This window comes from Thermobia domestica, chromosome 5, assembly GCF_964235325.1.
Source record: "Thermobia domestica chromosome 5, izTheDome1.hap1.1, whole genome shotgun sequence".
Lineage (NCBI taxonomy): Eukaryota > Metazoa > Arthropoda > Insecta > Zygentoma > Lepismatidae > Thermobia > Thermobia domestica.
The window spans coordinates 241,276,058-241,397,953 of record NC_137458.1 but is presented as its reverse complement, the minus strand read 5'-3'; the positions used below and the strand labels follow the sequence as shown (position 1 = coordinate 241,397,953).

The window sequence follows — 121,896 nt, the reverse complement described above, 5'->3', positions numbered from 1 at the left end:
TCGCTCTGTTCATCCATCAACAGGTATTGAGCAACAACGGTAAGAGATATCTACAAACGGTTCTCGGGAATCAATTCAGCATCCGTAGAATAGGCTTCATTACCTCCAACAACTTTCTATCTAAACCGGAAGTGTTAGAAATCAATCTATTCTGGTATCAACATTCATAGCCATAAATCAAAAACGATAATAACTAGTAACAAGTTTTTTTTTTTTTCTGGAGATCGATTCAGAGTTCAAAGTAATAAAACGTCCTCATCCCTATCTCTCTACTAAAACTTGATAAGGCAGAAATTTACTAGTACTTCTGCTTTCAATATTGATTTACATGGTGCAAAACCAGTAAGAGTTATCGGGAAATGACTTTTTGATATCGATTTATCATAGTTATAAGGCTACACCAAGTATAATTAGTTCAAGTAATACAACTTTTTTCGTAAGTATGTAATAAAATTTCTCATTTAACTTTAGCTTTTGATTAGTGCATGTTTTCCCTTTTCAGTGCATATTTGAATATTTTGAGTGCATATTTTCGTGATTTTTAGCGCATACCGGTATTTGCATGCATATTTTGTTGGTTTTTAGTGCATATTGATCCGAAGTCTACATATCACCCACAGCAGCACTGGCGAAGAATGCTGCTATCAGCAGAAGGTGAGAAAAGTCAAAATGTACACTTGACAAAAAGTCCGTAAGTACTCATTGCACTTGCTGCTTGCTATATCAATAATATTCAATGCTACAGTATGCGGCAAAATAAACAGTACCGGTACTGGAATTCGCTTGCAAATGGTGTGCGGGCGCAATGTGGTATGAGCTGTGAGCGCCACATTTTATGCTTAGTTGTGTGTGGACTAGCGGAGTATGCACTTGGAGAGAAGATAATGTTACTTACAACAGAGGAGAAGATGTTTATTTTAGAGCACTATTTCCGCTCATACGGTATGGGCCAGCATCTCACTGCAGGAGATGAGTGGAAATGCCTCCATGTGGGGTATACTAAAGAAAGCAATTTTCCGAATAGATAATACCCTACCACTGTACTGGAGTTAAGAGAGAAGATTCGATTATCTGTTTTGTTATTCCAGCAAGTCGTGTTCACTAACATGTTCATCGATCTACAGAACGGCTACGAAGAATGTTAGACATAATGGTAAGCATTTTGAACACGTGATGTACAGGCTCGATTCCTCTTAAATTTACAATTTGTATTGAGTAACAATTAGTTGACATCCTTTTGACATTTCCTATGTTTCATTACGTTATACAAAAAACAAATAAATAAATGTCAACGATATGATTTCAGTACTGTTTGTTTTGCCGCATACTGTATATCAATGATATCAACTTTCAACTCATGCAGGAGACTGTTGTGCTTTCGTTTGATCTACATTTCCCAGTCAGTGTTTACAGTGAGTGGGTGCTGTTCATGGTAGGTTTTGGAAATATATGAACTCAATGCTGAAACTGTAGTAGATCTATAACTTTCCATTTGTAATATAGGAATAAGTTCAGAGATAGAAATTGTTCTTGAGACACTAACGCGATATTAAAAAATCATTTACTGCTATCTCTGACCACTTTTGCTATATAAAGAGTAATATTCCAACTAGAAGTTCTAACAGATTTCTACAACTTCCGGTTTGATTGGAACAGTGGTTTCCAACTTGAGTGACGTAAAGAGCGAGCTAAGGGACTCAAGCTACTAACAATAGACAAACTGTGATTTTATGAATAAAGACCACTTGTAATGACACTTTACAATTTAGTTTTAGCAAACTTCACAGACACTACAGTATTGACAGCTTGTCCATTCCTATTCCTACTCAAGAGTTCTACGTTATTAAAAACTAAAATAATTATGTTAATTAAAATTCTTGACCAAAATATCAAATACAATGCTATTTCAATCTGCAACACGGATTTCAATAACTTATAAAAATAGGTATATTATATTTATTATTATTATTATTATTATTATTATTATTATTATTATTATTATTATTATTATTATTATTATTATTATTATTATTATTATTATTGAAGATTTGGTATATTCAATGCTGCATCTGAAAGCGTAGAAGAGATCAGACAAAAAGCACGTATGACGTAAAGCAACGAGCAAGGAAAAAGGGAGAAGCATAAAGTATGCACAGCTTTCGAAGGAGGGCACCAGGTTAAAGAAAGTTGGGAACCACTGCATAGTGGAATAAAGTTGGAGATATAACATATTCTTCAGACGGTTAAATGATTGCAGAAAACTATTTATCACTGTCTTTTATCATTTTTGCTCTATGAATCTCCATAGTGAAATCCATAGTGGAATTAAGCTTCCAGCACTTCCGGTTTTTTAGAGAAATGCAGATGAAGATGGTGTATTTCCTTTGAGACACTGAATCGATTCCAGAAAAATTTTTGTCGCTATCTATTATAGTTTGTTTTAAGACACTGAAAACATGATATGGTTAACTTCTACCCTTTATCGATATGAAGAAATAAAATAAATAAATAATGTGCAGTCGCCCCTTGTCAGTCTGAAAGCTCAGATAACGCGCTAATGAATCGCACAATTGGGGATGTCAGAACTGACAAATGGCCTTCCAGGATTTTGTAAATACTGAATTTGGTAGAGCACAAAATACGGGATCTGACCTTGGTTGCATTTAAATAAAATCGAACATATACACAGGGCCGGATTTCTCAATAGGCCCGGTAGGCCCGGGCCTATGGGCGCAAGCTCCCAGGGGGCGCACGGCCGAGAGAAAAAAAATAAAAAATATCTAGAAATAAAAATAAATAGCCATAACTCAACATATTTTTTGAATTGATTTTTAAAAAATCAGGCTAATAAAGCATTCTGATTTTGAAATTCATTGGAACAAATAATTGTTGGTAAAGTTAAACTATTTTTCAACATTATGCATCAATTTCGTTACAACATTGATCTCAAAAATGTCATTTTTTATACTAATACAATTTACTATTTGTACATACAAAAGGAAACAGACAACTAATAAGTCTCCTTCTCTATAGTCCTACGGGTTTGAAATACTGATGAAATTAGTTAACAGATAGAAAGAAGTGCGCAACTCACTTGCACAACAATCCAGTTCAATGATGCCAATCCATGGGAAAAATCCCATTTAGTGAGACTTTTTGACGTTAATTTCTCGGAAAGGGATAAAAGGAGTTTTCGCAGAAATTGGCAGCATATATGGGATTTTCTATAAATTTACTTCATCAGTGCCAAGAAAATTCTATACGGAAAAGAGGTAGACTAATAAGTCCTCAATAAACGTGAAATGAGTGCTGATTGTTATTTTTTACTGTAAAATGCGTGCTTGTATGCAAGTGATTTACACAATGACTTTGAAAACAAAAGCAAGTAGCAAGGAACTTATTAACAACTCTTTTTAAAAGAAATTCAAAACTAGAATCAATCCAAAACTTTTCACACAAAATTATTGAATAATGATGCTTGTTTTGTCTAGTTTCTTTACGTTCTATAGAAGAAGTAGAAATAATACTTTTGATAAAGTGGATAGTTTCAAATATCTAGGATCAACATTAACAGACGAAAATCATATTCACGAAGAAATTAAATGTCGACTAAAAGCAGGGAATTCGTGTTACTATTCGGTTCAAAATCTGCCGTCGCGAATTCTGTCGAGGAATTTGAAGCTTAAAATATATAAAACGATAATCATGCCTGTTGTTCTGTGTGGTTGCGAAACATGTCTCTTACTCTGAGGGAAGAACATAGACTGAAAGTATTTGAGAACAAGATCCTGAGAATAATATTCGGACCCAAGAGGAACGGGAATGGGGAATGGCGGAAACTTCATAACGAGGAACTATATAATTTATACGGCTTACCCAACATTGTTAGGGTCATCAAGTCTAGGAGGCTTAGGTGCGCAGGTCATGTAGCTAGAATGGAAGAAAGTAGAAACGCTTTCAAAGTCTTGACTGGAAGACCAATCGGAAAACGACCATTAGGAAGACCTAGACGCAGATGGGAGGACAATATTAAGATGGATCTCGCAGAGTTAGGAATACAAAGTAGAAACTGGATCCAATTAGCTAAGGATAAAAGTCAGTGGAGAGCTTTTGCGAACACGGCATTGAACCTCCGGGTTCCATGGCCATAGAGTTAGTTAGTTAGTTAGTTAGTTAGAAGATTACGACACAAAAGTGTGATGGAAATACTAAATTCTAAGAACGAAATGTGCTTGTTTTCAACAACATTTTCAATTATCTCCTTTAATTACTCATTCATAAAATGTTTGATTAACGCAAAAGGTTCGTATTCATCCGTTCGAGCCCAAGTACTTTCCTTGTAAAGGCTTAAGCGCGTCAGCTCCCTCTTCATGTCACTGGTCTACAGTGTGGATTAATGGATACAGTTTGAATCGTATGGTTGAATAAAATATGTCAATTTCAATAACAGGTCTCAGTTCTGTCTACTGCACAGATAGCTGTTTCTGATGTTTTGTGAAATGAATACGACTCCACTTTTCTACAGTTTCAACACTTTATATGTAGTCCTTCTAATAGCAGAATGCAGGTAGAGTCTCAAATGAAACCAGGGCCGGCTCTACTATATGTGCAACACGTGCATTTGCACGGGACGACAAGTTTCGAGTGGTTGTGAAACGTGTCATAATTATATAATTTAAAATAAATATTTTTATTGGATGATTGTGGTAGTTAAATTCACTAAGCTGACCCTCTATTTGAATACTACATGCATAAATCATGTTTAGGTAGCTTGGACAGTGCTAAAGCAAATGGTCAAACAAATCCCAGCATAAATTGCTTGATTGTTGTCAAATACAAGAACTCAATTTCCGAACAGTAACCAACACCTGTTCTGTTTAGTTAGTTATGACAGTTTTGATATGAAAAATAGTCTTGTCTTTTCATAAATAAGTTCTTTATCATTGAAGATGGAAACAAAAAAAAAAATCTTAACAGATGTAGAATGAAAATCAAGAAATCAAGAAATCAAGATAAAAAAAGTAGTTGCATTGGAATTGAAACTGATATATTGAAATTGAAGCTCGATATTGAATTCCAAAAAAAGGATTACTAACTTTCTTATGCAAGTGCGTTTGCTTTATCTTCCACTAACATAATATATTATTAATTAAAGAAAAAACAAACGCAACGAGATGGTATTTGTAGTGTTTAGGCCTTTCTGAGTGCGAATACGTTTTCCCTCCCCTTCGTTGTTAATGATGGGTAGCATATTTAAAACCGTGAGTTTTACAATTTGTTCTTTCTGGAGAGAGAGGCGACAAATGATACCATTGCACGGGATGGCAAATTGCCTACGGCCGGCAATATTCTTGATATAGCAAAAGTAGTCAGATATAGCAGTAAATGATTTTTTAATATTGCTTTAGCATCTCAAGAATAATTTCTATCTCTGAACTTATTCCTATATTACAAATGGAAAGTTATAGATCTACTACAACAAGTACTACTACTACGTTGTAGTTTCAGTATTGAGTTTACATATTTCGAAACTCTACCATAGATTCATAGTCTGAAACGAAAATCACTTGTTTCAGTACAAAATATAGAAAAGCCTGAAAAAATCGTTATTTACAGATAGTTACACATCACATGTTGCTGTTTGACCACAGAATTGTTATAATGTATTCAAATATATCTTCGTATAATCCAGATATCGCACTTAACTAATCTAGTCAAAACTGGTTAGTGATGACCTTGTAGTTTATGATTCGCTAAACCGTTTACATGGTGGTCGATTGTCTTAATTTATTTAAAATATTCAATCGACCCTTTGCGCGGAAGTTGTTTCTTAGAAGATCACATGCATGCCATCGTCAGCAACGGATGTGAAGAAATATCAAGCAAATTACAGAGAACAAAAGAAAATATAATCAATATAGAACAACCTTTTGTAAAGGTAGGGATACTTGTAATGTTTTTGTCTTTAAAACAGTATAATATGAAGTACTTATATTCATTCTATCAAATATATACTATATATAAACTGATATATCATATATATTTAATATATATATACATATATATACAGGGCCGCCCACAGGGGGGATGTATGGCGCAAGCTGCGCCATTGAGAAAAATTTTGGGGGGGATTTTACTCTACTTTCGAACTAGCAATTTTACTGTCGGAATAGCATTAAAACACGATTTTGAGAAGCTAATTCTCAAAAATTTTCCGGGGTGAACCCCCGTACCCCCTGCTTCAATACTTGATGAATGAAGTACCGCGCAAGTAGCCGTATGAAAGGAAAGGTTGGTTCGTTTTAAGAGAGAAGGGCCGCCCACAGAAGGGATGAATGGCGCAAGTTGTTCCATAAAAAGAAAAAAAAAAAAAAAAAAAAAAAAATGGGGAAGAATTTTACTCTAATGTCGAATAAGTAATTTTGCTGTCGTCAGAATAACATTGGAACACGATGCGATTTTTTTTTTTTTTTTAATCTCGAGAATGAATCCCCCTTCCCCTGCTTAGAAACTCTACGAATGAAGTACCGCGCAAGTTGCTATATGAAGGGATGGCGCAAAGTTCTGGTGAACAACAGTTACAAACACTCAAGGAATCACTTTCAAATTTAGATTTGAAACTTGCCTATGTTGTCTGTTGAAAATTATAAAGTAGTTTGACATAATTGTGAGCTAGTGGTAACCATACAGACAACAGCCAAGTTTCAAATCTAAATTTGAAATGAGCCAGTGAGTGTTTGTAACTGTTGTCCACCAGAACTTGGCGCCTATTTTTGTGATTTCAATTCTTTTTAAGGCCACTCGTACTTGGCTCTTTTACAGGAATGTTTTTTTGTTGGATATCACTTCTTTTTGTAGGCTAATTTCGAGGATAACATTTTCTTTTGGTATCAAACTGAATAACTTGTAACTTGCGTCTTACTTTTCATGTACGAGGGAATTATATCAATATTTTGTAAAGAAAAAAATAATACTACTAATTGTAAAAAAAAAAAAAAATATCTGTGCCATACACAGTGTGTAGAAGTTTTTATACCCTTCAATATCCTTATAGAACATTTTTAGTATTGTACACTACCAATACTACTAATAAAAGTAATGCCATTTTTTTATAATTACTACTGCTCCTACTACTACTACAAGCATTCTATAATACTACTACAGGAAATAAAAACAACAAAAATAACAATTACTAGTAGGTCTACTATAAAAACTACTGCTACACTGGGCAATTGTTTTTAGAGGACTTGAGTTTTGAGGAGGAAAGAGATTATTAGTTTTTGGGGGAAGTGCGCCATCAGCTTTGGGGGGGATGGGCACCCCTCTGTATATATATATATATATATATATATATATATATATATATATATATATATATATATATATATATATATATATATATATATATAACTCATTATTTAAAACTACAATATTATTGGTATATAACCAAAAAGAAATCCGAAGACAAGATTTAAGCCAACCGGTAGCTGAACAAAATGAAATAGATGAGTGTAAATACTTATACGTCGTTTTCTAGGAAAACTATTTTTTGTAAATCTAAAAATTGATACTATACGATATAGCCATGTTAGCTATTAATATGAGACTATTACTGAAGTTTACGCTAATCAAGCGTTTGATTATGGCACTAGTAAGTTGATAGTTCCCAATATGGTTGATGAGATATAGTCCAAAATTTTGAAAACTTCTTTAATTTTTGTTAACTGAAAGACAGTCCAAAGATAAGAATATATGATATATGTAGTGGCGGCTCGAGAGTACTGTAATAGAGAAGTCACATCAACAATGCCAGCGAAACCGACTTTCCCTCTCCTTCCCGTAAGTTGCGGCCCCTGCTTTGGTGCTTCAGATAATTTTCCACTTTGAAGGCATTTTTAAAATTCTGATGGGAGGTACAAACAAGGGCGCCGGTTTCTCCGCAACTTTGGGGAAACCCATTCAGATGTGTTTGATTGCAGACAAGGGCCTAAGAAGGCATATATGAGGATTTGAAGACAAATTGAATTCAAATTATGCCAAATATTGTATATTCATAAAAATACATATAACAATAAAAAAATACATATTCATAAAAATACATAGGAGGCCCCCATGAGCTTTGGGGAGCCCGGGTCCTCCGGAATCGGCGCCCTTGGATACAAATACTACAATAAAAATAACAACGAATTGCTTAATCATATATCCAGCAGTGGCGTGTGATGCTGCTTCTAACCGTCGAACAGCTCATGAAGAGTAAGACGCGACGCCCTTCGGCATTGTCGAACGCAAAGTAATATTAGCATGCATTTAGCATGGGAAACATTATGGAATTTCTGAATGTTGTTTCCTTCCACATTGTCATTCCACAAATTATATCATAACCATTCATCTCGTTTAGCCTAAATGACATAATCGTGGGACATTAGAAATTTAATTTCATTTTTACACATGCTCGGCCAATATTACGGCTGATCAATTTCTAATAACATCTAAGAATCGTGGAAATCATTTTTCCATCTGTAACAATGTTCAAAGTTGCTCCGCCTCTTATTGTTATTATTTAAAAAATAATAATAATATTACAAGAAAGGGAGAACTGAAAATTTCACGCCTTACTTCGTTAAACATTTCCTCTGTTACAGAGCTATTTAGATAATTTTGAATTCTATTTGAAAGTTCTAGCAAAGGTAGTTACATTTAACAAATTGTTTATCATAGATTGTTTTGATTATCATAGAAATATTGATAGTCTACTTGACTGTCAATCTTTGCGCATGTCTTTACGCAGTACTTGAATGGAATTGGCTTTGGAACTATTCATGACACTCACTATTTACACTTAAAAAATGATCACTGAATTTAAAGATATTCCAAACACCATTTCAGTAACAAAATAAACATGACTAATACAACAATCTATTACTTGATGGACACTGAACTAACAATCTCCTAGAATTATGGTGACTACTTAGAAAATGCCTAATGTAACATTTTATTTTCGTTTTAAAGCATGTAGTGTAAACCTGCCATTTAAAGTAACTGTATGTTCATAAAGATCAGTGAACAAAAAGAATACAATTTTACTCGATCTATCGTACACTAGTTGGTTCATTTTTGTGCAAGATGAAATTTCCGAATTCATAAACCTAGAACAACTACTACTCACCTATTCCGTTGCCGTCTTATTTGCACAAGTTTGCACAGTCTTAGTTGCTGAGTACTTCAAATTATATGCCCGTAGCCAAAGTCCCTCTATAAAAATTGTTGCGTGAGTACCGCAGGATTCTAAAACATATATTTTTGGATAGCACACATATTAGTTCCTAAGTGAAGTCTTGACCCGACTACGGTAGGTCCCATAGTTTTGGAGCTATGGACCTTTAAAGTTCATTTTTTTCATGTTTTTGACAGCCTATAACTTCGAAAACAAGCATTTGTGCACCCAGGTTGGTCTATACTTTTTGTCTTATCTTGGTGTCGGGAATCACCTCCCAAACGTTGTCAGTGTTGTTTTGAAACACCCTGTATATATATTGTGTGGACAATCACTGGAAATCAGGGATGGAAAAAGAACTGCTCTGTTTGTTCAAGAACCCATGATAAAGTTAGGAGCCGTTCCAAAACTAGTCTCATTGTTTTGTTGAATTTAAGAACCGGTTTTATTGTTTTGTTAACTTTAGAAACCGCCCCCAGAATCGGTTCCATTACTTTCTAAACTTTAAGAACCTCTCCCAGAACTGGTTCAACATATTTCTTACATTTAAGAACCGCTCTCAAAACCGTTTCTGCGTTTAGATCATGGTTCAGGAACTTGTTCAAGGACCTGTTTGGTTTATTAAGAAGTGGTTGTGGAACCGGTTCTGGAAAATGAAGAAAAGACTAGAACCGGTTCTGAAATGTCAAAAAACTACAGAGACCGGTTCTTGTGTTAGTCTTTTATGTAAGATAAAAGTGGACCCGGTTTTTAGATGCACGAAAAATCTAGAAGTGGTTGGATATCGTACGAGAACAAGTAAGACATATCTGGAACGTCCCACGGACATCCTATTTACGTCGTGACGTCCAGAGAATTTCCACGAGACGTCACCAGGATATTCTCTGCTATTAGAACGACATATTTGAGAAATGTTATTGAAAGCGCAATGCAAAACATTTGAATAAATATATTCGTTTCATGCAACTGTAGTAGTTTTGATTTCATTGTGTGTGTATGTGTGTGTTTGTAGTCGAGAAGCCCATCAAAAGGCGAAAGTAGTGAGAGTAAGAGAAGAATACAACGTGTCGAACAAGTAAGATTCAATCATGTAGGGTTACCAAGTCTTACAAAGTATTTCTGTTATTTTTATTGGCGGTGAATGTTTTTGTTTCATGTGGAACCGAACAGATTGATGAATTGATCACATATTTTTTAAACATGCTTGTCACCAGAGGTAACCAAAGTCAATGCAACCTTGTGTTGCTTTTTCAACCAGACGTTGTTTCCTCTGTAGGCAAGGGGCCGCGGTGGCTCAGTGGAGCCGGTGGGTGTAGCCGAGCGGTCTGAGGCGTTAGGCTGATGATCGTTTAGGTGAAGCCCATTGGGGGTTCGAGTCCCTCTGAAGAGCAAGGGTGGAATTTTAACTGTCCTCGATGTTTCTGTGTTCGTGTCCCTGTCGTGTCTAGTAGTACTGAGAAGTGGTTAAAATAGAAAAAAATAGTCAGGAAGTTAAAAAAAAGTGGTAGAGCGTTCACCTCTGGTGCTTGGGGTCCCGGGTTCGATCCCAGCCCCCGCCAAGTGAACTTTGTGCGTGGGTTTTCTCGGGGTTCTCCCGTTTCCTCCCACTTTCTTCATTCCACCATTTCATTCATTACTCATCATCACCGTCTCCTTTAGCCTAACCGGCATAACCGTGGGACGTAAAACTTAAAGATTTCATTTCATTTTTCCTCTGTAGGCAACGATGGACTGATTTATTTATCTATTCCGTTATTTTGTTTCTTAATTATTCCCACAGTCGATTATATAACTCCAGCTATAGAAGGCGTACAGTTTACGTTTACATACAAATAAATATAGGAAGTATTTGTGTTCAACAGGATAATATAATTGTTGTATATAATTTAAATACATGCATTAGTTAATTATTATTATATGTAATAATATATAATTAAAGTTATAGAATAGAACAAACTAAGATTAGTGGAAAATAGATGAAATAATAAACAAATATTAGATTCACAATACTATCGAAAAATAGGGATACAGTAATTTGAGATATGTAAATTTGTGATAAAGCTCTAAGATCATATCGAGATAATACATGAATGTATAATACAAAAAAGGAAAAAAGGCAAGAACGAAGGAAAATGTAATAAAGCAAAGAATTGATTTTCAGATGCATAATATCAATATAAGACCAATTACATTCAGTGGAATGTTAAAAAGGAGCGCTGTCATTCAATTAATGTATACATACTGAAATCTAGTATCAGTATCACTGGGTTCATATTCCATTTCAATATATATTGCACAACTTTGTAAGAACCGCTGTCAGAAGCGGTTTGACGTTTTCCTATCATCAGAACTGGTTCAAGAAACGCTTCTATCTTAACTCTCAGAGTTGGACCGAGAACCACTTCGTATGAAAACGGTTCGTGAATCGTACACAGTAATACTTCGCTGGTTTCCAGCTTTCCCATTGGAGGCATTGTTCTCAGTGTCGAGTCCAGGCTGTGATTATTACGTATTTGAGGATTCAAGTACGCAAGTCTCAGCAATGGGTGAGAGAGTGGGAGAGATTCAGGGTTTCACCCGAGTGGAGACTGCATTACCGTACACATTAGCGTACATATTTTTTGGAAGCTTAGCTTCATCATTCATTCATTTCATCTTTTCATTTCGACACACTGTCTCACTACTGTCTCACTTCAACGTGACTTATGGCGTCCCAACCTGTCATTGGGCAACATTCTGGCTTGCCACTTATTGCACCGGAACCTTCTTGCTCCTCCGGGAAACCGATTAGACGGAGATGACATTCTCTGGAACGAATTTCTATCAGCCAGGGCTCTTCAGCTCGTCAACGTTCTCTTGTCGCATCCACAAAGCTGCCGCCTGCTAAACGAAAGCGTAAGTTAAGCGATGCAAGCTCTGAAGCATCAATGATCATTGACATTCAGGATGATCGCCAGTTTCCCAACCTACCTCCACCGAATCGACCACCAATTTATTCTTTCTTACTCCAGAATTTTGATCCTAAATTTCAAATCCAAAGCTGCTCTTGGTGCAGATCCAAAGTATATGCCTCGGGCTAATATCACTCAGATAGTCAGAATACGGAACGGCATGATTATTAAGATGCCGGATCCGGAATTTCTCCGCACGACCAGGAACAAATTCAGTTTTGAGATCTTTGGATCAACTATGACCAAGAACAGTGATCAACGCACGAAACAGCCCCCACCACCGAGAAAATCGAGCACACTGTCTGTTGTGATACGAGGGGTAGATCCGAGTTACACTGACGAGGAAGTTTTTGAAGAACTAAAACTAGAAGGTGATAATATCATTAAATGTCTCAGGATCAAAAACAATCATGGTTTGACCTACATGGTGCGGGTACTCACCAACTCTCAACATACTATCGATGAGTTACTAACTCGTGGCGCATACATATACAAACAGCATCATCGCATTGAATCACCACGCATCTCTGCTCCTTTACCTCTTCGTTGCGAGGGTGTCAGGTTTATGGCCAGCATTCTACTTCACAGTGCAAAAACCCGTTCAGATGCGATTACTGCTCTGGACCCCATCCTACATGCAGCTGTACAAATCTCAAACCACCTCCGACCTGCTCCACATGTCAAGATCATTCTCACACGACATACAGTTACAAATGTCGTTCCAAGCCAGCTCTAGAGCCATCGAAACCGGAGACTGTGGCACCATTACGCATACCAGAACAAATCCAACTCCCCACCAATCCTGCTTTACAACAACCTGTCACTGTTCATCAGCTACTGACGTTTCTAACCCTCTCGGTACAAAACACCCACCCATTTCTACGAGATTACGTCGCTCAACAAATTCAATCCACGGCCAAGGCAATTTTCTATGTCAACATCTGTCCAACATATTCAGGCAATAATATATATTATCACTCACCAGTCACATTCCATATTATTCTGCATTGCACTATGGTACTCTCTTTCTTATTTTAAACATCGTTCTTTACCACAGCATAAGCCGCTTTTTGAAGCGCTTTTACTAGAAGAACACATAAATACCTTCATCCTTAATGAGACTCATCTCATCCATATACTGCCCTGCCGCATATCTTGCTTTCAATTGTTACACCAAGATAGCACTATACCTGCTAGACGAGCCAATAGGGGAGTAGCGATTGGGTTTTCGCCTTCTATTCCGTTTCGAAATCATTCTCCAGTTCTCCCAAATATTCCTGAATACCTTATTACATCACTATACTATCAAGCACTATATGTGACTGTGGCAACCATTTACGTTCGTCCGGATCATGCTATTCTATTCATCTTCTTTCAATATATCTCCAACAACTTCCACACTTACATAATCATGGCAGATGTAAATTTACATAGTCGGACAGTTACGCAACGGGATCGTTTCCTCAATTACATCATCAGTCATACCAGCGAAGTGATTTTGCCACTACCTAACCCGACTCGCCCCACGAGTCAGACTACTCTCGATATTGTAAAGATTTCTCGGGTAGAGCAATAAATGTACTCGGGATTTGGACTTTTCCCTTCACCTTTTTATTACAAAAGTTTTATGTACACAAATAATAAGAAATTCCACTAATATCAGGTAAGATTAGATGGGAGCCCGGTGACCAAGCGTCGTGGGCTTTTGAGGTGAGGTACTCTCGGTGACCAAGCGTCGTGAGAGGGGTGTAGATTAGGTATCTCTCTCTCGGTGACCGTGCGTCGTGAGAAAGAGGAAAGGAACCCGGTGACCAAGCGTCGTGGGTATAAGGATAGGTACCTCTCGGTGACCAAGCGTCGTGAGAGGGGTTTTTAGGTGTTGTGACCAATCCGTGAAGATTGATGTTGGTCGAGGTGTGCAGGTCCTTTTTATTCTGTCTTGTCGGCTTCCATCGTGGGTACTCGTCCTTCCGACTGATGGCGATGGTGATCGACTCCTCTTCGGGAACGTCGTCTGTTTGTTTGTGTTTATTATCAACACATGTAGTTCACACGTGGTTATTGCCTGGTACGGCAACGTGGGGATCCTTACACCCCCGGGGCGTAGAAAAAAAATAAGCCACTGGATTATTTTTTCGTGTTTGTGCCAGCACGTGGAGTCCGCATATTGGGCACAGTAGACACTGGAAAACACTATAACACTGAAACACAAAATCAATGTTAAAAGCACTGGTCACTGATATCACTGTTTGAGATATTATCACATAAGTTTTAAAGTTGAAGTTGGAGCACTGACAGTTTGTCCTCTTAAGCTAAGCAGGATCCGTATATTACGTCATCTCCCTCAAAGGAGAGGCTGTCGAAGCTCTGATGATTACAGTTAATAGTTATAACTACGTCACTGATGGGAATGTCCCCAGTATATGTTATGAAGTTCGCACGTCAAAGAGTGCTATTATATAAAAGTTTCTAATATTGGTCCAGTTCTGGCTAGTACTAGTTAATAGATGACAAAACATACTTAGAGAATGGCTAAAGTCATTACATTGATAATTGTAGGCACGGCGGAAAAAAGGTTGCCAATCAAAAGTCCTGATTTTCTGAACGCTCTGTATATGTAGGTTAATGTGTTAGTGATAGTTATATGATACGCAGCGGAGAAGCGAAGAGAAAAAAATGTTGTAGCTGGCCTTGTGAAGTTCGTTCGCTCGAAGTCGAAAGAAAATGCTGGCTTGCAATTTTGTTCACTGAAGGAAATTGTATGTATGCTTATTTATATGACAGAATGCAGGTTGGTTAGGAATTATAAGAGTGAGAAAAAAAGACAAGGGATCGCTTGAGATTTGAATACTAAGGTGGGTACTAGATTTGGTCACTTCAAATAGTTAGCTGCATCATATGCTGTATCTTGTTTTCTTCTATTCCATGTTTTATTTCTTGTCTCGCTTTTTTTTCTTTGCCGCTAAATCATGAAGAGTGCGTTTCGCATGTCGCTCGTTTATATCTGCTGAGAGGATGATGATCTTGGTTTTCTCACTTCTTATCTTCTCTTTCCTTCTTTAGCTGGTGCGTTCGTCATCATTATCGTTATATATGTATTCTTCTGCTGCATGAAATGGCTTAATCCTGTCAATGGAAATATTCTGTTCTCTCTCCCTGAAATTATGGGGCATGCGAACTCGATAGAGATTATTGTTTAGTTTTGTGATTATTGTAGCCGGTCCGCAGTATCTATCAGTCCATTGTGATGACTCTCCAATTCTTCGAAAGGGAAAGTAAATGAGTACTTTATCTCCAGTGTGAAAAGTTTGTTGTTTATGTCTTCTATCAAAGTACTTCTTTTGTTGTTCGTGAGCCTTCAGTAAGTTATGCCGTGTCTTTTCTCGAAGTTTTACGAGTTGGTCCCGTTCAAGCTGTAGCTGAGGGATAATCCTTAGTTTGCAATCGCTGATGGTCCTGGGTTCGTATCCAAACATGAGGAAGAAGCTGGATTTCTTCGTTCCTAATTGAGCGAAACTATTTAAACCAAAAGTAATATGAGGCAATAATTTTGGCCATGTTTCGTGATTTTGTTGGACGAAAAATTTTAAGGAATTCTGCAGTGTTTTGTTCATAACTTCGACTAATCCTATGTCTTGATGGTTGAAAGCAGGGCAAAACTTAAATTCAAAGTTGTATATCTCTGCTAGTTTTTGAAGTTTCTTCGCTCTGTGCACAGGATGTCTGTCTAGATGAAGGAAACGAAAGGCGCCGAATTTCAGAATGATTTCTTCCAATAAGAATTGTTCAATTGTATCTGCTGTAATCCCATTAACAGCCTTTGTCACTATATAGCGTGTACTTGTTTCGATGGCGACTAAAACATATTTTGGTTTTCCTTCTTCGTGCGGATAGGGACCTAAGCCGTCAAACATCCATCGTTCTCCTATATGGCCTATCGGGTGATGCAGAAGTTCACCTTGTTGTTTTCTGGGTAGTTTTTTCAGGAGTTGGCACTCTCTACAGTTCTTGATTCTGAATGCCAAGTATGATTTCATGTTTGGCATGTAATATTTGTTAAGGACAGTCTTATATGTCTTAGAAAACCCAAAATGGGGAGCTGACGGGTCTTTATGAATAGACTCGAACCAATGTCCTGCCAAGCTTTTCGGGATGCATAAAAGATGAAGTAGCCCAAGTTCTGGATGTTTTTGTGTTCGATACAATATGTTGTCTTTTAATTGGAAATATTTGGCTGCTCTCGTGGTGGAACTTTTTGCCGGTTCTCCCCCTTCTAAAACTGTTATAATATCAGCGTATGCGTCATCCATACGCTGTTCTTCTCGTAAGTTCTTCAAAGATCCTGAGTATTCTATTTGGAGAATGGGTTCCTCTAATGAATTAGATCTGTATGCATGTAGATCTTCGATTGCCTGATGTGGGTCCATGGGTTCTGAAATATTACTGCTATTCTGCTCTAAGCGGCTAATGATATCAGCCGGATGTTTCTTTCCTTCGATGTGACAGATATCGAAATTATAGTCAGCTAAGAAAAGTCTATAGCGAGTGTATTTCCCTACCCTGTCCGGGTGACTACGTAAAGAGGTTAGACATTTTGCGTCTGTAAACAATTTAAATTTACGATTGAGTAAGAAATATCTAAATTTGCGTAAAGCATATATAATAGCATACAGTTCTTTTTGCCATACTGAGCTCTTTATCTCAGTTTTTGTGAGACGTCTACTACAATAGGAAACGATTCTTTCTTCGTTAGTTTTGGGATCAAAACAGGCTAATAGCCCTCCAATCTGGTGAGAGGATGCATCTGTGTATAGCCTTATCTCTAGCTTTTCGTCGAAATGATAGAGAGAAGGGGCATTCAAAATGTCTTCTTTCAATTTTTCAAATAATTCGTCATGTTTTTCTGTCCATTTAAATTCGGCATTTTTAGTAAGAAGTTGCTGGAAAGGTTCTATCTTGGTCGTGAAGTCCTTGATATGACTTCATAAATAAGAGCATAGGCCAATAAAGCTCTTAAGTATGCGTTTGGTCGTTGGCTTTTTAAAATTCTTGATCTTTTTTGCGATTTTTCGTGAGATGCTTATCTTCTCTCCGGATACAAGGAATCCTAGTACTGGGAGTTCTCTATATAACAGGTGCGTCTTCTTGGGGTTGGCTCGGAACTCGTGTTTCCTTAATTTTTGAAATAAAAGCTCCAAATCTGAAAGTTGTTGTTCCCATGTATAAGAACCGATGACGATGTCATCTGCGAAATTGGTTATGCGTTTAGGTAAGCCGTCTAGTAGCATTTTTATTACTATAGTCAAAGATTGGGAAGAGGAACAATGACCCATTACGCATCTAAGGAATTTGTAACTTTTGCGTGTATGATTTACCTCGAAAGTCATATATTTAGTGCTTTTTGGATGCAATTTTATTTGAAAATACGACTGGGAAATGTCCAAACTTGAAATCAGGTTTTTCCCTTTTAAAACCTGTAAAACGTCCTCTGTATTTTGAAATGGTATGCTTAGGTATTTTGTATAAACATTACATGCCTGGAGGTTCAACACAAGCCTGAAATCTGAACTGTTTGGCTTTTTGATTGCAATTAAAGGTGAGGAGAAATTACTAGTCTGCGTCTCCGTTATGATTTTTGCATCTAACAGCTGTTGTATCTGCTTATCAATTTGATCTCTTATCCCTAATGGAATTGGTGGGGAACGGTGATGGAATGACGCACTTTTATCTATACGAATTTTGTGTTCATATCCTCTAAAATAGCCTATATCCTCTGGGCTGTATGAAAACACATCCCTGTATTTATACAATAAATTGGTTACAGCTATTCGCTGGTATTCTGGTAAATCTGGATTTATGTCAAAAAGGTTAATGTTAAAAGATTTAGCAGTTTGCCTTAATCTTTCCTTTATCTCTTCTTGAGTACGAAATTGATGCGCTTTCTTTTCGTCTTCTTCTATTGTAAATGAAAATTCTTCCACGCCCTCCTCTGTATACGCCACTGGTGTACCTTTATTTAATGTTATTATTCGTGACGTGGGATTGGAAATGAGTAATGTGAGGTCGTTACTCGGTACTCTCATGGTCATTGCCTGTAAGCCGTATCGGTCTAATAATGATTGCAATGGAGTAATGTAAAATGCAGCGTCATGAATTGTTTCTCTTTGAATCGATACAGGAAAGAAGAAATGTGATTTCGCTGGTATCGTAACTTTACTTGCTGTGATGACGTTTGCATTCCTTTGCAAGTGCAATGAGTGCATAGTGTCTCGTGACATTTCTTCCGATTCTTGCTTTTCTATTGGAAACGTAGGTTTCCTAGGTTTTCTGTATAATGATATAGATTTATTCTCCAAGTCTATTTGAGAGAAAAGTCTTGTGAGAATGTCATTCCCAAAAATTGGATTGAAGTCAGCATCTATGATGCGGAAGTAATGTGAAAAAGTGGTGTTGCCAATTTTAAATTTAATTAAAGCTATTTCTTTTAAAGTTAGAACTTTGTTGGCAATGCCCTTGATACGAGTTTGAAATGGTATTAGCGTACATTTTGGGGGTACGTCCCGTCTTGACCATAGACTAAGACTAGAACCAGTGTCTATTATAGCTGGTAGACTGTTTGTATTCACATGAATATTGAGTAACAGTTTATTATTTTCTATTCCCAATCTAACATGTTCACGATGTTCATTATTGGTCGTCTGGGTGAAAAAATTGGCGTCCGTGTCCTTAAGAGTTTCCGCTGTTGCCTGCTCTTCTTGATTGCCATCACACTTAAATTGTGGTGGTATCTGTGTGGCCCGCGCCGACTTTTCGGAAATGGCCCGCGAGGCTTGACTTTGGCCTGCGAGCCCATCTATGCGTTTCCCTGGTTGGAATTTTTTGGATTATTCGCTCCGTGCTCCGTGGTTCTTCTTGTAACAAATTGAGCAGACTGATATTTTGTCGCCCTTTACAAAATTGTTCCGTTTTCTACCAACGTTATTTCCTTTATTGCTATTCTTCGCATCCGCTTTTCGTCCATTGTTACGCCTATAATTAGATTTCATGGCGTTCTGTGCTACCATTAACGATAACTCGGCCATTTGATTTGCTAATTTGGTAAGGTCCGTGTGAGGAGGTTGTGAGGGCGGGTTTTGACTATGGTGGGGGTGCGGATTCGAAACTTCAGGTGCAGAGGAAGTTGACTGAGGAGGGAAGATATTCTGCGATGGAGGTGCAGAAGGTAACGATTGCGAATAACTAGGAGCAGGTTGTGTGTGATGCACAGTAGAAGTTGGCTGTTGTGCATAGGTTGGCATGTATGAATTAGAATTCGTTTGGTTATAATGGTCATACAAAGGGAGTGGTGAGGGGCGGTTAGGTTGGCCGATTAAAGAATGAATTGCCTGTGACAATTCTACATAATTCCTCTTTTGCATGAGATCTTGAGCTTTTTCCAGTTCGTGGAGTCGTTCCTGCAGCCGCTGGATTGTTGGAAAGGATTCTAACGCTATCTTTTGCAGCAAATTTCGTTGTAGTCCTAACGAAAGAAAATGAATTTTCTGTTCCTCTGAAGCCTCTGGCATCAGCTGTCTAATAGCCCTCAATTTCCTTAAGAAATATGAATCGACTGATTCATTTTCGTTTTGTTGAATTTGAAAAATTTCTAATTCCGCCTTATACGCTGGTATATTTGGGCGGGACAGAGAAACTAATTTGGTTTTCAGCTGTTCGTAATTTAGTGTGTCGTATTGATTCAGATTTTGCAATTGTAAGACAAAGTCAAGAGCTACGTCCTGTAGATACATAGGAAGAATTTCTTTCTTCTTTTCGGGGGTCCAAGCCTGAAGTAAAGCCAAATGATCAAACAGCATGAAAAATCGATCGGGATCGTCAGTACTGTGACCAGAATATCTAGTTAAGTGAGGAATATTAAGAGGTATGCGGGAGCCTGATTCTGCCATATTGTTATCGCCTTCTTTATATGTATTTTTCCCAGATCTAGTTGTCGGCATAAATACCTGCCAGCCTGTAACAAATCAATCTACCGTTAAGAGTAATGAGAGTATTTATGAGAATACGGATACTATCTTTTATATGATCCTGCTTTTAGTAACACTTACACTGTTTGTTAAAAGTTTTTAAGTCCGTGATAAAAAGAGCGCCCCGTAGGAAAGTCCTTTTAGTGTCTGCAAATAGACGCCGACGCATCTACCATGTAAAGATTTCTCGGGTAGAGCAATAAATGTACTCGGGATTTGGACTTTTCCCTTCACCTTTTTATTACAAAAGTTTTATGTACACAAATAATAAGAAATTCCACTAATATCAGGTAAGATTAGATGGGAGCCCGGTGACCAAGCGTCGTGGGCTTTTGAGGTGAGGTACTCTCGGTGACCAAGCGTCGTGAGAGGGGTGTAGATTAGGTATCTCTCTCTCGGTGACCGTGCGTCGTGAGAAAGAGGAAAGGAACCCGGTGACCAAGCGTCGTGGGTATAAGGATAGGTACCTCTCGGTGACCAAGCGTCGTGAGAGGGGTTTTAGGTGTTGTGACCAATCCGTGAAGATTGATGTTGGTCGAGGTGTGCAGGTCCTTTTTATTCTGTCTTGTCGGCTTCCATCGTGGGTACTCGTCCTTCCGACTGATGGCGATGGTGATCGACTCCTCTTCGGGAACGTCGTCTGTTTGTTTGTGTTTATTATCAACACATGTAGTTCACACGTGGTTATTGCCTGGTACGGCAACGTGGGGATCCTTACAATATAGTCATTGTTTCGAGCAACATATCACAACGTAGTTCTGTTAATGTTCTTGACCTCATTGGTAGTGATCATGCTCCAATCAAATTATTCAGACTCATAGCAATACCACTTCTCAGACGCCTCCTCCACGTATTACCTACCACTATGATAAAGTAGATTGGAATGCCCGCAGATCATATCTTGAGGATCATGTTAATAATCTTCCTTCACCGACCACTGAAGCCGAACTATCTCATACTCTGGATTCTATCATCACTGTTATGCATTACACCACAGAAAAATACATCCCTAAATCAACAGTTTCAAATTTTCGACCCTCTTTACCCCCTCAATACTAAAATTTTCGACCCTCTTTACCCCCTCAATGGCAACCTTGACTCTCTTCAGCATCACAGACAATTGCAACGAATAGTTCACAACTATCTTAAAGCTTACAGGTTGCGATGCTGGGCCAAAACATGCAATAATCTCGGCTCTCTTTCACATCCTACTCAGTATTGGAAACTTTTTCGGCAACTTCCAGGTCAAAATACTTACACAACATATCCTCTCATCGACAACAATACTCCGCTTCATACTGAGACAGATAAAGCCAATGCGTTTGCCAGGTATCTCCAGGACATTTTTACACCTCTCGCACCTGAATATCCACATCGTTCTCATCCAGTCGACAAACTCAATCTGGATTCTCCTCATCTATAGGCTAATGTTCATCACAATTTACCCGAAAACAATCCTCTTAATGCACCGATTTCGATTTCTGACATCACCTCAGTGGTAGCTCATAAACGTAACACAGCCCCTGGCATGGACTTTCTTTTTTTTACATTCGCTCAGTCGCGTTACTCTTAATCGGTTACCTAGAGTATTCGAAAACCGACGAGTTATCATCATTGCGAATGATTTCTATGGTAGTTTTGTTTTTTTCTTTATTTCCATAAGTGAAAAAAGAAAAAAAATTGGAAAATTTGGGAGGGAAAGGATGGGTAAGGAAAAGAGACCAAAAAAAAGGGAAAATTTACAAAAACGAAACAAAACAAAAAAAATTACAAAAATTTAACAAAAGAGTTTGAATCTAGATTGCTTGTTTATTGTGTATTTCTGTGTGTATGTTTGGTATCTGTGTTCTCTGCGTATTTATGTTTTTATTTTTTACCTTTTGGCTTCTTCTTCTTTTCACCTTAGGCTTCTTCTTGTTTCTTGCACGTTTTCCCTGTGTGTTTAGGTTTTTTCACCCATATGTTTTATATATATATTTCTTTGGTATTCACCTATTTCTTTCATTGCACTAATGGTTTTCACTTTTGTTTCCACATTAACACTTGTGCACCAAAACTAATATTCTTAACACTATTCTTCACTGTATGCTTTTGCTGTCACTAACACTAATAATCACTGACACTTGTTTTTCACCTATATGACTTTATATATATATATATATATATATATATATATATATATATATATATATATATATATATATATATATATATATATATATATATATATATATATATATATATATATATATATATATATAACTTCACCTAGCACCACACGAATTTATGGCTTAACTTAAGCATTTAGCTTTTCAGCCTGTATGTTTTTCCATTTATTCTTTACTTTCACTCTTCCACATACTAAGAATTTATCTTTTCGTTTATTACTGTATTCATTATTTATTTATTTGTTTTAACCGCTCATTTTGCGTTCCTTGGTATCTTGGCTGGTTCTTATAGACTGGGTCCGGGGTCCACTCGGAGCACTTAGTGTGGACCCCAGTCCGTTGTATCCCAGTGCTATCCTCACCAACCTCCCCTGGCGCCCGAACGGTAAATGCGGTGTTTCCATTATGTCCTTTCTTATCATTTCCCTATTCCCTCCCGTGAACCCACCACCACTCTCCACTTCACGCACTCTTGTACCGGGATTCCTCTTCCAGTCCCTAGGCTGGATATGCATCCATTCATTCAATTTGTTCCCGGTGGGAGACACAGTTTTCCTGTGTTTCCTCTCCTGGAGTCTTTTCTCCGGTCCAGGAACAAGTCTCACATTCGTTCATTTTCTTTCATTCATCACTTTAATTCTCTCCATTGTTTAAATTTCTTCGGTATATATTTCTTCTTATATCTGAGTATTCATTAGTTATTTTTTTCAATTTCTCACAATCTTCCTTACTAGTTAATATTTCTTGTAAAGTCTTCTTTCGAATATCCCTTCTTAATATCACGTCACCTTCCATTGTTGGGCACCACATAATATGGTGTTCTGGTGTGCCAATTTCTCCACATTCATAGTTTGGTGTTCGTTTGGATTTTCTTTTATACAAGTAATCTTCATACGGTCCATGTCCTGTTAGGAAATGAATTATTCCATAAGTGGGATTTAAATGTTTTATTTGTAGTCTATCTTTTATGTTTGGAAATATCTTATGTACTCTGTGAGCTCCTTCATACCGTTGCCAATCTTCATTCCAAATTGCTATCATATAATCTTCAATTTCTTTTTCGGTATTTAGTTCTTTATCAAATGTATTCCTGATTTTGTCTAGATTTCCTTTTCTTAACCAATAGTTCGCTGCCCTCTGCAGAGCTACAATATTCATAGATTTTACTCCTAATATTATACTTAGTGAGCTATGTGATGTTGATGAAAAAGCTCCTCTAATCTTATTAGTATGTTTCTTTGTGGTCTATTTAATCTATTCTTAAATGCTTTATTTTCTAATGTTCTCCCAATCCAAACACTTCATGCATATGTTATTGCAGCTGCTAAAATGGTTTCTTGGTACAAATTTATTATTTTCAATGGTAGTTTGTATTTGTTTCTAGCTGTCGTAATTAATTTATTTGCTATGCTGTTCCCTCTAGTTGTTATATATTTAATATGTGCATCAAAATTTAGTTTTTCATCTAATATTATTCCCAGATATCTTATCTTTTGTTCTCTTTTTATGTTTATATCATTAGCTTTATTATTGGGTTTCGTTGTAACTTTGTTCCAAAAATTAGGTATTTAGTTTTGCTCGTTGATAATTTTAATTTACTGTCTTTGCTCCATTTGTCTAATTGTTCTATTATTTTTGCAGTTTTAATTTCTAATTCTCTTCTGCTATTTCCACTTGCTGTTATTGCAATATCGTCGGCAAATGCAACAACTATGTCCACTTCCTACATCTTGTTAAATACTTCCAAGCATGGTTGTAGCTCAATGTCCCATAAAGTTGGTCCCAGGATAGAACCTTGTGGGCAACCTTTCTCGGTCTCAGTTTCTATGTCTCCTTCTTCGTTCGGTATTATGATTTTCCTGTTTACTAAGTAATTTCTTATTAAGTTTATTATGTATTTAGGCAAATTTAATTTTCTGATATTTTCTAGAAGACAGGGAAACGAAAGATTGTCAAAAGCTCCTTCAATATCTATAAAGAGAGCTAAGACATATTTTCGTTCGTACCTTTTTTCCTTTATATTATCTACTAATCTATTTATAGCGTCTTTTGTTGATTTTCCAATTCTAAAACCATATTGTAATTGATCGTCCTTAACGTCTCTATATTTTTGTAACCTGTTTAGTATTATTCTTTCAAAAGTTTTGGAAATGTTTTTAAGCAAGCAAATAGGTCTAAAAGATCTAACTTCTGAGGCGTCCTTTTCTTTTCCTTTAGATAGGATACTTAACTTTCAAACTTTCCAGGAATCTGGGAAAAGTTGCTTCTTAAGTAACCAGTTAAATAGTCTAGCTAGATATGGTGTCCAAATATATTTTGCCTTTTTGTATCTTTCATTCTTTAGTCCATCTATTCCTGGTGCTTTTTTGTTTTTAAGTTTTTTCATTATCTTTTCTATCTCTTCATTTGTTACCAGATCATCTTCAGGTACAGTATCAATGGTTTCCTCCATCATTTTGTTTCTTAACTCGATGTTAGTTTCCGTATCTGTCTCCTTTATATCCTTTGGCCATGGACTCTATTACACATCGACATATTAAAGAAAGTCCGTACGTAGTCTTATATCTACTTTTTCTTATCTATACCTTTATTCTTCGCACTGGCTTTATTCCTGCTGACTGGAAAACTTCAAAAACCTTAAAATTCCTAAAACCATACAAACCTGTTGCCTCTGTCAGCTCGTACCGCCCTGTTCAACTAACGTCAACCTTTAGTAAAATATTGGAACGCATCATTGTTAAACGCCTTCATTCGTACCTGGTACTACACAACGTCATTCCACTCGAACAAGCTAGTTTCAGACCTTCTTTCAGCATAAATGATCAATTGCTTCACGTTTCAAATTCCATCTATAATCACTTTAACACAGGCAATCCATTGTTTGGCCTGTTTGACCTCAAAAAGTCATTCGACAAGGTTTGGAATCCCACTCTCATTTATAAACTCCAACAGCTCCGCTTGACTATTGCTTACATCAGATTCATTTTTAATTTTCTCTCTTGTCAACTGACATACGTCTGTATCAACTCCAGTTTTTCATTTCCCATTTCCCTACACTCCGGAGTTCCCCAAGGGTCGGCTTTGTCGCCGTTATTATATATTCTCTTTATTTCCGACTTTCCTGCTGTTCCAGCTACAGTAAAACTCTTCCAGCATGCCGATGACACCGCTTTCTTTGCGACAGGGAAAAATATTCATCAACTTAATTTGACCCTAGCCCTGCAGGATTCTATCAATGCCTTTGTTGACTGGTACTCCCACTGGAGACTAAAAATAAACCCCGTAAAAACTCAAGCAATTGTCTTTCTTGCTCCGAAGCATCGTTCCCCTATCCACAGAAATCCAAGACTTCTACACCTCACAGTGCATGAAGTACTGCTCAACTCTACTCGTAGTGTCAAATACTTTCGATCAGCATCTAACCTGGATAGCGCATCTAAAAGATATCTCTAAGAAGGCTTACTCTCGCCTCAATCTCCTAAACGTCTTGCTGGAACTACTTGGGGACTCAATGCTCATACAATTCTCAACACATACAAGGTCTTTCTTCGTCCTATTCTCACGTACGGATTTACAGCTTGGATATCTGCTCCGATCTCCTACTATGAGAAATTACGCATCCTGGAACGTCATGCTTTGCGAATCGCTTTTCGTATCAAATTACAAAGTTCCACTCAAGATCTTTATAACAGACAGACAGACAGCGCCTGCACAACAATCATCCACTTCTCCAGAAAACTTGACGACCACGCCTAAAGTATCTCCCCTACTGCTGCTCTTTTCCCTCCGTTCTCACTACTCTTTACTCTATACCGTTACACTTTACCTCCAGTCCACCCTGACACCGCCTATTACGAACCATACTCTACAGACGCTCATCTACCTCACATATAGCAATCATATGCACAGTAACACCTTCTGTACTAACATGGCTCCTCTGTCTTCATTGATGCCTAGCGCGGCCATAGGCGAGAAGATAACCTGCATTTATTCAACTAACATAACCTATGTGTTGTAGTGAGTTTCAAACTTCATTTCATCTTCTCACCTCATATCATTTTACAGTTATGCTCTTCCTTCACTGAAGCTTGTGTATTTCCCTTACCTCATGATTATGGTTAAAGGCCATAATGACCATCACAATTCGAACAATAAAGTTTATGTATCAACCCATATTCCAACCACTGCTTCCTGAACAGCACAATATATTAAACATATCTTCCCATACAGAGGGCGTAACCCTCTTCGGATAGTAGCTAGCGTCGGCTAGCTGAAAAAAAACGTACACAGTAGAACGACAGTAGAAACTCAGAACCGGTTCGACCTTTTTCCTAACATCTTAGTACCGGTCTCAGAACTGGTTCTTCATTTTCTTGATGTCTCAGAACCGGTTCAAGAACTACTCCTCTGCCCTTAACATCTCAGAACTGGTTCGAAAACCACTTCCTGAAAAATAAAACAATGGTTCCTGAACAGCCACAACCCAGAACCGGCTCAGAAACCGGTCCGGAGCGTTTTCACAAGAACCGGTTCATTTTTAATCCCTGCTGGAAATACCTCACTCTTGGAAACTAATGGGTACTGTATAACAAAAGTAGTTGACCGGAAGTGACTGCTTTCGGTTTCGATTGCTTTTTTTCGTCAAGTTGAGTTGATTCTATATATCTTGCATGTGTATAACCACGGGAATCATCTCACCCCCGGAAACTGTATCAGGTAACGTATGGTATCAGAAGTTACTAATTCTGGTAGCAATTAGTTTCTTTCATCAAGTCGAGTTGATTGATATATATATATTGTATGTGTGCAATCACCAGAAACACTCCATCCTCAGAAATTCTATTACTGTATACCGAAGTAGTTGACCGGAAATGACCGTTTTCAGTACTAATCAGTTTCTTTCAGTAAGTCGAACTGCTATACTAATGCCACATTGACTTCATCCCTAGTCTTCCGTTGCAAGCGCTGCTATCGAGTGAAGGAATTCCACTCGCTTTCTATCGCTTAGAAACAGCTGAACTCTTATTGGCTCAACGCGTGGGTGTGTGAGGGTGTGAGCTTCAGTTCCCATTTTTGCCACGGCTCAAGACATTTTGGCAGCACAATAGAAATATGTTGCATGTGTGCAATCGTTGGAAACACCCCACTCCCAGTAACTGCTGGAAATATCCCACCCTCAGAAATATATTTGGTACCGTACACTGGAAATAGTTGACCGGAAGTGACCGCAAATTATACTAAATAACCCGTGACGGCGCTTCAGAGGGGCTGAAGAACCCCTAAAAAAATCCCTCGTGGTGGAAAATCGGTAATAGTATACAACGGGTCCTCGTCATCTTCTATGCGCGTGGATACTTTCTACTGTTGCACTACGTATAAAAATGATTTTATTACATTTACAAGTGGTAATAGAACACGCAAGAAACCCAGATCATGTTATATTCACACTCCAACATGAAGTGTGAATACACCGTAATCTGCGTTTCTTATGTGTTCCATTACCACTTTTACATCAAATAAAATCATTTTTATACGTAGTGCAACAGTAAGAAGCATCCACGTGCACGTGACATGCGATATGTGTTTCAAATGCCCCACATATACTCATACACAACGTCCAAGGGCACATTATTATTCTTCGTATACCATATTTTAAAAAATTCCTAGAAAAACGTCTTTAAGTACAAGGGCCATTTCAAGAATGCAATAAAAATACGGGAGGGAGTACCAAGCGAAAACGCGCACAGAATAAGTACAAGGATCATATTATTGTTAATCAAGAAATATAAATCACTGTAAAAGTTAATGCCTACAATGACCTACCGAGCAACATACAAGTGCTTACCACCCACGTGATGAAATTTTAATAAAATATTAAAATGTCAATCCACAGAAAAGAATGACTCATTAAGTAGAATAAAACATACTATTAGCAACATTTCAAAGCACCAATATAAAAACAGATAAAAATCGTACACCTTACATACATGTGTTCCTACAGCCATTTTCTTCGATCCTTCCTCCCAGCGTGCTTCCACCTACATTCAGAAAACAAAGCACTAGCTACGTCAATGTGCGCAGAACCATAAAAAAAAAATGGCAACTCCACGTAGGCGGAACCTCTAGCTAGAACTGCAGGACGTTATACGGCCCGCAAGAAAATTCCCGAAAATGCAAATTACCAGTAAGTGAAAATAAACAACAACAACAACAAAAAAAACTTCGCGTTGCGTTCAGCTCACAAAAACCTCTACGGAATGATCCCAAACCTTGACGTAAAGCTCTACGGAATAACCCCTCAAACCCGTTTTCTCCACGAAAACCGGTAAGCAATCACGCTACACCTGCTACTACTACATACAACTCTCAAACAGTTGAAGAGAGTTCGCCGTCGTTCAAAACAAATAAGGAGTACGATCACAAAGGTGAAATACGTATCTTGTTTTTTATATTCGTATCACAAGGAAAGTGAACGGCACTCGCTTCGTTACCCCATTTTTAAGTTCCTAGATGTTCAATGAATAATCTGTAAAAGAATGCACTTCGTGCGTCCTCGGGAAGTGACGATTACGTTACGTATATTATTAGCGGAAAATCTCTTTGTAAAGGCTGAATGAATCACTCCGACGACTTTTGTAGATAACTCTATAACACTTGAGCATTTGGAGGACACACCGGATATTATACACACAACAGCATGTCAAACAAATATACGATTTTTTATACTGTACGATAATAAAGAATACTCAGTTCATAGTGCACTATTTACAATAAACATAATTTAAAACAGACAATTGCAGCATAGCTTTGTCGACGCAGTACATCACTCAGAATTTGAAATACATAATTTGGATTATACAATTTGCAACTTCATTTCATAATACTGTTAACATTAAACATATTTGAACACCTATTTCAGCATAGCTTTGTCGAAGTAGGGCATAGTACGGACTTTTAAAGACAAAATTCCCATGCCCAAATTGCAATACAATACATGATTTGCATTACACAATTTGAAACTTCAATTCATAACACGCTGCTTTACATTAAACACAATTTAAAATACATTATAGCAGCATAACTTTGTCGAAGTAGTGCGCAATACGGAATCTGAAATACACAAATTGGAATACAATACATAATTTGAATCACACAATTTACAACCTAAATTGAATCAGAAATGAAAACTTGCTAGTATGTCCAATAGCTCCCAAAAAACTCTGGTCACCCCTTTTACCATATCTGATTTCCCTACACAGAAACAATAACTTTTGGCTCAGTATTCTATGTTCTCTTTTCTGCCGTTTCGCAGGAAAAGTTCCTAATTGATACTGTTGAATGAAGGTTATGGGTACAGTTTCATCTTTTATAATGTTACTCAGAGCCTTCAAGAAGAATCGTTAACTTACATTGACAAGATCGAAGAATCCAAGATTACACCCTCACTTAAATTAATTGTCCTTTCTGTTCCCTTAAGTGTAACTTCGTATACGTTCCATATTTCCTTACTGAATACTTACCTGTTCTAGTGTCAGTATTTTCTGAAATTAACTAGTTCCGAACCATTATTGGCTTTTTGTTAGCCAACAAACAACCAATTACGAAAGAGAAACGAAAACATCTAATTTAATGACAACAAAAAATAGTTCTAACGTAAGACTGACGGTGAGCTCAAGTCAGGTGAGCTTATGCCCCACACTTTAAGCGTATTATACATCGTCATACTTTTCTATCAAATATTGTATCAAACTTTTCTTTGATGGTAATTTGGTCAAAGAAGTTGGCTAAAACTTTCGCACCGATTATAAACGATCAAATATAAAGATGAATATACTTGCTCATTTGTTTATATTTCTTGATTCAATTGATAGGTTACTTAGACGTATCTGTGTAGTTTTATGGTAGTACCTGCTGGTATAACCATAATGAATAAGGTTGTAAAAATGAATGGAATGACTATTCACAGTTACTTCTGTCTCATTCCTCTCCCCCTTTATTGCTATTCCCAAATAAATCTTATTTTCATGCTTCCTTTCTTGTTCAGTAAAAACGTATGAAGCTATATTCTATTTATTAGTGCGATGCTTAACTTTCGTTTAATTCAGTTAATTTCCGAGTCACTTTGGGGCACTGATTAAGAATAAATAGTCCGTCATAAAATGTTAAACTATTGTTTAGCTTTTGGGAGCAGTGACGACGCCAGCTGTAAGTTCCTAGGGGGGCTAAGGAGGGGCAGATACATTTTCGGGGGGGCGGCTATTTTCCACACCAAAAATGACATTTATTATGTTTGACTTACTTTACATTGTGTATTTCGTTATTTTTATATTAGGCCTATATGATAAACTTATTTCAAGTAACGTCTGCACATGAAATATTTTTCAATACAACTTTTGAAACCTAAATTGAATTAGTTTCGCGTTTGCTACAAGTAACAAATTCGTCTAGTACTATATGTTACGTATATATATATATATATATATATATATATATATATATATATATATATCATTTACGAGGGGCTGCTGAAAATCTCGTAATCCAACCCAGAAGGAGTGTAGGTACTAGGTAGAATGATGAAACTGTAGTTCCGAAAAACATGTTTTCAACAAATTTTCATATTAATAATGAAATTATTATTGCTTTCTCAGGCCTCTGAAGTGATTATGTGTGCTGTGGATAGAGGAGTGAGCCTCAGGCTTGGGTGCCAAATGTAAAATGACCTCTTAAGTACTGGTGTGCTGAAATTTGCATATGACATGAAGTGTCAAACATGTAAATTAGGCTGAGGCTCTGTAGAGAGAAGAGAAAGGCGTACCAGTGATGGTGAGGTATGTCTCTCTCTCTTCATTTGACAGCAGTCTTACGTCACACCAGGGAAGACTGTCTGTCATCGTGGGCCCCATGAACTATGATGTTTTTAGTTGCGGTAGAGACTGAATTAAAAAAAATTGTGAGACTCTTTAAAAACAAAAATTTAATTTAGATAGAATAATCAAAAATGCCCCTATGTAGATCTATGCTACTTTTAAAATTAAAAAGAAAATCCCGATTTAGAGATCTACACAGGTCTCATAGTTCATGTTACCTACCCTGATTTTACGTTCTCGAAGTGACTCATGGGCTACACAAATAGCAGCGACTCATGTAACATGAGACTGAGTCTATTTATTACCAACAGAATACACACAAACAAGGAATACTATTTGCAGTAAGTTAAATGAAGTCGACAAACGAAGTCCACCTGAAAAAAACAGAAGTTACAAAACATTTTATATACATTTTTGTACTCACCAAGCAGCAAGTAACCCTTCAGGAATCGTACGGGAATTGCAGTATGAAACGAACGAAGAAATAAAGTTTCATAACGGTTTAATATATCCTTGGCGGAATTGAATTGAACTATTTACACTAGGTTTCACAAAAACACTGTACACGAGAAAAAAAATATGATACTTGATTTTAAGTAGCTACTTTGTTTTACTTGTACCAATAGTTCTAGTCCACGCGTGTTTTAGTTTGTTGTCTTCACAGAAATGTCCTGCATGATTCCAGTCATCACTGCAGTCTGGTTCCTCCAATCTACACGCATTCTTCCGTATATGCGTGACGCACTTTTATTCCACATGGTACGGTTTTTGATGATCAGCCTTGAAGATTACGCTGTCTCCGTTGATCTCTGCATTGGGGTCTCTCTCTTAAATGTAGAGAGTAACTGTCATCCCTATCACAGTAAAGGTGACATAGGCTCGTCACGCCTTACTGTATTTTGTGCGCTGTGGTGCAAAAAGTCCCACTAATTAAACTTTCACAAGTTAAAAAAAATAGTGTTCGTGGTACACTAATTTGCGATGCACAGGTTAAAAAAAATAAATGTTTCTGCAGATTACAGATTTTTAACATATCTGTGTATTATCACAAAATAAACTGGTTGGAAGTGTGCTCATTGTAAAAGTGAGCCTTATGGTGAGTCCACCAACACTCGTTACTCATATCCTTTGAACACGTACATGTTTTCACTTAATAGTTGGTCATGGTGTATAAATAACACCCCTAACTATATGTACGAAATAGTAACTACAGAAAGTTACAAAAAAAATTACACTCCCGATGGGGTCATATATAGAAGATATTTCCCCTTTTGCTATCTAAGCACTATAATGTACTTTTCATCGTTGCTGCTATTACACTAGCAAAGACTTGATAATAGAATGTCAATGTACTAAGTGTCCTTTTGACTAAGAACGAATTCTCACTGAGCGACGTGAAGTGTCCTATGAACAGACCCGAAGTGTCTTGCACGAATTCTCACTGAGCGACGTGAAGTGTCCTATGAACAGACTCGAAGTGCCTCGTGACCTCTCTCGCGACCGTAGTTATCAGGCTCGCTGGAACTAGAAAAACCTAGACTCACCTTTAGTCTACCGGTTTTCTTATGGTCAACGTTCTCTCTCTCTTGTGGTGACTACCCAATTCCTAAATAGGTCACCACTTTTTTGCCCTAATATCTAGTTTATATACACGCTGTGGTGAGTTTCAGATAGTTTACATGATTCTTTGATCTTTTATGAAGATTTTCATATATAACAATACATATGTTATGCACCGGAAGACTATTTAAACAATTAAGAAAATAAAACATATTAAAAAAATACATGTTCCCCTTTCCATCAAGCACTCACGTGACAGGTAGTGACATCTATAAACAAACAATGTATGCAGCGGGGTGTAATCTCAATACAAACTTTTACTGAATTTCACTCATCCCTGCTTATTGAACATATATGCTGCAAAATTAAACCTTACATTAATAACATTATACAATTTACTTGCTAAATACATTATAATACATGACTGTCATTACCTTAGGGGTAGTTAATTAATATATTGGTCTTCCGGATGCATTGGTTTGCAGAAAGCTTCTTCCATCTTTGCAGACGAACACCGTCCAACGGGTTCAGACAACTGCCTGTAAATAGTACTGTCAAAACGTACTGAAAGAGTACGTGATACTGTCGGACATGTGACATACCGTGTTAAATAAACAATTTATAATCGGTTGCATCCAAGAACCTTTTAAATTTGAATAAAATCAAATTTCTCAAAACCAAATCACAATTTCAAAAACATATTACCCCGCGCCGTAGTTGGCGATAGCTTCGTTTTTCTCGGTAGCGGGGGACGAGGGTAAGGTGACAAAAAACGTCATCAAGTTGGTTTCTAGCACCTTATTGTTCCCAAAAACCAGCACCCATGTGCGACTAGAATACAATAGCCATGTTCACGACTGAACGGCGCTATATTGGAGAGTAGCCAACCCATCTCTCATCCACTAGCCTTAGACATGCAATTGTAGTTCTGCGTACTACTATCTCTGAATAGTCCAATCTCTAGTCTGGAAACTCATAGTAAGCTGGAAACAGTGTTACTATCGTAGTTGCTGTTCGTGGGTGTTCCGCTGGAGGCTATGAGTTTGCTGAACTTCAGGTTGAAAATTTAGAAATGTTCTCCAGAAAAAAAAAACTCAGTACTTGAAGTTCTTCCATCTCTTCTCATGAAAATGATATGAATTCAATATAAAATATATATATCTTGTCGGCTTCTAACATTTAATTATGCATGATTAAATATTTAAATGAATTGATATAAAATATATGTGGTTACACATTTACATATAATTTCCATTTTGATATGCAAAGATTTTGATATGACATATTGCATATCAAAATTTAAATGACGTACGCACTAGGTCTTTTACAAATTCCCCCCTTTCGATATGTTTTGAGAGTAAAGATACTTTAGCTATCAAAGCTTATCGAAATACATCATTACACACAAGTATATACAATAAGTGCGGACGTAATAGAAAATACTTTAACATAACAATACTGATTAATACATAATAAAAATATTAAAGAAAAACTTGTTCTCATAATAATCTAATGGCATAATACATACACAAAAGGTTAAACTATTAATGTTACACGTAAAATAAAATATTTAAATGAATATGACACGAAGAGCTCAGTTCTTCTTCGGTGTTTCAGCATTCTCTTCTTCAGCTGCTGGAATTTTTCTCTGACTTTCAGGAGTAATTGAGTTTAGTGGTCCACGCATGTAGGTGTGTGGGGCAGTAGCCTTCTGACAAATGACACATGACCCGCAGTATTTCCTTATCTGCTCTCTCATCTTTGGCCAAGTGTATGTTTCGACGAGCTGTGGTATCAGCTTCGAAGCGGATAGGTGCCCACGTTCATCGTGGTGGTACTGCAGAAGTGGTCGAACCAAAACTTCTGGTATACAAATCTTTACACCATCCTTATCTCTTTTACATAATCTTCCACTAAACAAAATATATTCGTGATGCTGACTTTTGATTTTCTGCGACGTTTCGGCACTCTGTGTCGCCTTCTTCAGAGGACCGTAAAAGGCATCTGACGATTGCAGTTCTGGCAACACTGCAATTAACTTCCGAAGTTCACACGGGACTTCCTCTAACAATGACATTAATGTCTCGCGTAACACAGGCTTGCTATCAAAATTTGTCACGTTACTAGTCTGTGCTGGGTAGCGTGAATGATAATCCGCTTTATTGTCTCTTGAGCGAACAAATTCGAATGAAAAATCTAAATTCGCGAGCCCTAAGGCCCAACGTGTGATACGTTGATTCGTCAATCGACAATGTAAAATGAACTTCAATGATAAGTGATCGCTGCGAACTCTAAATTTCCTTCCTATCAAATAATATTTGAATTTAGCGACACCCTCTACTAAGCTCAAAAGTTCCTTCTCAGTAATCGAGTACGCCCTTTGGGCACTATTGAAGACTTTTGAAGACATCCCAATGATTCTGTCTTCACCATTGTCGTCTATCTGATATAGGATACTATTACAACTCCTATCACTTGCATCCACTTCTAAAATGAATTCTTTATCTGGAAGTGGTTTCTTTAACACGATTTCTTCTTGAAAAATCTCTTTTATTTTTACTAAGGCATCATCATGCACTTTTTCCCATTTAAATTTAGTATTCTTCTTCAGAAGATCAAATAGTGGAATTAGTACCTCAGAATAACGATTACTGAATGGACGATAATGTTGGAGGAAACCTATCAACTGTCTAACTTCCTTCACCGTCTTTGGAGGTCTAAAATTTACTACTTTCTCCATCCTTTCCCTGTCTTTTCTGATTCCTTCAGAAGACAGCTCAAAACCTAAAAGTTTGACATGTGTGCGTGCAAAAACACATTTCTTTAATCTGAGCGTTATTCCGCCAGTTTCCAGCCTAGTGAAAACTTGGTCTAGATGGTCTAAATGCTGTGTAAAATTGTATGAGCCTAAAGCTAGGTAATCGACGTATGTTTGACAAAAGCTCTTTACATCATCTCCTAGTACTAAATCAAGTGCCCTTATACAGGAAGACAGAGACGTCTTCGTACCAAATGGTAGTCTGACGAAGCAATATGAAATGCCTTCGTGCACAAATCCTAGATACTTCTGAAATTCCTCTTTTACACGTACTTGAAAGAAAAAATCGACTGCATCGAAAACAGAAAAAATATTTTTGTCGCTCAACTCTTGTAAAACATCAATGGCGGGGATTGGTTGGTCTGTTTCTGCCAAAGTGACCCGTGAAAGAGGGCGCCCGTCGATACATAGACGTAACTTCCCATTCTTCTTCGGTACTACTACTAGTGAATTGCTATAAGGCGTGGCAGCCTTTTTCACTATTCCCCATGCTAGAAAACGATTAATCTCATTCCTGACCTGATTCTGATAACAATGTGCAAACGGGAACATTTTCGAACGAATCGGTTTTGTGTCGGTTAGATGTATCTCATGTTCATAACCTCTAATGCAACCGGGTCTCTCATCAAACAGCTGTTTATGTCTTATGAGGAGGGAGGTGAGTTCTGCTCTCTGAGAATCAGTGAGATCAGTGTAGCCATCTACGTGCTCTTTAATATCACGCTCACTCGCGCGTGTTTTAAAACTTTTCCACTCTTCTGGTGAAAATACGGTTCTGGCCAATTCTGTGGGCGTCGGGTATCCTCTAACCTGCGACTTTACGGGTGGGTTGCTATCAATTAGCCTATTCTTCCCTATCTCCGTACCCATCTCATGATTGCCAACTTGTCTACCTCTTACAAGTGAATAACCGTTACTTGGATCTCCGCCTTCGAGATCGTCAAAACTAAAAATCTCCTCAATATTTCTTAGCACTAGATCTTCCTTTGATATTTCGACGTCTTTGAAACTTACATCTACTTCTACTGGCTTCTTCAAACTGAACACCCCTCTCCCATAGTCTAACACAGCGTCAGTCTCAGCAAAGAACTGAGAACCAAGAATCAACTTTCTATTCAACCCTTGCACTACTAATGACACAGTTTCAAACTCTTTTCCATTGATAGTTACTTGCAATAAAATTTGACCAAGAATCTTAGCCACATTACTTCCGAATGCTGATGTTACTTTCATATTATTCGTTCTAAGGAACGCAGGTCTGGGGTTACTATTCTGTACTGTTTGCCACAATTCACTACTGATCGCGTTGATAGTCGAACCTGAGTCCAACAAACCAAGTACCGGCTGAGCGAATACGATAACTTCAATTTCAGGTAAAGTTATCACATTATTTCTAACAACTAGATCGTCACTAGTATCTAATAAATTATCAAAAATAGCATTCGCTTGATCATATTCTGTTCGATTCAACAGTATTACGTTACCATTTCTCAATCTCAATTCTAATTTCTCATTATTTGTATCAAAATTTACTAAATTTTCTTTAAAATGATTTTTCTCAATAATTTCCTGGCACTGATTACAATTATCACTAGCATTTACATTTACTTCCTTGACCAATGTCTCATTTTCATTTATATCATTACTAGAAATTTCCAGCACACATTCAGTTACATAATTCGACCTCATTGGTGTGTAATCGCTATCCTGAGATTCCACGCTAATGGCATTCCAAATGTGTGCCGAATGTCCTCAGTTACGAGAAACATTCAGGACACGCCCATTGTTGTCGGACTGTACTTGTCTCGAAGTACTTGCCCGAGTCTCGTCTCGTGTATCGTACACTTCAAGAACTTGTATCCGTTCGTCTCTACTATTTCTCATCTGGTGGTTAGGCCTATTCCTATTGCCTCTGTTGCTACCTCTTGTACCTCGGTACGAACTAGTTCCATTCCCTCTGAACCGATTCTGTCGGGATTCATTTCGAGGATTACTACTAGGCTCACTATTCTCATTAGATCGTTCTAGCCTGCCCCTACTATTTCTAGTATACGGCCCCTGCTGTGCTCTGTTACGTCTCGTATTCCGTTTGAAGTTCCCCCCTGCTGATTGATTGTTTTCTATCACTTCAATCATATTTATGTTTCGACGCTGCTGGTTATTACCGTTCTCCCTGTGCGTTAACTGTACTTCATTTACTAACGCGAGCAGCTCGGAGATGCTTTGTGGCTTCGCACTAATCAAACACCTACAGATCCACTGAGGAAGCTGTCTCGGTAGTAATTTCAAAAGATTTTGTTCGGACAAGGGAGGGTCCAAAACAGCATTTCTCTGCAGCTGAGTGAGAAGGTACTCACTAGGCTGTCTGAAAATTCGAGGGTCATAATGACTCATTAGCAGGGTTGCACGCAAGGACGCTAAACGATCGGAGCTTAAGTAGTTTTTCTTAAATTCCTCTATGAAACTAGTATAATTGGTGATCTTGTGTTGCATCACTTTGTACCATTGCAGACTGATTCCTCTTAACGAGCGTGTTAAGAAGCTCAGTCTATGCTCTGGCGCTACTCCAGTTAATTCGAAATAATTATCTAAATCTACTAGATAATTATGGGTAGCTGATTCGTCCTCATTTCCATTGTATGTCGGTAGTTTCAGGTCTCTGTGCAAGAACGAGTTCATTGCAGTGGCAAGTTGGGCAGCTTCGCCACTACTTTGAACTGTGTGAACGCTTCCGTGTCCTCCCACACGCGATGTTGATGGCACAGGTTCCCTACTATTACTCGACAACAGTACAGGCGGGGCTAACAAATAGCTCGTGCTGGGACCACTGTCGACAACTACTCTCTCCTCAGTTTGTTGAGTCTCGTTCTCGCTAGAACGAGACGACAACTCGTCTCGTGCAATTAGTAGCGTCTCTATCTCGAGTCGTGAACTTTGTTTTACTTTCTGTATCTCACGAGACATTTCGTCTCGGAGATCCTTGATTTTGTCTCCCAGCTGTGCTGTGGATTCAGATCTCAGTGCAAATTCACTTTGCACTGTCTGAAGTTCAGCTCTGATTTCGGCCTGACTGCCTACAATGTCATCAATGCTACGGTCGACTCTCTCCATTCGCAAGTGCATGCTCTCTACTGCATGATCGATGTCTGTTTGTCTAGTGGAGAGGTCGCCTAACCTATCACCGAGGTCCTTCGATCGATTCTCTACATCGCTTATTTGAACTGTCAGTGAACTTTGAGCATCTTTCACTGACTGTTCAACTTTGCGGATCTCACTGCTACAAGATGCAATCGAGACTTCATTAGATTGTACCCTGTCACTCACTTGTTCTAATGAAGCCTGTATCCTCTGACTTGTACACACGAGCTGTGTCTGCAGCTCCAAGTTGGAGGTGTCAAGTCTCCGATTCACTGATGCAATTGACTCGTTCAATTGCTCAAATTTCTTATTATTCTCTACTACAAAAGAATCTATCTTCGCCGTAAACGATTTCTCTAACTTTTCATTAGCTGACTCAACTTTCGCTGAAATAGATTCCAGAAACCCATTCAAAAGTCTGGATAAGTCTACAGCCGTGACGAATTGAGCTCCGGACTGCCCACTTCCGGTCTCTACGACTTGACTTCCGGTAGGTACTACATCGCTTTCCCTGGGTGTTGCCTCAGCTGTGTGATCCTGGACAGGTTGGCCACACTGTCCATCAGCTGGGTCACTGTTTTCTCTCTCAGTGACGTCACCGGAACGTAGGTGACTGTCACTGGTTCCTGAACCTACTACATCTTCAGTGATTCTTTCTACGCCTGTTTCACTATGCATATTATCTATCTCATTTGCATTCTCTGTGCTATTGACGGTAACATTATTTCTAGCTATATCTACATCCAGCTCAATACGCTGAGCGTACACGTCAGATCTAAATTCCTCTTCCATCTTACGTGTCTGAGCTCTCGTTACCGGCATTTAATCAAAACAAAACAAACTCTAATTTGCCTAATGGTTATAACACATAAAATCTTTCCCCCCTAATTTTATGCAAATACACATGACACAAAATTTTTACTCATAATAAACACTTTCAAAAACAAATATAACACACTGTAATAAGGTTCTTGGATACCATGGGGACTGTGTTTCAAAACTATCACGCGGCATAAGAGATAATAAAAAAAATGAAACGTTACTGCTCTACCCTTGTACTTCTGTTGGTGTATCAAGGTAGGTACCCTTTTCGGCTTACGCTGCAAGCGTATGCTTAGCCCCTAAAGCTCGGGCGCCACGTTGTAGAAGGACGGAGACGTCCATCAAGCCCCACGCTTGGGAGTCACGATGAGGATAGAGGAGTGAGCCTCAGGCTCGGGTGCCAAATGTAAAATGACCTCTTAAGTACTGGTGTGCTGAAATTTGCATATGACATGAAGTGTCAAACATGTAAATTAGGCTGAGGCTCTGTAGAGAGAAGAGAAAGGCGTACCAGTGATGGTGAGGTATGTCTCTCTCTCTTCATTTGACAGCAGTCTTACGTCACACCAGGGAAGACTGTCTGTCATCGTGGGTCCCATGAACTATGATGTTTTTAGTTGCGGTAGAGACTGAATTAAAAAAAAATTGTGAGACTCTTTAAAAACAAAAATTTAATTTAGATAGAATAATCAAAAATGCCCCTATGTAGATCTATGCTACTTTTAAAATTAAAAAGAAAATCCCGATTTAGAGATCTACACAGGTCTCATAGTTCATGTTACCTACCCTGATTTTACGTTCTCAAAGTGACTCATGGGCTACACAAATAGCAGCGACTCATGTAACATGAGACTGAGTCTATTTATTACCAACAGAATACACACAAACAAGGAATACTATTTGCAGTAAGTTAAATGAAGTCGACGAACGAAGTCCACCTGAAAAAAACAGAAGTTACAAAACATTTTATATACATTTTTGTACTCACCAAGCAGCAAGTAACCCTTCAGGAATCGTACGGGAATTGCAGTATGAAACGAACGAAGAAATAAAGTTTCATAACGGTTTAATATATCCTTGGCGGAATTGAATTGAACTATTTACACTAGGTTTCACAAAAACACTGTACACGAGAAAAAAAAATATGATACTTGATTTTAAGTAGCTACTTTGTTTTACTTGTACCAATAGTTCTAGTCCACGCGTGTTTTAGTTTGTTGTCTTCACAGAAATGTCCTGCATGATTCCAGTCATCACTGCAGTCTGGTTCCTCCAATCTACACGCATTCTTCCGTATATGCGTGACGCACTTTTATTCCACATGGTACGGTTTTTGATGATCAGCCTTGAAGATTACGCTGTCTCCGTTGATCTCTGCATTGGGGTCTCTCTCTTAAATGTAGAGAGTAACTGTCATCCCTATCACAGTAAAGGTGACATAGGCTCGTCACGCCTTACTGTATTTTGTGCGCTGTGGTGCAAAAAGTCCCACTAATTAAACTTTCACAAGTTAAAAAAAATAGTGTTCGTGGTACACTAATTTGCGATGCACAGGTTAAAAAAAATAAATGTTTCTGCAGATTACAGATTTTTAACATATCTGTGTATTATCACAAAATAAACTGGTTGGAAGTGTGCTCATTGTAAAAGTGAGCCTTATGGTGAGTCCACCAACACTCGTTACTAATATCCTTTGAACACGTACATGTTTTCACTTAATAGTTGGTCATGGTGTATAAGTAACACCCCTAACTATATGTACGAAATAGTAACTACAGAAAGTTACAAAAAAAAATTACACTCCCGATGTTGTCATATATAGAAGATATTTCCCGTTTTGCTATCTAAGCACTATAATGTACTTTTCATCGTTGCTGCTATTACACTAGCAAAGACTTGATAATAGAATGTCAATGTACTAAGTGTCCTTTTGACTAAGAACGAATTCTCACTGAGTGACGTGAAGTGTCCTATGAACAGACTCGAAGTGTCTCGTGACCTCTCTCGCGACCGTAGTTATCAGGCTCGCTGGAACTAGAAAAACCTAGACTCACCTTTAGTCTACCGGTTTTCTTATGGTCAACGTTCTCTCTCTCTTGTGGTGACTACCCAATTCCTAAATAGGTCACCACTTTTTTGCCCTAATATCTAGTTTATATACACGCTGTGGTGAGTTTCAGATAGTTTACATGATTCTTTGATCTTTTATGAAGATTTTCATATATAACAATACATATGTTATGCACCGGAAGACTATTTAAACAATTAAGAAAACAAAACATATTAAAAAAATACATGTTCCCCTTTCCATCAAGCACTCACGTGACAGGTAGTGACATCTATAAACAAACACTGTCTGCAGCGGGGTGTAATCTCAATACAAACTTTTACTGAATTTCACTCATCCCTGCTTATTGAACATATATGCTGCAAAATTAAACCTTACATTAATAACATTATACAATTTACTTGCTAAATACATTATAATACATGACTGTCATTACCTTAGGGGTAGTTAATTAATATATTGGTCTTCCGGATGCATTGGTTTGCAGAAAGCTTCTTCCATCTTTGCAGACGAACACCGTCCAACGGGTTCAGACAACTGCCTGTAAATAGTACTGTCAAAACGTACTGAAAGAGTACGTGATACTGTCGGACATGTGACATACCGTGTTAAATAAACATAATTTATAATCGGTTGCATCCAAGAACCTTTTAAATTTGAATAAAATCAAATTTCTCAAAACCAAATCACAATTTCAAAAACATATTACCCCGCGCCGTAGTTGGCGATAGCTTCGTTTTTCTCGGTAGCGGGGGACGAGGGTAAGGTGACAAAAAACGTCATCAAGTTGGTTTCTAGCACCTTATTGTTCCCAAAAACCAGCACCCATGTGCGACTAGAATACAATAGCCATGTTCACGACTGAACGGCGCTATATTGGAGAGTAGCCAACCCATCTCTCATCCACTAGCCTTAGACATGCAATTGTAGTTCTGCGTACTACTATCTCTGAATAGTCCAATCTCTAGTCTGGAAACTCATAGTAAGCTGGAAACAGTGTTACTATCGTAGTTGCTGTTCGTGGGTGTTCCGCTGGAGGCTATGAGTTTGCTGAACTTCAGGTTGAAAATTTAGAAATGTTCTCCAGAAAAAAAAAACTCAGTACTTGAAGTTCTTCCATCTCTTCTCATGAAAATGATATGAATTCAATCTATATATATAAAAGAGAACGTACAAATCCTTTGTCCGCTCATCACGCTAATACGGCTGAACCAATTTCTTTTGTTTTTGGGGGGTTATTAGGATTTGGACCCTAGATGGTTTTTATCATATCACTTTAATTTTCAATTACCAGTGTCTTGAGATAATTGACCATTCAGGTGTCCATTACGTACAAATCCTTTGTTAGTTCATCATAGGTATAAAAATAAACGTATGTATATGCAACCCGCATGACCGTGTCACTCGGCGGGTTAACATAAATGACAGGCGTTATAATGGTTTTTATCATATCACTTGAAAGCGAAAAAGTAAAAATTATCTAAGTAACAAAGTTTATTGCGTTCGGGGGTGACCGCAGCGAAGCGGGGCGGGTTAACATAAATGACAGGCGATATAATGTTAACATTTACTGCAATCTTCTATGGTTTTTATCATATCACTTGAAAGCGAAAAAGTAAAAATTATCTAAGTAACAAAGTTTATTGCGTTCCGGGGTGACCGCAGCGAAGCGGGGTGAACGCTGCTAGTATAAAATATATATATCTTGTCGGCTTCTAACATTTAATTATGCATGATTAAATATTTAAATGAATTGATATAAAATATATGTGGTTACACATTTACATATAATTTCCATTTTGATATGCAAAGATTTTGATATGACATATTGCATATCAAAATTTAAATGACGTACGCACTAGGTCTTTTACAGTGCCCAAACAGCGAATTTCACGAACATCCAGATCACAACTATTATAACATTTTTGTTCCACCAAGGATAGTCACCAAAGTAAATTAATGAGAAAATCAGTGAAACACTACGGCACTCTCAACCATTATATACAGTGGTGTAGAAGTGATGGCTTAGTTCAAACGTGACGGTTTCTCAACAAATTATGTTTTACATCCAGTGACTGTTCCCGAAATCATGGATGCAATTTGTGACATTAAGGCGGATTTTCATGTGTCCTTTACCTCCGTGAGTTGCGAGCGATTGTGCTAAACAGCCAATGAAATCACGCATCGGAGATGGCGCGCTACACTCGCGTCAGAGTAGAAATTTGTTCAATTCTGACGGAAGTAGCGCGCGTACACTATTGTATTCACTGACTAACATGGCGGAGGTAAGAACAACGTTTGAAGAACTGCTCGTAGAACAAGTAAGAGAAAACAAAATTTGGACAACCTTAAGTATCCGAAATACAAGGATTCAGTATTAAGGACAAAAACATGCCATCAAATTGCTGAAAATATTGGTATCGATGGTTAGTACTTTTATATTTGTGTAATTAATTAGTTGTATTACCGGGAACAATAGATAGTTCATACAATAACTGGTATGTACAAATTATCAATCCCTATATAAAATAAAAGCAATGTAATTTGAAACATGCTTTAGTATGATTTATAAATATTTTTATTTGTTTTATAAAATTTATCCGGATCGGATTTTAATTCAAAGAAAAGGTTCCTGTATATTGCGTATTCTCGTCGAAGCTGGAAAATGGGGTGAACCCACCACATTTTCCTAACATACTTCTGACGGCGGCGTTTTGAAATATAATATATTCCAGCTAAAACGATAGCTCTCCTTCGGGAATCCATTATCACAAACTAAAGTCGCAAACTTTCTATTTTACGCATGCGCATTAGCTAGCGAGTAGTAATTTGGCGCAATACACGCACGGATGTATGAAAACGAAAATAATGTACGATGAATACGCTACATGTGATGCTTCCGTTCTAACGCGGGCATGAAAATCCGCCTTTATTCTTGAAAATTGCAGCATTTCAGCCAGTGGTAGATATTACCTGGGGCCGGGGTTCCTACGCCACCCCAGTTTTTGACTGACAAAAAGAATTTAAGCTATTATTTATACACTTTTTAAAGTGTATAGTCTACTCACGATATACTTATTATAGTCTGAGGTCTGGCTGCAACCCCTTTCCCCAGTTTTTACCGTCTCAGTAAAACTTGTGTCAGAAATTGTGGGCATTTCTTTGGAACGCGTCGGTAGTATAATTCAGAATGGCTTGGGTATGCGCAAGTTCTTGACACAATGGGTTCCCAAAAAATCTGTCAGGAGAATAAAAGAGTGACGGCATTAAGAGAAGTCTTCTTCCAATTTGAATGTAATGCTGATCATTTCGCTCACGAATAGTAACCATGAACGAAATATGGTTGTAACACTATGATCCTGAAACGAAACAACAGTCAATGGAGTAGTAGCATTCATCTCTCCCTCGCCCCAAGAAGTTCAAGACACAGAAGTAGGTTGAAATACTGTTTGCAACATTCTTCTGAAATAAGTATGGAGTCGTACTCATAGACTACCTCCGCAGCGGTCAGATAATTAATTCAGAATCTCTACATTACTCACAAAACTGAAAAAAAAATTCAAAGTTCAACACCGCGGAAAATGAAAAGAAAGGAATTGTGTTCCTTTAAGAGAATACACCTGTCCATCGAACCCCTGCGAACACAATTAGCATTGCATAATCTAGGATTTCAATGTCTAGATCATCATCCTTATTCCCCAGATTTAGATCCGTTTAACTATTGCCTGTATTTATTTCCCAAACTTAGATCTGATTGAACTTTAGATCTGATAAGGGTAGTGTTACGAACAGTGGTGCGAGGAGGTCTCCAGATTTTTTTTAAACTTCTGCAAAACTGGAGCACTGTAAAAGGTAGTATATTGACTCTCGGGGGAAGTGTAGAAGTAAAACTTCACCATTCCACGTGCACTCCTTCTGGGTTGGGCTGCGAATTTTTCAGCAGCTCCACGTACATTTCTAGTCAATATGTTAGACGTCATGTCAGTACTTTGAAACAAAGTAAGTAAGGGAGCATTAGTACATACCAATTACTAACTAAAGATCAACACTCTGACAATACGTTTTATTGGGAGCTAAATAAATAATCGATTTAATTCCATACATTTATTATTATTATCATTTGCAGGAAGGGAAAACACAACTTTTTTTTCCTTCAAAAAAATTAAGCTCTGGTAGTCGCGAATTAAGCTGTTATAAGACCATCCTCCGAATATTGAAAGCCGAGAATAATGTTTCAGGAAATAGAAGTATAGAACCTTTAAATAAAACAAATACCTTTCTTTTGTTTCTAATCAAAGTTGATCCAATGAGAAGAAAACAAGTCGACCAAATCTACTATTGCTCGCTAGGCACAGTAATTAAAATTCATAAGAAAGAATTGTAACTAAAATTTACCGGAAAAGGCGCTAAATTAGAAAACAGAAATATGCGTGCATACCCAAACGCTCAAAGAAGAAAGCTTGAGGACTAATCTGCCACATAGTAAATGTATAGATAGTACGATCTGACAATGAGATTGGTTATGATACAGATATAAAATACTATATGTAGAATGTTTTATGATTGTAGGAGTCTGGGGGGGCAGTCTGGATGGCAGTCAGGGGGGCAGGAGTAGCCACCAGGGGGGCGCTCGCCCCCCTTGCCCCCCTCTGGCGTCGTCACTGTTTGGGAGTCAGGTTTTTAATTGACGTTTTTGCGATATTCTATTCACATTCGGTTAAGTTAGGTTAATTACATTTATTTCAGACAGTATTGCCGAGGGAGCGTTAGCGGGTGGATGCGGGTTAGAGTCCCACAGAGTACGTTGTTTTCTGTCGTCGTTAGTGATGGCATCCCATTGCTAAACTATTACCAAATGTTAGGTTTTACAGTTAAATGAGAGAGTACATATTAAAGAGGGTTCTGTAGGATATTAAATTCCGGAGCAATTTTTCAGTGTGGGAAATTACTAATTTATATTTAGAAATGCAAAAATTAGAACATTTGTATCAAATATCGTAACCAACCCAAAAGTTGCATACAACTTGATATCATACATGTTCAAATTCCACTTTGATGAAATATTTGATACAATATATGATGGAATATTTGTTCGTCTATAACGGGCTTTAGAGAGATACTTTTCCTGGTATCACAAACATCTGGGGCCTATTTCTCAAAGCTACTAGACTAGTAGTAATTGTTCATACACTTGTGATAGACTAGTGTAATTATACGAGTGTGTGCTTCTCGAAACTGTAAGAGTAAAACACTAGCTCCAAGTCTAATGTAGACAGGGAGGTACTTTTGCTGTTCATTGTACATTCAATAAAATTTTGTCTTTAGTACATGCTAGAACTGCTCAATGGCAATGAGAATTTCTGGAACAAACGGACGGGGAGGAGAATGAAGGCTGTAAACAAATGGTTGTTGAATGTTGTTGAAGCGTGATGCTTTAATTTTATTCCTCTAACTGTATTGCGTAAATATTTCATATATTTCATGAATCGTGCAAGAAATATATTTTACAATTTATAGAATTGTGATATTAGTAGCCTACAATGACGTGTCTTCTCATTTTAACGACTGGTTCAAGCTTTCTCAGTACATTTTTGCCTCTTTTTGTCAAACAGGTAATATGAATGAGACATAAGCTTTGAAAACATATGTATTCCACTTAAAACCGCACACATATTAAGCTATGCTGTGAAAAGTTGTCAGTGTTTAGTAGAAGGGGTCCAGAAGTACGTAAAATATACAAAATTTTCAGGAGAAGTGGAAGATGCAAGTATTTAGACTTACCATAACCAAATCAATTTTAACCTAACCTAATATTAATAAGCGAATTCTAATTTCTCTTTCCCAATAATTCTATTTTTTTTTCGAAAATCTATACTAACAATGTAATCTAACCTAATGTGAATAGAAACTACAGTAACAGTTTTTAGAAAAGAAATACCTGGGCCCCTTCTGCTAAACATTATCTTGAAAAGTTTATGATTTCAAGTTATACAATTTCGTACTAAAGGAACTTCAGGTGATTACCGGTCCAGCGAAGATTTACAATACTAGCATATATATATAGATTCGGTTGATAGATACTTTTTCAGTTTTTCTACCAAATTTTGACACATTTCTTACATTTTTATGTTAGCTTAGAGCTTTGTATTACTTTTAGCAGAGCATGCACTGCATGAGGAGCTTCATTACTACTTGAAGATTTACTTTAGGAGGACTCAGTATAAATACAGTGGGACTATGGCATAATAACTAGTGCATAAAACACGAACCAACTTTTGCTAGTTAGGCACTAGAGAGCACAAATGCTATCTAACCGAGTCGGAGCAGGAGGGCAACGGGGGACCCGAGCAGTAGCGAGGGGTGCGTCCATAGGGGGCAGGCGCGTCTGGTATATGCATAAACAAAGATAATGGAAAAGCACACTTACACATACAATACATTCACTATCACTTAAAATTCATTTCAATATGTTGTGCACTGACCTTAATTACTTAAATTCTTTCACGAAAAATATTTGACATCGTATTTTACCAAATTTTCTACTTGGTAAAACAGTCTGCTCCAGTGAACCTTGGAAACTTTTTATGGGTGCAGATTAACTTTAGAAGTGCTTAACCGTTAGGGATATATATAGGTAAAATTCCACGCAAACGCAAGGCTGCACACCCATTGCGTACAAATTTATAATAGACTTGTGGACATATGTCATAAAAGCGCCAACCAAGGTCTGCTAGCAGGCCAAGGATTGTATCTAACATGCATAACGGCAGGGCGAAACTGGTGGACCTTCACGTTATCGGGTGTGCGTCCATTGGGAGCAAACATAAAGCGATGGTGGGTATGCGCGTAAGCTAATAGTGCAAAAACCAATCAGCATGTGCTAGGTGGCCTCTGAAAGCAAGAATTGTATCGTCCGGGTGGGGGGCAGGACAAAGCTGATAAACCTGCGCGATAGCGTTGGAGTTCGTCCGTAGGAAGCAAACGCAAAGTGACAGTGAGTATACATGTAAACGAATGTAATGCAAAATACACCAACTACCCTGTGTTAGGTAGTCACTAAAAGCAAGAGGAGTTTGCTTACAAAATTGAAGGTTTGATATCCCATCTCATCATAGTCTTTTTTTTTCCTTCTTTTCTTTTACAGAAAGATCTAACTTACGCTTTACTTAACCTGGTATGTCCTCGCGTAGCGTAATCACCTTTGATACGAGCGATCCGAGTTTGATTCCCACTGGAGACAGTCGAAAAATAGTAAGAGCTTTTTCAGTGAGAGGTGTTTCCTGGGTTTCTTTCGTTTATACTAAGCAAATACCGGGATGGTACCTAACAATGATCCCATTCTTCTTCCTTCCTTCCTCAATTCCCCAGGTAGAGTGATTCGAGGGACGTCATCCCTCTTGTTTACGTAATGGACTTAGATAGCCTGTAGGTGCCAGTAATAAAAATATAATTCCTAACCTAAGCTAATATAGCCTGATAATTCTAGACATTATCTGTCAGATTCGTCGTTATTCAAAATTACAGCATTTACATAAATAATTTTGGCAGTCTACGCGTACTTGCCTCTCCGACACTTTTAACGTTGCGCACACTGCTTTCAGTTTCTCATACTCTACATAATAGATTCCTTGTAGAAGATTATATGGTTACCACCTTTCATTTTCCTGCCCTTGTTTCTCTGTAAGTAAGTATGTATGCATTTCACATGTAAGATCCCACATATTTTAATTACTTACTGTACCCAATACTCTATCAAAATAATATTACATATTTTCTAAATGTGTAATAATATTACTATATAAAATCTAAAATTGAAAGTGACTATGTTTGTGATTCCTAATCTCTTGAACCACCTGACTGATCTCAATCAAATTTTCAACGTAGATGAGTTTCGACCCTGGAATGTTTTTTTATCGTTTCACTTTGATGGAGCAATGTAGGGTTGGGGAGGGGGGAGATATACAAAAATCAATGTAAATAAAAATAAAAGTGACTATGTTCGTGAGTTAATAACTCTTGAACCACCAGACCGATATGAATCAAATTTTCAGCAGGGATAAGGTTCAAATCTGGAAAGTTTTTTCTCATTTAAATAAAAATAAAAGTGACTATGTTCGTGAGTTAATAACTCTTGAACCACCAGACCGATATGAATCAAATTTTCAGCATGGATAAGGTTCAAGTCTGGAAAGTTTTTTGTCATTTCACTTTGACGGTAGCAGGGCGTCATTTCAGACTTTGCTTGAGGGAGGCAAGAACACCACCGACATAAGACTTTAACGTTTTGTACTAGTATATTAGTAGACAATCGATTAAAGTATATATATTCCTCAAACTCTTGGGGGAGTGGGGTGCAATTGCGTCCCTGGACTGCAGGGCTTCAACCAAATCGACCAAATTTCAACATAGATGAGGTTGGGACCTGACATGGTTTTTATCATATCACTTTGACGGTACAACTTAGGGTTGGGAGGGGGCGCGGTGCCTCAGTGGTAGAGCGATCACCTCCGGTGCTTGGGGTCCCTGGTTCGATCCCAGCTTGCGCCGTGTGGACTTTGTGGTGGACAAACATCGTGCTCGTGAGTTTTCTCGGGGTTCTCCCGTTTCCTCCCACTTTCTTCGTTTCATCATTTCATTCATTTCCCATCATCACCGTCTCCTTCGGCCTAACCTGCATAATCGTGGGACGTAAAACTCAAAGATTTCATTTCATTTTTTAGGATTGGGAAATGATATATAAAAATAAATCAAACTTAAAAATTCTTAAACTACCCGACCGCTCTCGATCAAATTTTCAGCATAGATTAAGTTTGGGCCTGGAAAATTTTTTATAATTTCACATTGACGGGAGAACCTAGGAGAAGGGGAGGGGAGGGGGAGTTATATATACTACGGCCGCTGTATCTCTGGCTCTGACAGCTATGCGAAAAAGAAAGCGAGGGTTGATACTACATTGATACACCCTCATAAGGACCAATGAGTGACCGAGTTGTCACCGCTCTGACATGGAAACAAGTCGTTGTTGCCGCTTCGTGTTCTCCCTTTTGTTTGTGCATAGTTGAGTGAAAAGTGCTTTGAGATTGTGTTTGGTTATTGCGACTTTATGTTTTTTTCTTTTCTTTTTGTGTGTTTGGGTGTGTTGTTAAGAAATTGTAATTACGTAGTGACAATGGCTAGTTCTTCAAAACCGAAGGCAAAAAAAAAAAAAAAAAAAAAAAAAAAAAAAAAAAAAAAAAAATAGGAGTGTATAAAGGACAAAGCCGAGAATTGATATACAGACTTCATGAATATTTCGAGAAAGAGCGCGATAATGGTGGCCCTCTTCTCCCTGTGACGAGAGTGGTGGACAGAGTGGCTGACGCCCTTCGTGTGGGAAAGTCTACTGTTAAGAACATAACAAAAGATACTGTTAAGAACATAACAAAAGATACTGTTAAGAACATAACAAAAGAAAAATGTCCCGAAGAACTGAATTCTCCCTCGGCAGTTTTGGTTACTCCAGGCAAAAAAAGAAATCGGCCCAATGTTAAAACGTCTCTAGATCGTTTCCAGAATGACGCAATAAGGCAACACATTTATCAATATTATATAAGGAAAGAATTCCCGACTCGCGGTAAGCTTCTGAAGTCCTTGAAAGAAGCAGGGCTTTTCGAGGGAGGGAAAATAAGCTTGAGTGTTGTGTTAAGGCAAATTGGTTTTAGGTGAAAGAAATTCTCTGGAAGAAAAGTTCTTATGGAAAGAAGCAATATTGTTGCGGCTCGATGCAAATTTCTGAGAGTGATGATGAAAATGAACCGGAAACCTTAGTATGGTTGGACGAAACATGGGTGAACGCAGGACACACGAGAAGCAGTGCGTGGACAGACGATACATCCGAAGGGACAATGAAGACACCTATTGGCAAGGGAAGTCGACTTATTTTGCTTCATGCCGGGACTGTGCGCGGATTTGTACCTGAGGCAATGTTGCTTTTTAAATCAAAGAGCACTCGTGATTATCATGAGGAAATGAATACCACAACTTTCAAAGACTGGTTTGTTAATAGTCTACTTCCAAATATTAACGAGAATTCCGTAATCGTGCTTGATAACGCGGCCTATCATTCCGTTCGAACGAATAAACCTCCAAATACGAACAGCAAAAAGGAGGACATGATAAGGTGGCTTGAAAAAAATAATGTTCCTGGAGTATCACCAGATATGAAAAAAGCCGAATTAATAGCATTATTAAAAGTCTATAAACCAAGACAGCCATCATATGAAATCGATGGAATTGCTGAGGCTCACGGGCATACAGTTATTCGACTTCCACCATATCATTGCCATTTTAACCCAATTGAGTTAATTTGGGCTCAAGTTAAAGGTTATGTGGCTCAACATAATAAAACTTTTTATGTAAATGACGTGAAAAATTTAGTAATAGAGGCGATTGAGAAAGTGTCCCCGAATAATTGGAAAAACGCCGTTGAACATACGTGGAAAATTATGCAGCAAGCTTGGGAAGCTGAAGGTGTCTTCGAACAAACTGTAGAAGATTTAATCATAACATTGGGTGATGGTGACGATAGCAGCGACGACAGTGACGATGAAGAAGATATTTCGGCAGTTAACTCTGACGAATTATTTCAAGACTGTGGAGTTCAACCTATCGATAGTGACGAATACATGTAAGCAGCGAAGGTACAGCTCATGCAAATAGACGTGAACAGTAAGCTGCGCGAGAAGGGAACGTAGGAGGAGCGAACAGTATAGTGGTGTGGGGCACGATCGAAGGGAAAGACCACGTAGCGAGAGCAATAAGATTGTTTCAAGAAGGAAGGCTGCAGTGGTACCAGCTCTGTTAAGGCAGAATTTGTCAAAAAAAAATTGTGCTCTGAAATAACAAACGACAATCAAAGTATGAACGGAAAAAAAAAGACTTGAAATGTTTACTTGTATAGGAAGACGGAAGAGAAAATATGACTCAAGGAATTGATCCGTGAACACGTGTTTCATAAATACAAAGGTGCCATTTGTTCTGACAACTACGTCATATTTTTTGTCCAAGTTGATAAGCTGTGACAGGAACAGCACCGCGTGAGGCTATTTTGGCTATCTCCCTCTCCATCCACCCCGAGCATTCCGTCATATAACAACTCTAAAACTTCCGTAACTAAAATTAATGCTTGGATACAGAAGAAAGAAAAAAGGCTGTTAGAAATAGTCTTCGGTGTTCAGCAGTAGGTCAAGAACAGATGCTATGTTGTGAATTTAAAAAGACGAAGTTAAAAATGTACTGTAGAAGAGTACTTTTGTCCTCTCCTATTTTATTCGCAGGAAGTAACCAAATAAAAAAGTAAGTTACAGCTTACATCTCCCAGAATTTAAATTTATTTTATTACCTTTAGACAATTATGGCTCAGGAAGGGACAGAGCTTGGGAAGGTTGTGGGGCAGATCCTATTATGAAAATACAGTCTCGGCATTTGCCTAGCGGGACTAGGGAAAACCTTCATTCAGGATGGTCGGCAGCGGGATTGGAATCCACGCACCTCCCCATTGCCGCTCCGAAGTCTGCGACAATATCACTTGGACTACCGTGGCTAGGTAGGACTCCCAGAAGTATTGACACATTTCAATAGAGGGTGTCCAAAATGTGTTGACCTTTAAAGAAGTTAAGAAACTGCAGTAAGGTTGAGTTATGCAAGTGCTATTCAACCACACCGGCTTCAGCCAAAGTTGCCTCAATAACATAAATAAATTGATCTCAATTGAATAAAACCACACTTCAGCAAACTATCGTAGGCCTATGACAAAGATAAGGGTTAATATCAATTAAACTTACCTTGTTAAGAAAGTGCTGTTTCCTCCATACATTTTTCTCTTCTGACAACTCGCTGTGGTTTTATTGGATAACAAAAGAAATATAGGCCTAATTGTTTTGTATTCCAAAATATGAAAAGATAAATAACACACACACACACACAGTTACTAAAGTGAAACAATCACAAGGAAGAAAACTCACATCACAGTTATAACAATTGTAAATACCACACTGGAACTATTCACTCACTATCGCTGTCTACGTCTATGGGATGAATACCCGACATTGTCACACCGGAAGTTTCCCCCCCATCACCACCCTCATCACCACTGTCAGTCGAACTATTATCGCTGTCACTCATATCCGAATCAGTGTCTTCTCCAACATTAACGATTATTTCTTCCATCCCTTGATCCAACAAACCCTCTCTTCTAAAATATGCTTCCTCAATAGCCTTAACATGGTCACACTTTCGTTTCCACTCTTCCTTTGAAATTGACGCAAATTTCTCATCTGCCAGCTTCATCACATCATCTAATTTAAAAGTTGTGTTCTTGTTTGCAATCCAGTTTTTTGCATCTGCCCAGATCAATTCTATTGGGTTTAATTCTGGATGATAAGGCGGTAAACGGAGAACTGTGTGGCCATGTTCAGATAGAATAGTATCTATTTTGTAGGTGCGATGGACTGGTTTATTTGCTTTGATTATTGTGTACAACTGTGGTTTCAACATGTCTTCACTGAAAGGAATGCCTTTTTCAGTAAGCCAGGATACCATTGTCTTTCGAGTTGAATTGGAATTAGGAGGAGGATTGACTTGTTTATTATGGTATGGAGCGTTATCAATGACGACTACACTTCGAGGTGGTAAATTGGGAATTAATTTTTCTTTCAACCACTTTTCATAATTTTGATAATCCATATCATGATGGTAATCCCCAGTTTTCTGGCCAGATTTGAATCTTACATACGCGTTTGGCACAAAACCTTCTTCGCTACTGGCGTGAATGATTATTATTCTCTTCCCCTTCGAAATCGGGGAGAATAATCCATGTAATGATTCATCGCTCCAGCCATAAGGTGACGTGTGCGACGCATGTACGTAAGTCTCATCCATGTATATAATAGGGCGAGAATCATTTCTGTATTTCCTTATGCTTCGCAAAAAGGAAATTCTTTGTGTCCGGATATTGCTTTGTTCAATTAAAACTCGTCTATTGTTTCTAGTTTTTTTCCATTTAAATCCAAGAGTAAGGAGTATCTTCCTAAGTGTGTTGAGGCTGCCATCGAAATTTATGGACTGGGTTAATTTAGAGTGGACTTTTTTAAGAGTTGGCCTTTGCTTTTCTGTTATATAAAAATCATTTACTGTTCGACGCACAACAGATTCATTGAAGTCATCTAGTTCCGCTTTCCTTGATCTTCTGGGCCTTTCTTTATGCGGTGTTGTGAATGACGCAGATGCACCCGACTCGATACTTGCCAATTCATTTTTTATCCGACGTACTGAACTTAGGGACACGCCAGTTGCTGTGGAAACTCTCTCTAAAACAGAACTTAATTTAATAGCAAGAGCTCCCCGCTCAGCTTCCGTTTTCATGAACTTATACACGTTCGCAACCACCTCCCGCGTTTGGCTGTGCAGTACTTTACCCTTGAGTTTACTTTTTACTGGTGCCATCACTGTATGGTTGGCAACACCGGGCAAAACCGATCTACACGCGACACCGCACGATACGCACCGTTTCAATGCTTATAACCGACTGACCAACACACCCCTTTCTTTCTTATCCCTCCGTGATAGACTCCTCCAATTCTACTGCGCATATTGTTTACACTGTTCACGTCTAAATGCATGAGCTGTATGTCAATTTACTCGATTACTTTATGTTTAATTCGGGCTATTTTTAGTTTGTTTCCTTACACGGAAGGTTTTAAAAATCCATGAAAATTCAGCATTTATTAAGCAATTCATTTCGGTTGTATTTGTTCGCTTTTTCTGTTTATTCTTAGCGTGTGCGGTTAAACCCACGACAAATTGGCAACATTGTTTTGTCCACGTGCAGAAGTGTCAGGGCCAGAGACATAGCGGCCATAGTATAGATATATATGTAAGACTTAAAAACTCTTGAACCACCCCACCTATTACGATCAAATTTTCAACATAGATGAGGTTCAGGCGTGGGATGATTTTTATTATATCACTTTGACGGTGCAACTTAGGTGAGGGGAGGGAGAAAAACAATTAAAAATGGTCGAAAATGACCGATATTAGTGTCGAATCCATAGGTTTCGGGGTCATTGAGACAAAAAGTGACATATCCGATCCTGTTTAAATCCAAATTCAGCGCCGCAACTTGGGGGAGGGAGAGGAAAGATATATATATGTAAATGACCGAAAATGACCAATATTAGTGTCGAATCCATAGGTTTCGGGGTTGCTGAGTTGAACAGTGACACATTGTATGCTGTTTAAATCGAAATTCAGCCACGCAGCATAGGGGAGGAAGGGGGGAGGAAATATAAAAATGATCGAAAATGAGCGATATGAGAGAGCTCTTTAGTAGTGGAAAAAAGTAACTGACTAACGGAACATATTACTGTTTTTTTCTTAATTTAACCCAGCAAAGCGAGTAATTGTTGCTAATGATAAATAATATTTATAATTTGTAATTAAAATAATATTGCAATATAAAAACAGTTAGGAAGTTTAACTTTGCAAGAATTCGTTTTTTGGGTAGATTGTGTTCTGTATGTGCCCAGTAGGTTTACATTCAAGAAGTATTTTCCGCTACTTTAGAACACAGAATGTTACGTTGTAATAGATTGGTAGGTTCAGTTCTGTTAGGATAGTTTGTATAATTGATTAGTTTCCTACTACCGTACATACTTATTTTTAAGAAATATATTATTTTCGATTTCCGTTGGACAGTACGGATCAGCAACAAACAAAACATAAATAATTACGACAAAAGATTGTTTTCAATAGTCGATCTGCCACATTCAAATTGTTTAGATTAATAGGCCGTAGATAAAGAAATTCTACATAAATAGGCAGTTCAACAGAAGGTATCTTTCCAACTATGAACCATTGTACTAAAAGTACAAATTTTGTTTATAAAGTGCTTGATCTTAATGTAACTTTCTTTGTGAATAAAGCCAGAGTTTAACTGACCGAAACTGTCCAGTAAATATTCTTACAGAGGCAATCAACGGAATTAACTGTTTCACTTTTGATTAAAAATACGTCAATTTCAATCTGTAAGTAAATTTTGAAATTAATAAATTACGGTATTGATCTTTCACATCCACCTTGAAAAAGTTCTGCTTGGCTAATGTCTAAAAGATTGTGCTATACACAAATATACATAAAAATACCTATGTAGTCTTTGTCTATTATCTTTGTAGAGTTCTCTCGTCTTGGTCTCTGTACATCATCCCTCTTGATTTGCCGCAGTCGGAAAGCTACAACCATGCCTCTTCCAATGTTGCAACGCCCCGCCACGTTTGGTTTGTAACATGCTGCTCGTACTCTTCCAAGCGGTACACTTGCGTTCCCATTGTTACATTTGCCGATTTAATTGCAGCTCAACGACTGTCCTGTTTCAATTTAATTACTTCAAAATAGGACAACAGTCTTAACCATATTTAGATTTGAGCAGTAATATTTGTGTATTTCTATAGTAATATATTGTGGCTATGTAGTTGCAACTTTAATTTCATTGTTTCAATTTAGTTATTTGAAAATGGATAATGATTATACCTGAACATGAACATGTTTTGCTGTTTATCATTAGGACAAGGGACGGAAACATTTAGATTTGAGCATTAATATTTGTGTAAGCGTAAGTTGGCTCGGTAAACCTAAAAAAGAAGTTAAATGTAAAAATTAAAACTTTTAATTAAAGCACAACTTTAATAACCTCTAGCGTACAGCGCGCCGAAAGCTTGGTAGAAACAGCTAGTGTAGATAATAAACTGAGTAGACTCAAAGGAAGAAAACATAATGTGAACCCAAAGAACTGAATGCCAATATAGGGTCCGCTGTAACTCAGTGGTAGAGGGTTCCTCGATTTGATCATAGCTTGCGTCAAGTGAATACTGAGGTGTATGAAGACCATATGCGTGGGTTTTCTCCAGATTCTCTTATTTCTTCCACTTTCTTCATTCGATCGTGTCATTCATTATTATCATCACCATCTTCCTTAGACTAGAAGCATAATTCTGGGATATTAAACTAATCTTAATAAATAAATATATAGACCCTTCCCGTGGGAGAGCACAGAAGATTTAATTTCACGATAATTCACTTTTGTTAATCATTCGTTTCCTTTAGTGTAAAGAACATAATCGTAGGATATGGTAAACTAATATTTCGTTTCATTTTTAATACATAAAACAAAATAAGTATTAATATAGTTTATGATCCATATAATATACTTCTGTGTATTTCATAATACTGAAGCACCTTCAATTCAGAGTGAATCCCACTACATAACATACTTGCTATTAATGTAGATGGTATTAAACAGTAGATAAATGGACAAGTCTTATGTAGCATTGTTATTAATCGTTGTTATTTGCAATCTTACAAATAACTTGTTACTTACTGGCAGATTGTTACCAGTCTCCAATGAAGACACTATATTTTCAGATATTTTTTTTGTTTATGGTGAATCCTCTGGTGCATGTGGTCCTTGATTCGATCCCAGCTCGCGCCAAGTGAGCTTTGTGATGGACAAAACCCGTGTGCGTGGGTTTTCTCGGGGTTTCCTTCCACTTTTGTTCCACCATTCCTTCATTTTTCCTCATCACCGTCTCCTTTAGCCTAGCTGACATAACCATGGGACGTAAAACTTATGGTGAAAATATCTTTATTTTTTCATTTAATAAGTAGAGCGAAACTTCGTTTCCTTGTTCAACTGTGAATTTTAATACTAGTAAATAGATACAGTAAATATCCATGTTTAAGAATGCTCTAGTACTTGCACACAGGGTATTTGCCAGAAACTTTCTTCAGGACACATTACAAATTTAGCATAACCTTGGCAAAGGATTGCATTATTTGCTTTAGTTCTGATTAGGAGAAAAGAAAAATATTTTCCTTCACTTTTATTTGCTATTATATGAACACATTTTGTTATTCTCATTCTCACAGACATAAACTTGCCCTCATACATATTTTCTGTTCTACCAAACTTGCACCACGTTCATTCATTCTTTACGTATCTTTATACGGTGAGGTTGCTTTAACGAGATGTTGCAAGCTTTATCTATCAGTTCATTTAGCCTTTGTTTTTCTTCTTCAGAACCGGAGTGAATATGACCCCTGTTCTACCATACAGGGACCTTCTGTACATACTTTCATTAAATTTGCTTACACGTTAACAACTAAGTTTTCATCGTTCTGAATATACGCGTAACACTTTGTTCATTGTAGAAAGTGAACACACTACTTAAACGGCGAGTTTCGTGCCAGCTACCAGAAAAGTATCACCAGGAGATTATTTACTAGGCTATATTTTACACTTACGGCACCGATGATAGTAATAATATAAAAATTGTACGCACACCCCTTTGGGGGGTATCAACCTGTTTTGCCAGGGAGGATATCGCCTATCACAGGGAGGGTGTAAAAAATTCCCTGCTTACACACTAATTTTTAGAAAAGAGATGGAGAGTGATCAAATACTCCCAAAAAACCTCTCTAAATATGATTGTGCAAGTACCGGAGGTTCTGAAAGATGGATATTTGGATAGTTCATATACTAGTTTCTAAGGATGTTTTGACCCAACTACGATTACGGTAGTCCTGTAATATTGAAACTATGGACCTTTAAAGTTCATTTTTTCACGCACCCTATAACTTCGAAACTTTGCATTTTCGGCCACAGGCCCTAGGAACTTTTTTCTTATTTTGATGTGAGGAATCTATTCACAAAATATTGTGATACATTTTTGTAACACCCTGTATATATCTATATCTATCTATCTATATCTATATATCGGGTGTTCTAAAAATGTAGCCCACGGACCACACAGCCCTATTCTACAGGCTAAAATAAAGTGAAAATGTTATATGATGGTATGCCCTCCGGGACCTCCATCAGCCATTATGGGCCATCAAAATTTCACTATGTGGCAACGTCGCAGATTAACTTGGAACAATTAGCATTGCTCTACGAATACATCAAGCAGTTAAATAGGTTGCTTCACTAATAAGTGATGCTAATGTCAGTCTATATCAAGGATCTTATAAAATAGAGGATCTGCCCTTACAACAAAATCTTGAAGCCAAACGTCACAGTTTCGCCACCCCTACTCTGCCCACTCCGCCCAATAGGATCGCAATGTTTTGAGCCAACAATCATGGCGGAAAGGAAAGTAGCCAATCAGACGATGTCAGAAACGGGAGTAGCCAATCAGATGTGCCGATGCTCGGTTGTTTTTTGGCTTCATCGATTTAATAGGATGAAGATACATATGGGCAGATCTTCTATTTATAACATCCTTGGTCTATATCGACTTTAGCTGCCATCTGGAAAAAATCTATGTAACTATTTTATAGATTGGTAGATCTACTCAATGGTTCTTTATTTGCGACGTTGTCACATGTGCAATCCGTGTTTCGTGGTCCATGGGCGCACCAATGAAGCGCGGGAGACTTTCTTCAGTGTAGATGTAGAAAGAATGACCTCAACTGTGTTGCCAATTTGTCATTCAGTCGTTTGGTCGTGACGAGTGAAGATCGTAGGCTACTTAGAGTGGCCAGCAAGACAGAGCACAGCGAAGTCCGTGAAATAATTAATTGTGGCAACTTATTCCTCCTTTTTCGAGGAAGATATGGAAAACACACATCAACAGTAGCGCCAGAAGGGGCACAGATGAAATAGAAACTCTTTATCATAGTTTTGTTACAGCGTTACATGGCAATTATTCTGCACAGGTGCGGCAGATTTTCTGCGTTCACATCGCAGATCGCGGCATGTTCTGCTATGGGGTTAACAAACCTCCAAGATAATAATAAAAGTCGAACACTCACGAAAAGCATCCGAGTAAAAATTAAGTGCAAACTGTTTCAGCAATAAATTCTCGCCACTTTCAATGAACTTTTTTTTTAATTTTTTTTTTTTTTTTCAATGCACGTTGCTGCAAGATTATACATTTTTACAAAAATTATCTTTCTAGTAGAAGTAATGTTATGTGGGTTGATAAAAATTCTTTCTTAGGTGTCTTGACTTTGTAATCTAAGTTTTCTTCCTGTCACTAACACTCGACGTAAAGCAAATTTAATCATCTGAGCACTAAAATCACTAAATGGTTGTGCACCACTTTTGTCCTGAAAGGTGTATATGTAACTGTTACCACCGCTTGTAAAACAGTAATAGCCAAATCTTCATGGTTGATTATTATTTTTTGAAATAACAATAGTAATGTGTCGAAGAATATTAGCTGTTAAATAACTCGTAATACTCCCATATTGAAAGTCTGCCTTTTTGTCGTATTTCAACTCGACCACTTATTCTTATATGCATATCTTTCTTAACTCATAAATTTCGCGATTGTTAGATTATATTTTTTCTACGCCAGGACAAGTGCAAGACAGCTAAATTCAGATGAATGCAATTAAACATAATAATTATTATTTACCATAAACAAAAGTTAGTCTGAAAGTAAAATCTTCTCACTGGAAGGTAGCAGCAACACCAGGAAGTATTATAATATGTGAAAGTTCGTAAGAACTCATGCTGTTGAATAAAGAAAACGAACTTATCCGAAAATGCGTCTTGTGTTGTTCTGATACCAATTCAGTTTCAATGGAAATTTCCATTTTGTAAGTTAGTAATAACTATTTGCTATGTGTTTCTCACATCCCAAATTCATTACAGTTGTTAATTTTTTTTTTTCCCTTTCTTCAAAATTGAAGTTAAGTATGCTATTTTCTTGTGTTTATACACTAACTACTAATGTCAGTTATAAGTAGAGAAAAAGGTTTGATTCCTGTGAATCTTCCACCACGTATTGAATACAAGACACTGCTAGTAATATAAACGAAAATTTTGCGCTTCAACATTGCCAATCTAGCTATGAGCTTGCAGAATTTTGGTAAATTATTAAAAACGTGAAATTATACGATGATATTTGACTGTTGTAAAATTCGATGTTCTAATTGTGTAAATTTCACTACATAAATTTGTTTAATCTTCTAGAGTTTAATTCTTCTAGCTATATTAACTGCGAGTGTATTACGTAATGAAATTCAGTAGTAATTAGTCCTTTTATTGTATGTGTTGAGAATATTGAACTGTAGGTGCACTGGAATATTTTAAGAACTGTTCTGTAATTCATGGTAGCATGTTACATGGTTCATAAACTAGATTGGCATTTAGTTCTTTGACTTCACACATTTTCTTTTATTTTTATTTATTTACCTATTATTTTTTAACCATTTTTTTTTTCGAATTGAGTCCGTTTATTACTCACATTAGCAGGATTTGAAAACCTTCAGACGTCAGGTAGCCATAGCAACTGAATATACGAGCTCGTGCCTTTTTTTTTTTTTTTTTTTTATATATATATATATGGGTTAAAAAATCATCATAAAGTACGAAGTTTTCAATTCACCTTGAAGCTCCAGTATATTAATTCCAGTAATATAGTCAGTTAATTTATACCAGTCTACTTAATGCCGAAGACTAAAACATATAGACCTATGTGTCAGATTGGATTTGTATTATTCTAGCGCCTTGTTTTATGAATTGGTGCGTATATCAGAAGCAAGTTTATTCAGCACATTGGTAATTTAGTGTGATATCCATCAATGTTGTAAAGTAGTGAGGATGTGATCTGCGGATACTTCATGGCTGAAGAGGAAAGGTGGTTCTTTGCCGAAATATAGCTGAGTTTATTTCGTTTGGGGTTTTGATCTGTAATAATGTGTTCCATGTGCCTTTTTCAAATTAGGTAAATTATTGTTACCAAAGGTTCATAATTCATTTATAGTATTGAACATCATATACTTCTGCAAAAGAATTACTTCAGGGTATTGCAGAAATTTCATAGACCTGGAATGTGGCAGATAAAGTTTAAATCAGACTTATTATTATTACTAGCGAATATTGAAAATATCTATCTAAAATTATATTAATAAGTGGTGGTAATAACCGATTTTATATCTTATCAAATACTCTTAGATGCGAATTCAATGATATAGAAGAGTGAAAAAAATGCATTTGATTATACGATTATATCTGTCATTTGATTATTGATTTAATTATATATATTCATTTGATTATATTTGTCAAATGACAGAATATTGAAATTTCTACATTTTTATACTCAAACTCTAAAATTCTACCAGCTTCATAGTTACTTATTATTTCAAACAAAATTTATGACAAAATATATAAGTAGTCATATTCTTAAGTATGAAAGCTATTAAAGAACTTTTTCTTTTCTATTTTCAGTTCATGTCTTTCATACAGAGCGAATCTGCTGAAGAAATCTCGCTGCAGCGTGAGATCGAAGAAACAAAACATGAAATGATGAAGATTTCCATGCTTGATGAATTTGCTAAATATGCAAGACATCAAAGGAAACTGAATAAACTTCAACAAGAAAAACAGTGGAAACGTATTTGAATTTCTTGTTTTTATTTATTTATTTATTTATTTATTATTGCTTAATATTGTTAGTGTAGTAATCTGATGTTTATGAAGATGTAATTAGGACGAGTTCCCAAATTAGGGATATTAATTGTATTTAAAGCCCTCTTTTTTGCTTAGTGGCTAGCGCGCGTGCTTTTACTGGAAGGGTTAACAGGTTTAATTCTCGATTAGAGTTGAAATTTAAACGCATTACAGTGGTTCGAATTCCATCGTAAACGGTAGGTCCATGACTCACATAGCCTCTATGCTGAAAGGAATGCCATACTCCAATCCAGCCAACTGTGTCAGTTGTATAAATATAAGAAATGCCAATTAATTTCGATCTCGATATTTGTCTGCTCACATCTTCGTCCAGGCCACGGTATCTGTGAAAAATCTAAACTAAATTGATGATTTTTACATATTTTGACTTTGTACTTTCTTCATAAGATATAAAACTTCTGCCAAAAGCGCTGAACTTCCAAATCTGTCCAAACATTGAAATTTACTAAATAAATTTCCTGAGAATTACACAATTAATAATGTGTAAACTTGTATAAACTTATTCTTCAAAAAACAAACTAATTTCCGTACTTAAGAGCCTGCCTTACTCAAAATAACACAAAATTTACAATTTTTCTTTCGCTTGTATTTCATAAGTGAAAGGAGATAATGATATGAAACTTACCACAATCATAGATAATGTTGTTCTACAACAGAAAATATGAACCTGAAGAATTTTCAGTGTTGCCATCCATAGAAATTACAGTGTTGCCAGAATAACAATTTCCCTAAAATCTAAGTTAAGGCAGCGACTAGAGGAACAAACTCAACTGCATTTGATTACGTATCATGTTGTTTTGGTTTCCTGTGAACTACTTTTTAAATAATAGTTGTATTTAGTTTGTAATAAACAAAATAGTTTTAATATACAGTTATTAAAACTAAATTATAATGCTATTTAAAAAGTAGTTCACAGCAAACCAAAACAACACAATACGTAACCAAGTGCAGCTGAGATCGTTCCTCTAGTCGCTGCCTTAACTTAGATTTTAGGGAAATTGTTATTCTGGAAACACTGTAATTTCTATGGATGGCAACACTGAAAATTCTTCAGGTTCATATTTTCTGTTGTAGAACAACATTATCTATTATTGTGGTAAGATCCATATCATTTTCTCCTTTCACTTATGAATAAACAAGCAAAAGAAAAATGGTAAATATTGCATTATTTTTAGTAAGGCAGGCTCTTAAGCAGACATAGTTATTGGCAGCTTTGATTCATTTTGGATTTTTTTTTTTTTTTTTTTTTTTTTTTTGGTGGAGGAGGGGATATTGTTTTTAAGTTTACACTCTATTAGTTGTAGTTCTGTGGAAATTTAATTAATAAATTTCAGTGTTTGAACAGATTTGAAAGCTCAACGATTTTGATAGAAGTTAAATCCTTGAAAGAAAAAAAAAAGTGGAAAATTAAACGTATGTAAAAATCAAGCAGTTTGTTTTAGACTTTTCATAAGTACTGTGGCCCGGACAATGATGTCAACAGACAAGTATAGACATCGAAATTAATTGACATATAATTATACTCCAAATACTACAATTTTCTCGTATTTACATACGTAAGTACACATTATACAAGCATGAAAACCTAAACATGTATTTAATTATTTTGTTTTTACTGTGGTACTAATCGATCTAGAGGATACAAATAAATAAAACATGGGTAGGTATGTTTAGAGGATATATATACATATCTATATCCTCTATAGGGTGTTAATGAACTATACCGACAAACTAAGAGGTGATTCCTCACATTAAAATAGGAGAAAAAGTTCATATGGACCTGTGGCGAAAAGTGCATAGTTTCAGAGCTAGGGCTGTCCAAAATCACGAAAAAGCCAAATTTCAATAGGCCCTTTTTCGAATTCCAGAAACTGTGGATGGTGGTTCTTATCAGCGTAAAAGAAGCCACGCATATACAATCCAAAAGTGCATATTTCATCAATTGTCAATAGCTGTAGAGGGTATTCCCTACAGAGTGTAATTCTCAGATATGTTTTCAATAGAGTTTTCAGATATACCCTGATTTCAAGAAGGGTCTAAAGTAGGCAGGAGGTAAACTTTGACAACAATGGACATCCAGTGCTTCGGAGGGAAGGCAGAAGTGTTAGAAACCGGCAGTTCCATGTTACTTTGTGTTCGGAATAAGGTGTAATGATATATTTCGTCACGGTATATTTTACGTTTTCTTCACTTATAAGCGTGAAAGAAAATATCGCACCATGCGTTTTTCTGAGTACGAGAGACCGTGCTGCTGACGATCCTTAACACTTCCGACATCGCGCCAAAGAATTCCGTGTTCACTACTGTCAAGGCTTATCGTTTGCCTACTTTGGACTAATCATAAAGTCAGAGCATATCTCAGAATTCGGTTGATGACATGTCTGGAAAATTTCACCCCAGGGAATAATCTGTACACCCATTGAACATTAATGAAATATGCATTTTAGATTGCGTATGTGACTTCCTTTACGCAGATAACGATCACCATCCACAGTCTCGCGAATTCGAAATAGTGCCTATTGAAATTTGACTTTTATATATAGGGTGTTTCAAAACAACACCGACAACGTTTGGGAGGTGATTCCTGACACCAAGATAAGACAAAAAGTATAGGCCAACCAGGGTGCACAAATGCTTCCTTTCGGAGCTATAGGCTGCCGATAGTATGAAAAAATGAACTTTAAAGGTCCATAGCTCCAAACTATGGGACCTACCGTAGTCAGCTCAAAACTTAACTTAGGAACTAATATGTGTGCTATCCAAAAATACATGTTTCAGAATTCTGCAGTACTCACCCAACTATTTTTATAGAGGGAGTTTTGCTATGGGCATTTAATTTAAATACTCACCAACTACCTCTATGAAAATTGTCGCGAAAGTACCGCAGGATTCTGAAACTTGGATATTTGGATAGGTCACATACCAGTTCCTAAATGAAGTCTTGATCCGACTACGGCAGGTCCCATAGTTTAGGAGCTATGGTCCTTTAAAAATTATTTTTTTCATGTTTTCAGGTTTTCATTTCTATAAGTCCGAAAAGAAGCATTTGTGCACTCAGGTTGGTTTTTTAATTTTTGTCTTATCTTGATGTCAGGAATCACCTCACAAACGTTGTCGGCGTTGTTTTGAAACACCCTGTATATATGAACCCTCATATGTTTAGTGTCACTCCTGAGATTGTGACAACATAGCGACACCCTGTTCATTAAATTCTGAAAGCCTTTAATGCTACATGAGAATAATAATACTAAATATAAAAACTTACATGAAGTTCAGTGTTAGTATAATTTGAGCAGTCTGCCTCCTGAAGATGATTGACTTTTAATGGTGAACTTGTTAAATAACAGCTGTGTTGTAAATATGTTTTTAGAATATAATAAGTTGTTTATTATTATTATGATTGCAAGTTATAGAAAAAGACCACAAAGAAGTTAATGCAGGGAATTTGTGTTTTGTAAGTGGATGAAACTGAACATCATATGGTTTTCAGTAGTATAGCAGAAGTTTCTCAGTTTTTTAGATTGACCGATGAAAGCAGCAGGCTCATCATTGAACTTCATAGAAGCATGAGTCATGTTAGCGAGAAATTCCATTTGGTTTGTATTTAAACGAAATGGTTTACCAAAATGTTGTGTGCAATATCCATAAGTTCGTACTGAAGAATGAGAAGATGCTTAGTTGATTCAATGGGTGATATCAATAAAACGGAGAAGTTACTCATTACGCCCAATTTTGAAGTAGTTACTCGCATTGGTATCAATAAAAAGAGAACTGAGCACTAGTCGTCTCGGCTGACCTCGGAGAAGCCCCGCCCTTTTGAAGTAACCACACCTCTGTTCTCGAGCCGAGTAACTACTACGCGTTTGATATCAATAAAAATCAAAGACTCCTCTGTGATGCTAGTAACTTCTCCAAATTTGTGGAGCAAGCTAAATAGGTGACTCCGTGCGAAATATGGCAGAGTATATGATTGTTTTACTACGTAGAAAAACTTATAAACTGCATAGAAATGTTGGAAATGGAGATTACAAAAAGCATTATAAGTTAATGAAAGAAAATGTAGTGATTAGCACAACATTTTATAAGGAGAATCAACCGAAATTCGGGGTGGTGGACTACGTAATGATGAAAAGATGCGGGTTTTCTTCAAGGGCGCCGATCCTGTGGGGGCCAGGAGACCCGGGCCCTCCAAAGCTCATGTGGGCCCCCTATTGTATTTATGAATATACAATATTTGGCATAATTAGAGTGCAATTTGTCTTAAAATCCTGATATATATACCTTCTACATCTGAATGCCCCCCCCCCCCCCCCAATTTACAGAGAAATCGGTGCCCTTGGTTTTCTTGCGTTACGTGAGTGATCCGGGATTCAAGGTCGGAATGTCAGGGGATTCTGGTGTGGCTCAAAGTACTGTCTATGACTACATGAAAATGTATTGTTTCCGGAAGTGTGCGTAATATACAAACAGCAAAGGCAGAGTGGCAAGAACAATATACATTTCCGGGTGCTATCGGAGCACTTGACTATACACAAGTGGCATTAAAGAAACCTAGTATTTTGGAGAGTAATACGTTAATAGGAAGAGCTATTTCGTGGCTAAGCGGTTAGCGTACATGCCTTTGGCATAGGAGACCCGCGTTCGATTCCCGGCAGGAGCTCATGTGGTTTGGATTCCACGTTAATCAGTGGGTTCTGTCTCATATAGGCACGCTACTGAAAAGGACGTTAAACTAATAATCAACCCAACTCAACGTTGATAGAAAGGGTGTATACATGAGAATGGAACACGTATGGTGTGGAAAACGCAATCAGATGGACGTGATTTATGACGTGGGTGGCTGGACTTTATTAAAAAGAAAACAAAGGAGCCAAGTGTCTGATTTCGTTCTTAAAGCCAAACAATCTACAAAGACCTTGGACAACACGTGATATGCGCTTGTCGTGTTAATCTTAATATTGCTGGATTCCAATCAACATCCGTCAGCTCAAATAGGTTCATTCGCATGGTTTCAATATTACTTTCTTCTTTCCCGTTTTTTTTTCTTCTTTTTTATTTTTGTTTTATTCTCGCTCGAATATTAAAGATTCTCTTTTGAATTTGTGTCTCAGTCGTAGATATATTTGATATTTCGTTGCATTTCAGTGTAATTACCTTCAAACTTTCGGCTTTCCTTCGTTTACTTTCTGGTAGCTGTGACTTTGAAAGTACCACTGGAAACTCTTTTAGAATATCCACAAATGCACTTTGATTGAAGCTATCGTTGCTACTTGCCCGTTTCATGGCTTTTAAGATACACGCCATAGGTTAAAAACAACGAAATGACTGCGCGATGAATGGGAGAAATGAGTAATCACTTCTCTTATTGATACGACTCAGTGCTACGTGCAGAGGAAGCGCGAGTAAACGTTCATAAATCTGGAGCAGACTAGACCTGAGTAGTGGCTTGTTTTATTGATACGAAATTGAGGGAGGAGATTACTCCAGGTGTAGTTACTCCGATTCTCGAGCAGGACTTCTCAGGAGTAGTTACTTATTTTTATTGATATCACCCAATTATGTGTGCGTTTCTTTTCAGGTTTCGTCGTAATTAGATCAACATTTGATTCATACAAGAACACACACACAAAAACGCAAAATAAAGTTACTTATATAAGAAAAATCCCTCGAAAAATAACTTACCTATACTTTCCTTTCAAAATTCCTTCACATTTCATGAGGAAAGGCGAATACAGTCAGTTAATAAATTTTTGCCAAAATCGAAGGTAAATGATGGAACATACTAAATAATAACATCATAGTCTAGCTCAATGCAAGCATATGGATCTTACTTTGATAGTCTCAGATGTTACTGAAGTGAACAAATGTTAAAATTCAGGACGAAGTAAGGAACCTCCCTCCCTTTTTTGTTTTATTTTGTCAAAAAAAAAAAAAATCTTTGCCCGAGATACGGATCGCCAAAGATGGCGCCTCTGGTGTCATTTCTCAAGTGCGAATTTCGACAAAATATTAAAATGCTTTGTCTCTGGAACGGTTCGAGATAGTTTCTTGCTTTTTGTTGCGTTTGAAAGATCTACTGATTAAAGTGATATCCTCTGGAAATGGGTGTCCAAGTTCTCCGACTGTTGCCTTCTGAAGCTTTTTTGAAATATATATATATATATATATATATATATATATATATACACCAATCCCCAAAAAAAAAAGATTATTATGCGACAGCGACTGTTGAACAGTACCATACAGTACTACATGCCGTGAAAAGTAGAACCTTCACTTTTGAGTTGAACAGGATTTATAAACAATTGAAAATTTTGCCATACATTAAACCGGTGTTCGTTACGATATTCTCACATATTGGTCTCATGAAATCAAAATTTAGTCTTATTTGACATATCATTTTAATTGGCGTTCACCTCTGGTGCATGGGGTCCCGGGTTCAAACCCTACTCCCGCCAAGTGAACGTTGTGGTAGACAAACACCGTGTGCGTGGGTTTTCTCGGGGTTCTCCCGTTTTCTCCCACTTTCTTCATTCCACCATTTCATTCATTTCTCATAATCACCGTCTCCTTTAGCCTAACTGGCATAACCGTGGGACAAAGATTTCATTGATTTTGTCAGTATAATTCTGCATAAAGGTAAGTAACAGACACAGCTTTCAAACATAGTAAAGCTTCCAGAATGTATGTACGTGTTCCAAAACATTTCACGTTTCCAAAGCACACCCATTTCTGTGCACTCTGCTTAGAACTGAAATTAGCATTTCAGTGAACTAAAAATAGGTTCGACTGCATCAGTATCTTCCTTTAATATATTGAGTGATTCTTTCTTGTTGAGCCAATAGGAACTGAGGCATCTACAATCATTAAAACATCACGAATTTGAAGTGAGTACTGGTGGTGGTGTTGTTCCTGTGTTGCAGATGGAAATTATATTCAGCAGCCTGTCCATGTAGTAACAAAGTTGACGACGATTTCATTTAATTCACAACTGCTATCTATAGCTTCTGCAAGCCACCAGTCAGTCATACACACAAGTCACAAATATCCCTCGTTGTAGGTTATGAATCCGAATATTCACTGCCATTTCTGAAATCTTGGTTTGACTTTTGAAATGAAATTTTTTGGATCTTGCTTTTTAATTATTTTTTTAACTAGTCTTACATATCACTTCTTTATGGATATGCAAATTTCACCGCACTTGACTCTCTTGTGGACCAGTCAGAAGACATTTGAAACTCAGTCCTTTCCGCAAAACACCCTTCAACCCAAACAATCAGCAGGATCCTCACAAAAGCTTACAGATAGTGTTGAACTACAAATTCAGTGAATTTCTCATGTTACCTCACTGTTGACAGCTGAACTGTGAATGTGTCTGTCCCACCGTACATGCTTAACCAGACTCACAGAATTATCTGGATGGCTCCAGATTGTTCTGGAAGGTTGTGTGTGAAGAACATCCAGAAGAATAAAAATATTTCAACAGTTCCAACTTTGTTCAATTTATCGTTTGTACTCCATCCCATTAAGCACATTGGTCCGAAAGTGGATATTTTGCAAAATCATTATGAAAAATTCTAGAACCAAGATTTTTTTCATACTTTGTCTTGAATTGTAACATCTGTTAAGTTCCATAACATCTGAGACTATCAAGGTAATCCCCCTGCCTGAATTGGTATGGATTATGCCTAATAAAAACTGCAAACATCAATATTTCTGTAGCAGAACAAATGAAACAACCATTATTGCCAGATAGTAAATCGTTTTTGAACTTCAGAGTTTTCACAATATTATTCTTTCTTATTTATAACTTCAGGAAGATTTATTAATTTCAAGATAGATACATGTAACCCTTTCAAAATTATGAGTCCATAATTGAATGACTCCCAGAGAAATTCTGGATAAACTTTTGCATTATTTGAACGAAGATTCTGTTTTTTAAATCTCGCTAGCAAATGAAGTCGTAGAACATCCAATACCTAACAAGGAGAATATTTCTACTAATCTGATATTTGTATATTCTCTTACAGTGAAAATTCTTGAAATTCACTTAAACGAAATAGTGTAATTTTTTTTCGAATTTCTTTGTATTTAAAATAAGAACTTTTATAATTATTTATGTGTAATATATATACATTTTACGCATATTTAATACAAACACTGATGGAAAAAATTAAGGAACACGTAGCAGAAAACACGTATCGGGTCCTAAGTTGGTAAACAAGGTCATGGAGGGAAACCCAACATAGCGCATGGGATATATCGAATATTTTATATAGGGTTGTTGTAGAGCTTCTTACATCATGATATTACATGTAACTACACTGAGGAATCAAACAACTAGCTTTTCCAATAGGTACTGATCCTGAATGCGTGTGCGTACGGTGCGATTGTAGTGTAACAATCGCGTTAGATCTTCTTATACTCGACAATAGTCATTTTAGAAATCCGGTTGGCGTATAGGCATCGTCCTACCGTCTACCACTATGTTTGATACGACTTAGGTCCGGAGACCTAACCGGCCAGTTTAGAAAGCATACACCGAGTAGAGGACGTTAGATTGTCGGAGGCGCACGTTATCCTTCTGAATGCAAAGTGTCTAGGTATGATTGCATCACGAATCTACAATATACAGTCATACTTCTCTGAAACTAGTTCTGAGGCTACGGAATGCGTATCTTATTACTTCTCCATACCAGGATGCCAGTGATGGTCCTTTATAACGAGTGCAAACATATATTATATATTCCTGCTTACATGTACATCTATGGGCACTCATACAGCTGTAACAGTCCAAGATAGAAACGACTCTCACCACTGAATACTACCGTCCTCCATTCTCCTTGTTACTGCAGTCTCTCCCGACACAATCGAAGACGTTGTCGGCTATAAACTAGATGTCAGAAAATTTGAAAGGAACGCGAGAACGTAGACTGTCTGCGCGTAATATAGTTGGTAACGCTCTCACCTTTGGTGCTAGCGGTCCCGAGTTTGATTACCGATGGGGACACTTGGTTAGAAAGGTGTAAAAGAATTCAAACCAGCGATCCTGAGCTAGGTTTTCCCTGGGTTTCCCTCATTCACACCAGGCAAATGCTGGAACGATTCCTAACATAAAACTCCCAGGCCACTTCCTTCCTTTTATTCTCACTCCTTCCCCATTTCCACGGGTAGTATGATCACCGAGGGACATCATCCCTCATACGTGACGAGCTAAAATGTCCGTAGATGCCGAAAACCCGAAAGTATCTCTAATTCCCTGACCATCGATGGACCATTGACACGTCACAACGCACGTAAACACTAATTCTGCAGAATGAGTACCTGCCTCTGGGAGCCCACTCAATGTTATTAAACTGCACAATATGCTTTCATTGTCTTATAATTGTCCGTCATCAAATTGCAACATGCTCTCTACATACACCACTATCAGTCTGCTCTACTGTGGTGCTCTGCGACTGGGACCTTCAAACTAAAGTCAGCATGTTCCGTACAGACATACATTCTATGGTGCGAATTTCATTTAAATCAGACGATGTATATGGGTTGTTCTTATATTTGTTTTCACCAGTGTATTTTAAATAAAGTCAGTATGTTATAGATCCTTATTATTTCAGTTGAATCAAGATTGGCGTCCCAGATAAAGTCAAGATTACTGGTTCAGTACGCTGTTCATATTATTATGGTAACTATTTATTTCTTGTTCTTTCTTTTTGTTTTCAGTATAAAATATAATTTAGAATACAAGTAATGTATGTCGGGAAATTTTGTGAAATTGCGCAAAGGACACATTTGTACAAAGTTAGTAATTACCTATTCCAGTAACCATTTTTTAAAGGTCCATTTGCTCGTGCTGAGTTTACTGTAGTCGGGCACAAGTAAATGTTACAATTCCGACCATTAAAAATTCAGTAGAAAGTGGAAGTTGAGAAGTAGACGCTGGAACTGATCATTACAGTCAGACAATTTTTTTGAGGATATTTATTTGGTCTAGGAATTAATTCGTGCGGTTGGTACGCACACATTGAAGCTGTAGAACACAAAATACATAAATACCTTAAGAAAAATATTGTCCATCGCTAGCCACCACTTTCGCCCATCTGTCAGGCAATGTACGGATTCCGTGGCGAAAGAAGTCCTCATCCTTGGAAGCGATCCAGTCAGAGACCCATGTTTCGATATCTTCTGAAGAAGTAAACCGCTGTCCAATCAAATCGTTGTTCATGCAATCGAACAAGTAGTAGTCCGAAGGAGCAACGTCTGGTGAATACGGCGGGTGGGATAAAACTTCCCATCCGACATTTTCTAAATAGGTTTTGACCGGTTTTGCGACATGTGGGCGAGCGTTATCATGTTGAACAATAAGTTTATCATGTCTGTTCTCCCATTCTGGTCGTGTTCTGGCCAGAGCTTGCTTCAAACGCATTAATTGTCGTCGATAACGTTCTCCATTCATAGTTTCACCCGGTTGCAGCAGCTCATAGTACACCACGCCTTTCATATCCCACCATATGCACAGCATAACCTTTGCACAGTGAATATCTCGTTTTGGTTGTGATGGACCTGGTTCACCTGGTTTCACCCTGGCCTTTTTTCGTTTAGGGTTCTCGTAATGGATCCACTTCTCATCACCCGTAATAATTCGATGCAGAAACCCCTTTCTGCTCTGTCGTTGAAGCAGCAATTCGCAAATGGTTTTTCGTCTTTCAACGTCTCTGTCTTTCAATTCATGTGGAACCCAATGTGACATCTTTTGAATCATTCCCATGGCTTTCAAGCGTTTGGAGACTGTTGTTTGACCAACGCCTAATGCTGCTGCAAGTTGTTCCTGCGTTTGACACGAATCCTGCTCGAGCAATGCTGTCAATTCTTCGTCTTGAAATTTTTTTTGGCTGTCCAGCTCGCTCTTGGTCTGCCAAGCCGAAATCACCACTTCTAAACCGTGCAAACCACTTCTGACACGTTCGCTCAGCTAGAGCATGGTCACCATACACTTCCACCAAAATACGATGACTTTCAGTCGCACTTTTCTGCATGTTAAAGTAATGCAGCAGGACACCCCGCAAAAACACTTTATCAGGCACAAATTGCGCCATGTTCACTTAACTACAAACTGGTGTTGTTGACGCTTTAATCCACTGCCCTATACTACGAACGATACGCGATGACAGGGGTTTGCAACACATGTGTGGATACACGGAACTGTGGGACGCTCCGTTCGTTGCGCCATCTCTTGTCCACCCGCACGAATTAATTCCTAGACCAAATATATAATTTGTGCAAAATATAATAGCCGACTGCGTCCAAGTGCACTTTAATTGTACTAAACTGTTTCAGCAATCTGTATTGCCTTCGTCAGTAGCTCTGAGAAACCTTTATGAAACTAGAACTTTTAACATCCAAAAAATCAGTCTTTATTTATTTACTCGATAAGTAACATATAGCTTAAAATCTACGCAATTCATCAATTTAAAAGCAATATATACTCCACACACTCGAATAAAATGACTCAGAAAAATAGTAAAAATTGACAAGATCTAGGTTCTACTTAACGATATCATGGGAATAATATAATGAGATGTTTAACCGGGGAACAAGGTAAACTATAGCGTGGTGCACAGAATTGTACTTGTAGTCAGGGTGCCTGAAAGAAAAGGTTCCTTGAGGAGTGCTAAAAATTGTGAAGATAATACTGTATACGATACGATTTTAGATAGATTAATAATAATCGAAATGGTTTGGTTTGCCAGAAGATAGTATCAAATGGAGAGATTTTGCCTCTGTTGGATTGAACCTCTAGTTGCTTCGTTTATTATTATAAGAAATCAAACGCTGCGGTATAGGCAAAGGAGTACAGTAGAGCTCGGATTAATGTCAGGGGCGTCATTTAGGGGAACAGGCAATTAACCCCCCCCCCAAGAGTTTGAAAGTGAAATGAAATCTTTCAGTTTTACGTCCCACGGTTATGCCGGTTAGGCTAAAGGAGACGGTGATTATGAGAAATGAATGAAACGGTGGAATGAAGAAAGTGGGAGGAAACGGGAGAACCCGAGAAAACCCACGAGCACGGTGTTTGTCCACTACAAAGTCCACATGGCGCGAGCTGGGGATCGAACCAGGGACCCCTTCCCCAAGAGTTTGAGGAATATATATACTTTAATAGATTGTCTACTAATATACCAGTACAAAACGTGAAAGTCTTATGTCGGTGGTGCTCTTGCCTCCCTCAAGCGAAGTCTGAAATGACGCCCCTGATCCTGCTCAGCATGCTTGATTTTAAGGAATGAGTTTTTAAATTATCTTCGTAGTGCACAGGTTTCCTGTTTGTAGTAATTTAACAAGATAAAATAGTTTTAACACTTCACATCAATACTATTCTTCTGAGAGCGTTTGCAAATAATATTGCACAACAGTGTAGAGAATATCACTGCTCTTAGAAAACTTTTTTTACGGTGTACAAGTATGCTGTTTACCTATTTCGAAGAATATTTTCAACGCATCACTTTATGGCTTGAAAACCATTGCTGCCACCTACGAAACACTTTTTATCAGTGTTGCTAACGTACGAAACTAATAATTTCATGAATACCTTATTTTCCCTACCAATTCGAGCACAAATTGGGTCTTATCTCAAACTGTAGTTGACGCATGAAGATGTGAGCTATACGTGTATTTGTTTCCAAGAGGTTTTGCCCCCTGCCACAAATCTAGATAAAATCTTTCCATTCCGGAAGTGAGATTTTCTGAACATTTTACTCTTTACCAATTCTAGACAAAATGTTAGAGCACTTAGTTCTGCTAGTGTCTTCCCCTGGTGTATCTGTTTTTGAACATTGTTTCGTAGTATGTTTGTTGTTTCTTTCAGCCATCCGGAACTTTATTGTAGTACGTGTTAGTATCTTTTCTTTGTTTACGGATCTCCTCAGAAACGTTATGAATTAATTTCATGTAGTGATTTTCAAATATTTCCACTGTTCAACAGAGGTTTGCTTATGCAGTTGTCGTAACATCCACAACTAATATCTGATTAAAATATCTCTTGACTTCTTGTACACCTGCAAAGAAAAGAACAAGATATTATTTTTCATTCATAACAAATTAAGAAGTTTGGTGCAGGCAGATGTTGGTTTAAAGCCCCACAACCTCGTCAAGGTCTCTACCTCTGTGAGGGCCTACTTTTGACTGGGGAAGGACGTAAGATCATATGCACCATACAATCTTACGCCGGAGAACCAGATTCTAGCAAATTCCTTGATATTTCACTTAGTAAACCCTTTGGAATTCCTTTAATGCCAAAGATTTTCCTGCGATACTTTATCAAGTAACTTGCTAGTGGATGATGATGAAATGAAGGGTGAGGGAATTCTCCCTTAGTATTTCACGACGCAAAACCCCTTGGTATTCTTTCAATCCCAGAGAATTTGCTGCGATACTTTACCAAAGAATTTGTTATTTTCAGGCTGAAAAAGGGGGCAGAGAATGATGAAGTAGAAGGATGCTAATGTGTGTGTGTGTGTGTGTGTGTGTGTGTTTAGAAGATTGTGGAAGATGAGAAAATAAGGAAATTTTTTAAAAAAAAAAAGTGTTCAGTGTAAGCCCAAAGAAAATGGAAATAAAAGAATAAAGTGCTGCTATGGTTATGAAAGAATATTGTTACAATAATACTTGTATTTTTTTTTAATATTATATTATCTTTATCGAAAATTTCTTATCCACATTTTTCTTCATTATTACCGTTAAGCATTCTATGATGTAATTATCATGAGAAGTTATAATAATTGTCTGCTTATCTTGCTGTTAACAACTGACAAGATTCCGTTAAAAAACAAATCTTCCGAGCTGTACCAAAAACATTTTCATTTCTAACGAAAGTAATTTCTACGAGTTACAGACAGATGTGGGCAGGAAAACCTTAACAAGTGGTTTTAAGATTTTGTTCTTCATGTCCTCATAAAGGACGTACCATAAAGAATCAACTTTTGATTTTTGTCCTGTAAGTTGGTAGCACTGAACGCTACACGATTTTCGTCTGCTGTCTTTGTGGTTAGTAGTCACGGAGCGCCGAATAGCACATGATCGTCATCTGTTTTATGTACGGGTCGGAATGGAGCGCTTCATGACGAAATCGATTGTTGTCATAATGAAAAACTTGTGACAGGGGCGTCATTTAGGTGTGGCAGGAGGGGAAATCCCCCTCCCCCCAAGAGTTTGAGGAATACATATACTTTAATCGATTGCCTACTAATATACTAGTATAAAACGTAAAAGTCTTATGTCAGTGATGCTCTTTCCCCCCCCCCTCCCTCAAGCGAAGTCTGAAATGACGCCCCTGATTAATGTGGACCTTAACTCTGGCTCGAATAGTACTTTGTGCAAAATGAAGGGCAGTACTGTACTACAGTAGTGAAGGCATGACGTACAAAATATAATTAAATAGACCTATAGAAATATAAAAAAGTAATTTAAATAAAAACTCTCAGTACAGTATTTTTCAAAATTACATCATCATATAGTCCTGAAGTTTGGAAGGTGACTGTTGATAGCAGTACACGCGGTTGCGGAGCTGTTGCTATTACTCGCGAAGCATGAAGGTTCATAAGGGAGGAAAACTAGAGAAGAATGACTAGGTTTTCCGAATACTTCAACGCGCGCCGTTCGTTCTGACTTTTTTTTTTTTTTTTTTTTTTTTTTTTTTTTTTTTTTTTTTTTTTTTTTTTTAAGACCACTTCGATTGATCCGGAACTAGGTTAGCTGGAACTCGGATAATGATGGCTCTACACTATTACAAATTATGGCAATTACACTGATACGAATGTTGTCTAGAACCAAGAGAAACTATATGCAACAAAATTGATGTTGTTTTACAGTTGTCGTTGTATTAATATTGATAATGTAGTGGCCACTAATTTTTGTAGAGAATGACTTTCTTTGGGAGAATATTAGATAAGCATCTAAATATAATTGATATTATCTGTTACAGTATTACAGAAAAAAAAAGGTGTTACCGTTTGAAATTAATATCTGAACATAGTACGTACTTCGAACTGGTATTAAAATGCTCACTTTTATTAAAATGCTTATCCTAAGGGGGAAAGGGGTTCAAAAAGTATGCAAAAAATAGAATATGCCACGAGTACTCATGTTAAGAGTTGTTTGAAATAGAACTTCTTATTAAAAATAAATGAACGTACCTGAAGTCACCGAGTTTCATATGAGTTCTCTCTCATGTGAGTTTCTAAATTTGAATAATTTAGAAGCTTCCCCTTTTTTTTCTTAGAAGCGGAGTTCTCGAAAACGCTGAAATATGTGTTTCCTTACTTTTAATTAAAAAAAAATATACACCCAATTTCACACCTTCTTCTTGAGTGAATCTTCTGAATAAAAAAAGGGTAATTTGGTAATTGGACATTTTCTGAATAAAAAAAGGGTAATTTGGGTATTATGAAAATGATCCCCTTGCCACCCGTAGGTGGCGAATGTTTATAAGCAAATATTTATTATTATTATTATTATTATTATTATTATTATTATTATTATTATTATTATTATTATTATTATTATTATTATTATTATTATTATTATTATTAACTGAGAGTTTATTTACTGAATTTTATAACTTGCAACTTAAACGTATCTTTACACTCAAAACTTCCAGAATAAAGAAAATGAAGGGAAATTTGGATATAGAAAAAAATCAAATGAATATTTCAGTTTAACGTCTCACAATTATATCCTTTAGGCTAAAGGAGAAGATGAGTAACGTAAGTGAATGATGATGGGAGAATTAGTGGAATGATACTGTAGGCGGAAACGGGACTATCCCGAGAAAGCCCACGAACGTCCACCACAGACTTACTTGGCCGGGAATCGAAACAAGGACCCACACACGAGAGGTAAGCGCTCTACCATTGAGCCATCGTGTCTCTCAATTTAGATATAGAAATGGCCCCCTTAGGAGCGAAAGTTTTTGTGACGCTGAAACATTACATTTTACTGAGAATCTATATGCCGAATTTCACACCTGAAATTTGAGCAGATTTTTATATTTGGGACTTTCTGAATAAAGAAAGATAACTGTAAGTATAAAGGGAACAATACTTTTTTTCCTCTTAGGAGTGGAGTTTTCGAAAACGCTGAAACAGTGTTTTAAATGAAGAGTCTATATACCGAGTTACACCTCTCCAAATTCAGCGATTCATGAGATATTCAATTCTTGACAGAAAATTGTTTGCCCCTTAAAGCACCCTTAGGATACATATTTCAACAAATCCTTTTTATCATATCTCTTAATTGTGTTAAGATAGAAAAAAATATTCTGTCCAAATTTCACGTTTCTACCGATATGGCTTGACCGATGATGAGTCAGTCACTTGTACCCTTTTATATAATAGTATAGATTATGAGCTTTAATTACATTATGGGCTAAGCTATTTATTATTATTTTAGAAAACCACACTTATAAATTTTCAAAATATAAGAAAATGTCCGTAAACAAAAGTTCCTTAAATAACGAAATTGAAATTTTGTAACATTAATAGTAGGTCGCCTACCGAGTAAAGCATACCTCCATATAAATTAATGATTGTAATTACAATATTATCCAAACAATTCCATACAGAAGAATCCAAACGAGATGCAACGAGTTAATAAGTGACTTCATATTGCATAATGCGAAACACCTCAATAGCTACTATAAACATTTGTAGGAAGGTTTATGTATTTCTTACTTTATAATTAAAGATCAAATTGTAATACCAAAAGTAAACTGAAAAGCAAACGTAAAGACGAGAGGTATGGTCGACTATAAGGAAAGGAATAGACCGAAAAATAAAGATAATTTTTTTATTGGAGATATCTGTAAAAATCCTTTTATATATATTGAGTACATGAGACTTATGTTAACACATGAGTTTAAACCTCATTTTTCAACTGGACACGAGAAAAAGAGTTCAGGCTAAAATTCTGAGAAGTGGAATAACTTTCATGTGAGTTTCCCAGAGCTACAAGCGGAGGCAGCAGAGATTGCTGAATCACTTTAGTGCACTTAATTGCATTTCGACGCAATAAGTTATACTTTTTTACAAATTAGGAAAGTTATGGTGAGGTATAACATTAATCGAGAGATAATTGTAGGTCCCGTCTTTGTTAACGACGTAATGAGAATACCTTTCAGTGAAAGAAAATATGTTTTCATTGTTGTTGAGTAAAATAGCTCTTCTTCAGATGACCACCACTGTCGTCGTAATGGTACATTTGCCTGCGTTGCAGCAGACCTGAAAGATTAAATAACATTTTGTTTTCTGATTATCACATGGGCCGAAAAAGTTCCAACCGTAGTCTGTTTTATTATATTTTATTTTTGAGATTATCCTTTTGAGTACTTGGAGGTACAGTAAAACGATGTAATTATGCAGAAAAATCTGGATACTTTAGAGGCTGGATTCAAACCTCATCTCTTGCTCATCAGGTGGTTGCTCTAACCAATTTATTAGCGACACGGACAATTTTTTCGCAATCTGTCCGCTATCAGTTTGGAGAAGCGGTCTTCATAAGTGGATACTTCACAGTTGAAGATCGACGTTTATGTATGTAGGTAGGTAGTATTGTATTTTTTAACGCTCTTACGCAAGTATGTGGTAATACAACGATCAGTAAACCGAGGATGAGGATTTAAGTCCCCAGCACATCAGATCTTTCTGTTTAACTACGTCGTTATATTGTACTTTAAGGTACTACTTAAAAAAGATTCCAAAACTGTAATAGTAGTGATAATGTATATATAAAATGCCTATGCTTCCTCATTTGGAATTTCCACCATGTTGGATTACTTATCCAAATTACCAGTAAAAAATTAAACTGTAAGGATTGAAGAAACAAAGCGTCAAGATATTCTTCTTCTTCTTCTTCTTCTTCTTCTTCTTATTATTATTATTATTATTATTATTATTATTATTATTATTATTATTATTATTATTATTATTATTATTATTATTATTATTATTATTATTATTATTAGGCAGTGCCGTGTTACTGGTTGTTAGAGCAGTTTTTCTTTCTTTTTTTTTTTTCCCTCATGTTCGTTAGTCTCACCTGCAAACCCATGCGCACTCAAATATCCAGTCTCGGACAATAATAGTGTTACCCAGTCAAATTCCCACATTCACTAGAAGGAGTAGTTGAGTTTTTTCTCAATACCTAGTTAGATTTGTTGCTAACTATGAAAATATATTTATTATAGTGTCTTCAACAAATAGGTATTCACCTATTCAGAGACAGAAAAGAATCAATCACTCACTTCAAGCACTTGAAGTGAAGGGATGAGATGATATAGGATTGTACGTAGCCATTACTCCAGTCTCTGAACATCTTATATTACGGACAGCACTTCCCTATTAGCGACCTCATAGCTAACACTTTGAAATTGCAGTTAGGATAAAAAGCCCAAACTTAGTGCGCAGTGCAGATTTTACTGTACAAGTTCGTTGTACTGAATACGCATTCCGATTTCATGTGAAAATTGGGCAAAAATAAAGCTGCTGTGTTTGCATTCATAATATAAGGTATTTACTGACTTTGTCAAAAATATCGCAGCAGTGAGGGCTCCACTGGGGAAGGCGGGGGGGGGGGGACCGCAGCCTTCCCTGTATCTTACTAGCTTGTTTTAAGAGCTGTTTTTGAAATTTCTGCAGATAAATTATAGACATCTTTTCACGAATTGTAACTATACTTCGAAAAAGTGAATCAGAGCCGTCTTTTAAACTCTGTTGAACCTCTAGCAGATTACTCGGAGGTGTCCTTTCGGAAATCGGTAGTTTTCAGCTTCAGGTAAATGAATAAGTGATCCTCGGTTGATTTGTCAGGAATGCCTTTCGAAGAATCGACATTAAACCACTGGGAAATTTAAGATAACTTTTTCAGAATTTGTGCACCTTCAGTAGATGAATGAGGGACGTATATCTAATTTCAGTGCGCCGATAATGATGAATTGCAAAAATATAAGATTTGTCTTATTGTACACGTTTGGCGAAAGCTAATTTTGTGTTCATTTGGTATAAGATCTTAACATATCACGTGTCAGGAATTACATTGCTAATTACAACGTAATGATTATATTTACTTTTATAGATGATGCACTGAGGAAACTCATTGTTACTTTGTGTTAAAATAATTACAATATCTACCAATAACCATATAGAAAAGCATGAATTAATTACATGAAATTGAGATAACTTTGTTTTGCTATTAGTACCCTAGTCTAAATGTATTTCGGACGGAAAGTCAAAACATGAGAATGTGGATACACTAACACCTATGGTCAAGGTTAGATGTTTTCTTTCTCGAAATATAAGTAAATTTTAACATCAAAGTGAAATCTATCATAACCTTTTAAACTATTTTGTCGTGCTATACAAGAATCAGTTGTAACAAGAAATAAATGTTGTGACTTGTAATCCTCCATTTGTACCAAAGTGGATAAAGGAAATTTAACAAAGAAAACATTTCTATTGAAAAGTATTCTTTTTTATTTACTTCAACAATGAATCATGTAGCATATTCTTACTTTGGACTTTTATTTATTTATTTTAATAAGCATTATATGTAATTCCACATTTTCCTTCTAGAATTAGAACAAAGTTACTTTAAAAGCTTGAGGATTTTATTTTGTTGTGAAATATCACTTCTTTATTTCCGTTTCGTTTGTAGTACTTCTGTGTTGCATAATCAAGTGGATTCAGAGAAGGCTCATGGTACATTTTTTTTTTTTGTTTGTTTGTTTTTTACATGAGATAAAGATTTGTAAAGAGGTTATGTAGAGGTCTCTTCGGTAGCTCTGTTGATACAATAGACTTTATTGTTATGATAAAAATACAAAAGTAGTACAGTATGGTCTTACCATTAGTATTAAGAAGTGTGTAACATGTGCATCTTTTCCATTGAGTCCCTCAATCTTATGTTTCTATTTGGCTTGTAAATATGAATGAGTTCTGTTTATTAAAACAACCTATTCATTCATCTTATTTTACAGGCATTGGTTCTGATTTATATTTTGTACGCTTATAAGCAGGAACCTGTTTTAGTATTGTCAGAAGATTGGCTGTATCCATTTTGTACGATATTAAGCTGGCCAACTGGTATCCCAGGGGCAGTTAGTGTCACTACTTGGTTAGTAGTGTCAGGGACAGCAGCCAGACTCCTTGCAGCTCAAGTAACGTGATTTTTGCAATTATTTTTTGTAAAGCTCAGCCTTGTAAGTCCTCCATCAAGTTACTGGAAGCATGTTGTTAAATATACCTGAAAACAGACTATGTTTGTGTTCTGTTATTTGTGAACTAATTTGATAATGGTGCTGAAATAAAATAAAGTAACAGAAGATTTATAGTTTCACTCGTTATCCTTAACGATGGACAGTGTTTCAAGAGGAATAGTTAATATTTTGCTTAAGGGTACCCTAGTAGTGTACTATTTATGTCCCAAAAAAATCAAATATACGTTTAGTCAATCTACAGCTGTCTCTAACTGGCTCAAAAATCTGAGAGATGTCAGAGAATGGTAAGTGGCATATTGAGTATTTTAGAGTGTAGTGTCTCTTTTTATTATTTAGATCATATGAAAATAGATCTGCACAGCGGATATATATATATATATATATTAAAAAAGCAATGACTATTAACATCACAAGCGAACAGTTTCAGCAACGTAACATCGCCTTCATCAGCATGTTGCCGAAACTTTTACGGTAGTTTTATTGGTACAGTTATTGCTTTGGTTAGTTTTGTTCTATTAATACATGCTGAACATTTTCAAAGCCATTACGAAAATTTACCTAACGCATTTTACGTTATTATAATTACGTAGGTAATTACACCATTTTAAGCCATTATTTATCTGTGTGTGCTACTTATATATATATATATATATATATATATATATATATATATATATATATATATATATATATATATATATAGAGCGTCGCATTGGGCTGATACAATTACTAGATATCTATGAAAGATAAATTCAAATAGCCTGTTCTGTTTCTTGGCGAAGTCCGTGTTACGGTAACATATTTTTTTCCACCCTGCTACAAGCTTCCCTGTTTTGATAGCGTAGATTTCTGTTCCTAGTCTCTAAACCATTATAGAACTGCCAAAATTACTTGCTCGTCCATGTGCCGTTTCTTTTCATCGGAGTATTTCTGAAGGCAAAATGTGAAAATCTGATGGAGCGAAACTGAAGGGCGGTTGTGGCGAATCCCCCCATTGTATTAATAACTTGTCAAAGTTTTGTGGACATCACTAAACGTTTCATTTTTTCTCCTGTTTTAAAAAATACACAATATCCTTTTGATCCTAAATTGTCGTTGACTTAATCTTTCTGTGAATGGAGCTGTGCGAAACAGTTTGGGGGCGACGAATTGACGATCTCTTCATGTCTCATTCATTGTAACAATATGGTGTAGAAAATTGTAACTTTCATGTTCATCCTGGGGTACCCTCTAACCAGTGACTCCTCTTAGCAGAAGTGATCACTCTGCCATTAATGCATAGTCTCTTCTTCAGAGTTCAATTGTTACGGCACCCATCGATTGAAAACTTTATGGAAATAGAGCTGATGGCTGATGATAATGTCTACAAACTTTGGTTACCAGTTATAACTACTATATCGCGTACGGAACTTGCCGAACATTCAAAATCCCCTGTTTGACACTATACATGCTTTGCTCGTAATGACACTTTTTAGACAATCATCACGGGGATCGTCCTTGTGATGTATCCACGACATTCACAAAACTTTTACACCGTTCAAAAACTGATAAACGTGCTATAATCTGTACTTCTCCAAACACAAATGTCAATCGACAATGAATCATATATATATATATATATTGTTTGTTTATTTATTTATTTATTTATTTCATACGAAATTTTTATCCCTTGGTTCCATCCATATTGAATATAAACAACGCGAGAAAACAGATAATACTTGCAACTTCCACCACAAGGTCCCAGATATGCACTGTTTATTTTAAGTTAGTATTAAATTACTTTCGTGTTCGGAAGTGTGCAGTACATAGGTGTACTATGTAGTTTAAGATGTTGCAGTCTGTGCTCAAACCCTAAGTCTGTGCTCTTATATCCGCATCTAAACTTTCATCCTTATTCACAGTGGAACCTGGATATTTAAAGAAAGTACGAGGGGGGAAGGATCAAATATGAACGAGCCTTGTGTTGAAACAATATAGATATATATATATTGTAGGAAACAGAGGCATTGCCACAAAGTGCTTCTTTGAGGGGTCCAAACAGGTGAAAATCGCATGACGATAAGTTTGGGCTGCATGGTGGATGCGGAGGCTTTTCCCAGTGCATTGCCAGCAGTTTCTGCTGCGTAATACATGCCGTGTGGGGTCTGGCGTTGTCGTGGAAAACCAACACCTGGTGGATGGGACAGTCTCGTCTTTTGCGTCGATACTGCAGCTTAACTTGATCCAGGAGGGGGCAGTAGAGATTGCGTTGATGGTCGGACGTTCGTGTAAGAAATCTACCAATAGGATCCCCCTCCAGTCCCAAAATACCGTGGCCATCACCTTCCCCGCATACAACCGAACTTCAGCTTTCACGGAGTTTCCTTCGCCACTCCATGCTGGCACGCTTGGATAATGGGGCGTAATGATGCACCCATGTCTCGTCACAGGTAACGATGCAATGCAAAAACGCTTCCCCTTCCACGTGAGAACGAGTGTGAAACTCGAACAATGAGAACTCGTTCAGCTTTTTGATCATCATTCAGCAGCTTGGAAACCCACCGAGCTGTGATTTTGCCGAAGCCCAACTGCTTTGCGATGATTTATTGAACACTTCCACAGCTCTCACTAAGTTCTGCCGCAATTTGACGCACAGTGACGCGTCGATTCCGTTCGATAAGCTTACGAGCACGTACCATGTTGTCACTAGTCACACTGGTGCGAGGATGATGGAGATGAACTTTATTTGCAACACATTCACGGTCTTGCTTGAATTCGTTGCATCTCACCTTCACTCTTGCCCAAGAAAGGGTATCATTCCCAAACAGGGCCTGCAGTCTGCGGTATATTTCGACCAGTTTGACGTTTTTCTGGGTGAAGAACTTGATAATTATGCGTTGCGCAACAGACACTGGTACACTCTTCTTCTCATCGTGAGGGCTACTAAACGAAGCATGTGACAAGGCGACTGTTCTGTAGTGTTTCTTTCAGAAAAAAAAAAAATTATATTCCGAGGGTCACACTTAGTATTCGGAGGGGCACATACTATTTTCACACTGTACTATTCTATTTATTATTATATTGTAGACATTATTTTGGTCTCCTTCGGGGGGCAGTGCCTCCCCAAAAAACGTGTCTGGAAGAAACACTGCTGTTCTGGTTCCTGACTCGGCAGGCCCACCCACTGACCGCACCTGTTCAATCACACCCAGCTACCCGTTCCGACGTTTAGCCAATCAAGGCTCATTCGTATTTGGTTCACCTCGCAAATACATTTAAATACGTAGGTTTTGCTGTGAATAAGGATGGGAGTTTGTGAGATGGATGAACGAAAGATCATCTCACGTATTTTTGTGATAAAATAATAAGTTTCAAGGTAAAAGGAAGAGCTTATAAGACCGTAGTAAGACCCGTAATGCTGTACAGAACGGGAACTTGGAGAATCAAGAAGGCGCAAGAGAAGAAACTAGATGTGGCCGAAATGAGGTTGTACAGATGGATGTGTGGTGTTACCAGGTTAGATAAGATCAGAAACGAAAGAATAAGAGGCAGCGTTAAAGTGACTAAGATGTCGAAGAAAATACAAGAAAGAAAATTACAGTGGTATGATCATATTATGAGAAGAAATTATGATTATGTGGGTAAAAATGTAGAGAAAATGAAAGTAGAAGGCAAAAATGAAGAGGAAAACCAGAAAGAAAATGGATAGATTGCGGAACCACGAACTTATATATATATATATATATATATATATATATATATATATATTATTAGAGGATGATGTTTGGGACCGAGCAAGATGGAAACGAATCATCAAAAGTGCCGACCGTGTAAGCGTAAAAAGACAGAATAAAAGAAGAAGAAAAGAAAAATCTTTATGATGTACTTTTAAACTTAAATTTGTATATAAAATATAAACAAATGAGTAAAAATAAGATCTTTGCCGAAACATAGTTTATTAAGTTGCTATGAATTAACACAAACTCATTTTGATAACACAATTTAGGATATGAGCAGCCTTGGAGATAAATAATACTATTGGGGTGAAAATGTCATAGATAAACTTACGAAATAATATTAACAGTTTTTAATATTTTTGTCTGACGATACCCCGCTGGTCGTTATTTTACGAAAGGGATGTGCTTATTTCTTTACATCTATTATAATTTTTCCTGATATTTGCATCCATATAATGTTCAGCAACCTCATTTGGTTGCTTTAATTTGCATCTCTTATTAAGAACTCTAAATCCCACATTGAACACACAATATGAACGAATACATTTAAAAAATTAAAGATCGGAATGAAACCCCCCAAAATTTTTAACATAGAAAATGGGTGACATCATGTGAATGTTTTTTTTGGTAAAATATTTTTAGTGTTTCCTTACTTTTTTCAAGTAATAATATCAAAATATATAGACTACTTTTTATGTCACTATATGTTTGAATTTGTACAGTATTACTGAATGGTACTCAGTGCTCTGAAAGGCTGTAGTACTGCATTTTGTATATGGATATGTGCAAGAAACCTGAAAAGTCCGCTTGTTCTACTTTTCTTGGACGTGCGAGAAGTTGATGTTTTTTTCTAAAATTTTTATATTCATAAGCAGAGTTTCAGCAGCATAACATGGGAAACGTGGAAATCCTGGAAAATTCAGGAAAGCTGAAAAAACTTCGGAAAGTCAGAGAATTTTAAGTACGGATTTTACTTCTTAGAACCTATTGTTTTAAACCTTTATTTTCCTACAGTAGGTATTTCTTATATAACTAGCCGAGCCTGCGCTCTCTACACAGCGCATCATTCACATATGAACATGAATCTTCTTGTCATTCCTCTCAACATCTGTACATGTCCCTTTACAGACACAAGTGAAAGACGTCTTGATAAAAATCGGCAAGGGGTACCTTAAAAGGGAGATTTTTCGATTATTTTTCAATATCTCGCACCGTTCGCAAGAATGAACCTACTTCCGGTTGGAGATGTAATTCATGTATGATCAGTGTTTTCTTTCTTCTTGCATACCGTAAGAAGCAAATACATTACACACACAATTAATTATAATGGCAGTGATATATCGTGTTCATTGGGCAAAATACTCCAAACAATAAAGATTCATGGTAGGTTGGAGAAATCGTTATCCTTGGTTTTTATTATCATTTGGGCATGAAACAAACGCCTGAGCGATATACTACTCCTGTATATAATTATGTGGTGTCGGATGTATGACTCGTAGGATATGTTTTAAAATTTCAACACTTCCAATGTACTTCCAAATAATGTAATAAAGAAATAGCAGCCATATTTTTTTAAATGTTCAATTAGAACTGGACAATATACACAAAATTTGGAATCGACCGGTGAAAACGGCACGTTTCTAACACTTGTGGTTTTCGAGATCTCATTATGGAAAGATTGGAGACAAACATATAAACCTAGCATTTTAATATATATAGATAGATAGATACATAGTATATAATAACAGTATTACAGTATATTATACATATTATAATAGGTACGAGGGTTATCCACAAAATGTAAAACATAATATTTGTTGGAAAAAACAACTCTGTTACATACATGTAGCTTTCTTCAGTTCTCTACAGAATCACCACCTTCATTTAAACATTTGTCGCATCTGATCACGAACATCAGAATTCCCATGTTATAATCTTTTGCCGCTACTTCATTAAGCCAGGTGGCCACTGCATTCAAATAAAGTACCGCCGCGCAGCTCACTCCTTTTTCTCTTATTAGGGTCAACTGGCTTCCGTAATACAGGGTTTCCATATTCTGGAAGATCAGGGAAATTATGCATTTTGTGTAAAATGTTATGGAAAGTCAGGAAACGTAAACGTGCAAGACAGTTCATGAAGTATAAATTATGTTTCTTCAAAACTGTCATAGCAGAGTGTGAACCATTTTAAAGGAAATTCCAGAGTCTCGAGCGATTTGTTGTTTCTTGTACTCAGAACTTCTATCTCTCTTAAGGTATCTAATGAGTCGTGTTAAACAAAGCATTATGAAACTTGCTGACAGTGCATTTGGATTTGACTACAAATGAAAATTTACTAGAAATGAGAAAGGTGGACATTGGTTTAAAGACAGAGAAACTACTGAAAGAACTGAAAGCATCAGATAAAAATAAACTAGCTTTCAGGTTTGACTGTCGAAACTTTTTGGCGGGCACAATCAAGAAGATTGTGGAAAGGAGCCCTCTGAAATAAAACTAGTACGTGCTCTGTCAGCTTTGGACCCCAGGCTACAAAAGAACAATCCAGAACTTGCGCAGACTAGGATGAAACGCATCCTACAAACTCTGCATGAGCATAACAGGATTAATAGAATATCTGATTTTGTAGCTGAGAAAGCAAAGTGTTAATTTAAGTCTTTTTGTACTGAAATCCAAGGGTCTCTTGCGGTTGACTTCAGAGAATACGAAGAGAAGATTTGCAGCATCAGGTTAGATGACTTCTTTGCAAAAGTAATGTCCAAGAAACAAAAATATTCTGATTTGTGGCATGTAAAAATATGTTTAATTTTATTCCACAGCAATGCCTCAGTAGAGGGTGGGTTCTCAGTCAATAAGACACTTATTGTAGAAAACCAAATCGAAGATTCTGTGGTAGCACAGAGGCGGGTGCGTGATGCAATTATGTCCTATGAAGGTGTAGAATCTGTTCCTATTGATCGAAGAATGCTTCTCTTAGTTCGTTCAGCTCGGAGACGCTATAATGAATACCTTAAACAGAAATGAATCCAAAGTGCAGAGGAAAGTAAAATGGAATTTTGTTAAAACAAGAACAAGACGCTCTCATAGAACAAATCCATGAACTGAAAGCAAAACAAAATTCTGATTAAAAATGTAAATGTAAGGATTAACATGTCTCAGTGTTGGTAGCATTAGGTACAGGGAGAATTGACAATATACTCTAGGCTGCTTTTTATTGTTTTTCAAGCAAAAAAGTCCAATTTGCAATGTCAAGGTATGTGTTGCTGTATCGTCCATATATTATTATATACTTACATGTTAAATTTTGTATAAATAACAATTACTCATTGAACATAGCAAATATATAAATGTTAATTAAAAGTGTGTTGGGCGGCTATGGAGATGAAGAAGGCCGTTAAAAAAGTGTATGATAGAACTTACCCCATATTTTCCCATTTATATTCAAGAATTTGTCAGCAAAAACAAAAATTTGCGTCAGGGAAATCGATCTCCCTGTGAATCCTGGGTTTTTGTGGGAACCCTGTAATAGCTGTGCTCATAGCGGTATGAGCGGAGGTTGCAAGAAATCGCCCTTTCCCTGGTTCAATTTCCGGCGGAAGCTTATGTGGTTCGAATTCCACATTAATCAGTAGGTCTCGTCTCATATAGCCTCGCTGCTAAAAAAGACGTTAAACTCAAAATCATCAATCAAGTAGCCTTTTGCAGTTAGGGTGGTCAAAATGAAATGCGTGATTGAAAATCCCGCTGGCTGTGAGGTAAGGAGTGTTATTCGGTTTCTGAATGCAAAAGCTAAAACCGGCAGCTGAAAGCACTGTACGGTGTGGACTAACAAATGTGCACGATGGAACTCGACCTGGACGCCCACCACTCATCACACAGAACAACAGCACAGCAACAACTTAATCTTGCAAGATAGGCGCGTAACTCTCGACAAATTGCACAGTCTGTTTCCAGACATTTCTCATTCTTTACTTGGTGAAATTGTGTCGCAGCATCTCGGCTACAACAAAATTTGTGCACGATGGGTTCTGCGGCAACTGATGACCAACACAAAACTCAGAGAATGGGCGCAGCATTGACATTCTTGACACGATATCACACAGAGACGCTTTCCTCGATCGGATTGTGAATGATGATGAGACCTGTGTATCTCGCATTATCCCATAGACAAAGCACCAATCACTTGAATAGCATAATTCCTCATCATCATCATATATACTAGTACAGTCAATAAATTCGTGGGCTAGTACGCAGAATATATTTAACCAGTAGAACCCATGGTTGCTGTGCTCGATGTGAAGGTCCACACATACAATTACACACATCCACACTGACCTTCAAAATAGTTCAAGCATCATTTTCTATTTTGACCTGTCTTGTGTCAGGTTTTTGCGTTTTGGAGATGATGGCGATTTCCAGGTGGGTACTTGTCTCGTTAGTTGTGGATAGTAGAGGAGACGCTATATTTCATCTGCTATTATGCGGTTCATGATGTTCCATCAGCGTCAGCACTTCTGATCGTTGGTCTTGTGTCAGAATGCGTTTGGCACAATGCTGAGTGACAAGCGACATGTTCAAGTTATCCGTCAGAATGTTGTGACACGTACCACGGCTGATCTCTACTGCTGCTGCGGTCATCTGAACGGTTAGCGCGCACAACCATTGCAACCTCTTCGATCTTGTGTTCTATTGGGACTGTTGTTGGCCTTCTTACTGGTTCATAACCCTCTAAACTGTTTCTCTCCGTAAACCGTTGGTGCCACTTAAACACTGCACTGGTGCCCAGGGCGTTGTTACTCTACACTATCCGATCATCTGCAACGTTCCTGCAGAGAATTTGTCTAGCTTTTGGCAGAATTTGATATTTGCCCGTTGCTCAAACCGTTACGTTCTCCAAGTCCGCCGCGGCGAAATCAACTCCTTTCAAAACAGAAACTGTACGTCTGTTTACACTCGATGCACAGACCTGCCTCTTGTTGGGTTGAGAGATAAACTTCCACTGCTTCTCCCAGGATACCTCTTATCAGCTGTAGTATACCACTAGCGCCACACTGCGTCCAGACCACGAACTTATTGATTGTAGTAGTGTATATATATATATATATATATATATATAAACCGAAAAAAATCAGATTCTCTCAACACGAAAGATGGCAACCGTCTTTTGGGATCGTAAAGGTGTTCTTTTGGTGGATTTCATGCCAAAAGGCACGGAATGCTTTCTGCTGAAGAAATTGTGCTTCTTCACGACAATGCCCACCGTCACACTGCTGCTGCAACTCAAGAATTGTTGGATCAATTCGGATATGAAATTTTTGATCATCCACCTTATAGTGCAAGTCTAAATTGTGATCTAGGAAACCTGGATGAGTCAGTATTAAACAAGAAACAGACGCCGGAAACTGTCGACAAAGACGGGCATTTTGAGCATAAGTTGGTGCTGTCGGTGTGGCGGACTTACGAGAGAATAATTCTCGACAATTTAGTTCTGAACAGTCGAACCATTAATGCCAATCTTTGCTTCAAACAGTTAATGCGGATGTGTCGAAATACTTTGCATTGGTGTACGAAAAGTAGGCTTTTCTGTGGCAAGACAACGTAATATTTATACTTCTCGAATGACCCGTGATTGATCTCCAGGAACTTGAGGTAATTGGTCTGGTGCATACCTAAGAACATAGTCTGGACCTCGCACCCACAGATCATTACTTGTTTTAATCCATAGCTCGCTTCCTTCGATTACAATGCTTCAATAACCGAGAGGAGGTAGAAACCGTTGTGCAAGATTTTTTTAAAGGACAAGTACGGGTATCGGTATGTGATAGAGGAATTTGCCAAAGGGTGGCTTCAGTGTACAGCAGTGGTCTCTGCTTCGAGTGCTAGGCAGATTTCGTTCTGACTTGCATAAATGCAGGTAAATAACCGAATATTTCAACAATGTTAAATATCGTGGAATATATACATCATCAAAAGCATCTACCACCTTCGTCATATTTCTTCACTAGATATATATATATAGTGAAGAAATATGACGAAGATGGTAGATGCTTTTGATGATGTATATATTCCACGACATTCAACTGGTAAAGACACCGAGACAGAGACTGTTGTTCTATGTGATATCTATTTCACAGTAATTATTTAAAAAACAACCTTTTAATCCGTCAGACCTTCACATCTTATAACAGCAAATCTATATGGAAAGCTACGTAATTTTGAAAGGACCCTACACATTTTTCTTAGGTTATTGTTATATATCAAGCAGCAATGTTTTAATCTGACAATCTCCACTGCTTTTTATTTTCTTTTACCCGATCATTTATTAAGAAGATAGAGTCTACAAGGATTAGTCAATAGTGTTGAAATATTCGGTTACAGTGTTGAAATATATATTAGTTGTGTGTTTGTAGGTTTTTTTTTTTTTTTTTTTTTTTTTTTTTTTTTTTTTTTTTTGTTCAAACTGTAGAAACAATCGTGATCCACTGCTTTTGTGAAGAAAATACTTCAAAACTAATTCCATACGCTAAATATAAGATGCAGTCAAATGAAACCCAACGCTATCTGGTAAAATTTTTCCATCTTCATGAATTTGTACTTATGGATTATTGGAGTAAGGTGCCATCATCAATACTGATCAATACATCAATATATATCATATAGCTGTTGCCTGGGGTCTATTTCTTAAAATTACTAGTCTTGTAATATCAGTCTGTAACTTTTCGGAATCAAATATTTTACAATTGCACACAACACAAAATTATGACAAATTAGAGGTATCATCGTTAGCATTTAGAAATAATTTTTACTTTTATTCTAGTATTCCTGCGTCATGATATTTTTCCACTAGTAAAAAAAAAAAAGTGTAGTTTCGTTTGCGATAATTTTATTTTTCATTCAACAATAATTACAGTAACTAATTTGCATTCGAGGATTTTCATTTAGAGATTCTGACCTACCCAGCCTAAACCCTGTCTGTTCCATTTTATTTGTGGGATTGTAGAAACTTTTTTTAAGTTTCTCAATTTCGATCGGTCCCAGGAGTGAAAGAGAGGGTGCAACATTTGCTTCAGTCACTACATAATCACATGTGTATTCAACAGAAGTATTTGTCGCCTAGTATAGCTGTAAAATTGTCTCGCCAACTTGCGTTCGGTTTCATTTGAGTAATTCTAATATAAGGATGAATCATAAGTCTTATAACATTCTACCACACAACATACCAATATGTATTATAGCACAATGAAATAAGATTAACATTCAGTGTGTTGAATTGTCTGCAGCCACCTTCCTGCCAGTTTCTTGATTCCAAGTTACAAGGATATTGTATATCTGACATCTGTGAATTACTTTCATTTCTAATTCTAGCTATTTTGGGCAACAGTGCTTAAAAGTGTACAATATGTTATGAAGAAGAAAAAAATGTAGAATATATGTTGAGATAGATTGATATTCATATAATGGTAGTGGCTGTAACTAGAGATAATTGTTTGTTTCGTGTTGCTATGACAACAGAAAGATTATTATTCATGGAATTTTTAGAATAAAAGTTAGTTGTTCTATATATTTGACGAGCCTAATTTCCAAGGTATGCAATTGTTAGTTTTTGCAATTAAGTGTATAAATTAAAGTACCGAATCGTGTTGACTTACTCGAACGTGAGCAAATATATGTAACACAAGGGAATCTTAAATAACATTGCAATGTCAACACCGTGTCCTGTCCTTAGAGGTAAAGAGGTTTGTTATTGTTGTTTTCATCTCCTACTAGTTAGTGAAGCATCGTGATTTCAGGAGCTTCGTCATGGACCAAACAGGTAGTAATGCGAAAGGGCAAGGTCAGAACTATATGGCGGATGTGGCATCAGTTCGATACCATCAAGTTCCTGCTTTTTTCAGGAACTCGAGATCATTTCTTGGAGTAGATGCAGCAACTGGTGATAAGAACCATGCTTTTACATAAACTTTAACAAGAAACATACACAAAGTAATAAACTCTTTTTCTTCTTCATAGGTGAGGTTGAATTGGTTTCTAAAAAGCATATTTAGAATACAATGCCTTTCATCCACCTGGCGTGGCGAATAGTTCCGGTTACCGGAAATGGCACTCCATGGAGCGAGATTCCTCCAAGAAAGGTAATACTGTAATTCCAATAATTCACAGTACTTGTCCCTTAGCTGGCCACACTGAAGATGGCTACGTGCGAAATCTGGAAGTTTACCCTTCATATTGGCAAGGTCTATGTTTCTTTCTGCTGCATCATACCGTGTGTGATCCATTGACTTCCAACCTTCTTTAAAACGCTTGAATATTGTTACGTCTGGACCAGAAAGAAACATCTCCGTATATGGTAACGACAATGTAAATGCAAAAGGCTTTTCTTAATTTCCCGCTCTATTATGACACAAGCTCCGCTGTAGCGACCACTATTGCTAGCAGTTGTATCGAAACACATTGTATTTATCTGGTCAATAATATTCCATTGCCTCAACGCACCTAGTACATCATCGGTTTGTCCAGTTCCAAATTTCAGTTTTGGGACTGCGAGCAATTGAGTTTTTCCCATGTCAGATACTATTACAGGTAGGCGATCGATGGTTTCTTTTCCTGTTATGTGTGGCAGAATTTTGTTATCCCAATGGACAACGAAGGTGCTTGTTGCTTGGAACTTGCTCTTTATGATGGCAGCTGACTCAAGACGATTACGCTTGCGAGCTCGTTTGATGGATGAGCGACTGAGGCTAACTTCGTCCAGATTGTGGCCCAAACTTTTAGCCGTTGCTGCAATAATGAAAGTTGCTTCTCTGTTAGTTAATTCCGAGCTACCTAACACAGAAGCAAGTTCAGGAGTAACAACTTTCTTTCAGGTTTTCTGCTTTTGTTTTGTGTCTGAGGACTTTCGCAGGGTATGTTGATGCGTAGGTTTATATTCGTCATCAGAGTAGGTTTTACTTGATTCCAAATCACTGCCATTGTCACTATAGCTCGAAATGAACAGCGTAACTGCGTTAATGTCAGTGTTGGCACTAGTATTTGCCTCCATCAATTCATCTTTTCGCTGCATCTTCTTTGAAGTCTTGACTTCCTTTGGAGCAAGAGTTCTGTCCACTGACAACATACAACCACGTCGTTCCTCTTCTCTTTGAGCAATGAGAAAATCCTTATCTTCGTTATTTTGATTAGTCTAAGGGCATCCCCATGTGCTATATCAAATAAATTATTCAAACTTGCAACAAATCTAACTTGATTCTCTTTCTGTTTGGCAGATTTTCGGTTTTTGCTTTTCTTTAAATTTGCCCACTCGTCATTCAATTTTTCGAGTTTCACAGTTCGATGCTTTTAATTACGAATTGGAATACGAGCCTTTTCCCAAAATTGAACAGTTTCTCGTATAACATCTCTATCACTATCATGAGATTTTTAAGCTTAGATGATGGTGAAAAATGCAAAACATCGCCATTTGAAGGTAGCTTATTTCAGGTCAGAGTTTCCTTATCTGTTCCTAGTAAATAAAGTCTAGTCTTATTTCTAGTGACTTCTGCCATGACAGTAACGAAGTATATATCTACTTCCCAAACTCACTATCACACCGCAGTCCAAGGCAACACTGCATCACCACACTTCTAGCTTTTATTCTGGTAAACAAATGGCAACAATCAGCCGCTACAATTCAGTATTATCAGGTTAGGGGCCATCCACATATTATGCAACGCTTTTTTTTTTTTTTTTTACCAATTTGTACCCCCTTCCTCCCTTTTGTCACACTTCCTAATGCAAGACCGAACCCCTCCCATCTACGTTACGTGACACTTTTTAATTTATTTTTCATCAATTTTATTTAGTTTGGGGGTTATTACAATAAAAAAACTATTTTTAATGGCAGATTTTTTTATTACAAAATTCTTTTAGTCTGAATATATTTGTACCACTTTTCGCCAATAAATCAAAATACGTATTAGAAAATGGTAGGACCGTAATAATATTTTACCCCTAAGATCGCTTAATTACCCAGTCCGAATTTTTCAAAACTGCATACTGTCGTTTTCCTAAGGAGATCGCAGCTATCCTTTTAGGTCACCGATGATGACAAGGAGGAATTACTGCCGGAAGATGCAGGAGAAACAGGATCTAAAGAACTGACATCGACCTCTTTTTCAGGGATCCAGGATGCTTCGTGCATTTGAAGTTCGCCAATGTCGACGATGCAAAGAAGTTCTCGTCCTAGAGATTCGAAATGGCTGTACACGTGAAGGAGCAGGGATATCTCGTTTGTGAACAAGCTTTCGAGCATCTTCTTTGGACTCTGGACTTCAGTTTATCACTTTTCAAATTCTTTTATCCTAAATCAGTGTGAGAATGCGAATAAACTCGACTTCTTCAGAAATATTTAAACCCAATAATAATAATAATAAGAAGAAGAAGAAGAAGAAGAATAAGAATAAAATAGTACTAGATGAATATCCAACGAATTCCGTTTTTAATGTCTTATTTTGGTCTGCAAATAGTGGATTCTTTCGTCACGGAAAATATTATTTCCCGAAAAAAAATTTCTTATGTTTCACATGCAAAACCCGTTAGAAGAATAGAGGGAGTAATGATTCAAATCAAAGGTTTTAGATAAATTCTCAGAAATAGCGATACGAGTGGGAACATGAGGGCATTTTCAGGCAGTGGTTACGATCAGTAACAACTAACTCGAGAAAAGCATGTTCCGGAAATCCAATGCTGCGATAGCCACAAAACGGAGTTTTATTGTATTGTAATACATGCAGAGTTCGTCACCATTCATGCTGGTGTCCAGTGCGTCTTCGAATCCCTTCTGTATGATTCAATTTATATAGGCTATAGTTCGCAATTTTCCAAAACAATAGAAATATTTATCTATTTACCTATGTATATAAAAATGAAAGTGACTATGTTTATAACTTGATAACTCTTAACCACCCGACCGATCTCGTTCAAATTTTCAACATAGATAAAGTTCTGGCCTGGGATGATTTTTTATCATTTCATTTTGAAGGTGCAACTTGGGGAAGGGATATATATATATATATATGATCGAAAATGACAGATACTAGTGTCAAATCCATAGTTTTCGAGGATGACATATAAAAATGATCGAAAATGACCGATATTAGTGTCGAATCCATAACTTTTGGGATCCGTAAGTTGATTGGTGACAGTTTTGGTGCCGTTTATGTCAAAAATGAAACGTATCCTCCCCGTACGAAAACCGGGTATTCTGCTAGTTTATTTATGAAAAAGAAAAGAACTGAATAACATTATTTATTTTAAAGATTGGATATAAATCTGATAATAAAAATAAAAATTACAGCCAAGGAAACATGCGTTACGTAACGAAGACCTAAACCCCTCCTCCCCCTTTGCCACGCTTCGTAACGCAAGGCTGAACACCCTCCCCCTTTGCCGGGTTACGTAATATGTGGACGACCCTTTATTGCCACCAAATTCTTACCAACTGCGGTGTTCCTATATCATAATCATTAAACAAATGAAATGCGAATTCCGCCACCGGAAAACAAAGAGTGGGTGCAACTTATAACGTAGATGGGAAGAAATTCGTCATTTTAGTGAATATTGTTTAAAATTCCAAAACGTAATGGGTGCATCAGAGGGAATGATATACCAATATTGCGGGAGAAGACAGCCTTTCTTGATTTTTGAAATATCTCCTACAGTGGCATAGTGGATTTGTAATAAGTAATTACATGAACTGGATAAAGAAGAATAAATGCACAAAACCAGACTGTATCCCACTATCAATATAGCGACAATAAAGCAGTAATTTTCTTAAATTTTAAGTCGATTGCGCAACTTGTAATATTGAGCTATTGATTTGAAATTTTGCACATATTATTTATTTGGAAGGGGGTTCCACGGTAAAATTTCAAGCTTTCGAAATTTTGGACCACCCTAATATATAGTTTCTAAGGCAGGGCGTTTCGAAACATGATTTTTCGAATTTTCGGCGGTTCATAACTCTGAAAGGAGACGTTTTTTGTCCCATGTTTATTAGAACTTTTTTCTTTCATTTCATATAAGGAATCATCTTTCAAAGTTTGTCGGTGGAGTTACCTACCACCCTGTATATAGCGAGAGTGAGAGAGGGAGAGAGATACAGTAGATATGGATAGATTAGCATCAATTACCCGCTTCGCAGGGTTAAATTAAGAAAAAAATAGTAAAATGTTCCGTTAGTCAGTCAATTTTTACTAACTTTTTACTATTACTAAAGCGCTCTCTGGTAATTTCGATCATTTTTATATTTCTTCCACCTCCTCCTCCCCCATACTGCGTGGCTGAATTTGGATTTAAACGGCATCGGAAGAGTTGTTCATCTCAGCGACTCCGAAAACTATGGATTCACAACTAACATCGGTCATTTTCGATGATTTTATATATCCCCCTGTTACGGGGCGTGACATCGAAAGTGACATTGTTCATTTCAGTAACTCCGAAAACTATGGATTCGATATTGATACACGCATTGGTCATTTTTCGATCATTTTTATATATCTCCCCCTGCCTCAAGTTGCGGGACTGAATATGGATTTAAACGGGATAGGAAGTGTCACTGTTGAACTCAGTGACCCCGAAAACTATCTATTCAACACTAGTATTGGTCATTTTCGATCACTTTTATATATATCATTTTATTCAGAGAATGTTTTACGCAGCACAAATCTAAATTTTACAAAATGTGTGATATTCATAAATTTTATCAATTTGCTGTTAAGAAAAATTAAAAACAACTACATTCTTAAATAAATTTGATGTTATTCTACGTTTTATGAATTATATTAAATTGTTCACTTTAAAAGGTTTCTGCTATTCTAAACAAGTTTTATATGTATTATTTATTTAAATATATATTATATTTACTTTTTATTTCATGAATGGACGACTCTAAAAGTGCATTACCACCTGCAATTCTCCTTTTCCTGCAATAGTAGGCAACCCAAAAGCTCGGTCGTTGGGTTGGTTGAGAATTAGAAACGCGTTGGACCAAACATCAATTTTGTTACAAATATATCAATGTGGCAAACGTCAAATAAGAGAATAAAGTAAATTGTTAAGAATGACTGTTCTATTATTGAGGGAAATGGAAGACAAAAAGTTACAAAATGATCTTACTTAAGTAGTTGAAATAAGATGAATATTAGGGTCAATCCATACGAAGTGATCCAGAGGTGGTTGCTCGACCATCTCCAAAAATTATTTAAAAAAGTCAATGTGATGAACCGTGTGTATGAGAAGGTCAATAGCATTATTCACGTTGTCGTATATAAAAGTATTCCTAAATTGTGACCATTTTTGTTGTCGGTGGAGTGCCAATTTTTGCATTTGCAAGCGTTTACGAAAACTACAGTTTCTCACGACGTACGAATCAGACGAACACGAAACAAAAACGAAAGTTTACAGGAGAGACTGAGGTACACGGAGTATATAAACTTTTGCGTCTAAATAAATATGCAGAGTTGCAAACCAATACATGAAATCACCAGAAAAACTAAAGAAAATACACTTTTAAAGGGGCTGTATTTTGGAATGGCATAAAGTGGAGGGTTCATAAGTTTGGTGCTGAATACTATTGCATGTAAGGAGTCTGCGGAAATATCCACGGCTATGATACTACTGGCACCGTAGATTTATGGGGATTCGAAAGTTAAAGTTTGTGATTTTGATTCCATTTTTGGGGCGTAATATCTCATGAGGAGAAAGTGCTAAAAATTGCTGCTTACGGCACAAAGTAATTATGTATGTGAATAAGCTATTGCAAAAAAAAAATATATATGACTGATGTTACACAGAAAAAGTGAGGACATGGTAAAAAAGCAAAGAAACCACTTGCGTGACGATGATTGTAGCCCGGAAAAAAATAAATGTTTGGATGTGTTTCATGCTAGATCTCAAAAACTATGCACTGTATATTTTTCGCACTATAAAAGTGTCCAGGACTCATATCTTTCATTCATTAAGAAACGGAAGAAATCGTTTTACGAGGAAAATAAAACATATAGGCTAACTTAATACGTGCTAGGAAAACGTAAAACCCACGGGAGAAACGTAAGATCTGGCAACCTTACCTACGGCACACCCGAAAAAATTATTTAACTTCTTCATAGCTAATTCCATACCACTTTGTATTTTTGATGAAAAATAAACATTGCCTATGGAACTGCAATTACCTATCAAATAACGAATAATACTTATTGCTACCGTTTCGAAAGATAAAAATTATGAATTTGCACTATAAAGCCTGCATTATATTCTATAATGTTAGGGATGTACGTAGGGGTGTCCTGATAGTCGACTTCTATCGAAATCTCGTCTTCTTTGTAAATTTAGCCTAATTTTACGGGTAATTTTACAAATTTTAGTAAAATTCATGCTAATATAGAATTTGAACCCTTCTGATAAAGTTTGGGACCCCTCGCAAAATAAATTCCTGTGTATGTGTCTGATTATTACGATGCTTCAAGTTTTGTCTATTCAAGATTCGCCTAATACCTCCTAGCTACGCAAATGTCAGAGTGATGACACAGAGTTAATTTTCTTACTAGGCGAAATTTGAATTTTTATTAAAACTTGGTTTAGCTCGCATGTGTTGGTAGTCCTGCACCTTTAACATTTCCTCTTGAAACTATTTTCACGCTTTTATTAAATAGTCCAGTGTAAGGAAAAATTTTGACAAACTCAGCAAAGTAGCTTAATGAAACTTGCAGGATAGTTTCCGTTCATCAAGTATAGTGCTTAGGCAATATCCCAAAAGGAAGTCCTCGAACATCCCTTTTGAGCTTCATCCAATATAACCATCATATCGAATTTAGCCGCCATCGTCTATAGAACAATCATATTTTTCTTGATTTGTTATCTTAGGTTCAGTTCTACGATCTTGGAACTTACAAGAAAATATTTTGTAATAAAATCTCCTTAGTTTGATATACAGGGTGAATTTTTTTAAACGGATTTAATTTGGGTCTAGAATTTCTAACTGAAGTCCGATTTTCATGCGGTTTGTGGCAAACGATCAAGGAAGGATGGGAGATTTGCGGAAATATGATTGCTGGTTTAAATTCATCCGGGTTTAAATTCAACGGCCACGCCTCAAGAGAAACAGCAAATATTCACCAGTGTACCTTACAATTGGAATGAGATATGTTGCCATGTGGAGATTTGAGTTTTCTTCGTTAGATGGCTACCTCGCCAAGGTCAACAAGAAACAGAAAACTGGGCCGTTGTATTGGGAATTGTGCAGTACAGTTCTGTGCTACTCTGTGAGTATGATCAGGATACAGTGAATAGTGTACTCATTGGAGCAACATGAGTTTATTGTTAAAAGTTTTTGGAGAACGCAATCTGTTTTTGCTACGGAAAGGGCACTTAGAAACAAATTTGCCTTACATTTGCTCCAGACAGGAACATAATATGGTCGCTAGTGAATAAATTGGAAGAAACAGGAACACTTCTAAGTGAGACAGGAAAGCGTCGGACTCCGCAGGTGGGTGTTGTGGAAGATGCAGGCCCGTAGTTACGGGAGGGCTAGGGCGGGCTCAGCCCCCCTAAATTTTTTGCAGCCCCCTAACTAAAATCATAGTTCGAATTAACGGGGGATGCCGGGGAAATTCCCCTTCGGTAAAAATTTATGTCCGGCTCGTATCCCAGAAGTAACATAAATTTTCGCCTTCTACATTTACAGCGACAATACATAAGCATCCCGCTCTCGTTCGAAAGTTTAATTCGAACACTGACTGAAATGTTGGAAGAAATTGTATTTCCAAATGTATTCAAATTTACTTTTATTATCCTCATTTAAAGTATTGGCCTATTTATGCGCTACGCTTCTTTGAATTACTAATATTTATTTGAGGGTGAGTCTGTTTATATATATATATATATATATATATTGCTCCATGTGCAAACGGCCTTCGCTGCAGGAGAAAAATAATTTATGGTTATTCTATCGGCAAACATGTATTTGTGTTCAGAAACAACATACTTCTTCCTGTTCTTTTTGGAATTTGCAACTGACAACATCCTTTTGCTGTGAGTCATTGGCTTTCGATTAATATGCGAGAGATTGAAAAGACAGCATCCCTCAACAGGGGGTCGCAACTAATCACACAGGTGTATGGGTTTGTTTTGTGTATGTTGGACATGGAGAGAGAGAGAGGAGTGGGGGATTTTGACTACGTTTTATGTCACGTGATAACGGAGTAAGAAAAGTTTCCTTTTCTGAATTGTATTTACTCGTGTTGTGTTGTTAGTTGAACATGGTTGTAATTGAAAGTTGGTCGATGCTGGTTTCTGAAGATGCACCGAAGTTCACTTGAAGAATGAGAATTGTAGTGTAGCAGCAACTTGACTATTTGTTAAATAACTTAGAATAATATATCTTTAAACTAAAGATAAGTTCGATTCACTTAATCTTTCTCGGGGATGAATTATTAGATACTTTATTAAAATAATTTAATAATTGTTGCCAATCTTTGGTGTCAGAATCAAATGTTCAAGCAGATCATTAGACGTAAGCCTAATCATGTAAAGTTACTATTTTGTAAATGAATACCTTGCAATCTTCTGGTATGTAAACAAAAAATGCAGCGGACTAAACGGAGGTAGTACAGGTTGCACTTATAGGAAAAACAGAATGTTCAATTAAAAATTGAACCTTATTAGATGATAATATGTATAATGCTTTATAAATTTGAAATTTCACTTTTGACTTAAAACAGGGTGCGTTGGGGAGTTTAGCGTCTCTCTTCAGCAGGGAGGCTATAAAGAAACGGGACCTATAGCTTAAAGTAACATCCAAATCACTATCAGTTTGAATCCTGAGGACTCCCAGTACGGTTTGAACCCGAAACCAGACGCGCCGAAGGCGAGCGCTGTACCCATGAGGCTACGGGGTAGCCCACAAAAGTAACAATTTGTTAATGTAGTTTCATTTTGACGAAGAGATATCCTCAATAGAAATAAGTAAATAGTTCTTTAAATAATTAGTTCTTAACTTAAACATTTTAGTACCTACGGGAGCAACAGATCTCGAATTCTTATTTGTACAATGTAAAGAAGAATTTCATGTATATTTTGATATGAATTGTACTATACAAAGAAAATTTAATGAACTGTTACTCCTCTTATTAATTTCGTTTCGAGAAAGAAGATAACTGCGCTAGAACAGGGAACTTTTTTGGAGTTATTTCTTATTTGAATGCTCGAGTACCAGATCATAACAGATTATTTTTACTTAAACATGACTTTAGTAGCAATCATCCTAAATGATTGTTGATAGTATGTTCCAAAGAGTCTAGAACAGTGGTTCTCAAACTGGAGTCCGCGGACCCCAGGGGTCCGCGTGACCTGGCAACGGGGTCCACGACGTCTAAAAATTGAAATGTGTTGTGACAAAATGGAACTCACAGCTGTTATGCAAAAAGTATTTTTTCAGTTACTAAAAAGAAAGCAATTAGAAATTATACATTTGTAAATTTGAATATTTTCTTTACTAAATTTCTGCCCTGAAGCCGGTCAACCTTTATATAGAACTACTTCAGGTGAGAGGAATTCCTTCTTTGGTAGGGTATTTTTTCAAAAGGAGTTGTACATTAACTGCACCGTGCCGATCTTGTTTTGCTGAGTTACAAGGACATCACCAGAAACCTCGATCTGGACACAATTGTTTTAAGATTGGCAGCATCCAAAATAAGGAGACTTATACTGTGATAGTGTTGTTAGTGATTGTTCAAATGTACAACTTGTTTCTATTATAGTGTGCCAACATGAGGAGTGTATATATGCGTGTTGTGTTTGTGTTTCCTAATCTTATGAAATTTTTAAATTTGTAGATAGCAAAAACCCATAACCATATCATTATTTCTTTCGAACATCACCATAAAAAGATCAAAAAATGTTTAGAAGTACAAGTGTAAAATAAAGCGTGTGATATTTAAAGAAATATAAAGTTACATATCTAAGGAGATGTAAATAATAATACAGGTAAAATGTTAATTTCACTTTTCCAATATGCACATATTTGTTTAGGCCACATGTATTTCAAAATATTGATTAAAGATTCTGAGACCCTTCTCTGTAGAATCTCTTTGAAGATAGTATTAAATCTCATTACTCTCTAGATGTTTTCAAGTTTCACAAATATTTTTTCAGTCATCAAAAATTAAAAAACGTATTTCCTGTACTAATTGTTTGGAAATTTTAATGATTGGTTCGTTCGGCCAACTATTTTTTTAACAAATATTTTTATTATTTCCTTGAAGATGAGAAAACGGAAGAAATATTTTGTTGCCATAACAAATAAAATAAAAAGGAGACACATAATATTCTAGCTTTCAGGTACAGTTGTACTAACGCTATAGGGGAAAATTTTAATAATAATTCCTTCACGCTGTAGTTTTAGTTTTAAGAGCATAAGAAATTATTCATCATCACACACAGAGACAGACATTATATATATATATATATATATATATATTGTATAATGTCTGTGTCTCTCTCTCTGTGTGTGCCCACCCTAATTTACATTTAGCCCCCCCTAAATTTGGAGGCTGGCTACGGGCCTGGGAAGATGTCTGTTATCGACTCCATAGGTCACCCAAGAAACCTCTCCATCGTTTGTCGCAAAAAAAACCGGTTGACTATTCAACATGTGATTTATGGGTGTTATCACTAACACTTAATTTGTATTCTCACTAATACTTAATTTGTAGTCTGCAATTTTGCTTCAAAAATCCAAAACCTCATTCCAATTGTAAGGTACACTGCTGAATATTTGCTGTTTTTCTTGAGGGGTGGTCGATATTAACCCGGATGAATTTAAACCAGTAAACATAGTCCCGTAAATCTCCCCTCCTTCCTTGATAATTTGCCACAAACCGCATAAAAATCGGACTTGTTAGAAATTCTAGACCCAAATGAAATCCTCGCTGCTGAACGGGACGTAAAACTCAAAATCAACTCAACCCAAATGAAATCCGTGAGTTTCAAAAGAATCACCCTCTATAATCTCTATAGATCAGTAGATATAAAGTTACAAATGATAGAATAGGCTTGTATCTCTTAATCTTCTACACGTGTTTCTTTCAAGACTTTACGGATTCGTTGGTTTTTTTTGTTTGTTTGTTCTTATAAATATAATATTTATATAAGTAAAAAATAAAGAAAATATGTCAACATGACATAATTGCAATTGATATATACAAAATTTGGTACATTTGAAACTAATGGGGCATTATACGGAAGTTTCTGTAAACTTATTTAGCAATAGAGTCCGTAGAGAAAACGTGGTAGTAAGGGCCTGACTTGGTCTCACTTTGGACTAGTAGTAAGCTTTGTGACGTCATAGGTCAAAGTTCGATGACCTTGGCCCGGGGTCAATGACCTAGGGGTACTTAGGATCACCCCCTCTAGATTTTGGCAGGTGAACCTTGACCAACCCGCTAAATTTTGACAGGGGTACATAGGACCACTCCTTAAATTTTGGAAATTACCAAATCTAAAAATTTGGTATGGTAGCCTAGGACCATAGTTTGTACCTCGATCAGTATTGAGGGTTCACCTCGTTCCCTTTCGTGGGTAAAAAATTACCAAAAATTCAAATTTCGAGGGGTTTTGACCTAATTTATCCCCTTTCATGAGGTCTTATTACCTTATAAAGTTATATGGGCATGTACAGAGGTCCATTCCCTTTCATAAAACATCGGTATATTAATGCGCCCCTTTTGGGAAAGGTACCTTGACCCACCCCTTCAATTTTGGAAATTCACCAATTTAAGCACTCGGTATCATAGTACAGGATCTTAATATAAATGATGATAAATTTGGGTGGTCCACCTCGTTCCCTGTCATGGGTAAAAAATTGCCAAAATATAAACGTAAGCAATACGTTGTATCACGTGTTTGGTTTTTTGGTCCAAATTATTCCCTTTGATGAGGTTCTATTACCTTATATGGTTATATGGGCATGCATAGGGGTTCATTTCCTATCATAAGACACAGGTACATTGATGCACCCCTTTAAAAATTTGGGAGGAGTACCTTGGCTCACCCCATCAATTTTAGAAATTGTCCAATATAAGCATTCGGTATCATAGTACAGGACCTCAATATGTACCACTTTAAATTTGGATGGTCCACCTTGTTCCCTTTCATGGGTAAAAATTAACAAAAAATCAAATTTCGGAGGTTATTGACAGATTTTATTCCTTTTCGATGAGGTCTTATTACCTTATTTGATTATGTGGGCATGTACAGGGGTCTATTCTATTTCTTAAGATATACATACATCGATGCTTCCATCTTAAAATTTTCGTGGAAGTACATTGGCCCACCCTTAATTTTTTGAAATTGTCCAATTTAAATCTTTCATATAATAATATAGGACTAATATGTATCGCTAGTTACAAACTTCGGTGATCCGTCTCGTTCCCTTTTACGGTTAAAAAAATTGATAAAAATTAGTACGACCATGTGTTCAGTTATTGACCCAATTTATCCCATTTGATAGTCTTATTACCTTATATGATTATATGGACGTGTACAGAGGTCTGTTTTTTTCTTAAGATACAGGTACATTGAAAATTTAGGAGGGGTACAATGACTCGCCCCTTAAAATTTGGAAGTTGCCCAGTTTGGTATAATAGTATAGGGCCATAATAAATACCATTATAAATCTCGTTCCCTTTCATGGGTAAAAAGTGTCAAAAATGTAAATGAACCCTATGATAAGCATGGATGTGTACAGGGGTCATTTCCTTTATACTTTGATGTTTTCTTTTTAAATTTTGTTGGGGTACATAGGACTATTTCTTTAATTTGGGAATTTCCAAATAAACTTCGTTAAACGTTCTGTAGGACACATTGTAAATTTCGGTTAATGACTTATTTTATCTTCTTTGATCCGGCTTTATTATTGAATAAGTACAGGATTTATTATTTTTTCATAACACATAGGTATAATTGTGCATCAATTCTTAGTTTTGGGAGGGGTACATCTCTTATTGTCAAATCAATAATTGGTAATTGTTCATAGAATTGGGTGATCCAGTTTATTTTATTCTTCGAGTAAATCATTGTCAAATATTAGTATGGTCATGTGGTCAGTTATTGAAATATGATGTGATTATGGGAGTCCATGACATTGGTACATTGATACGTTCCTCTTAAACTTTTGGGAGGATAATTGGAGAATTGTCAAAATAAAATTACGTTATTGGTCTTGATTATTCAGCCTACGGGGCAAAATATAAACGTAATCAATACGTTGTACCACGTGATTGACCTTGATGAGGTAGTGTAAAGGGATTCATTTTCGTTTCAAAAATCGTGGGACATATCAAATAACACACTTCTAGACAACAGGTAGTTCTGCTTATTTCTTTCTATGATAAACAATTGACAGATGGTATTGACCTCATTAAGAGGTAACTACAGCATATAATGATATGGTTAATTCTAAGACAGGTATATCGTGAGACGCACGTAGGACCATTCTTTAAATTTGGGAGTTGTGATAAACAGAATTTTAGTATGAGGCTCGAAGTTTGAACGTTCAATAATCGATCGATATGAAACAATACTTTGAACATTAGTCACAACTCACAGTCTAACTAAGATCATTGATAATGGTTGATTTTCACCTTGAGCTTTGATAAGTAACTTTATTGAATCTTATGGCTCAAAGACGAAAGGCAATACATGCTACAACACTTTGAAATTTAATCACAACTCACTGTCTAAGGTGACATAATTTGATTGGTTAATCACTAGCAAAGTTATTATTGATGCAATTTGATTGGCTGATCACTATCTTTCATGCAATCTGATTGGTTGATCACTGTCTTTCGTGCAATCTGATTGGCTGATGATTTTCAAATCTTTGCTGCATTCAGTTTTAAGTTTTGTTTAACATTTATTGATTACTGTTTAAAAATCTTGGTTTGAACACTTTTATTCAACGTTTTACAGTCGCTGATTAATGTAATGAAAACCGTTTATTTATTAATCGAATAGTTATAAACCGGATAAAGTTTGATGGCTAACCATGAAACGTGAAATTATTTTAGTTGAAATATTTGGTTTGAAAAAATTTTTTCCTTTCAATTTTTTTTAATTTTTTTGTTTCAAAAGTTTGTTTGAATTTTTTGTTTCAAAATCTGTCTGAAATTTTTGTTTGAAATTTTGAAACGAAAAATTTTTCAAACTAAAATTTTAAACAAATAATTCAAACAAAAATTTTGAAACAAAAAATTTTCAAACAAAAATTTTACAAAAAAAATTTAAATGAAAAAAATTTTAAAATTCAGAAAAAAATTTCAAACTTTTGAAACAAAAATTTAAAAAAATTTTTGAAACGAAAAAATTTTCAAACCAAAAATTTCAACTAAAATAATTTCACGTTTCACTGTTAACCGTCAAACTTCATTCGGTTTTTAACTATTGGATTAATAAATAAACGGTTTTGATCATATTTATCAGTGAGTGTAAAATGTTGAACGAAAGTGTTCAAACCAAGATTTTTAAACAGTAATCAATAAATGTTAAACAAAACTTAAAACTGAATGCAGCAAAGATTTGAAAATCATCAGCCAATCAGATTGCACGAAAGATAGTGATCAACCAATCAGATAGCATGAAAGATAGTGATCAGAAATCAAATTGCATCAATAATAACTTTGCTAGTGATTAACCAATCAAATTACGTCACCTTAGACAGTGAGTTGTGATTAAATTTCAAAGTGTTGTAGCATGTATTGCCTTTCGCCTTTGAGTTATAAGATTCAATAAGGTTACCTATCAGATTTCTGAAAGCTCAAGGTAAAAATCAACCACCATCCATGATAGACTGTGAGTTGTGGCTAATATTCAAAGTATTGTTTCATATCGATCGATTATTGAACGTTCAAACTTCGAGCCTCATACTAAAATTCTGTTTATCACAACTTCCAAATTTAAAGAATGGTCCTACGTGCGTCTCACGATATACCTGTCTTAGAATTAACCATATCATTATATGCTGTAGTTACCTCTTATTGAGGTCAATACCATCTGTCAATTGTTTATCATAGAAAGAAATAAGCAGAACTACCTGTTGTCTAGAAGTGTGTTATTTGATATGTCCCACGATTTTTGAAACGAAAATGAATCCCTTTACACTACCTCATCAAGGTCAATCACGTGGTACAACGTATTGATTACGTTTATATTTTGCCCCGTAGGCTGAATAATCAAGACCAATAACGTAATTTTATTTTGACAATTCTCCAATTATCCTCCCAAAAGTTTAAGAGGAACGTATCAATGTACCAATGTCATGGACTCCCATAATCACATCATATTTCAATAACTGACCACATGACCATACTAATATTTGACAATGATTTACTCGAAGAATAAAATAAACTGGATCACCCAATTCTACGAACAATTACCAATTATTGATTTGACAATAAGAGATGTACCCCTCCCAAAACTAAGAATTGATGCACAATTATACCTATGTGTTATGAAAAAATAATAAATCCTGTACTTATTCAATAATAAAGCCGGATCAAAGAAGATAAAATAAGTCATTAACCGAAATTTACAATGTGTCCTACAGAACGTTTAACGAAGTTTATTTGGAAATTCCCAAATTAAAGAAATAGTCCTATGTACCCCAACAAAATTTAAGAAGAAAACATCAAAGTATAAAGGAAATGACCCCTGTACACATCCATGCTTATCATAGGGTTCATTTATATTTTTGACAATGTTTTACCCATGAAAGGAAACGAGATTTATAATGGTATTTATTATGGCCCTATACTATTATACCAAACTGGGCAACTTCCAAATTTTAAGGGGCGAGTCATTGTACCCCTCCTAAATTTTCAATGTACCTGTGTCTTAAGAAAGAAATAAGGTAATAAGAATTTATCTAATGGGATAAATTGGGTCAATAACTGAACACATGGTCGTACTAATTTTTATCAATTTTTTTAACCGTAAAAGGGAACGAGACGGATCACCGAAGTTTGTAACTAGCGATACATATTAGTCCTATATTATTATATGAAAGTTTTAAATTGGACAATTTCAAAAAATTAAGGGTGGGCCAATGTACTTCCACGAAAATTTTAAGATGGAAGCATCGATGTATGTATATCTTAAGAAATAGAATAGACCCCTGTACATGCCCACATAATCAAATAAGGTAATAAGACCTCATCCAAAAGGAATAAAATCTGTCAATAACCTCCGAAATTTGATTTTTTGTTAATTTTTACCCATGAAAGGGAACAAGGTGGACCATTCAAATTTAAAGTGGTACATATTGAAGTCCTGTACTATGATACCAAATGCTTATATTGGACAATTTCTAAAATTGATGGGGTGAGCCAAGGTACTCCTTCCAAATTTTTAAAGGGGTGCATCAATGTACCTGTGTCTTATGATAGGAAATGAACCCCTATACATGCCCATATAACCATATAAGGTAATAGAACCTCATCAAAGGGAATAATTTGGACCAAAAAACCAAACACGTGATACAACGTATTGCTTACGTTTATATTTTGGCAATTTTTTACCCATGAAAGGGAACGAGGTGGACCACCCAAATTTATCATCATTTATATTAAGATCCTGTACACTGATACCGAATGCTTAAATTGGTGAATTTCCAAAATTGAAGGGGTGGGTCAAGGTACCTCTCCCAAAAGGGGTACATTAATATACCGATGTTTTATGAAAGGGAATGGATCTCTGTACATGCCCATATAACTATATAAGGTAATAAGACCTCATGAAAGGGGATAAATTAGGTCAAAACCCCCCGAAATTTGAATTTTTGGCAATTTTTTACCCCTAAAAGGGAACGAGGTGGACCCCCAAAACTGATCGAGGTACAAACTATGGTCCTAGGCTACCATACCAAATCTTAGATTTGGTAATTTCCAAAATTTAAGGAGTGGTCCTATGTACCCCTTCAAAATTTAGGGGGTTGGTCAAGTTTCACCTGCCAAAATCTAGAGGGGTGGTCCTAAGTACCCCTAGGTCATTGACCCCGGGCCAAGGTCATCGACCTTTGACCTATGACGTCACAAAGCTCGGGGTCAGAGTCCAAAGTGAAACCAAGTCAGGCCCTTACTACTACTAACGTTATTTAACCGAAATTCAGTTTTTTGTAAACGATAGAAATAATATATAGTACATAAATAACAAAAATTAACTCATCCCTTGCGCGGTGCTCTGTTGGAGTATAAACAATACGGTTGGGTTGGATCAGAACCATTGCTGATTCAGAGGAAAAAAGTCATTGATACGAGTTTTAGGGAGAGCGTTTATATGTAAGTAATTTAGATTCCATATAATAAACTCTACTTCTTTCAGAAAATGCAAGGTCAAGGGCACCGATCCCTGGGGGGTAGGCCCCCCAAAGCTCATGTGGGCCCCCTATTGTATTTATGAATATACCATATTTGGCACAATTTGAATGCAATTTGTCTTAAAATTCTCATATATATATATATATATATATATATATATATATATATATATATATATATATACCTTCTGCATCTGAATGGGCCCCAGAAATTTACAGAGAAATCGGCGCCCTTGGACAAGGTACCTATTACCAGGCTCGTAACCAGCCCAAAAATGTGTGGGGGGGGGCAAGCCAACCATATTATAGTTCATTTGCAAGTCTACCGTGAAAAGTTTAGAGGGGCAGTAAAAATTTAGGGGGCCATCCCCTAGCTCCCCGTGGATACGGGCCTGCCTATTACACTGAAAAACTAGAAAGAAAAAGAAGCAACAAACTTCGAAAGATTTGTAAAAAATAACGTATAATTCGAGTTACTTCAACACTTGTAAGATAACGCCAACATGTCACTTTCATTCTGTTGATTCCCAAAATGTAATCTCCCTACAATTAATGCACATGTCTGAGTAAACAATCTTGAGCATGAACAGTTGGATTAAGTACATGCAAATTTTACATCTGCAATACAGCTTCAGAAAAGTGTGTTGCTGGAATGTCCAAACAACTAATTGAGTAGCATTCTTAATTTTCTCCTGCGATGCCCATCAATTGCTGGAATATCTTGCTCCAGCCGAGTTTGGTCCTGATGGGACACTTTCAATACGTGTACTCTACTCGCACTTGCCCTTACGGGTTAAACTGAGGGATGACTGATTCGTGTGAAATAAGTCTTCGGTATATGAAATAGCGATAGAAATCCAGTGCGTCACAATCATGCAGTGCATAAAAATGTAGTTGGAAATGTTATCCCACTTTTACTAGTTCTGCAGGATTCACAGATTTGTTGAATAAACTTACAACCTGTTGCAATTGACTGTCTATCTCTCGAGTAGTTACGTACTAATAAGTTTTGTTCCCTTACTGGAACCAGGTCCGTATTTATATATTGTGCGCCCTTGTGCTCTGAATAATTTGCCGCCCCTCCCTCACCCCCGAAAACGACCAATATTAGAGTTAAATTCATAGGTTTTTTTTTTTTTTTTTTTTGCGGTCGCAGAGATGAATAGTGACAGTTTTAATCAAATTCAACCTCGAAGTCATACTCCACTCCCCAGGGAGGGGGGCGAGAATTGAAAACGACATATATTAGTGTTGAATTAATAGTTTTAGAGGTCGCTGAGTTTAACGGCATCAGTTTTCATGATGTTCAGGCTCATCCTCATCCTTTTGAGTGGGGGTGGGAGAGGATGACTTTTTAAAAATAATCCGATAAGCTAGCTAATTAGTAACTACTGTAATTAGAGCGAATTAAACCCATTAACATATTTTCTTGCGCTTGCGCGGGACTCTGCGGGTTGCTAGTTTTAAATAGTACTTTATTGTGAATACTTTTTTAAAAAATTATGAGGGTTCGGTGGGTCAGTGGGAGAGCGTTCACCTTTGGTGCATGGGGTCCTTGGTTCGATCCCACCTCACGGCAAGGGAGCTTTCTAGTAGACAAACACCGTGTACGTGAGTTTTCTCAGCGTTCTCCCGTTTCCTTCTGCTTATTCTTCATTCTACCATTTTATTCATTCTCATCATCACCGTCTGCTTTAGCCTCGCCGGCATAACCGTCATGGGACATAAAACTTAAAGATTTCATTTCATTTAACTTAAAAATCCAAAAGTTTTCCACCCCTTAGATTCTGCTTACCCGCGCTCGAGCACAGAATCACTTACCTAAATACGGACCTGACTGGAACAGATAGCAAATCGTGTCACTTCTTGAAAATTCATGTAAAAACAGTATCACATTATCCATATTTCCTCCTTATTTTCATGTATTTAAACATTTTGGCTGGTTGATGGAATCTGCCTTCTTTATGAAAGAGTTTTAAAAAATCAGAAAAATACACTTGAAAGAAACATACAAGATTTAGTAACACAAGCGTACTCTATCAAGGACACAAGCCTACGATAACAATGGAGACAGGATGACTAATCGAGCGGAAGCATGATACTCCGAAATAAACAAGAAAGCAGGGAATCCACACTTGAATATATACAGATTGATAGATCTTTTGAAACAGGAGCAAACAGAAAATGTTATGGCAATGTATCAACTCCAGATGGAGCACGTTGCTAAATCAACGAAAGCAAAGCGATGTTGTCTTAATCGACATATTATGAAACTCAGAAGAAGGTTTGAATCACAAAAAAATAGACATAATACAATACGTTGATGTAGTGTCTCACTGCACTTCATTAACATGTGATTAGTGATTCTTGGTGCTTTGTTTATTTTATGATTTATGCGAACTCTCGTAGAATTTATGTTACTGCATTTTGTTTTCCGTCATACATTTTTTTTTATTTCATGTAATATTTTCAAATCTCGAGGTCAAACATATAATATGTAGTCATATACTGTAATTGTGCTTATACTGTATTAATACAGATGGTGATCAGAAAAATGAAAACACCTCTAGTTGGCAACACGTCAGATGTATGGGTTGGCAGTGGTGTCGTGGCGCCCGCAGCGCCGGACCGCTGGTGGTGGTGTGTTATGTTGGTCTCCATACTACATCAGGCGCAGTGGAACAGCAGTGTCCAGTGGCTGCAGCAGACGGAGGTAGTGTAAAATGGGAGACGCCTCAGATTTTTAAAGAGGGCAAATTGTTGGTGCGCGGTTATGTGGAGTGAGTGTGACGGCAGTGGCTACTGTGTTAGGTGTGTCGCGTGGGACAGTGTCGAAGGTGATGTCGGCCTACACAACACACGGGAAAACCACATCGGGGAAGCGGAACAGTGGGCGGAAGAAAATCATGAGTGACAGGTCACGCCGGGTATTAAAGCGCATTGTCACGCAGAACTGTCGTGCCACTGCGGAGCAAGTGACGGAGGAACTCAATCAGCACCTCCCCCACTCTGTTTCGACAATCACAGTCCGCCGCGAATTACATGACATGAACTTATGGGGTCGTGTTGCACGGGCCAAACCGCTCATCAGGGACCATAACGCTTTCGCACGCCACAAATGGTGCCGCGATCATGCAACTTGGACCGTTGAGGACTGGAAACGTGTGATATGGTCGGATGAGTCATTCTTCACTAGGGTGTATCGAAAAAAACTTTTTTTTCAAAATCCGGTTACGGCTAGTGCGGATTTTTGGCCAAATGGCATCAATAAAACGTATAAAAAATCTCAACTCGATCAGACAACTCCTTCTGCTGCCGAGTAGAGCCCAAATATTAGAAAAATCAACAAAAGATTCACTTTTCAACTGATTTTCCAAAAAATATTTTTTAAATATTTCCTATACTTTTCGGTCTTTTAAATTTTTGAAATAGCATTGGAAAGGAGAAATAAATACATAAAACAAATTTATTACGGTTATTTCTGTACATCACAGGCATAAAAACCTAGTTAATTATTTGTAAAAATGCACTGATTTTCTGGCCTATCGTACAATTAAATTTTAATATAAAATTATTGAAGTCTCTTGAATAACGAAAAAAACACTTTAGTGCTAAATTCTAAGAGCAGTAATAGTATAAATAATTTGCTCCCAATGCCGTGTGCATCTGCTTATCACACTAGATCACCTGCCGCCCACCTCTCCCCGAACGCCTCTTCTCTTGTACTTGCCCAGCTGAAAGGATCTGTCTTATCACTCGCGAGTAACCAACCAGCTGTGTCGAACGTGATTGTCGCTGCTTGAGTTATTTATTAGTGCTGTAGGAAATTTTAACTACATAATTTGTTTTCGTGTGACGTGCAGTATGTAGAAGTGAGAACAGTGTTTCAGTTATGTTAAGTACTTTTTATTAGGAAGAGAGTGACAGATACGCTGACGTTACGGCATCGACAAGTTTGTTACGGTCTGACGTTAGAAATAGCATTATTGGGACACCCAAGGAATTGGGTAGAACACAGCTACCAACCGTTGAAATGTATTGAGACAATACCTATGGGGGCGAGAAGAAAAAATGAGAATTTCGGGATCCCGGAAAGAGCCTTCAACAAAGGATTTATCTTCTATCGTCGCCAGGAAGATTGTAGAAAATTGAGATTACGCCTCAATCTTGTGGTTCTTTGATCTAGAAAAAAAGGCACCTCTAGCACTGGCATTTTTCTTCCTTTTTCGCAGTTGCAGGCAAGAGGATCGGAACACTTACAAAAGGCTATATCAAATGAAATATTTTTGGCAGACTGTTGAAAATCAGCAATTCGTTTCGCAGAAGTTTGGAAACCGGACTTTGCTGAGTTTTGCAAGTCACGGACAATATTATGGTACTTCAATATCATTGCAACAATCCTTCTGACACTGAATATTGCTTCGCCGCCGATTGAGGCGTAATTTCAATTTTCTACAATCTTCCTGGCGACGATAGAAGATAAATCCTTTGTTGGGGGCTCTTTCCCATAGGTATTGTCTCAATACATTTCAACGGTTGGTAGTTGTGTTCTACCCAATTCCTTGGGTGTCCCAATAATGCTATTCCTAACGTCAGACCGTAACAAACTTGTCGATGCCGTAACGTCAGCGTATCTGTCACTTTCTTCCTAATAAAAAGTACTTAACACAACTGAAATACTGTTCTCACTTCTACATACTGCACGTCACACGAAAACAAATTATGTAGTTAAAATTTCCTACAGCACTAATAAATAACTCAAGCAGCGACAATCACGTTCGACACAGCTGGTTGATTACTGGCGACTGATAAGACAGATCCTTTCAGCTGGGCAAGTACAAGAGAAGAGGCGTTCGGGGAGAGGTGGGCGGCAGGTGATCTAGTGTGATAAGCAGATGCACACGGCATTGGGAGCAAATTATTTATACTATTACTGCTCTTGGAATTTAGCACTAAAGTGTTTTCTTCGTTATTCAAGAGACTTCAATAATTTTATGTTAAAATTTAATTGTACGATAGGCCAGAAAATCAGTGCATTTTTACAAATAATTAACTAGGTTTTTATGCTTGTGGTGTACAGAAATAACCGTAATAAATTTGTTTCATGTATTTTTTTCTCCTTTCCAATGCTATTTCAAAAATTTAAAAGATCGAAAAGTATAGGAAATATTTAAAAAATATTTTTTGGAAAATCAGTTGAAAAGTGAATCTTTCGTTGATTTTTCTAATATTTGGGCTCTACTCGGCAGCAGAAGGAGTTGTCTGATCGAGTTGAGATTTTTATACGTTTTATTGATGCCATTTGGCCAAAAATCCGCACTAGCCGTAACCGGATTTCGAAAAAAAGTTTTTTTCGATACACCCTATTCTTCACCCTATTCCCAACCACGGGCCGTGTTTATGTGTGGAGAACGCCCAAAGAAGCTTATGATCTGCAGTGTCTCCACGCAACTGTGAAACATGGCGGCGGCTCGGCCGCCATATCATGGTTTTCATTGGGTCCTGTGGTCACACTTAGCGGACGAATCACTGCCAATGATTATGTCGCAATTTTAGGAGACCACTTGCATCATATGTTCCGCATGTTGTTCCCGGACAATGACGCCATCTTCCAGGATAATAATGCACCCATTCACACAGCTGGCGTTGTTGCAGCGTGGTTTGAGGAACATCGGGATGAAGTTCAACACCTCCCCTGGCCCGCCCAATCCCCAGATCTCAACATAATTGAACATCTGTGGTCCGTCTTGGAAACACGACTCCGGCGATGATTTCCACCTCCACCCTCTCTCACAGAACTGGCCTATGCCCTGCACGAGGAATGGTGTAAAATTCCACTTGCTACCATTCACGACCTCTATACCTCCATCCCACGTCGCACCAAGGCTGTTCTGAAGGCGAAAGGTGGCCCGACACCATATTAATCTGGTAAGTTGCAATTTCGTTCAGGTCTTTCCATTTTTCTAATCACCATCTGTATGTAATTTTAATATTTTTTAAATTAGAAACTAATTTTTTGTTGTCATTTCTTGTCAGTAGTACCAACATAATTTCGCATTAGGCAAATATTGAAAGGCGAATCTTGAATTCAAGATTCGCCTGCACTTTCTCTTGAGTTAACGTCTGTAAATTCCACTGCCTGAGGTTTTAGGCGAATCTTGAATAGCTGAAAGTTGAAGTCACCGATTAGTACCATATCTTCTGGCACATCAGTGTGGTTCCGCCACGACATAATCGTGTGCCGAGACATACCGTTTAAGAGTGTCTGGCTTGGGTAGAAGCTAAACTGGTGGTTTGGGCTTCATATTACTGGTAGGTCCTGCTATTCATAATGTTACACAAAGAGATAATGCAAAAATTATAAATCATATAATCTAAAATGTTCTGTCACAATTATTTTTTCCGAAACTATTGAGCTAGTTGCTAGAATAAGCTACTCACTGTCCTGTAGTAGTGAACGAATTTGCTACGTAACACTATATATATATATTACATCTAAATAAATGATTCAAGCAGAATAAAAGCTGTCAATTACTATTGACAGTGGCGTATTTAGGGGGAGGCCTATCGGGCTCAAGCACCCCGAAATAAATTTGTTATATGCACAAGTTCATTAAAATTTGTCGGTACCCAAAACGAAAAATATGTGCTTACACGTGTTGTGTATATCCCCCCCACCCGAAACAAAATCCTTAATACACCACTGACTATTGACAAGAACTACATTTTAGCATCATAAAAATTACCTCTCTCGATTTGCTCAAAGACTATGCAAGAGAGTTTTCTTACTTTTTAATCGTGTTGTTTAGTTCAGCTCGATGTTCTGTCAATTGATGTGTCTTATCTTTGGATAATTTTGAGTTATAAATTAAAGTTTAAGAGTTAACAATCATTTTGGACTATAGTTTATTAGCCATACTGTATACTGTCCTCTTGCAAATGTCGTAATAAACCAGTTACGAACTCTCCAAGAGCATTGCCAGTACAAACTTAAAACAATTAATTTTTCTTATTAACTTCTACAGGCTTTATTGTTCTTATACTTGTGACTTTTTATTCATTATAAACAGTATATTCATTACAAACTTTCAACAATATGAAACATATACGTATAGCAGTGACAGTGGCGTATTTAGGGGGGTGGCTTCCGGGCTTAAGCCCCCGAAATTTTATTTAGTATGGTAAAGTAAATGAAATATCTTGCAGAATTTTCACATTTCCAGGCAAAGCCCCTCCCGAAACAAAATCGTAAATACGCCACTGAGCATCGAATATATACATATCTTTGTTTGCAGAAACAAATTATTCTCTTTTTAAGCACAAAAATCTGCTATATAAGCTTGAGGACTGTAGCTATTTAGGTAACATAAAATAGACTGTCCAAAATTGGAAACTTTCGAAGTGAATACTACAAGGAACGGTCCTAGGGCCAATTACATTTTAAATATTTTAAATATATGAAAATGGTTGATTATTCGTCTAGTAACAATTGCGAGACTTTGATGAGAGGAGAGTGATTACAAAAGGAAGATTTCGTCCAAAGCTTTTCCCGGGGGGGAAGTTTCTAGCATCGCTGCTACGTTCCCTCTTTGCACAGCCATACTTATTCTTTGTATAAGATAGCATGAAGCTCGGGTGTCGCTTGTGTTAAGAGTTATGCGGTATCCAACTTCATTAATGAAGTTTAGACCTTCCTGACCCCAGGAGCCACAAGTTTCAATGGCTATGGTGACGAAGTGGTATTTGTTCAAGAGGTTGTTATATTTATTTATATTGTTCTATGTACTTTATTACTATACTTATTAAACAATTCTTGTAATATATCTATCCATTTATAATTTCCTTGAGTAATAATGTTTTCCACATGTTTTGTTTAAAAATTCCGTTAAAACGTTCTACGATATGTTGTTTTATGAAGACATATGCTCAAAATAGAGGACTCAAAATTGGAAAATTCGCAAAATATTATCTCTCTATGACTTACGGTTCCTGAGATATGGCTCCCTAATGTCCTGAAATCCGAACTTCTTGGCCAATACCTGGAAAACGGTGGTCAGTTGGTCACTGTTCACTGGTTGCTATTTGGTACCAAAATGTTCACCATCCTCTTAGGTATTTATCAATACCAATATCATCTCTCTATGACTTACGGTTCCCGATATATGACTCCTTAAATTTCCCGAAATCGGAACTTTTTGGCCAATATCTCAGAAACGGTAGGAATGACGCGAAAAATTCCATTACTTCTTTCAGATAGTTTTTGATGTTTTATCTGCAAAATAGAAAAATTCGTAAATAACGCACACACAGACAACGAAATTTTAAATTCGTTGAAAATCTTGATAAAGGTATGTTTTAATATCACTTTCATCTTAATAAATGGAGTAGTTATCATACAGCAATAATTTTCAGATTTAGAAACAAAAAACGTTATTACACTCACTTATATAATTTTATTCAGCTTGTGTTCCACCTTTGTGCCTTTTTTCATTAAATGCTAATAATAATGTAAAAATAATGAAATAATTACGTTTTTCATCAAAGTACGCTGGAACTTCAATTAAACGATGAAAAGTCCTTGTGTATGAACTAGTTAAGTGAGAAAGTTTTTTAAAATATTTTTTTCTTTAATGGATACGCAATTCATCGTATGGGTCGTGTTCTCAAATCACAAGGTAAATTCTGGTTGCCGGTATTGTTTTGTAGCAATTACGTCTTTGAAAAGTTGATTTTTATTGTGCGGATGATTACTAACGTGTGTATGTGTACAGTCCATACATAGCAGTGGGTCTCACGGCTGTGAACTTTGTGGAAAAGAAAACCATTGTAGTTTAGACACGCACCTTCCGTGGTTACCTTTGAAACAACAGTCCTCAATATCAAGGCTCAGCAGGCATTGTCTTGTTGCGAATCCATGTACATCGCCCATTATAAAAGACGGTTTGCTCTCCGTTATTGGCACGCTTCATGGTCGGCGAAACGGGAAATGGAAAACAGTCAAAAAGGAGAGGAAGAAAAACTTGAAAAAGAACAGTTTTCACTCAACACAAATGCATGTACAACATAGCCACTTATTTGAGTGCATGTTAAGCTTCATAAACTTTTTGTACCACACGAAACGTTTACTTTTTTAAGCTGTAATATGATATGTTCCTTTTAGACTTCCGTACATCCGTTCGTCTGTCTGTTTATCGACATATTTAGGTATATATCAGATCAAAAACGGTAAGAAATATAAAGAAATGCTTTTTGATATGGATTCAGTCTCCTCAGAGTAGTGTCCATCTCCACCCTTAACCTTGTAGGCTATTTAAACTTGAAATGTTAGATACCAACCATGTATGGAATCAACGATGACCATGATACAGTAAAAAT

The 121,896-nt window shown here is 36.9% G+C and overlaps 1 protein-coding gene across 2 annotated transcripts; it reads left to right on the top strand.

Annotated features, from left to right (window-relative positions):
• The first annotated feature begins 1,123 nt into the window (after positions 1-1,123).
• LOC145686494 (guided entry of tail-anchored proteins factor 1) lies at positions 1,124-83,512 on the top strand. 2 transcript variants are annotated; one of them, XM_081759868.1, is made up of 4 exons: positions 1,124-1,153; positions 62,899-63,064; positions 72,759-72,826; positions 83,168-83,512. In XM_081759868.1, the coding sequence occupies exons 1-4, from the start codon at positions 1,139-1,141 to the stop codon at positions 83,354-83,356; spliced, it is 438 nt and encodes a 145-aa protein (XP_081615994.1). In that variant the 5' UTR covers positions 1,124-1,138; the 3' UTR covers positions 83,357-83,512. The 2 variants fall into 2 exon arrangements, with proteins under 2 accessions (XP_081615994.1, XP_081615993.1); XM_081759867.1 differs by lacking the exon at positions 1,124-1,153 and adding an exon at positions 46,979-47,242.
• The last annotated feature ends 38,384 nt before the right edge of the window (positions 83,513-121,896 follow it).

Excerpts from the sequence above, each read along its gene's own strand:
- LOC145686494 (XM_081759867.1), top strand. The coding sequence starts at position 47,171 with ATGACGTGTCTTCTCATTTTAACGACTGGTTCAAGCTTTCTCAGTACA. Across the intron at positions 63,065-72,758 it reads ACAAGAAAAACAGTGGAAAC|TTGAATCAAGATTGGCGTCC; the intron begins GTATTTGAATTT and ends TTATTATTTCAG. Across the intron at positions 72,827-83,167 it reads ACGCTGTTCATATTATTATG|GCATTGGTTCTGATTTATAT; the intron begins GTAACTATTTAT and ends CTTATTTTACAG.